A 139794-nucleotide genomic window follows, 5' to 3' on the forward strand; every position below is an offset into this window, starting at 1 on the left:
GACATCGAAAATTCCAGCTCCTGCCTCACCCCTACGGCACAAAGCGCTTTGAGGACTTTCTGCAAAACGTAAACTTCCTCAAATCAGTAAAACTGGGCTGAAAGCGGATGGGAGACCTCTCAAATTTCACACCCCAGGTTTTTGTGAATATTTGTCGTGAGAGACAGATTATTCCAAGACAGGCAGATTCAGCAGGAGAACAAAACTGGTAGGATTGATTTTTATTGAGAGGCTGCCTCGCAGTTTGTGTTTAAGCTGCCTATTGAAGCAGGCAGAAGGCAAGATCATGACATCTTAGGAGGGGAAAAAAATAAAAGATTCTTGGAGATACATAACGTGTTTAATTGAAACCATTAGTTTTACTGGCAAACAGCTTCATCTTTCTGTTCTGTTAATCCGAACAAAGTGCTGCAATTATGACTCAATACATAATGTCCTCTAGTGCTACTCGCCCCACATTCCCCGAGCAGAGAAAGAAAACAGAGCTGTTCTCAGTTAACAAAACATTCCATGCTTCTATCCAGAATACTTTTATTATATGGTTATCATATACATCAGAATTATAGTGGGAACATTTACAAATATCTGAAGATAGCTCAGAACCTCCATTATTCACATACACACTAACTCACACACTCGTTTTGCATGTCTACTCAGTTACCAGGTGAATGATGCACAAAATTATTGCTTTGTGAACAAACACCTCAGATTAAATCTAATCTTCAGTGGCAAGAATTGAGATTTAAAAAAAAAAGTCTTAAATACCCTGTATAACATACCTGTGCATAAACCTAAAGATATGTTTAGCTTACCCATTACCTTTGAAATACTTACCAAAAATTAAAATTTGAAACCCATTTATAAAAAAAAAGTATTAAAAAGTTCACCATTATTTACAAATCCGATTAAATTACACATAAATAAATATTTACATTCAACACACTGCTTCCCTTAATACACATAAAGCCTCCCTGGAAGTATTTTTTGGCCTTAATAGGCAAAAAAAAAGTAAAGAAAAAAAGTTATGTGCCTATTCTTTCAAGTTTCCCCCCCAAATTTAAAAACAAGACAATATAAATATGTGAATAAAGCTGCAATATCCTTAGACACAGAAAGTGAATTTTCTAAAAGTATTTTCATTTTGAACTAGTCCTCATTAAAAAAATACCAAGATAATATAAACAGCAGCCAACATTGCTGCAGTTTTTAAAAGCCTGAATATTTCTGTAAAAAATAAGCATGTCAAATGCCATCTTAAATCTAGCAGGATTTTAGTACTCTCCAACGGTAATCTGAAAAAAAAAAAAAAAACCAAAACCAAAACAAAATAGAACAAAACAAAAAAAAAAAAAAAAAAAAAAAAAACACACAAACAGAAAACCCCCCCCCACAGAATAATCTTACTATTTTCAGGTGTTTATAAAAAAAATGTAATGTACATAAATCTCTATACCATTGTTTAATACTGCTTTATTGTTACTTCTGCATTTCGAGAGAATGGACCCCTGAAATTGTATCAGAGAGCAAAACAGGCTTCCATCTAAAATCTGTCTCTTAAAAACTACACATGAAGCTGGTCACCCACGAGATACCGAGATGTGGCAAAGAAATCTAAATAAATCTCTCTGTAGAATTCCATCAACCCCCCCTTTATAGCACCACTTTTACAGCAAAGGATTCAATACACTTGTCCCAAGTACTTATCTTCAGGTAATTGCTTCCACAGAACAGGGATACTGCAGCTTTTAGCAAGACTTGCCTCACGGATCCAGCAGGAATGAAGATCCTGAATGATTTTTTTTTTCCCCTTTTTCCCCTCCTTCCTTAAAAAAAAAAAAAAAAAAAAAAAAAAAAAAACCCAACAAAAAAAGACAAAACCAAGAGGGAAAAAAAAAAACCAAAACAAAAACAAACACCCAAATCTCTATGTTCCCCCTGGCAAGAAGATCTCAGTCTGTGTTTAGGAGGAAGGGTAAAGTCTGGTTTTCCTTTCACTTCCTGTGCTTGTCCATTTTGTCAATGGTTTTGTTGGTCTCTGCGGGGCTCTGGTCGCCAGCGTTCATGTAGGATTTGTCTGCTATTTTTAACGCTTCATTTAGGTAGTTCTGGACGGATGTCATGGCAGCACAGATGGCAGCGCTCCCAAAGCCATGTGTGATCAGGCTAAAATGAGTCAAACAGGCCTGGATGCCAGGGTCCAAGATGGGACTGGGTCTTGTGTTTCCAAGAGGAGTTCTGTCCTGAGTGAGGAGGTCTGTGAATTCCTTACAGATCTGCCTGCAACACACAAAGGGCTCACGCTTTACACCATGCAAATACACAAAAATAACAAAGAAAATTGCACCAAATATTTGGCATTTATGTGGGAATTACGAGAAATTCCGTGTCTAAAATTAAAGCCTGTTTACTAGCACCACTTCCTGACGAACCTTTTGTTGCATCCCCATCACAAAAACACTCTGCAAAACAATCTCTCCACCTCTGGTGCCTGGCTTGCCCTGCATCATTTGCTCCAGATTTGAAGTGGGGAGTGGGAATTCAGTGCTGGTTTCTATGAGAACTTTCACAGCTGCAGCTGAGTGGTTTAGAAAGATTGGAGCAGCTGAAGAGGAGATTTAATTTAGTTGTGTATATTCCATGTATATATAGGGAGGCCGAGGCCCTGATCCTGCAAACACTAACACATATGCCTGGCAAAACATGAGTGCTTAATAATGCTCCAGCATATGTTGTTTGCTGCTTGTAAATCTGTCCCCTTGAAGGGATTTCACAGGAGCTGAGCAATCTTAACAGAATCATCACTTTATCAGAATTTCTCAATCACAAATGTCTTCCAGAGGATTATTATTAGTGCCAGTAACTATGCCAATAATGAAAATATTCAGGAGCAGTAGGAGTGCTCAGGAAAAATTAGCATCGTGTTCAAACTATAGGAAAGGGAGACTAGATTTCTAAATTTTCAAGAGATCTATTCTTGTAAAAGAAGATCTCTTTTAAAGGAAGGCTGGATGAATTCAACACCAGGAGTGTGTTTTGCGTGCCTGATGTGAGTACAAAGTCAGGGCAATTTTCTCAGCAGCTTAAGCAGGTTTTTCTCAGCTCCTCTGCAGAGCGAGGGTGCTGTCAAAAGCAGGGAATTACATTGACCCCAAACCAAAAAAACATCTCAGAGAGCCAATCATGAACTGAAGCTCTGTTAAACCTGAGCCTGGGAGAGGAACTCAGCAGGGGAAAGGGGACAGTGAGCACTCCAAACACCAGTTTTAGATAAGCTCAATACAGGTATTTCCTCCCAGGGACCTGCTCAGGACAGGGTTTATTCACAGGTACAAAGTGGCTGCAGAACAGCAGAACAAAGCTTCTCTCCTTTCCCCTTCCTTCCCCTTCACCGAGGTTTGTAACAGGAATTTGTTTAAGCACAGGGACTTTCCACACCTACCAAAGGATGGCTTCCAGTGAACTATAAAAATCTTCAGCCATAATAGGGAAAAAGGGACTCTCCAGCTCCTGACTCCCGGAGTCCCAAGGGAAAGCTGGGAGCTGCTGTTGCCAAGGGCAGCTGTGAGGAGACAGGCTGAGCTCCCCTTGCTCCCAGTCCTGACACTGGTTCACGTTCCCAGGCCACACCTGCTCTCCACATCCTCGACCCTGTCACACCTGGGGACACCTTCTCCTTACAGTTGTCCTGGTAAAGGACTTTTCCTGAAGCTTTTACTGCAGTTGAACAGAACTGGCCCAAACTGCTTTAGTTACCTACAGGACTGTTACCCTTATTATTGGTTCAGACTGAACTAAAACTGCTGCCATAGCTGAATTCCAACCAAAACCAAATAAAAAGAATTGCTTCATCTTCCCAATTAAAATTACACACAAAAATCTACCAAACTATCCCTCAGTCACAGACAGTCACAGCAGACAAAAACATGTTCAAAAAGGAGAGAAAAAATAAAATCCAAGCTGAAAACTTACTTTGCAGCAAGAAGCATGTTCTTCCTGTTTGCCATTTCGTTGCGGCCCATGTGTGGTCTGGTTAAATACTCAGCCACTGCTTTGGAAGGAAACTCTGTCTCACACACGTAGCCAAAGTCACGAGCAAGATGCACAGCTTCACCTGGGTGGGTGAGAGGGAGTGCTTGTTAAGTGGTGAAATATCATTGTTATAAGGAAATCAGGGAAATGAAGGGGAAAATGCTGTGGATCTTTGAAGTGTACTCCTGTTTTAGAAAGGGACACCATTCGATCACTCATTACCATTTTCTAATTGATGGATCAGTGTTTCTTTATAAGTCTGCATTAAGGAAAAAAAAAGATTTGCATGGTGACTGCAACAAAAAAGAATTCCCTTTGCTTTTATACTAGAAAGAAAAATTCCTTTCTCTCTCCAGAATAACTGCACAGCAAAAAATACAACTCAGTCAAGATCAAATTGTCCACTGATATTTAAAAGTATCTGCCAACTAAATCCCACTTACATAATAAAAGTTTTCAGTTTAGTATGCTCTTGAAATATTTTTGCTTAAGAATTTTCAGACAGAAAACCAAACTGCAAGGTGCATAACCTTATCATTTTTTTTCATTAAAACAATTTGATCAGGCTTAAAATAAAAAAGATTGGCATGATCAGTGCAATGTGCCTGTGTGCATGTGCACACACATCAGCTCTCTGAAACTTCCAAGGAAAGCTTTTAAATGGAAGTTGCTGCATTATAAACAGCAGGAAGGTATTGTTAGATCATTTTTCACTCTTCTCATTTCAGTTGCTGCTTCTATTCCTATTAAATTGTCCCACTACCAGGAGCTGCTTGAAACAGGAGCACCAAATGTAAACCACACACGTACATATATACACACCCTTCAGGTCAGCATAACTGACAGAGGGTCTACAGAACATGGCACAGATTAAAGGGGCTCCAGTTTCCTACCAGGAAGTCAAAAGCTATAAATCTCACTTTATAAGCTTGTTTATTAGCAAAGCTTCTGAGGACACCGCTGAGGTAGGGCAGGACTGGAGTCAGCTGTCCCAGACTTCCAAAGTTTCCCAACAAGGAACCAAACCCACTAATGTGATGAGTTTCACCCATTTTGCCTTCCCTGCCTCGCCCTTGTGAAACCCAAAACAACCCTCAAGAAACAGACTGGACGAAGGTGCCTTTGGCACATCCTGGCACGGAGGAATTCTGCATCCCTGCCAGCATCCCGGGATGCAGCCATGAGGAAGAGGAGCAGGGGCTGGGTTTGTGTGAGCAGGGCTCACGAGAGAGGAGAGCCCCTCAAAGGCAGAATAGCCCTTCCTTAGGTGCTGCAACATCCCCACCACACTCACTTGAAAATTAACAAAAAACCCCATATTACTTTCAAGGACTTTCTAACCTTTCCATGCTTTGCCTGGAGGATAAAAGCTGTACACAAGGGGAGAAAGTTTATTTTTAAGAAACACTCGAGACTGACCTTCCACCAAAGATGTCAATAGTGTCACATTTGCAGCTTTCCTTCTGCCAGCAGGAAGATTCAAGCCAATTTTATCCAGTTTTTCCCTTAATGATCTGCCACCATTTTTAGATTTGGCTCTGTAATTAAAGAGAAAAAAAACGGCCTTATTTATCTTCAGGGAACACTTCTTTTTAAGATGAGAAATTCCAGTTACTGACATTCAATAGGGTTCTACTGGGGTGGGGAGAAGATAAAAAACAGGCTCTTTTCAAGTGACCTACTTTTTAAATGCTCTACTTCAAACCAGCCAGGATGAAACACAGCAGGTCAAAATCAAAATATTTTAAACTGCACCACTGAAACCAACAGCTGTAGAATGATCACAAGCCAAATTAAGTGTATGCAAAAAAGGTCATAAAAAGTGTCCTTGTAATGATTAATCAGGATCATGAGATTTAATAAAAAAATCATTCCACAGGGAAACAGTTTGTCTTGGGAATCAGAGACAGCTCCATGAACTGGTTTTGAGACAAAACCCCAGCTTTAAACAGAGAATAAAAATTGCTGTCAGAGCTGTTAATAGCACTTCTCCAGAGGCAGCAGAAGTGCAAAGACATTTTATTTCCAAAGCCTATTAGGATTCAGCGTCGTTGGGCTTCTCAAAAATCAGGAACTCGCTAAAAGGCTCTGTGGTTGTGCTGATGTGGCTGCTCACACACAGCAAAACAGGGGAAATACAAACACCAGGCACGGAGGGGTGGCTGGGAGGGGAGTGCAGCCGTCCTACCTTCGCAGGACTCCTCCTAGCAGAGAGGCATTGAGACACTCCGGGGGCGAGAGCCGCCTCTGCACCTCTGCCACTGTCACTTTGTACTTGGACGTGGAGCTCAGCAGGGAGAGCCTCCCTGGCACGGAGCAGAACACTTCGTTGGGGTTGATCACCACCCCAATTAATCCATCCTTTTGGCAGGGCAGGCTCAGAGCGCTGTTTTTCGTTAGGGAGATGGGACCTGCGGGCGGAGGAGGGGAAACAGGTATTTTACAAAAGGGAAAAGTAAATAGGAAGCAGCAAGTGAGTTTTCTTTCTAGAAAAACAACCCAGGAGAGAGGATTTTGTTTGGTATTAAATGCCCACACCACTGGCCCCCGTCCCCAGCATCCATCTGCAGCACAGGGACTGAAAGGTCCCCAAAATTATACCTGACCAGCTGGATTTTGCCACTGGATTCCAAGGAGCTGCCAAACACAACCAAGAATGCTTCTCAAGGCACACAAACCCCACACCTCTGGAGCAGCAGCCTGTGAGTTAGCAAAGCCGTGCTCACAAAAACCCAATACTAAGACAGACTCCGAATTAGCATCCTGCAGCTACTGCCGAAACTCCTCCCAAGTCAGGGCAGGGAGAAACCTTCCAGCTCCCGCTGGGCTTCATCTTCCACCTCACACACGCAGATTTAAGAAACCGCCTTTGGAATTTAATCCCAACAAATTCCTGCCAGACAGCACAACAGAGAGGGACACAGCCCAGGGAGAACCGAAAGTAAGGAGCTGCTCCTCGTTAATAGCTCCAGCCTTTAGGTGAGGAGGGACAACAAAGGCTTTGGAAGGAGCAAACCACAGATCCAGCTTTTCCATCCCCTCACAAATCCGCCCAGTTCACCCAGTGTGCTGCTGGCGAAAGGGTTAAAGAGCCGAGGTCGGCCCGCTCCCGGAGGGGGAAGATTTGTCAGTGGTGCATCTGACAGCAAAATTATTCTCCCATGAGCTAAAGGCAGCAATCAGCGCTCTGACACACACTTCTGCTTTTCCTCAGTTAGGTATTTGTTTGAAGTCTTCAGAGGAAAGTTCTGATTTTTTTTTTTTTTAAGCACAAATTTGTTTAAAAACAAAAGCAAGGAAAAAAAGCTAAATTACTGTAAATTGAGTCAATACGTCTTCCTCCTTCCTCAAAACCTCAGCTACAAACCAATTTCGATTAAGATAAAGCCAAACAGTCTTCTGTCAGCGAACTCAGTTCTTTCTCAGGTCTTGTAAAGAAGTTGAAAAAAAAAAAGTTGGAAAAGAAAAAGAAAAAAAAGCTGTCTTCGAGTGCTAGCAGCAACAAAAACCCCAAACAAACAAACGAGAGAAAAGCCCCGTGTCACTTTACACACACATATTTCAGAAAAGATTAAAATCCGTTCAAGGTCCTGCTTTCGATTAAAGCCACAACACAAGCGCACACGAGGGGATTCGTGTCCCCGCAGGAGTCTCACGCCCCGGGGCAGCCCTGGGAGCTTGTCCCCGCTGCCACCTTCCCTCGGACAGCGTCAGAAAAATCCAGGGACTGAGTGGAATAAAAACTCCTCCGCCCTCCCGATCCCAAAGGATCGGTCTTTATAAAAATAATAGGGCGTCACTTCACCGGTGCGTCATTAAACTTTTAACTATTGACAAGGGAAAGTAAAACTGCGGTGCCACCTTACTGACCTTTTCTAATGACAGTCTGGTCATGCATTAGTAAGTGTTGATCTTCCACATTCTGGAAAGAGAAAGGGGGAGAAAGTTTCGCACCCGGAAGAGCTGAGAGGGAAAAAGCCGGGGGCTTTTGGGAAACCCACCCCCTCCCCGCGCGCCCGCATCCTAAGGGGCGAAGCGCAGAAAATGAGGATTTCCCTGCACGGACGGGGATGGGATGTGCAGAAGGGGACGGGGCCCGTCCGGCCTCGCCGAGGGGGTGTCCGGGTGCTCCTTACCTGCACCTCCTCCATCTGGTGGGCCATGTCGTGCAGGCCCAGGTTATCGGCCAGCGCCGAGGCGTCCAGCCCGTGCCCGTGGGGCAGCAGCAGCTCGGAGCGCCGGAAAGTCTCCCGGCGGCTGCGGCAGAGCCGCTCTCCAGCGCCGAGAGGTGCGGCACCAGCCCGGGGCGGCCGTGCGGGGCCAGCGCCGCCGGGTCCTGGCTCTGCCGGTTCGGCCAAGCGCTCTGCTGCTGGCTGGGCGGCGGCGGCGGCGGCTGGTGCAGGGGGTTGATGGAGAAGGGGTCCCCGAGGTGCGAGTAGGGGTCGCTGGACTGGGAGTAAGGCAGCGGCTGGTACGGGGGGGGGAAGTAGGGGGGCTGGAAGTCAGAAGCGCCCGAGTGCGAGAGCGGCGGGGCCGGGCTGTACAGGTGCTGGCTGACGGCGGAGAGGTGCGGCAGCCGCGGGTTCCCGTTGCTGCTCCATCGTGCCGGTCCTGGAAAGCACACAGGGGTGGGGAACAACGGGTGGCCGTCAGCGGGGTCTGGGGGCACGGCGGCCGCTCGGGGCTGCGGGTGGCGGCACTGGGGAAGGAGAGAGCGGAGCGAGAGCCGCCCTGCTCCTGCCCAGGGAGTTTGGTGTTTTTAAGGCACTTCGCGGAAGAAATCACCTCACTCCCAGGGAAAAAGTTACAAACCAGTTCTCGCTGCTCTCCTCATCGCAACTACACCAGACCAACCCTCCCGCTTGTGCAAGTCATCAGAAGAATCATTAAGAGCAGAAAAATTCAAATCAGAGACGCAGCCGCGTTTCCGCCGCGCTGCCCCGGCTGGGAAGGAGACGCCGGGGCCGGGGGGGCTGCGGAGCCGCCGCCCCTTGGAGCGATGGGGGACCCCCGACACCCCCATCCCTCCCACCCCCGAGGGGCGCCCGGGCCGGGGCTCCCGGCTCTGCCCGACGGGGAGGGACGGCGGTGCTGCCTCCAGCCGTGCCATCGCTGCTTCTCCCCCGATTTCCAATCTCAGCAGTCAAAGCTGAAATGTCTACATTGAGCTGATCCAGGGATTTAGCAGCTTCTGGCTTCACGGTCATTAAAATAACAGGGCTAGTTAATAAGAGGTGAATGGGGTCCCAATGGAGCGTGAAGCGGGGACTGCAGCTAATCTGTAGGAGCCGAGCAGGCGGACCAGCGGAGCTGGGGGGGGGCACAGGGGGACACAGCCGAATTCGGAGAGATCAAAACCCGGGAGCACCACGCGGCGGGTGGGAGACGCTCCCGGGGAGGAAAAGCGTGGGAAGGAAGCGTTCGCCCTGCCCGGTTCACCCCGCCGCGGCTGCTACCTGCCGGTCTCTCCGCATCCCGCCCCGGTGCGGTGCGCTCCGACAGCCCCGGGGCTCCGAGGTGCCCCGCTCCCGCACGGCGCTGCTCCACGCGGGATGCAAGCTCGGTTCTCCCAGTTGGGGCTTGCACCCCGTTTTATTCCAGAGTTCAAAAGACTCAGTAAATATATACATATATAAAAACAAATTTCGCACCTCCAAAGGAAAATGAAAAATTGCAAAGTGGGGTCTTCGGGCAGGGACAGCTGCCGCTCCCGGGGGCAGCGAGCGGGGCGGGCAGCGCGGCCCGGGGGCGGCGGAGCCCCGCGCAGGACCCCCCCTTCCCCAGCTGCGACCCCTCCCCGCAGCCTCTCACCTCGCAGTCCTCTTCGTACTTGACATTATCTGCTAGTTTCCACAACATGGCGTCCAGCGTCCGGACCAGGTGCGCGGTGCCGCGAACAGAACAGCTCGGCCCCCCCCCACGGGCGGTAAATCCACGTCGGCGCTGGGGAAGAGGAGCGGCCCCCCGGACGGAGCTCAGTTGGCAGGCATGAAGGCAGCTGACGGACTAACCCTCCGCGCTTATGGTCACTCGGGTTTTTTTTTCCCTGCCCAGACGCCCTTAATGGCAATAGGATTATCCTAACTCCTCCCCAGGGATGGCTCGGGCGCCGCAGCCGCCAGCCACTCAGGAGGGAGCGCGCAGCCCCAAGCCACTCCTTCCGCGCCCGCGGAGGGTGGGCGGGCAGCGCGGAGCCGGACCCCCCCCTCCGCCGCCGCCGGTGCTGCCCCGCGGGGAAGGGGTCACGCGTGGGCATCCCCCCGCTGCAGAGAGGCTTCCCCGCGTTCCCCCACGTGCTGCTTTCTTTTTGGGGGATGTGGGAGCAGTGCCGGGTGTTCCCAGCTCCTCCACGCGTGGAAGGACTTTGATAAACCCCGCGTAGGGCGGCGCAGGGCCGCCGCCCCCACACGCGGCGGTTTTTGGGCGAAATAAACTCGGAAAAAGTCCACATAGCAAAAGCGAGAAAGTCCGAGCGCAGCTGGGGCTTCATTTGCATAATTGTCAAGAGTTGAATTACTGATTACAACTTGTAAGCTACCGGTGTTTAAGGTATAATTTACTTAATGATCCGACAAGATTACTGCAGTGGTGTCGAACCCCTGGCAGGTAAAGCAGCCCTGATTCACCGCCTCCGATCCGGGGCTCTGGGAATTGTGCGACTGCTTCCTCGCATCGGTTTCTTTTTATTTTAATTTTTTACCTTTTCCAACGAAAATCCCGCCTGTCTAATCTTTTCGCACAAACTCGGGGCTGGGGAAGCAGGTGGGAGGTGAGACAGGCATTTTCGGACGCCGTGAGCACACTTTCATCTAAGCTTAGAAAATACTTCCCTGCCAAATTGCTACCTTTCTGCAGGCATTTGATCTATGCAGTTATGTGTGTCAGACAAAATGAACATCGTTTTCAAAAGCAACGACTTCTCCCAGTGTTTTAAGGTGCATCCGGATCACTGCTCATTTACATGAGAGGAGCAAGTGTTTGTTTATTGTGGCAGAGACAAAAGCTGACCCTGGACAGTGCTGGCTGCGGAGATCTTGGCTATCAGTGCCCGGGGACGAGCCGCCTGAGAGCTGCTATTAAAGGCCCGAGATAGACCCACGTCTCCAGATTAAACCAGTTCACACTTCACTCACTTTTTCCCCCCGCTAAAGATCAGGGAAGAAAAATGCCACGAACACTAATTAAAGTTTAAAAAAATCCAAACACCATAAACCCCTCCATCCGACTAAATGAATGATCTAAAAATAAACCAGAGGAGGACGAGGGTGCTGGAAGTAACTGTTGGAGGTGTTATCTGCCTTATCTACCACGCAGGTGCTGATTTGCAGCAGTTGCATTAAGCCCATCATCATCAGCGACTCCACATTATCATTTTTGGTGGAGTCTCTATTTATTTTTTTTTTACCGACGGTGTTTTTCTTCCAGGGATGTTTCTTTGAAATGCAGTTCGCGACGATTATTAGCGAGTGTGCTTGCGCTGCTCCTGGCGTCATTAAGACTAGGAATCTAAATAATAAAATACAGGGGGAGCTTAAAGTTCATTTGTATTAAAGGGACAAGATGGATTTAGAAAGAAACGAGGAGGGGAACCGTCGAGTTTCCCTGGTTTGAGATCAGCTCTTCTTCCTTCCAAAGGAGAATTGTAACAACGTTGGTTATTTTTATTATAACCTCAGAAGCCAGATTTTCTTCCTGCTCAGAAATGTCACACCGAAAAACGAACACGATTTTATCATTCTTTGGAATTGTCCGTGCCTGAACACCTTCGTTTTGGTGGCCAAAATCACGAAGATGAATTCGCGTTCTTATTATGTATTATCTATGAATAATATTTATAAATAGACCTGTGGAAGAGGATGAGGGATGTATAAGAAATTACCTAAACAAGGCGACCAAAATAAGCACTTGGCTTCCTAAACAACAAGCCAAGAGAACAGAGACGAGGCTAAACACGACAAAGTTCGAGACAAACTTTCCCGTACATCCACTTGCTCCTCGCTCCGTGCTCGCAGCCGCTGCCGGGGACCGGCGCAGGGTCCGGGCTCCGCGGAGAGCACACGGGCAGGGCGAGGCGAGGGAAGGGGAGAGAAGGGCAGGCAGGGAGCGAAGGGAAGGCAGGGCAGGGACGGGCATCGCCCGCCGCCTCCGCCGGGTGCCCGGCCCGAGAGCCCCGCGCCCGGCAGGTGATGGATGCGGCCCCCGCCCCGGGTGCTGATGGCGAGGGATGCTTTGGTGCGGCCGGGCACACGGGCAGCTCAGCTGGTCCGGTCCTCTCTGAGGGCTCAGGCAGGGGGATAACACTTTTTGAGCCCCTCCCTCTCCGCAGCGTGGCTTTCCGCAGCCCTCCGCGGTTCTCTCTAACCGGGAGAAGCGGCGGCGGGCGGGCCGGGGGTCCCCGCGGAGCTCAGCGGCAGCTGCGCCCGGCGAGACGCTCCATTTCCAGGAGACTCCCGGGCACAGGGAATGCGCGGGCAGCCAGGGCTGCTGCACGGACACCGAACCTCCCTGCACACGCCTTTGAGACACGGGGCAGAGCTGTGCAGGGTCCGAGCAGCAGCCAAGGGGGGGGGGGAGATGGCTCCTGACAGGTGGCGGCTTTTATTTACTTATTAAAAAATAATAATCATTAAAATATTTTTAAATTGGTACTCTTACTTAGGGGATATCCCCTGATTCCAAGCAGAAGAAGTGCTTTGCTTCGTGGCGGCTCAGTTCCCTTTTTGACGAGGATGCAGTTTCCCGTGGGGACCACGAAGCACCCCCAGGCGTGAACACGCTTCGGGAGGGGAGCCAGAGCCCACTGCTGCGCCTCTGTCACAGTCAGTAGTTTTCCTATTTGGCAGCAATTAAAAGAGAGCGTGGGGATGCTAATTAGTTACATCCCTCTTCCTCTAAAAATTATTTAAACACACACATATCTGTATTGTTAATGAGGCTGCAGCAACCTGTCCGGGTTGTCGCCTCGGCTCCTGCAGAGCTCGACAAAGGCAGCTGCTGCCCCGCGGCCCCGGGAGACTCCGCGGAACTTCCACGGCGCGGCCGCGGGGAGGGGCGGAAAGCGGGGTGTCCCCCTCCCCCCCCCCCATCCCGTCCCGCCGGAGGGGCAGGACCCCCGCACGCAGCCCAGAGCCGGGGGCAGAGCCGCGGGGGCGGGACGGCTCCCGGGGGCTCAGGGGATCCCCGGCACAGTGCCGCGGTACGTACGTGCCCGGCGATGCTCCGCAGCAGAGCCGTGGGCAGCCGCCCCCGCGGCCGAGCGCCGACACCTGGGCGCGGAGGGGCGCGGAGGGGCGCGGAGCACCCCCACCGCATTCCCCTCCCCCTGTCCTCCCCCTCCCCAAACCGGGCCGCCCCCTCCCGGGAAGGCACCGAGACCCGGCCCTGCCCGGCCGTTCCCCGCTGCCGGACGGGTCCCACCGCCCGCGGCAGAGCCGGCACATTTTAAGTCTTTTTTTCCCGCTGCTCCGCCGTTTCTCCTCCCTTTGCGGAGCCGCGGGGGACGCGGGGGCCGGTGTGCGTCGGTGCGTGTCTCCCCGCGGCTGCCGGCACCCGGAGCATCCCCGAAATCCCTGACTGACGGCAGCCTTTCCTCGCCCTCCGTTGTGCACCCCCGGGAGGGCAGCGGCCGCTCGGGAGCCGCTGGCTCAGCCGCAGAGCCCCGGGCTGCCACCAGCTCCCCCGAGGCTCCCTCAGCACCTGACCCGGTGTTAAGCGTGCTCAAGGCCAGCCTGGACGGGGCTTGGAGCAACCTGGGCTAGCGGGAGGTGTCCCTGCTCAGGGCAGGGGGCTGGAATTGGATAATCTTTAAGGTCCCTCCCGACCCAAACCATTCTGTGATTCTATGATCCTACACTGGTATTGGGGGTGCAGTCAGCACCCGTCAGGGCTGTGAGTGCGCTGGTCCCCCCCAAAAGTGAAGGTGACAGGCAGTGGAGTGGGGCTGCTCTGACAAGCACTGATTCCCTTCCCAGCTCCCTGCCTCAGCTCCAGCCCTCACGTCTGCAGGAAGTGAGAAGAAAGCGCCCACACTTTCTTCATTTTCCCCCAACCTATTAATTTGCTTAATAAATACAATCCCAGCTATGTTTTCTTCCTGCTCCATCCCTCTGGAGCTGGATGGAGCAGCAGAGTCCCCTGGCCATGGTGTGCCGTGAGCCCGCAGCACAGAGGATGTTTAGCAATTCCTGGGCAGAAGTGACAGGCTTTGGCACCAAGCACTTTTGGGCCCTGGGAGATGCTCCATGGCGTGTGGCAGAGGTTCAGCAGTGATGTGCAGCTGCCTGGGGCTCCTGCAGAGGAGTTTCTCTGGCTTTTGTACACGAGAAGATCTGTCAGGCTGGATGGTTTGCGGCAGGAGACGGATACCTGGGAGAGAAAGAATTCACACGAGCCTGCCTGCAGCCACAGAATGGGACAGGGCACAGGAACACCCAGATTCCCAGCCTGCCCCTGTCCTTGAGGCAGGGGATGACCACAAATACGACAGCAGTTGCATTTGCCTTGGTCTGCTCATTCATAAAACAAGGATAATAATCCCAGCAGTGGCCAGAGCTGGATTCTAATCTGATGGGACCAAGACAGGAGTGGGAGCTGTGGTCCCCGGTCCCCATCTCTGTCCAATGACCCTGAGGAGCCTCCTCAGGGCTCTGACATTTTGCCTGCAGTGCAATGATCATTCTGTTCTGGAGAGATGCTCTGACTTTTTAAATTCCCTCCTCTTTATGTCCATCAGGAGCTGTTAGCCAGAGTGCTGCTCCAAAGGCTGTCTGTCACTGCTGGACGCTGTGTAACCAAACTCAGCTCCCTCTTGCAGGGAACAGGCTCAAAATAAAAGAAGATCAAAAAACCCCAAACAGTAAAAACACCACAATGCTAAAAGCGAAATCAGGATTCATATATTTAGTTCGGTTTTTTCTGAAAGTAAAAAGATAAACAGGCTCGTGGCACCATAGACAAAATTCATATTATAAAAATAAAGGTTGGCGATGATGTTTTATGCAGACAACTGCTGGGGCACAACGGTGATGTTTGGGGAAGGTTCCTCCACGGACAAAGATGGGCACCAGGTACAAAGGGTCTTTTCCATCCCTAAATTTGAGGGGTCCTGCAGCCTGTGCACCGTCAGGGTACCAATTAAGTGTGTAAAGTGCATTTTTAAAAATACTCACTGCTCCATGTACATCCATAGATACACACAGACATGCCAAGTTTAAAATCCTGATAGGAAAATTATCTAAACACCTTCCAAAATGATTTTGGGCACAATATAAAGCAGAGATGCAGACAGCAGGAGGGAATGAATTTACAAAGCAGCAGTCAGTTGCATTATTTCTAGTTACCTTTCACTCTTCAGGGGTGATGAAATGAGTAAACTGACCTTGATGTCAGGACAATGGGTCATGTGAGTTGAAGCTGAGGATTTTCCCTGTAGGCAATTTAAATAAGTAAAGAAAACATATTCAGTTACTCTCTTACTTCCACAGTCCAGTTTCTTGAAAACTCCTAATCCCTCTAAGTAGCCAGTTTCCCCTGGAGTTCTCCATCTCAGCTGGACAAAATCTAAACTGTATCACAAATGGGGGAAAAGCTTTCTCAAGGATTTGGTTTTGGTTACTCTTGCACACACATGTAGGGGCTGAGTGACTTTTTAAAATAGGTTTATTTTTCCCATGCAAATCCATTTGTGAAATTTCCTGCAGCACTACTTCTGCAGAGGCACAGAGGAAATACTCTGAGGTGAAAGAATTCACACTACTTTGAAGCCTCTTATCCAGTTCAGGTAGTTGCATGCAGGTGGGATTGCAGAGGGACACAGACTTGGGATGTCCAGGTGATTTTTCTTCTATTAAAAAACCCACATTCTTCGCTCTTCAGCAACAAAACAGAGGCAATACAATTCAGGGTGCTTCAGTTCAAGTGTAAATTCAGGCAGCACTTCAGGCATCTTCATTTCTGGGCTTCCTGGAATTTAGGAGCCACAGTCCAGCAGGCAACACAGTGCAAGCAGCTCTAAATCTCTTCCTCCTCCTACAAAAATCCAACACGGGAAAGCACGAAGGGTAAATTCACTCTACCAATGCAAATGTATTGAAAATGAAGCTGGTACTAACTTGCAGCAGTTTCATGCTGCATAAGATGTCTTTTGCCCACACCATGGCAGACCTGGTCCATCATCCTGTCCCCAAAACCAATTCACAAAAATTCCAAAGCCGACCCTAACCCCGTGGTTTGACTGACTCAGCAGAAAGGCAGCCCCGGTCCACACCTGATCCAGATCAAATTTGGACTGTTTGGTGAGCTGGGTGTCCAGAGAGCTGCGATTAACAACGCTGGGAGCGTGGCCTTGGACAGCAGCCGAGGGAAGCCTTGGAGGGACGTGAGAAGAGCTGCTCCTCCCTCTGGGACACAGGGAAGTTTTACTTTGGAGACCGGTGGGACAAGGGTCTGTCGAGGAACGAGAGAGAATTTGGAGGGCAGGAAGGCAGTTTTTACAGGTGACAGCCGGACTGGTGCAAGGCGGATGGTGCCTTTGAAAGCCAGCCCTGATGCTGAGAGGAGAGGAACGAGGTCACCACTTCCTTGTGCCGGGCTGCATTAGAATTGAAAACAATCACAACAGCGAAACAAAACCAGCTCAGCTCAACAGATGCAAATGCAGTGGCAGACACGGGCTCAAACCAGGTCAGGCTGCACCCATGCAAATGATGGGTTAGCCCAGAGCACGGCGAGGTGGCCAGGGCAGGGTGTGTGTGGGTGGCTGCAGAGTGACCTGAAGCCAGCCCGGGCCGGGCTCTCGGGCACTGCCTGCCCGGGGGGAGGCTGGCACACCGCCCCGAGAGGCTGCAGGCTCCCAGGCCCCTCGGTGGGATGCGATTTTCCTTGGAGCCCGTGCCCATGTGGCTCCGCAGGGAGGGTGCGAGCCGGAGTAGCCCGAGGGGAGCTTTGCCAGTAGAGCCAGAGCGATAAAGCGCCGCTCTTGTGTAAACACAGAATACACCAGCTAAAGTGCTCTTCTGTCAGCGTAGCTTATCCCGGCAGGGCTCTGCCAGGGGAATCCTCGCTCCTTTCAGCCAGTCTGTAAATCTGTTGCGGTGTGGTTGGGAGCAGCATCACCGCAGACAGCACCGAGCTGTGCACCAGGTCCAGGTTGTTCCCAATTCCCGAGTCACTGCGGTGCTCCCTGGTGGGGACAGGGATCACCTGCTCTGTCGCAGACAGCACACAGAGACACCACGGTGGCTGGGGAAATAGGGCCATGTGTGAGGGTCCTCCAGAGCCCCCAGTGCCCCAGCAGTGCCCGGGCTCCTTGCCCACGCCCGGGGCACCAGTTGCCACTTGTGGCTCGTTCCAGCCCCGCCAGCCAAACCTCTCTGAGCCCACAGTGCCTTCTGGAGTCCAAACCTGGCTCTGCTTAATAACAGAGGGGTGTGGATGGTCACAGGGAGGCTTCCCAGTGCATGGGAGGGAGGGATGAGTTCACACTTCTGCTGCCACAGCGGTTGTCCAGTTGTGGTTCCCTGGGACACTGAGTGGAAGAGCCCCACGCTGTTGACTTCTCTGTATAAAACTCTGCTCTAACCGGGGAAGGGAAGGGTCTGAGCACTCACCTATTTCAATCCTGAGCCCTCCCTCCCTAAAAACCTCCCTCAGGTTCTCGGGACGTTGTGCTGTGCCCACGGTCTGTGGTGAGGATCCTGTGTGCACACAAGCAGGTGAGGAGAATTTACATCTTCAGCAGACCCAGACTGAAAATCTGCCACGCTCTGCTTGTCTTCAGCAGCTCTGCACTACCCACACAGGTAGGCAGCACCCCGTCTTCCTGCCCCAAAAGTTTTGGGATGCGGTATTTCCTTGTTTAGAGTGGGGAAGCAGGAAACAGGGACATGTAAAGCATATCTACAAGCTACAAAACCTCCACCTCACCCTGCCTCTGCCCCGAGCTGGCCAGATGTGACCTGGGAGCTCCGGGAGCCCTTGCTGTGCCTGGGACACCAATTTCCTCTGGAGCAGGCACAGAGCAGTGGCTGGAGGCCTCCCAAACCCACTGACACATCCAGCCAGCTCTGAGCAGGCACAGGGAGAGCTCTGCTCCCTGCAGACGTGCCCAAAGGGTCTTGCTCAACGCAGGAAGGCTGCGATGGCAGAGAGGCGATGCTGACTCCAAGCACAGCCTCATTTCGTCCCTGGGATATGGAAAACCCCTGGGTGGAGGCTGTGGCTGTGTGGCCCCGTGTGAGCTGAGCAAGAGGGTTCTGGCCAGGCTCCCCACGCACACACCTCGCTGGCGGGACAGCACCTTGAGGCTCTGGTCTCAGAGCAGTCTACCTGCACCATGCAATTGCTGCTCCTTGTAATTTTCCCTGAGCTGGTGCCATTGCAAATGCCACCCTTATCTCCCTAAGTACAGATCCTCTCCCGAGTCGTTTACAATGTCATACAGCAATTTGTTACATAAGCTCATTAAGTTTTCTAATGCATCTATGTTAATAGGCACATAAATATGGAAATCTTAATTTCAGACCTGTCTCTGAAAAGCATTAGCTGGGAAACTGGTCTGAGAAAAAGCAAACCCAGCCCAGGAATACCCAAGGATTTATCCAGGGTTTGGGTATCCCTGTGATGAATGCAGCAGAAGTTGTGCTCCTCACTGATCATTTCTGTGACCCTTTAAAAGCTCATTCCCAGCAGAGAACCTTCAGTTGCTTTGCTGGGTTCCTCCCACCCTCAGCAATGCTGCAGTGACAGGCTATTTTTATCTCTATTATTTTTTTCTCTTATCACAGGTGGATGATTAGCACAAATAAAAGGGCTCTGGTTCTCCAAAGTAAACAGCGACATTGGCTGCAGCCCAAGGACCTCCAGTGAACGACTGCAACCAGCAAAGTGCCTTTAAAAAGGGTTCAGCAGAATTCCATCCATATTAATTTTCTGTATCATTTATAGTAGTAAATACGATTTCAGGTGTATTTGTGTTTGGCTTGACACCTTTAATTTGGTGATTTAACATGGGAGAGCATTTCCACACCTCATGATCCTTCCCTGCAAGGATCCTGACAGGAAAGGAGCTCTCAGGCCAGGCTCCTCTGCTCTTGTCCCTCCAGCACAGCTTCTCCAGGAGCAGCTGTGCACTCTGCATTCATTCCTTAGGCACCTCTGTGCCCCACCAAACACTCAGGGCCTGCAGAGGGAGTTGGCTGCTCCAGAGTAACACCCTGTGTCAGACTGTGCTGCCAGGAGATGCCAAATCCCGTCTGGAGGCATCCAGGGCCAGATGAGCCATTCCGTGGCCACATTGAAGAGAACTGGTTCAATGTTATGATGGTCTTTAAGTGGTGAACTGGCTGGGCTGGTGGTGGGATGGGTGCTAGAGCAGGGCAGAGCATTGTGCTGGTGTCACACCGTGTCCCCATCTCAGCAGGGATAAATAAATGTGTCCCTGCTCTCCTGGGGTGCTGCATGGGGCAGCAGTGTCCCGATTCACTGGCACTGCATGTGGCCTCAGGCTGCTCTTTTGTGGAGCACCAACAGCTCAGCAGTGCCAGCCAAAAAGGGAGCAGGGGACTTTTTCTCTTCCTTCCTTTTTTGAGCTCTCTCAGCAGCAGGATCCAGCTCCTGGCACTCATTGGATCACTCCATGCATTGCTTCTGCTGTGTGAGTCTTCTGCTGCCTTAGTGAGTTACAGTGGCCTCCAGAGGACTCCCATGGGGACCAGATGCCCGGCAGGGAGCTCCAGCCTTCAAAGCCTCCTTCGTCCTTGGCAGCTTCTGCTTTGCTTTTCCAGGTCAGCCCCCCAGGACATTAAAATACACTTCCCTCTCCCGCCACTTTCCTTGCCAGGTAGAGAGAGCAGCGCCATTCCCAGGCACTGGATTTGGGAAAAAGCCTTCTCCTGGCATAACTGGGACTGGAGGCACCTCTCCTGACCCCAGGCATGTCCTCAGCTCTGCGTTCTCCTGCCCGGCTTTCCCAGGAAAATGCTGCCAATCGCTCTGCAGCCCCCACCCCTGCAAATGGCACCTCGTGTCATTGTCATCGATTGCGAAATATTGCAAATTGCTAATTAGGCAATAATGACCGATGGGAAGGGCATATCCCGGCTGTTAACTGGAGACTCCTTATCTGGAAGGTTGCTATCAGTCACCCAGGAATTACTAAAGCATGGAGGAGGAGAGAAGCAGACCAAAAAGAGCAAAACCCTCACTTTTTCAAGTGCTCCTCCATTGCCCTGCGCAGCAGGGAGGGAGGGCAGGCACCAAACCCTGGCCCAGGCTGCCCAGTGCTGCTCTGGTTTCTGCCCCTCTTCTCCAGTTACTCCCATTTCCCAATTAATCTCTGTGGTCATGAAGAAACAGGACTTTAAATATTCAAGGATTAGCTCTTTTTTTAATATATAGCTAAAAGGTGAAGCTGTAATTAGCACTAAGCTGGGCCTGTGTGTATTGATCCCTCCCCACTTCTAAAGGGAAGATTTACACCTACTCCTCTGGTTTCGAATTGGGACATTTCTCCCATTTCACCCCAGTGCTGGCTCTGCCCTCTGCACAGGCGGCTGCAATGGCTTCAGCAGGTTAATTAAACTGTGAATTACTGCCTGTCCTCAGGGGTGACCCTTCGAAACCCCGTGGTTGTGTTTCTGCAGAGGAGCACCTCTGGTTAGAGAGACACAGAGCTCTTCAGGCTGGCCCCGGGCCAGAACTCACGGGCCATGTCTGAGGGACAAGCAGCAACAAAAATTAACATCCCCATGCCCTAATTCCCCACACAGAGCCTGGCAAATGCACACTGCTCTAAATACAAGCAAAAGAGAGCCAGAAGGGAGCAAAGAACCTGTCAGACTGGGATGGGACCCCCTCTTATCCTGGCGGGGAGGATGCAGGTGCTCGGATTTTTACCTGAGTCCCCAGCTCAGACAACAGCACAGGCCCAGAAGGCTGACACGGAGGGGACCCTCCCTCACTCCCCTAAATCATGGAATCACAGAATGGTTTGGTTGGAAGGGACCTTAAAGCTCATCTCATTCCACCCCCTGCCATGGGCAGGGGCACCTTCCATAGACCAGGTTGCTCCAAGCCCATCCAAGCTGGCTTTGGACACTTCCAGGGATGTATTTATCTATCTATCTATCTATCTATCTATCTATCTATCTATCTATCTATCTATCTTTTCAATTCCTTATGGTTGTACCTTGGTAAAAACAGTAAAAATAAGAGAAATTGGAAGAGTCGATGAGAAGGTGTAGAATTGTCAAAGGCAGCTTTTGTCTCACCTATGGAGGTGTTCAGAAACATTGACCAGTTCCCAAACACCTCCAGAATCACGGCTCAGAGATGTGTCCAGACAAGCAGGAGTGAATGATCATACACAAGAAGCAGATTTCATGGTCAAGATTAGCCCTTGGCTAAAGAAACAGTGGTGAAATTACAGAGGAAATGTCAGGTGCAGAGCTTTAAACATTCAGACTTTTTTTTGGAAAGTAAAATTAGCTAAAAGCTCAGCCCAAAGTTTGCAGCCTGTTTGTGTCACCCTATCTTTGGCATATCTGCAAACAGGATTGCTGCCCTTGCTGGGACCTACAGGTAGAGCTGGGCAGCACAGGAATTCCACCCTCAGTAGCTTTGGGGAGAAGATGACTGCAGCCAAAAAGAATATTGAAGAATTAACCCATTCAAGCAAACTGATTTCTTTTAATGTAGTATTTCCTATTCCTTTTGCCCAAGGGATGCTTTGAACATCCCTGTCTAATACTCACTGTATCCAAATGATGTCAGCTCTTCTCACCTGGATGCAGGCACGAGTCAGGGTGTTCCTCTCCTTCCCTGTCCAGCTTCATCTCCCATTCCCAGAAAAAGCAGGAAAGTCCTGTTATCCTGCCTGGTGAACCCTGATTATTTCCTGCGAATGTTCAAGCCAATCATGGTATGTTTGGCCCCAGAAGTACCAGAACATGAGAGGCTTTTCTGGAACACTTCTTGGGGATCAAACCCCACTCAGTTTTTTCCCCGGGTGATATCATTCCCTTGGGTGGGGGTGTTAAACCAGCAGCACCAGTGGCAGAATGAAAGGAGCTGTTATTCTCCAGTGCAAGGATGTTTTCCCATTCTTCATGAGGAGCAGAAAGCCCTCGAAGCTTATTAGGAATCATACAAAGAAGGATTTATATGCAGCCTAGATTGATGAGCCATGTTAGGCTACCTTTTAAAAAATCACAAAGCGGCCCACACCCAGCGCAAATCAGGGAATAAAGGCTTTTAACAGACAGTCTGTGAATTCTTTAAAAAATATTCCATCCTGCCTCTACAAAAGGTTGGTGAGGAATTTACAAACGTCCTAATCCCCCCCTAATCCTTTAAAACGCAGAGCTGTGATCACAGATGCTGTTGGGTGATTATGTGTCCTCAAGGGCTTGTTTGGATACTTATTTAAGAGATACCAACTCACTTTTGTCACAGAGAGCCAACCGTGGCTTGATATGTTTTTGTTGCACATTCTTCTGAAAAGAAACCCCAGGTCTGCTTGGAAAGGCAAGTCACCCCCATCCCATGCCACTGCCACAGCTTTTGGGGACAACCAGAGCTCTTCTCCATGGATGAGGTCATGTAGTTCATGTTCATGGAAGATTCAAGTGCAGAATCTCCTCTCCTTCCTCTCAGCCTCAGCTGCTTCTTCTTTGCAAGTGGGGAGAGCACTGGCTCATCTCATTTTTAAAAGTATTTCAAGACCTACGCAGAAGAAGCTCCAGAGAAGGCACAGTGTGTTATTACACTGGTGGTGCCTTCAGCAAGCTCTTAATGGAGACTTTGGCTGTTTTAAGTTGTGTGTGATATTTCTGTGTGCACAGATAACCAGGGCAGAGCCGACTTTTAACTGCTCATATGTGTTTAATTAGAGTTGCATTTTTAATCCTTTTAATTTGTATCTCTTTCTTAATAACCTCAGCTTGGCAAGGGTTGAAAAGGAATAAGTGCATTTGAATATTGGGTAAAACTTGGTAACAGCTGAGCAGATTGTTTAGCAAAAAGGTTGCAGAATGTTCTTTAAAGACTATGGGTAACAGTTGTAGCTAAGATGAGGTTTGCATCCTTTGAGAATAATTTCAGAGCAGCTTAATAAAAATACTCTGGAGCTCAATATATCATCCAAGGTATGGGATGTTTATCAAGGCTATTGGTCTGTAATCTCCAGGCAGGTAAGATCACAGCAACATTGATTTCTGCAGCACAGTTCTGAAATCTCAATGCAATCACGCTATAAATTCATATTTAACTTTTGAGCCAAAGGAGAAGAAGTCATTGCAGACTACTGCAATCCCTGCTGATGAAAGGAAACATGCTCAGACGTTAAAAATCCTACGGGAATGCTCCAAGCTGAATAAGTGAAAACAGTTTCAATAATCTCTAAACCTGGAACCCAGCTCTGTTGGGGAGGAATGAACCCATTTCACAAGCACTTGCTGCTTTGCTTCAGATAAATCTGAAATTTCATTAAAAAAAAAAAATAAACACCTCTCATTAAATACAGAGGAACCTGAAAAGAAGAACCTATAAAATCAGCAAATCCAGTTGCAAATTCTACATGAATTTTACCCAACACTGAGGATGGATCTCAGCCCCTGAGACAGACCGGACTCCTCAGGCAGGTGGTTTCTGCTTTAGAGGAAACAAAGCAAAGAGATCATGTAAAAAGATCACAGAAAAGCACAGTGACTTTCAGAGGGACACGTTGGGTGTCTTGTGTGGCATGATCTCCTTCTTGGCAGTTTTGCTGCACCATCAAAATCCAACATTTTGGTGTAAAAAATGACCACGCTGGGGCAGTGTCTGTGCCCTTCAAGTGCACACAGGGCTCTGCTGGGTTTGCTGTTTCTGACTAACTGCTAATCGAGGCCAGTTCTCAGCATGCTCCCCTTCGGTGATCCCCAGGCTCTCCCCAGTGCATGTGAGGGATCACCACACAGTGAATAAAAGTTTATTTTTCTCTGCTATCGTGCACAGGTTGTTTGGAACAGGCCCATGAAGCCCCCAGCTGCTGTAGCTGGCTGGGAAGTGGAGATTTCAAAAAAGGCCAAATGTTAAAGCAAGAGCTTAATTTGGGCTCTGGCAAAATGCAGCATCCTTATTCTCAGGACAGCTCTCTCACAGGCAGCAGCACCACAAGCTCACAACCAACTTCATTTTCCATTTCTCACCCCCAACCCAAGCTGCTGCACCAAAACTAGGCACCTCTCCTTCAGGAGCTCAAATCCAGCAGGAATTCTGGATTCCAGATGCAGAAGGCTCCCTGTTCCTCTCAGCCAGCATTCCTTCCCCTGTGAGAACCCATGCCTACACTTCAATTCAATATAAAGGCAAGTCCCTGCACGAAACTTGTTGCAGGTGTTGCATATCTGCACGAAGTGATCTCCAACAGTCGTGTGAGCAGCAAGTTTGCCCCACTTTGATTCACTCTGACTCCTCCAATTTTGCCCCAGATTGTTGTGGCCACACAGCTCTGGGATGTTTTGAAATCAATAATCGTTGCTCTGGTCAAGCTTCTTGCTCAACACCACTCCTTGTCTGTGCTGTCCGTGTCTGAGGGGATGTTTTGTGCTGGGGATTCTGTGATGCTTCCCAGAAGGCACCAGAGTTCTCAGACAAAATTATATAGTTTTCATAATTCCTTTTGTTCATCCCATCACTCAGTTGTTTTCATATGGACCATTTTCTGACTGGAAAACAGGGATAATCCCTGTGATCATGACGTGCCACCAGCCCAGCAGAGCACACAGAATTCACCACAGCAGCGAGGGCTAAGTGGAAGCAGAGTTTTCTTCCACCCTGCCAGGAAAAAGCTCACTAATGTGCCACTGGGAATTCAGCTGTTGAGGAGAACCTCTGGCCAAAGAGGTGGAATTTCACCAGGCTGCTACTGGGCCAATGGATATCCTCCCTTCAGAGGTGGCAGGTGGTGTGATGGCATCCGATGTTCTCGTGTTGGGGTACAAAGTGGTGACAAAGTGTGACAGACACAAAATGACACCTTGGCACATGCAGGAGGCTCAGAGGGGTGTCCTGCCTTTCTCTGTGCAGGTGGGGAGAGTTTGTTGGATCCTTCTGGAGTGGAACAGTGAAGGATTCCATTATTCTGGCTGTCTGAAGGGGAGCAGTTATCTCCAGCACAGCTGCAGGTGTATTCCCAAGGGAAGGATCAAAGGAAAACAGAGCAGCATGGATGCCCTCTACCATCCTGGAGTCAGGCCCTGCCTGTGTCCTTTCTGCTCTTCACCTTTTCCACTGCACCTCCAAAATGCTGCAACTGTCCACCCTTGTTAGGGATACAAATTCTGGGAATCCCTGCCTGCCTTGAAGTCCTTTCCTGGCAATATTATTTAGGCTGGTGTTGAAGCCGACATCATCAACTACACCTCAGTGAGGGTGTGATGGCCCCTGGGAGGGAGGAAGCAGGAGGGGATTGCATCTCTTAACTCACCCAGCCAGCAGGGCCTTTTCTTAGTGCTTTAGTTATTTTTTTTAAACCAGGACGCTGCCACCTCTGTTTGACCAGACCTCAAACACCAAGGGAAGATTGAAGCAAAATTTAGCAGCCTGTACCAAGCCCGGTGGGCAACACAAGGAACACGACAAGAGCAGAGCTAGTGCCTCCCTGATTCATGGTCTGAAACCCTCCTCCAGTGCCAACAGCTCTGGTAGGTGCCAACCCCACAAGCAGCCAGATCATTGTGCCATCTTCTCCAAAAATCCTGCCCTGCCTTTGATATGTTAATCCTGCGTAAGGCAAATTCCCCCATTAGAATATAGTCCATTCTGGTCTCCCTGCAATCTGCATGATCCAGTTCAAAGTTAAATTAAAAATCCCAACCTGTGTGAATGTTGCAATCGCATTATGAAATCTGTAAATCTATTTTTAATGTCTTAATGCTGCTCTAGTTGAACAAGGCAAGGCGACTGCTGCCTGGCATTTGCTTTACACTTTTTTAGATTCTCATGCGCTTGTTAAATATTCACTCTGCAGCCTTTGCATTTCCAGTACTGCAGGACCCTAAAATAGAAGACAAGTTTTTCTTTCCCTCTTTTGTTTTTGAAATTCCAACTTGACTCCGGGATCTCTCCAAATCAAACGTGGAGCACTAAACACTGCAAGGAGAAAATGTTCCATATTAATACAGATGCCAGAAAATAGGATTTAAATCCCAAGCATGCAGCTATTTGCACTGTTTTTAGGGGGTGACAGAGCCAAATATTTGATTTCGTTTCAAATTTAAGATATATGCAATGTTAATTCTCTGAGTAGCTTGTTTTTATTAAGGAAATATTTGAACATTGCTGGAACAACTCTCCCAAATCAACATCTAACAGGACATTTCTTGGGGGAGTAGTTTGTGCTTTTCATTCGGATCTGGGATGGAAACAAGCCCCAAAACACTGGAATTTTCTGTGTAACAAACCCTCTATTTTCTGACCAACTCGCTTTGAAAAATCAGTGTATGAACTGTCAAATAAATCCTGCTGTTCTCACTTGGGAGTCATCCCATGAAAAGTCGGGCACTGCCTCTCCCTCTTTGCAGCCCTTCTCTTTATCACTGTTAATGCTCCCCCACTCACAATTGCGATGAATTCCTCGGTTTTAAGTGTATACAAACATCACATGCATGCAAACAACGGAGACAGCAGGAAAGGACGGCAGAGACGACAGATTTATCCTGAAATCCCGCATTTCCCAGGGCAGACGCCCCAGCGAGGCTCTGTGGCAGAGGACACACAGCGGCTCCTGCAGCGCTGCGGACCCCGCGGATGCTGCGGCATCCTCGCCACCTTCATCCTCGCAGGACCCGCGGGGCACGGGGCAGGTTCTGGAGGGGCAGCTTTGGCACCGCTCTGGGTACGCGGGACTTTCATTACGCTGGAAAACGGCGATGATTTACAGCGCGCTCGGGGAGTTTGGGGCACTTCGGGCAGCAAAGAGTCTTTTGGAAGGGTCGGAGTTGGGCTTTGGGTTTGCGGGGGGTTCCCGCTGGGATGTGCTCGCTCTGTCCCCTCCCTGTTTCCTCTTGTCCCCCCTTCCCCCCTGTCCCTCTCTGTCCCCCGTCCCTCTTTGGTCCCTCCTGTCCCCCCCGTCCCCTCCTGTCCCTCTCTGTCCCTCCTGTCCCCCTCTGTCCCTCTCTGTCCCCCCGTCCCCTGTCCCCCTCTGTCCCCCCCTGTCCCCCCCGTCCCCTCCTGTCCCCCTCTGTCCCCTCTCTGTCCCCCTCTGTCCCCTCTGTCCCCTCTCTGTCCCCCTCTGTCCCTCTCTGTCCCCTCTGTCCCTCTCTGTCCCCTCTGTCCCCTCTCTGTCCCCCCCGTCCTCTCTGTCCCCTCTGTCCCTCTGTCCCCTCTCTGTCCCCCCTGTCCCCTCTGTCCTCTCTGTCCCCTCTGTCCCCTCTCTGTCCCCTCTGTCCCTCTCTCCCTCTGTCCCCTCTGTCCCCCTCTGTCCCTCTGTCCCTCCTGTCCCCCTCTGTCCCCTCTGTCCCTCTCGTCCCCTCTGTCCCCCTGTCCCCTCTGTCCCTCCTGTCCCCCTCTGTCCCCTCTGTCCCCCCCTGTCCCCTCTGTCCCTCTCCGTCCCCTCTGTCCCCCCCTGTCCCCCCTGTCCCCTCTTCCCCCCTGTCCCCTCTGTCCCCCTCTGTCCCTGTCCCCTCTGTCCCCCCTGTCCCCTCTGTCCCCCCTGTCCCCCCTGTCCCCTCTGTCCCTCTGTCCCCCTCTGTCCCCTCTGTCCCCTCTGTCCCCAGCGCGGGGCGCTCCCCCTGGCCGTGCCCGGGCGGCTGCCGCCCCCTCCTGGCCGCCCGCAGGAAGCGCAGCCCGGCCTCAGGCCGCGGGCATTTGGCTCCAAATTCCTTAAAAAAAGCAAAAAAAAAAAAAAAAAAACCAAAAAAAAAAACCAAGTCGTTAAGAGACTCAATCCCGCCCAGGCCCCGGCCTGCGGCGGCTCCAGCCCAGCCATTCCCTTCGGGATCGATGCATTTCACAGCATTTTCGGGATGCTCCAGACGCCCCCGCGCCCGCTCCCCGCTGTGGATCCCGCATTCCCCGGGATGCATCCTGGTGAATCCCCAGGAGCGCACCTCACTCATTTACAGATGCTCGTTCGCAGGGAGTTGGGGGGAAAGGTGTATGGGACACTGAGACTTCGCCCGTTCAGTGAAATTCCAGCTTATTTTGCGGATTTTGCCCACCGGAGCGCCGGGCTGGCGGTGCCCATGGAGCCTCCTCACTGCATCCAAGGGGGACCGGAGCGCTGGGAGCTGTTTAATGATTCCTTAAGGAATGGGAACATGCAAACCAAATGAGCTTGGAGTAGCTTAAATCTCAATGGGGGAGTAAATGGCTCCAGCTTAGTGGATCCGAGCAGCCCAGCACAGCCCTGCTGACCGCAATTCAAATGCGAGCAGATTGGGCGGCACTGAATTAAACAACAGCGCTTGTTCATATATTAGGAAAGACAAGGAAAAAAAGCTCTTGGAGAAACAATTCCTGCTGTGCTGGATGAGCTCCTCGGAGTGACTAATCCGGCGTTCTGTCCTGGGAGTCACCAGCACCAAATATACCTGAGAAAGGTGCGAGGTACGGACACCGCATCTCCCCAGGGACCGCAGGGGTGTGTGAATGGTTAAGGGCACCACGATAAATATATAAGAACTGGGTAGTCTAAAGTGAAAGATTAGAGCTCAACGTCATACAGTTGAGCAGACAATGCAATTTAATGGCCGAGTTTTCAATTTTGTTAATATAATTTATTGGTCCCAGTCAGATCCCAGCAGGGAAGAGGAGCCCAGCTTCAAAGGACAGCTCTTGGCTCACTAAAAATCTATGTACTCCCATAAGGAGTGCCACATTCTCACCAGTTCCACGTTCTGCAGAGGCTGGCTGGCAGCTGAAGCAGACAGGGAGGGAGCTGGGAGGTGGCACTGGCCGGGCAGGGGAATCCATGGGGTGAGAGGAGCATTTGCAGGTATTGTGGTTGGCCTGGCCAGCGCTAATAATCATTGCCATTCATAAGCATGAAAGAGCCAAGTATTCCCACCCCCCGCTGCCATTTGAAAAGTATCTGACCTAATTATTACTATCCCTGTTGTGTAAATTCAGCACTTTGTCAGTCTGAATAAATGTACATTAGCCTTAATATGAGTGAAACAAGTTTAAACAATGAAGGCAGCTTTGTAAAGCTCCCTCGCTTTTTAACTTATTTGACACCACACTAAAGAGCCCATTTAGACTAAAGAGTTCAGCACATTTTGGGACCCATTAAATGCCCAGGTTGAGACTAGATATTCCCTTTTTCTTTTTTTAATTTGTCCTCCCTAGTTGCTAAAGTCAGCAGAATTGAGCAATAAGCTGCTTTGCATTTCTTTAGCTTTGTAGGCAAGCTGCAGAAAGCTACACCCATCCCGGCCAGCACAGCAGCCCTTCCAAGGCAGGGCAAACCTCACTTATCACTGAGACTAAGGCATTCCTTGGAATTAGTTTTAATTAAAAAAAATTTGCTTTTAATTAAAAAAAAAAAAAACAAACACAAAAAAACCAGAAGAGGAAACTCATGGCACAAATGTGATATTCATGACTGTTAGGAAAACTTACACTGTCATATTGTTTCTATTTTAAGCAAACAACATAGAATTTAGAGTCAGGTCAGCCTTGCGTAGAATTACGGAATTATTATGGTTGGAAAAGACCTCCAGGATCATGGAGTCCCAGCTGTGCCCAATCCCCACCTTGTCCCAGCCCAGAGCACTGAGTGCCATGTTCAGGCCTTCCTTGGGCACCTCCAGGGATGGGGACTCCAAACCTCCCTGGGCAGCAGCCCCTGCCAAGGCCTGAGCACCCTTTCCAGCAAGGAATTTCTCCTGATCAAGAAGTGACAAACTCCAAGTCTATCCCGACTCCAACTGATGTCACATTTAAGACAAGGCCTGGAAGAAGGAGAAAATTCCCCGTCTTGGCTGCAGCACAAATGCAGATCAGCCCCAGAAGAGCAAAGGGGCTGAAAAACCAGAGCATCATCACCTTCATCATTCCCCATTCCCTGCCCTCCTCTATCATTGAGGAAATTTCTGTAGGCAGCAGAAAGAAAGAGGCAAACGAGAGGAAACAAGGGAAGAACTTTGTGGAAAAAGTAGCAGTGCAGTCAGAGCTGAACACTTCTGCAAGGGGAGGGGTTGCTCTTCACCAGCGAGCCCTTGGCTTTTGAGAAAACCTCTCACAGATACCCCACAAAGGTTGGGTTGTGCTGGATGTGTCACAAAGAGCTGGCAGGGAAACATTTTCAAAAGAGAATTTCATTTTACTCAAAGCCATAATGAAACCGGTTCTTTCCCAAATGGGATCTGTGGTCTGTCTGTAAATTGAATTCTGTCACTGACCTGTAAGAGATACTTGAATCCACATGAAGCTCAATTCCTGACAAAGCCACAACTCCGACACCGGCAGCAGCACCTCCCCAGGAACTGGGCACTTGGATGGATATTTAGATGAAAATCCTGGTTTATAGGCAGAACTGCAGATGGATTTGGATTCCATCCCTCTTACTCATTTTGAAGCTTGGTTAAATTTGAAGCACAGCAAAACCCCAACTCAATTATAATTTCTAACTGTCAGGAAGGAATTCTATCAGCTCCATCCTCCAGAAGGAAATCCACAGTCTAGCAGTAATCAGTTCCATTTGTGACCCTCCCAACAAAACACTTTTTGTCTGTGATTTGTATTCAGCTTAGGACACACTGATTTCAGACCCTCTGTGGATTGTAATGTCTAAACAGCCCTTTTATTTTTAAATGCAACCAAGAAACTATTTGGCAGGGTCTGAATCTAGAGCAAAATCTCCCAACTGCACAGGGGGGTCTGGGCTGCACAGCAAGGCAGGACACTCACAGACAACTCTGTTTGTTCAGTTTAGCTAAGAATAGGATATGAGTAAGAAATATTTTAATCTAACAAGCATCATGTTTTAAAGGGAACTTCCAGCCTTTTTGGCCAATTTGAGTGGCATGTAATGATTTCATGGTGTGGCAGCTGGAGACCAAATGAAGCTGCAGTTCTGACCACTGAGAGCGGGCTGAGCTCTGCGGGTCTGGATGTGGGAACACCCTCAGGTTTTGGGATTCAGAGGCACCAATATGGAAAGGACTGAACCTGTTCCCGTGTGCAGACAACCAGGCAGCTCCCAGGACGGTGATTTAGGACACAGAACCTTCCAGGCCTTTTCCACTCGTGCACGCCTGGGCCAGGTTTCACCACCAGTGTGTGGGGAAGTTGCTGCATTTCAGTGCAGTCCCCAGAGGGCAGGTTCCACACCACAAAAACAGCCCCCTATTATACAACTGGCACTAACTGGATGCTTTTTTGAGCTTTTCAGAAGAGAGGCCAAGGCTTGAACAGCATGGAAACAAAACTAACTGTCCCATGAATTCCCCAGAACAGCCCCATGGACGCAGTGCTGCAGGAGACTCATGTGGCATCTCAAAACCCCAGATTTCAGATTCCAAGACTTCCGCAGTTTTCAACTTTCACCAGCATTCAAATTCACCTACATTAAAAGAAAATTAAATTGCCCTCTCCAACAAAAAGCAAACCACAACAAAGCAAACATCCTCCAGCAAACTATTCCCTTGAATCCATTAAAAGTTGCCAAGTCAACGTTCCAGCGCCCGCTGCCCATCCCGGGCTGCCAACAGCACAAGTGGCACTTTGGGCTCCTGTTCGACACCAGCTGTGGCAAGAACTGCACCACAGGCCAGAAATATTTCACATTCCAACAGTGTTTCACATGCCAACAATACATCACATTCCTTCACAGCTGGAGTTTTGGAAAGGGAAGGAGAAGTCCCCACTGAAAACACTTCCATAACCCAGAAGTGTTTGAAGAGCTCCGTCCCCCATGTGGGGATGGAGGAATATTGGACACAACCATGGCAAAGAGGCAGAGCATGAGCTGATAAACCCAGGGGTACAGGAAGAATCTACACATTAACCAACTTATTAGCCAGGAATTTGTTTTAATAGATGAGCAGATCAGACTCAGAAAAGGAGTCACTATTATGGCCCAGTGGGCAGGAAAACCTGGGACCAACAGCTTGGACTCTGCCTGATATCACTAAGAAAAGAGAAGCAAAACTAAATATTGTGTTTCCCTGTGTATTTTTTAGCAAAGTAAAAACTAAATCAAAAGCTTTAAATTAATTCCCTTTAGGATTTATAACTGCTGTAAGTAGAAGAAAAGTGCAGTCCTATAAAACACTAATAGGATTTTAACATGTATTGTCAAACAGAATTAGACTGCAAATAAAAGCCTTACTATGGGACACCTCTAGTGCAGAAATTCATTATCTGTAAGCAACAAATAATAAAGGATAATAAGGAAAAGAATACAGAACAAGGAGAACAAAGTTGATTCCTAGCTATGCATACAAAATGTGCCTGAATGCTTCCTGGAAGCTCCAGCAAACCTCAAACTGTTTGATGTGCTGACATCTCTGGAAAACAAAAATTCTTACCACCACACAAATTCTACAGCAAGCCAATTTTTAATTATACCCATCAAAATAATAATAAAATCCAAGCAGTTTCATTCAACCTCTTTGAATCATGGAGACCACCTATGCAAATATCAACACAGCATTTGAATCTCCAGGTAACTACTGCCAATTATAAATGGGGACACTTTAAAAAATAAATTACAAGGATAATGAATCATTTTCACACACAAAGGTAACAAGGTAACTTCATGCAGTGGTTTTAAAAGCCTCCTCCTTTCTGCATTTCTCTTCTGGTTAGTTTGTGCCAAGATTTAAAAAGCAGATTTCAATTTTAAAAGAGGGAGGAAAGTGAAAAACTTCCAACCTTCCCTCTGGTCATTCCATGTAGGTATTATGGGATTCAAGCATTGACAAGGGAATATTCTGCTGTTAAAAACAGGCTACAGCAATATGGACAAGAATGTTGCACAAACATTTTCATGACTGTGCTCTCTCATCTATTCTGTCAAAAGGTAAATTATTTGAAAATACCTACAGACCTTTCAGAAGCATATAGTTCTACTGAGGGCCCAGTTGGCTTGACAAAAAAAAGCATTATTTATCTTTTTGCTGTCAGAAAGTTTCAGAGGGTTTGAATTCTGTAGTTATACATTGAAAACTGTAATTACAGTGGTGGCACAAATCAACAGGAGAGCAGGAACTTCCCCCTCCCTGCTCCTCCTGAGGACACAGCCCTGTGACTGAGGATCACAACATCCAACTGGGAGGAGAAAAGAGAATTTTTGTGCAAAAAATCCAACATTTCAGAATGAGATCTGCTGCTACAACATGGATTCTGCTGGTCTACTTCTTATTTAACAGAATGTGTTAGCCATCCAGCTAACACAGGTTCATCAGCTGTGAACAGGTTTACAAACAACTTACAAAGAGAGTAAATCCAGATAGGATGAGACCACCACGAAAGTTCTGTATCAGAGTTGGACAGAGAGCCCTGGGGGAGGAGAAGAGCAGGGGCTGCTCCACTGAGGCTCCTCATGGTTTCAGAAATAGTAAGCTGTGTGAGTAACCCAGTTGGAACACTCCTCCTTGGAACGTTTTGCTGAGCTGTGAGTTGTAAAAATAGATTTGTAAGCCTCAGACTTGTCCTCGCTGTCTGCAATGGATCTCTTGGTGGTGGTGGAAGAAGCTTTATTGACTTTTCCTGGGACTGATGGATTTCCATTCTCTGAGGGGAAGAAGGAATAGAATGAAGCATGACAGCTTACAGTGTACAAAGGTATTTAAACAAAGATGAAAAACAGTGTTTGAAAATTAAAACATACACATTTTTCAGGTCTCTCATAAATAGCTCCCATAACTGGACTCAACAGCTTTTAGAATTCATACTCAAAATACATTTAGAAATCTTGAGAGAGGAATTCTGTAAATCCCTTGAGCTGCAATTCAGTACTGACAACATTTATTCCTCTGTGTGAAAATTGGCTCTGAGCTCTGGTCTGAAGCAACATGAAAGCCCCCAGCAGCCTGCAGTATTGTTTAGAAATCAGCTATCAAATGCCAAAAGCAGAACTTGTGCCACACCTTCCCCAGGGAATCCCTCTGCTCCCCTTATTCGTTGCAAAGTTACGACCAACAACAAAGGTCTGCATCATTTTATATTCGTAGTAGGGAAATGCCCATCCTCTGTTTCTGATACCGTTTTTCTCAGTGTATTTTATCTACTGCTACATAAAAAAAAAAAGGGGTTTTTTTTTGACTATTTCATCTCCCAAGCTGCAGAAGGGTATTTGAAAAAGCCAAGTCTGGTGCAAAGAAATAAACACAGAAACTCGACATCTTGAGTGAAACTCAGGCACAGGGGCTCCCAGGAATTGTGTGTGCAATCCCAAATCCTCATGGAATTGTGTGTGCAATCCCAAATCCTCACAGAATTGTGTGTGCAATCCCAAATCCTCACAATTGAGTGTGCAATCCCAAATCCTCACGGAATTGTGTGTGCAATCCCAAATCCTCACAGAATTGTGTGTGCAATCCCAAATCCTCACAATTGAGTGTGCAACCCCAAATCCTCATGGAATTGTGTGTGCAACCCCAAATCCTCACAGAATTGTGTGTGCAACCCCAAATCCTCACAATTGTGTGTGCAACCCCAAATCCTCATGGAATTGTGTGTGCAACCCCAAATCCTCACAGAATTGTGTGTGCAATCCCAAATCCTCATGGAATTGTGTGTGCAATCCCAAATCCACATGGAATTGTGTGTGCAATCCCAAAACCTCACAGAATTGTGTGTACAACCCCAAATGCTCACAGAATTGTGTGTGCAACCCCAAATGCTCACAGAATTGTGTGTGCAACCCCAAATCCTCACAGAATTGTGTGTGCAACCCCAAATCCTCACAGAATTGTGTGTGCAACCCCAAATGCTCACAGAATTGTGTGTGCAACCCCAAATCCTCACAATTGTGTGTGCAATCCCAAATCCTCGCAGAATTGCGTGTGCAACCCCAAATCCTCATGGAATTGTGTGTGCAACCCCAAATCCTCATGGAATTGTGTGTGCAACCCCAAATCCTCACGGAATTGTGTGTACAACCCCAAATCCTCATGGAATTGTGTGTGCAACCCCAAATCCTCACAGACCAGACCCTGTTCAGCTTTGCAGAATGTTTGCAATGCCACCAACAGTTGTCTGGAAAGTGCTGCCAAACCCTGGATTTGGAAGAATACAAGCCCAGAAACCTCAGGGTGCCGTGTTCACAAATTGACTCCCATGCTACTGCCATTCCTCATGGATTTTCCTTTATTTTCCTCTCTCTCCTCTTTTTAATCTCTTGCTGGTCAATATAACAGCAGCCAGAAACAGCAGTTTCAAAAGGCACTTTTTTTTTTCTTTTACACCCTCAGAAAATAACGAATTCATTTTCATTATTACAAATATGAGGCTGCTCAACATCCAGGAGCAATTATCATCATCTGGGATGAAGTATTTTCAGAAGTCTCTCCTGTATAAAAGCAGACAGCAGAGGGCAGGTCAGGCATTGCTGACAGAATTTCAGCTTCTCCCAGTTTATCTATGGATCATCACTGTCAGATTCTTCAAATTATTCTGATTTTTTTAACGTAGAGGATTTAATACTTCCCACAGAAACCTCAGACTGACCTTAAAAATGTACCCATTCTGTGTGAAAATATCAGTATGGGGACATTAAATAGCAGAAAAATATTAAATAAAGAGAGGGCACCATCCTTTGGGTTTAAGGGCTGCCAAGTTTACTCCAAGCTTCAAGGCTGCTGTAGGTTCATCAGTGCATCCTGAAGTTCTGTCCCAGTGCTCCCAAGGACACATAGCAAATTAGCAGATAAAACGAGGACTAAAAGTTAAATAATCAGGGATTTTTAACACAATTCGTCCAAATAAAGTGCCGTAACATAGTTTTTGACCAGCTGTACATCAGGAAACTGCAAATTCTCCTCCACCACCTCGCAGCCAACAAAACAGACATGCCAAACCCTGGACCGTGTAAATAAGAATTTCTAAGCTCATCCATTCAAGTTCCCAAACTAAAGCAGTATTAGAATGACAAAAACAAGCAGATCTGGTCCCATTTTTCACATTAAGATTAACCACCAACCTGAACTTTTGGTGAAGACAATCTGCCTGTTTTCCCCAGAGCTGGAATTGACACAATCCTTTCCATTCTTAGCTTTTGAGGGACCTGGAGAATCTAAAAGAATAAAAAAAGCCAAAAAAATGAAGTCCTGAATCAGCTTCAAGACTCAGAAGGTGACACAGAATTGGGAGCTGTATTACCTGCAGAGGTCTCTTGCTGAGAAGCTGCTCCTGCTGACTTAGATTTCTTTGATTTCTGAAACAACACAAGCAGAAATCTGGTAAGGGACTGAAAGGAGATAAAACTCCCAACTCATATTTGATAAACACACAATTGAATTCAGTACATTTTTATCTCTTACCCAGTGGAGCTTTTCTTTCCACATTTTTTGTATTATTTCTACATGGAAAAATTAATACTCTTGGGAACCCTGCAGTTACATTAAAGAAAACTACAGGACAAAACTGGATTTGTCTGGATTTAATATTTTGCTTTGCATACTTTGAAAGGTGGGTGTATTATTATCATTAACTGATCATCTGAACCCACACAGCAGGGCAGCAAATTGTACAACATTAATAAGACACAATTAATTGTAATCAATAAAGATGTTTTTCAAGAAAAATTTCAGGAGAATCCTGAATCTCGTATTCACTAAATTTTGTTTGGTCCATAAAAAAATTTCTCCTGGGTACCAGCCAATAACTGGACCCTCTGCTGTAGCATTGCTTGGGAAGACAGGATGCATGTAGTTAATCTAAAGTTTTTAAAAGCATCTGTGCAGCAGATTTTCCAAATTAATTTATGTTTGTACAGATTAAAAAACACAGAAAAAACCAAGAAGAATCCCATTACTGGCTTTGATTACATAAATGCCAAGCTGAAAAAGAAAGATGTATTACAACAGTCATTAGCATTACTCTCACTGGATACATTCTGAATTGTGAACATGTTTTAAGACAGCTGCACAACCTCAAAGAAAATAAATATATTTAATTCTGTTCTAAAACTCAGGAGAATCCCTGCTGTGAAGCAAAGGATTAATGCTCGAGGGAAAAAATGCCCCAGCAAATGTTGCTGCAAAGCTGAGCCAGGAGGTGGTGGCAGAGGATCACGGCTCTGCCTGCAAACATCGCTCTCCTGGTGTGAGAAATCCACTCAATGGTTTTGGGTTGGCAGGACCTTAAAGCTCCCCATTCCACCCCTGCCACGGGCACACACACCTTCCATAGACCATTCCCATCCAGCCTGGCCTTCAGGTACCTGGAAAACCTCAGTGCAGGGGATTTCCACCTTTTGTTACAGGTGGATTTCCAAGGAGAAGTCCCATCCCAGATGTCTGTAGCTCTATGGATGTGTGTATTCATAGAGGTGTTTCACTATGGGCACAGTGGCAGAGCTGAGCTTGAATAAATTTTTGTATTAATGCCAGCTGCATCTTCCTGATGATTTGTCTCATGGGGATAAAGAAAAGGAGTTTGTGCTTCCTGCTCCAAACACAGCAAGTCCACTGAGCCTGCTCAGAAGGAACTGAGGAGGAAATAACAAACTGGGAATTGTGTTGACACTGGGATGGAGCTCCCAGGTCTCAGATGGTGCCAGTGACAGCAGGGGCTGGTTCCAGCTGCAGGGACCAGCTGGGGCACCAAGGTCACCACCTGAGGCTGCTGAGAGATTTGCAAATCCTGTCCTGAAATTCTCATCTAACCAAACAAATCCCATTTGCATGTTCCCCCACAGCACAGAGCCCCAAGACCAGGGCACGGTGTCCTTTTGTGCTGTCACCCTAAAAGCCACAACTGCCTTGGACATTCAGGTACTTCTCTGCTGAGCAGAAGCTGGGGACAGCATCAACTTTCAGATTATTCAAAATTATTTGACCCAAAGCTACAGGTGCTTTGCTAGGACCCTGTTCCTAAAGCAAACCAAGTGCAACCAACCACTGCTTTTGGGGCTGAGCACTCATCTGCCAAGATCTGCAATAGTCTAGCATCAAATTAAAAAAATTTTTTTTCCAAAACTTTTAACTACTGAGTACTGAGGGGGGGGAAAAAAAAGAAAACCCACCTGAATAGACACCATGAGATTATCATTCTTATGCCAGAAGCTATAAGACATGATATGCAGAGACTATGAAAAACAGGAAACAGAACAGCAGGATTTTTATGGAAAACCATCCTTTTGATGTATTGCCCAGGCCCAGCAATGCTGTACTGGCCCAGATGAATAAAGGCCCTGTGAGGAGCACGAATCATATGCTCCCTGGCAAGGAAAAAAGGATTTGTTTTAAAACAAACTAGGGAAATATTTGCATGGCAAAATCAAGGGATGAAACCTCCATCTCAAGTCTCAGATGCTGAAAGCATCAGACAATGGCTCACGTTCCTGAGATCCAGCTAAGTCTGAGCACCCTGGCCTGAGTCAGCACTAAAGGTTTGCTTGCTTTGGCATCCTCCAGGAAGCAGTTCAGGGAAAAACAGCAGTGCTGAAAAAATTCCCACATGCAGAAGTGTCATCTGACAGCTCAGCACCACGGAACAGCTCCCACCTCACAGGGCAGTGCAGCAGAGCTGCAAGGACTTGATTTCCACCTCATTTTACCTGGTCAGATAAAAAAATGCAAAGGCCTCAACAGCATGGTGGGAATTAGGTGGGAATCAAGTCCTTGCAGCTCTTCTGCACTGCCTGGGAAAACCACAAAACATGATAAATTTCCACACTTACATCATCAGCCCAGGAATGCACAGATCCCAACATCCTGTTTCTGGCAGAGGCCAATAAAAGACATCTTATTTTATAAGATCAAAAAACTGATGCCATCATCAGGAACTGCCACAAGAACTACAGGGATGACGTAGCTCATTACTGGAGGTAATTCATTTCAAGGAAACCCTGGAGTATTGCTGGCACAGAGTCCATTTTGCCCATTTTGAGAGCACAGGGCATTGCCTGCTGGGCAGAAGAAAGTTGAGGATGTACAACTTCAAGATGTTCTTGGCAAAATACACACAAAAAACCCCACTGCTTTTCAAAGTAGTGCTTAAATACAACACAGCTCACAGAGTAAATTCCTCCATCTGCATAAAGATCAGCAAATCTAAGAGCAGATTTATTGCAGACAAGAATTCTTCCAATTCTGTAATAAATAATGTATAAAAATCTTACCTTTTCTACTTTACTTTTAAGTCTTCTCGCCTCCATCCTCTTCTTCAGGATTTCCACATCTTCTTTATTACCATTAAGGATAATCACATCTTCCTCTTGAAAGGGAACACCACACTTGATGAAAAAAAAGGACAAAATTGCATATTTATTTTTCTGTCTCCTATAAACAACACTCTGCACTAATTCTTCTTTTTTTCATGAAAAATAAGGTCCCTTAGTGTATTTTCTGTTCATGGGTTCCTTGCATTACTGGCACAAATGTACTTAAAAGTACTCCTAATTAGAATCTACTCCATTTTCTGAACCTCACAGCTAAAACCCAAAAGCACTTTCTGATTTTCAGTCATGAATGCATTTAAGACCTTGATGCCATTCCGCTCTAGAATTTGTCTTTCAGCTTAGTGAGATAAGAAACAAAAACTGATGGGAGAAGTTCCTTTACACTGACCAGGGACACCACCTTTGGTGTTATTCCTCTACATGTGGAACAGACTGCAAGTTTTTCTCTTCAGCTGGTAGACGGGAAAACGTGAAGGTGTTGTACTATACTTATTATTATTACTATTCTTATTATTATTATTTCTATACTGTGGGGATAAAAAGGGGTCACAAAAGCAGAATAATTCATTACCCTTGCCTTGCTGTCTCATTGGATTGTACCACAGAGAGCAGACCCTTATCTGATTTATCAAACACTCCCAAGTTTCCAACTACTTTCATAAATTAATCTGGATAATGGCTGTAATGTGCTCTGTGTACTTCCACATTTGTTTCATGGTTGAAGGCACAGATGTTTCCCTGTGCACATTTGCAATCATTTCATGTATGAGCACATTTGACCATGATGTTTTCTTGTCCAAGATCTCAATTTGCTTGTTTTCTGGTTGGGTTTTTTTTCTTTTTTTTTTTGGTTATTTGGTTGGTTTTGTGGGGGGGTTTTTTGGGTTATTTTGTTAAATGCAGAAGCTTTCTGCTAATCTGCAAGATTAATTTATAATCCTGCCTCTGCTATTACTCTTCTTCTTTTTCTAAACAAAGGTTTCGAAAGGTTACTCCTGTATTTGCAGTAGGAATTAAACAAATGAAAGGACATATGGGCAGGACTTTGCTCAAAAGCTGAGCACAGCTTCAAAAATGAACCTGAACCCAAGTGGTCAGATTGAGAGGAGAAGCAAGGGTTAGAGAGAGGCACAGGAGGGCAGGCAGGAAGAGAAGTCACACACAACAAATATTTTTCCATTTCTACTCAGTGAGAAGTCTTGGCCTGGTGTGATCTCACACTTGGGAGTGAGAAGGCTCCAAAATCAAGAAACCCCACAAATTCAGTTCTAGAAGCCCCACAATTTCTTTTCTAGGGTGTTTCCTAATACAGCATTTTTCAAACCTATTTTGTTAGTAGATTCTAATTTTATTAAATGTTGCATTTTGAAAGAGCAACCAAATCCAGGTTCCCATCTGGAAAACACAGGTGGAATTGTTCAAAACTGAAAAGTATTTACAAGAAACAGGGAAATAAAGACAGTGTTCTCTTTCCATTCCCTGAAACAGGTAACTTTTTGCCATGACAACACTGGATTATGTCAGAGACCATATCCTTCCAAACATCTTAGTGTTTTAATAATGAGATAAAAAGCAGAAAGAAATTTCAGTTTTGCAAATTCAGATGTTTGCTCTTTCAGATTAATTAAGGTCTTGGGGTAGATGTTTGTTTTATGATATCACAGCGTCTCCTTTGCTGTACCTTGTTTATTTTGGGACTTTAAACATATATGAAGGTACTTGCTATAGTTCTTAGCACCTTGAATAGAGGACATTCCTAAATGAGATAGTTCTTATCTTTCTTAAAGTATAAAACACGGAATTTTTTAAGAAATAATGAACTCTTTATTTAAGATGACTTCCTGAATTCTAGAGTTTACATTTTCGGCTGCCTAAGACAAGAGTTGTATACTATTTCTTTGTGTAAATTACATTCACACACTGATTTTTTTATAGCATCTAAAATGTAGTTCTATGCATGACTACTCCAGTCTTAATATAATACAAATAAACAACAGGCAAATACGTTTTCATATCTAAATGTTTACACCAGTGCTACAGTTTAATGTCTTCAGAGAAACCTAAAGACTCTTTCCCAAATTTTAAACACTGAGTTCCTGCAGCGCTCCTGAACATGACCATTACTAGGAAATGCACAATTCCCACCAGGATATGGGACATGGATGGCCAAAACCTGACTGTCCCTCTTTAAACAGGGCAGGTATTTAGCAAAAGGACTGAACATCACAGATCATCTCACTGTTCATCTCCCAGCCACACAAACTTGTGTATTAAAGATTATTGTTGCTTGCCACAGTTAACTAAACAAGTTTTAAGAGAAAGAATTTTCCAGAGGTTTAGCCATTAAAAGTTCAGTAGTGTCAGATTTGCAGAACATGGTTTTTTACATTGTCACCCTACCCAGACATGCAAGGGGTCAGAGAGTAAAGGACAACCTGGGAGCAGTGGAAATTTCCCACCTACTGATTCACAGAACATGAACTTCCACTCAGCAGCTGCAGCATCTACTTCAAAACCAGTCCAAGAAAAAGCCTCAATTTACAGAGTTTCTCTTAAAATCAGTGATAATTTTGTACCTGTCAAACCTGCAGCTGTGCTGTAACTTACTTCGAGGTTTTCTCTCCATTTATTTCTGAATAACATGGTATTTTTATCAGAAAGTTTCCTCCCAATCCCAGTACGTTTAAACTCAGCTTTCAACTTATTAAACCCCCTAAGAACCTTTAAAAGGCTGTAACAGCAAACCCTCTGTGTGTGAAGGATGCTCCAAGGCAATCTGCTGCTCCATAGCAGGGACTGTAAAGTAAAGCACACCTTTATTGGCACCAGAGAACATGCAGGGCTCAACACCTCCATGTTCGTGTCTGCCTGTGGTTCATTTTACACAGACTTTTATAACTTTACAATTCTGGCATGTGCCTTGTTTGCTTACCTAAAAGTTAAGAGCCGTAAGGGCTGGGGTCTTACACAACTTGTGATTTATCTCAGGGTTACAAACACGGCACATGGTCCTATCACAGAGATTCATCACACACACCTAACTTTACTGTTAGAAGACTTTTATTCTGTATATACCTATGCTTTATTGATTATATTCCATTTCCTATCCATTACAACACAATTTGTTTTTCTAGCCTTTTGTATCAGTTCCCTTTCTTATTTTCCTGGCCCAGCAGGGCTGGACCTTTGCTCACAGAAGCGTTTATAGACAGAGCAGTCACACTTAAGCCTCCTCCTTGTCTCCTTACCCCACCAGGGTTAGACCCTGTTTTGCAGAAGTGGCAGTAGTTACATTCAACCCCTTCCTTTTTTCCCTCCTTAGCCCACTCAGGGCTTCATCCCTGTTTTGCAGAAGTGGTTACATTTATAGAGGCACTCACCCTTAATTCTTTCGCTAACTTACACCTTCAATTCTTTCGCTAACTTACGCTAAGGTGCTTATCCCAAGCGAGGTCTGTGTTTCAAGGAGACCTTCCATTTATTCTCATTTCAGCCTCCAGCCACTGCAAATGCCCGGCAGCAGCAATTCCCTGCTGGAATTCTTGGCTCCGAACTGGAAAGTTTCGGCAGGCGAATAGTTAAGGGCAGGCGGAGGAAGAGGAGGAGGAGGAGGAAGAGGAGGAGGCGGGTTCCCAGTTTTCCCAGCCAGCGGGCTCAGCTGTCACAGCCCAGGGGCACAGGTTAAAGGCTCGGGGGCACGGCAATTATTCCTGCTCCTCGGCAATACTCCTCCTCCGCATCCACCCGTCTGATTCCAGCCCTTTCCAGGCTGCCTCGGCCGGAGAAGTTTCCCCGCTTCCTGAAGCTACCGAGAATTCCTGCGGGATAAATATGCTAAACATTGCAGGGAAGGCGGGGTGAAAACATTCCCGTTTAATGGTTAACTGGGATCGGGATGAGGGACACCGGCTCCTGCTGAAGGACAATGAGACCCTGGATTTATCTTTATTATGCTGCCGTCTCCTGGCTAATTCTGGACGAGGTAAGGCTGCATCAATTGCATCGCAGCATTTCGGTTTTTGCTTTTTCCTTATGTAAAGTGGCAATTTTACTTAGAAAATACTCAAATCTGCAGTAAGGTTAATGTTTTTTCCCTTCTTCACCTTGTCACGGATGCACAAAAGGATGGAGATCATTGCTTCTAATTGTTTGTATTCTAAAACTCACAGTATTTATGCAACTTAATTCTTTTACAGCCCTGTAACTTAAGGGTTTAAATAGCTTTCATAGTGTTTGTTTTAAATTACTATGAGGTCAAATACACAAGGAAAAAGAAAAACGTAACAGGAAAAATAGCAAACATGAACACTAAAACTCCATAAATTTGTTGAATATGTCAATTCTAATGCAGTGTTTTAAAATCAGAATGGTTTAAATAACTGGGTTTGATGGAGAAATGTTTTTACTCAATGCATCTCAAAACCCAGAAGCAGACTCTGTATCCTGACACCCGTTTAAACAAAAAACAAAACAATGGAAAAAGCACTTAAAAACATTTATTTTAACATTTTTTTAGGACTGAATCAGTCCTCCCCGTTTATAAAATGTCTACATTAATGACTGCATAAATACCTTTCAAACAAAAAAAAAAGATATAAAAAGAAGTTGAATTAAGTATTTAATGCTTTTTCAGCATATTATTAGAAGATGAAGCATTCCCAAGTCATTTGTCTCACTAAATCACGAGGTCATACAAAACAAACTTTATCTAAACTTTAATATTAAGCAAATGCAAAGAGCACAGAGAAAACAGAACGTTTAGAGGTGCAGTGATGCAGTCCTAAATGCAATGGCAGGAAGAAACAGCAAAAAGCAAAACGAATTGTTACAACAAAATGCACAGCCAAGTATGTGCTAATGGGGTCTCAGTGAGCTGAGCTGACATTTCACAGGCTTTTTCCAGGCATCATCATAATTCCCCTTTCCTCTGGAGTTTACTTTGTTAATTGAGATGGACTATCTTAGGCTTACAACAATTTTCTGTTAAGTAATATCCTTAAAAGCATCCACGAAGGTGCTCGAAAATCCCTATTTCTTAAAAAAAATTCATACAACTTCATCCTCCAGGTTTAGAAAACCTGTGCGTAACATAAGAAATGCTGAGTTTCAAAGACATTCTGCTAACATAAAATACCTATCATGGCACTCTTGCATAATAAGACTCAAGGGCAAGATAGTCCCAGACTGGGTTATGGACAGTGGACATTCCCAACGGGATCTCTTGCTCCTCAAGGGCAGGAGGAAACCTGGGAGAATAATCCTTGCCAGCAGACAGGGGTGAGAGGATCCTGCTAAACAACAAATTTCATATCCAGTGGCACTGAGAGCTGCAACTCCAGCTCTAAATCTGGTAAAACACTACCAAAACACCACTGCTTTCATTCCATAATATCCCCTGAGGCTGAAAGATGTCAAATTCTGTTCTTGCAGGCCAGGCTTCATCATTCAGCCGTTCTCCATAAACGTGTTCACACTGCAGAGGAATTGCTACCTCTTACCTGATTATGGGGTGTTTGTGTACTTTTATGCTGCCATAAAAATACAGTTTCTAGCTGTCACACAGTCCAGTAGGAAAAAATCCATAGTAAACACTTAACAGCCCGAAACAGCCCCAGAAGCTATTACTTGAAGGGTAATAAAAATTCAAGTGTATGAAACAAGCAGGTTCCAGCTTGGCTCCCTAGAACTACACTTCGCAACCTGTATTTAAGGAAAAAACCTGCCAAGCACCCTCGTTCTGGACAGATTCAGAGAATATTCCGAGTTGGAAAGCACCCACAAGGATCACTGAGTCCAACTCTCAAGTCAATGATCTGTACAGGGACTGAACCCACAATCTTGGTGTTAAGATGTTTTATATTTTAGCAGGTATAAAACCCCAACTATTTCTACAGCTGCCCGCTGTCTTTAGTGTAATTCTTATATTCAGAATGAACCTTCCCTGTGACATCCCAGAGATCTCGTGACATTCACTAATTCAGAGGAATCTCAATGTTCCTCCTGCAATTATTCCCTCAGAATAAAGAGTTTGTCCGAGTCCAGCTCCACAGAAATCAGTGTTTCCCCAATTCCAGCCCCTGGGTACGTAATGGTCCTCCTGGAAACCCCCTCTGGGCTGAAGCACAGGATGTATTTCATTTTTACTGCAAAAATCCTGCTTTTCACCTTGCAGTGGCATCCCTGTTCTCCTGCTTTCTGCACAGCATCGAAAGGTTGACACGGACTGGATTTGCTGCAGCTTTTTGTTCAGATGGATGGAACGCTCCCATCAAGGTTGTTTACCCAGTAGATGGATCCCTGAGGAGCTTGAAGGCAAAAATATTCTCCTGGGAGCTGATTTCCTCATGTTTTTCTTTGAGCTGCTGACAGAACATCCCAGGAAAATGGACGAGTCCTCCACCTAACATACAACTCCCCTTTCTGGAATGCTCAGTGGAAAAGAGGCACCATTCCAGCATGAAATCCAGTGCATACCAGTATGGACCAAAAGATAAATACATTCTTTCCCATAAGCCTAAAAGGATCTTAAAAATGTGGGAATATGGAGTATCCCTTCGCTTGGTTCAATTTGTGTTCTTAATGCTTTTGAAATTTTATGTCTTGTTGCTACTTTAACTACAATGCCCTCTTTATTTTCAAGCTTTTAAGGGAGATACTGATTTTTTAATAAAAAGAAGTATTTTCCACCTCCTTCTAATGAAAACCTTGAGGCTTCTAACCACAGCAGCATTCCTTTAATGAACTATCTTTATAAAAATCCATGTTTCTCTGTTCCCATGTAAAGCCAAATACTACATGATTTTGACAGCTGCAAAATGTAAAATATTTCAAGGTGAAATGAGAATTTTGTTTAAAAAAATCATTGATTGAAAGAAGAGAAAATTAATTACCTTTAAAATAAAATGAAAATCTGTTAGAATTTAACTATTAAGCTTAATGGCAGTCGATGGACCTTCTCCTTGGTATTTTTTTCTAGGAATTTTGATACCAAATGCTTCAAGGACAAAGACTTCATGTAATTGCTGTGGGATTCAGGACTGCTGCACTCTCATTCTTCTGACTGTTCAGCAAGGTAAAAGTAAGGAAAAAACCACAATGGAAAAACTCCTGTGCCAATATGCTGTAAATTGGTTATTTCTGAATGCCAGTACTGGCAGTTGTGTCCTTAGCTCAGGCTATGCACATATGCCAAAAATAAGAAATGAGCGTTGTCCCCATGTTCAGTTTTCCAAAGCACTAACACAAAGATGTCAGAGGGAAAAAAAAAAAAAAATCTCAGAGTCAGAAACATTTGCTGACTTTATAAGGATAAAACCCAGTGTATTTTGTGGATTACGTTTTAGTCTCTTCCTTCTGTTTATTTAATAAGTTTTCTGTTGATTTAATTTACTGAATTCTGATCCTCTGGCGGAACTTCAGGTTTCCCAGGCCTTGAGGAAATCTCAGCAGCAGCTGTTCCTCAGCACTCAGAGCTCACTTCTTCCCTGGGGCCCTGGGCTCACCCAGACCTCAGAGCACAGAAAACTCCCACCTGATGGGCTGAGCCCTGCCTTGGGCAAGCAGTGAAGAATTCAAAGCCGTTTTGGGTTCTTTTCTATCATTTTGAGATAGTTTTGTCCTGGAAAGACAAAATTCCTACCTCATGGCTGTGCATTCCCAGGGGCTGAGTGCACTTAGCATGGGCACACACAGATGCTCCTGGTAGTAATCCCAGCATTTAAAAATGCAGCACTAACATGGCATCCATTTAAAACAATAAACAGAAAGGTTCTCTTGCTCGCTCTATCTCACTTTTCCTTGCAGATGATCTGAATGTTTAATTGGACTATGATAAGAAGACAGGATCTGGAAATAAAAGATGAACCCACTTCATGCAAAGAAATCAAGATTTTTAGTGTGCGTTGCTGTCTGTACATTCATCTACACCTTCTTCTACCTAAAGGTTCCACTTTATGAAGAGCCAAATGACCAAAAATTCCAAGTCAAAAAAGCGGAGTGTGGTTTTTACCCAGATGAACTTTGCTCAGCTCTTTTTGTGGGGAAACCTGCAGCCTTTAGAATTGGAAACTTTTGTCAGAAGTCCTACCAGTCCAAACCACTCAGCTGCATTCACACTTCCTGCAGCTGCTCCACAGTCCTGAAGACTCTGCATTTTATCACCAGACCCCTGTCAGATGAAGAAGGAAATTTCTCCTTGGCGTACATTATTACAATTCACAAGGAGCTGGAAATGTTTGTGAGGCTGCTAAGAGCTATTTATATGCCTCAGAATATTTACTGCATCCATATTGATGAAAAGTCACCCAGAGATTATAAAACTGCTGTACAGAACATTGTTAACTGCTTCGAAAATATTTTTATTTCCTCAAAAAGAGAACATGTTGTTTATGCAGGGTTTTCAAGATTACAAGCTGATATTAACTGCATGAGAGACCTCGTTAACTCCAAAGTTCAGTGGAATTACGTTATTAACCTGTGTGGTCAAGATTACCCCCTGAAAACAAATAAAGAAATTATACAATACATAAAAAGTAAGTGGAATGGTAAAAATATCACTCCTGGGATAGTCCAACCACTTCACATAAAACACAGGACAGAGGTCAGCTACAGGGAATACATCCATTCTGGAGTGCCATACGTGTATCCAGCAAAGATCAGGAAAGCTCAACCTCCTCATAACCTGACAATATATTTTGGCAGTGCCTATTACATCCTCACTAAAGACTTTGTGGAGTTCACACTGAGTGATGCCCGGGCAAAAGCTCTGCTGGAGTGGTCAAGGGACACCTACAGCCCTGATGAGCACTACTGGGTCACCCTCAATCGTTTACCTGGTAAGAGTTTGTCATTTCTGCCACAAATAACCCCAGCAGGGCAAGGCCTCGGGCAGGGAGAGGCTTTGAGCTCCAACTCGGAGCTTAACAGCGCTGAATTGCAGAAATAAAGTCATTTCTTCAGCTTTGGTGCTGCCCTTTTGAAAAGTCACATCTGGTGGCTGAGAAACAAAGCTTGATTGCAGGGAAGTGCTGCTGCAGTGCAGACCATGAGCTAGAAAAATGCTGGCTAAAAAGTTTCTTTGCTGCATGAAAGCTTTTGCTCTCAAGGAATAAAAAGAGCAGTAATACTGACAATGATGTCTGTTGTTACAACATAAATATCTGCAAATAAAGCCATAATCTCACTACAGTTAAATGTCTTCAGCAGTGAAAATCTCCCCTATAATAAGTAAAAAAGAACTTATCAGAGCCTTTTGTTTTTAAAGATGCTCCAGGGGCTACACCCAATGCAGGCTGGCAAGGAGACCTAAGAGCCATTAAATGGAAAGATCAAGAAGGAGCCTCACACAAGGGCTGCAAAGGTGATGTGAATTTTGATCGTGAACTCAAGTTTGATTCACTGATGAGCATTAATTGGTGATTACATACTATTTAAATTAGCTATTAAATGTGCCTCAGTGGTCATATATAATTTATTTTGGAAGTATTGAATAAAACAAGGCACCCTATAAATTACTGCACCGTATCCATTGAAGGAGATATACATTATATTAATATGTTAGTTATGTATTTTCTATAATAAAATATTACTGATATTTTATATATTTGGAGATGAACACAGCAGCCATACACTGACAACCCTTCCTGCAGCCCCTAATTACCAGGGCACTGATTTGACTGAGCAGTTGTCAGTGGAGGGGCTTTACCTGACAGGGACGTTTGTCAGGTACTTCCATCAATATTGGGTTAAATCCCTTCAATTTGAACAACAATAAAAAAGAATAGTGCTGAGCACATGGAAAGCATGCAGAAATAATTAAAATCTCTAAGTGTGCAAGCTGAGCACAGGTGTGATTGTGCAGGGAATCCCAATAAGGAGATCAGAACATCTGATGCCCAACTACAAGATTTTATTAAGCAGAGCAACATGGCAGGGAAGCAGCTGGAGGTAACAAACATAACAAACATAAACCCAAACCCTTGTCTTTATAATACTGTAGCATTATCCTCCAGCTCCATTTCCATGATGCTCTAGCAGAAATCAAAAGGCGAAAAAACTCTTTCTAAAAAAAATGCTTCAGTTCATTTTCCTGCTGCTGCCACCTCCCTCCCGTTTGTCTCTGCAGGTCATTATGTCAGAGACATCTGCATCTACGGCCTGGGGGACCTGCAGTGGATTATTGAGTCCCCTCATTTGTTTGCCAACAAATTCGAGCCTGCACGGAACCCGCTGGCGATGGAGTGCCTGGAGAGGCGGCTGCGGCTCAAGGCGCTGCGCCAGGCTCAGGCGCCCATCGAGGAGCACTGGCGCCTGCAGGAGCACAGCCACTTCAACATGCAGCTGGATGGGGGAGCTTAACCCACTCCCAAACTTAATGTGCAGCATCCTGGCAGAAAGCACGGACATTTATAGCCATAGGCTTCACTCGAAGGGTAAAGCACAGTGCTGTACTCCCAGAGAAATAAACAGGTTTTCTTTATTCCAGTAGCGATGGGTTCATTCCCAAAGAATGTCTGAATCTATGCTGAAGACCAGGGGGGAAGTTCATAATCCATTAAATGACTTCTTTAGCTGGAAAAGTCAATGTTCCTCATGTTCACAGCCAAAGCATGACTAACTGGCATGAAAGTAATAAAATGGAAGCAGTGACTGAACAAAGACAAAATACGGAGAAATAACAAATTAAAGTCACGGCCAGTGAATGTCTTATGAAGTGTTTTGAATAACGAAGCTGCTAAACGATGCTAAAACTTCCGAGCTTGTACATAAGTGACAACCAGTTTCTGACACTGCCCATGCCACCGGGGGGTGTGGGTTTGTTTTTATTTCCCATGGCCAGCTGCATCCCTAATTTCATTTTGTAGCATGGCAACATCACTGCTGCCCTTCCCAGGCTTTGCTCCCAACAACAGAGGGATCCTGCAATGCATATTTGTCTTAAAGTCACTGTTCTGAGTCTCTGCAGGAGTTTAGGGCAAGGAGACAGGGAAAATCTGAGGCCAAGGATTGCAGGAAAACTCAGCAAAAAGCCATTTTTCAATCATTTTTCCATCTCAGTGTACCTGACTGAGGGAAGCAGAGAGCCTGCAGCAAGTGCAGTAACACATGGCAGGGACCAGGAAAACTCACTTGATTAAGAACTACAAATCATAAATAAAAATAAAATAAATAAATGCAAATACATTTTAAAAAGGAGCAATTTCAATGTAATCTTCAATATGCACCCAAAACATCGCTGAGTTTTTACAAGAAAACTGGCTACAGATCGAGCCTATTCCCAGAAAAATCAAATGACCCAACAACAGGACATGAAAGTTTCTTGTTACAAACTTATTCCCAGGTTGCTGGGCCTTTACTCCTCATTTTCCCACACAAGTTTATTGGAAACATCATTTCTTGCAAATGAACTTTAACCTAAAGAAAGGCCATCTGGTTCCTATTTATTTACAAACTCAACCCAAAGGCGTGTGCTCAGTTCCATGGATAATCCAGGACTTATCTTGTGGCTAAATATTGCTGGAGATGCTTTTTATGGAGGGAAATAAAGCTAAAAAAGAAAAGGAAAATAAAAGGCACGCACATGTTCACGCTGAGCTTGTTGAGAGTCTCTCTCCAAACCATTACTGAAGCTAATGGGTCTCTGGCATGTATTAATCATAGCAATATTCATAATTAATTTCTCTCCAGTCCACTCAAGGGCACTGCCAGCATTTATCCACTCCATGATGTCTTTTAAAACGGGAATGGAACGTTCCTTATTGCCATCATTGCAGCAAATCCAGTCCCCAGCTTTCACCCTGGCACCACCACACAGAACAACTGTGCATCACTTCCAAATTGAATTAAAATTAAATATTCAATAGCCAGGCACTATATATCACAGGCTCCTTTTGCAGAAATTGAACCAGGCAAAAACCCTACACAAGAAGGCCTCTTAAAAGACCATTTTGGTATGACTTTACCCATATCAATCTAGGAAAATCTCTGCAGCATGACCCTCTTTGCTTAAAGGATTTTGTACTTGAAACAAAATTTTAGGGAAATCATCGTTGAACCATGCTCTATCAGTAAGAAATAGTATTCAACTCAGTATTGTGATTACCATGACCACATTACCTCCTTGAAACACACATGAAAAGCCTTCATGAATTCTGTGTTATTATGTTAAGAGTAGATCAATCACAACTTTTAGACCTCAGCAAATGTTTGCTAATTTTGGTGCCTAAGAGCAGAAAGTGCCAAAGTGACCCTGGTTCCAGGAACCACTGCTGCACACACAGCTCTGGATCTGACAGCCACGTGCGTAAATTCTGTTTTAAAAAGCTTTCTATCTAAATTAAACATGGCATGAAGTGTTTGATATGGCACAGAGCTTCGTAGTTAGGGCACCATTTCAAGTGTGTATTTAGTTGACTCTGAAAACAAGTCCAAAATAAACTTTGAAGTGATCCAAGAAAGTACATTTTAAATGTAATCTTGTCCTTAACTTTCAAAGTGACTCCCAGGACTTCCACCACCAATTCCATGACCTCTGTCCTGTCTCCAAACCACTTCTAGCATACTTTTACATCCATAGGAACTTCTTAAGAGAGCCAGCTTCCAGATTAAAGCATAATTTCTGTCAAATAGCAGACTTCCAGTTAGCAGGCACCAAAAACTGCCCTTGCAAGAACCTGGGAGCCACAAAAATTCCAAAATATTTGGGCACCACCAAAATCCACAGATCACTACAAACTTGAAATCTCCAACATCCCATCAGATACAAAAAGAGGGAGCAGAGACAGTCTTGCTTGTTCTTTTGATTTTAGGCTGTTGGTGAATTAACCAGCTTGCTCCAAAGTGCAAATTTTAAACTGACAGATTCCATCACAAATAATTCTTCCTGAGGAACAGGAAGCAGGAGGCAGCAGTAATCCCAATCTGCAGAGCTGCTGCTACAGAATCCACATTTGGAAGCAAAGTTATTTCTCTTCCTGCTGACTGAAATGTGACTAAGTCACATTTTAGCATGTGACAGTGTTAAGAGTTTAAATTTTCCCTTCTTACTGATCAAAAGCTCAAAAATATGGCTCGAACAAAATCCACTTCTGTGTAAAAATGTATTACAAGATGTATTTGCACTCCTAAGTTGCTCTGTTTCAGACAAAAGCTCTTTTCCAACTCTTTTAAACCTAAGTAGAAGCTATAAAATTTGTCCCAAGCATTTCATCTACCGAGCCTGCTCTCCAACTTAAACCAGCACTAAAAATTCTCATTGCTCTTTCAACAAATCTTTCAAACCCATGAAGTTTTATATCTTGGCAAGACAGTTCAAAGCATTTACCCTGCAGGCAATGAGAGACAATCTTTCTCAACACTGCTCCAGTGTCTGACTGGTCCTTTGGCTTAGAGTTTTCACATTTGAATGTTAGTTTTTAGGTGAATCCTTCAAAATGCTACTTAAGATGTGAAGAAAGAACAGCTTCTTTTCAAGGTAAAGCACTTCAAGAATGGTCTCACACATTTATTACAGTTGCTTTACTAATGGGCCCCCACCCATGACAGTTTCCTCTCCCATTTCTGTGCTTTCCTCTGCTACCACTACAGTCTTTTTAACAATTCCAGTAGAGCAGATAATGCATGTATTTCATATTGCCAGCTCTTCATGTAAAGTTTCTTTGAGGCAAAAGAAAGAGAACTCTGAAAGCCTGGTTCCTCCTCCCTAGACTCCATAAACTCCTTCAAATCCAGTACTGTGGCAAAGGCTGTTGAGAGAAGCCAAGGAATGCTCAATCCTTCATCGTCTTGGTGTTTCCCATTTCCTTGGATGAGACAAAAATCTGCACGTGCATCCTGTTTGTCCTGAACACTTATTTGGTGACCTGCACACCACTGGGCAAAAGGATTTCTCTGTTTCATGTGTGAGCTGCCACAGTAAAAACTGAGCTCAAAACTGAGCAGTGAGAGGTCTGCTGGATACCTGCATTCAGTTTGGAATGTTTTCAGTGTATCCTTACAGCATCTCTGTCCAAAGTCCTGTGGGAAATCACTGCTGTTTACGAGGGAGCAGACTGGGGAGGCTGCTCTGGGGGCTCACAGGAGAAGGGCACACCCAAAAAAAGAGCTTTGAAAGAGCTCCTTGAGAGTTTTGGAAGAGCTCTCCTGAATTCCACACTTGTGGGGATGGGAATGGCCACAGAGCTCCAGCACTGACATTTCTCCAGTTTTACACCCATTGCAAACCTCCGGGATGAGGCCAAAACACAGATTCTGCTGGCTGAGAACTGAATACAGAGTCCCACAGCGAGACAGGATTATCCTTTTTGAACCTTCCTCATGTCACTCTCGGCACACACAAGTGAGATGGGCACAGGCTGAACACAGACAGTGGCAAGGCCAGGAAAAAGAAAATGCTGTGGCTCACATAGGCTGCATTTTGCTCCAAAACCATTGCAACTCTTAAAACACAACAGTTAACAGCAGCAGAACATCTATGAGACAACCCATAACATTCTATACTTTAAATTCTTTTAGCATGTATCAGAAGTGGACTGTATTAACTGGTAACAGGTTCTAATCTGAGCATATACAGTGCACAACACTTCACTTTTCCTTCATCATTAGTTCTAGTTCATTTTCCTGTATGTCCCATTGCTGCATAAATGCAGAATGTGCTGCTAATTAGTGCTTTGGATATAAACCAATTGTTAGATGCCACAAAGCACAGCAACCACTTCTCTCTGATCCTGTTTAGAAGAGTTCTACTCTCCTTGATTCTGAAGGAGAACAGTATCAGAATACACCCAAAAATCGACCAAATCACTCTTTGACCTTAATCAATGTGTTCTCTCAGCTGGATAACATTGTCTTTGTGCATCAAAATCCACTGATGAGAAGATGACAGACTAAATATTATATCCCTTTAATTATTTCTAGAAGAATCTTTCTGAATATTGTGAAGAATTCCCATGTAGGTGAAACCAGCTTCATGGAAATGTGGCTGTGCTAAATACTGACAAAAGCTAAATACTGAAAAACATGTGGGATTCATTTGGTTTTTATAAGATTATCAGTCTGGCCAAACCATGGACAAAATATCTCATTCCTGCATCTACTGCTCTGGTTACACCCATCCATCAACAAAAATTTGGATGCAAAAAAAACCCCAAAAAAAACCAACCAAAAAACACCTCATTAAAAATAAATGAGTATCTGCCAAGAGGAAACGAAGCCATTAGGACAGAACAGAATGAGCACTGCAAGCAGCAACATGAGAATAAACCTTCTATCCAATAGCCAACAATTTACCAACACAAGTTTTCCCTTCACAGGTCTTGTTTAATATAAATATATTCCGTATTTCATCCAACATCAGGGTGTTCACAGAAAAATAACTGCTCAAGTGTGGCAACTCCAGCACAAATCTTGCTGATAATGAAAGCAGTGATAGGAAAAAAGAGTATTTGCTAATTTCATCATTGTCCTTAGAAACCTGCACAATGAGATCAGCAATGTGAAATGAAGTCTGTATTTTCTACAATAAATCATGGAACTGCTAAGAATTCTACAAAGTTTGCCCCACTGAAAAATGTAAAAAAGCAGCACCCAATGTCCTTTAAAAATTCAGGGGTCAAAACATATCCTGAAAATACAGCCAGTTTAAACACAGAACAGACACTGGTAAGACACAAGCCATGTGGATTCAGGAATCAAAAATAACCAATCAAACAAAAACCCCACAACCAAAGCAATCACTGTTTTAAAAACTGAAATTAGAACCAAATATTGGGAAAAAAATGGAAATTCTAAAGTAGTGACAGCAAAATCCAACTCTGAGAACAAAAATACTTATTTTTACAATTATTTAAAAACATTGTGTTATTAAAAAAAGGCCATGTAGCAGTACTTGAGGCCATCACAGAACAGAACTTTTACAAGTTCCATTTCAATTTGCACATTCAGATTAAAACTCCCTCTTCAGAGCAGTGACTGCAATTGTATCTACACACACATGGCCCCACTGCTTCTGCAGCTGGAAAAACTCACCTTGTGACAAACTTCTGATTTGATTTCTTTGAGAGCACGCTCAGAGAACACACAGCCACAGTTTCTCAGGAAGCAAAACCTTCAAAGAAAAGATAAAACACACAATGATTTTAAGAAAACTCAGAGAGATCTGTGCAGTGCTGACTGGGCTGGCAGGTCACAGCTCACTTTCTTTACAGTTCTTGCCCTTAATCAAACTATCAGCACATTAAAATAGGTAATTAATTAATTAGTTATTAAACTGCACAGTGTAAGAATTCAATGAAAAATATTGACTACATTAAAGCACAACATGCATTTTGGTTTTTTATCTTGAGTATCTCCTGGCTAATCCCTCTCTGGAGGAAGAAATGGCTGTGAACCATTCAGCTGTGAACTCATCCTCTTCTCATCCCTCAGGCGACAGACAAAGAAGTAACCTGGGTGTGAGGAAATTCCCTGCCCCAGAGCAACAAAATGGAGAGATATTGCAGGGTTGGAACAGGCAGCCCATCTCCATTCTGATCCTAACACAGGGAGGGGTTACAATGTGAGGAGAGGCTGAAAGAGCTGGGATTGTTCAGCTTGGAGAAGGGAAGCTTTGGAATGACCTCATTGTGGCCTTGCAGTGCCTGAAGGAGCTGCAGGAAAGATGGAGAGAAAATATTTACAAAGAATGGAAGGACAGGACACAGGGAATGGCTTCCCACTGCCAGAGGGCAGGGACGGATGGGATATTATGAAAAAATTCCTCCCTGTGAGGGTGCTGAGGCTCTGGCACAGGGTGCCCAGAGCAGCTGGGGCTGCCCCTGGATCCCTGGCAGTGCCCAAGGCCAGGCTGGACACTGGGGCTTGGAGCAGCCTGGGACAGTGGGAGGTGTCCCTGCCGTGGCAGGGGTGGCACTGAAGGGGCTTTAAGGTCCCTTCCCACCCAACCATTCCATGATTCCAACTGCTCGATGTGACTCACAGGGAGCTCACATCCCATCTCCTGTGGTTCAGCCCCCAAACAACATTTAATCACTTTTTTTCTACCAACATTGCCCTCTGTCTACTCCTTTATTATACATCTAAACTCATTCAAGAAAAGGTTAACTTTTATCTTTCCTCTTGAATATAACGTGAAAGGACACCCAGAAGTCCCTTGAACTCCCTGCAGACAGACACACAGAGATGCCCCACCAAGGCCTGGGTTAGCACCTGATTGACACCATTACCCACTCAATTTGCCCTGCTGTGTGCTCAGTTTGCCCAGGGGCCACTTTCCAGGCTGCAAGGCTGACCTGTGCCTGCCGTTCATCTCCAGCCCCACCACGGGGCAGATGAACCGTGCACACTGCAGGTCATCGTACTTGTCCCCCTTGATGCTCTCCTTGTCCCCACTCCAGGCTGGGTTATCCACCAGGTTCAGCTCGGTCACATTCTGAAAAATAAGAATGCAAACCTTAAGCTTTTTGCCCCACTGATTTTGATTGTGTTTTGCTGTTTTAAACCTTTTAATACGTAGTGAGAGCACAAGGAAATGGAGATTTTACAGCATGACTGAACTTCCACTCACGATTTTAACCTTTTATTTTAACTTTTCATGTTAGACATAACCTGGTTACCTTAATGCTCTTGATATGGGATGCAGATTCCATGGGGGTTTTATCAGGGGATTTGTCCAACAAAAATTCAATGATGGCATCTTTGTTGTACAACCTGTAACACGAAAGTTGCAGTGGTTACACTGGATTGCCATAATGTTCTGTATTTATAATTTATTTTTACTCCTGAGGTGTCTGTGGAAACATTCCCACCTGCCCAGCTCACAGGCCACGATGGGCCGACGTAGCTTCTCCTGGCTCAGGGCACAGTAGAACCACCTGGCCACCAATTCTGCAACTTTGTCAACCTGGAAGGGAAGAAACCCTCATTACTTTAAAATATTTGTAAATTATTTAAGCATAAAATCCCATCACACTTGAAGCATTCATCAAATCCCCAGGTTTCTTACCAAACCTGATTTCCGCACTCAAAGTTAATTCATAAAATAACTTCACCTGAAGTTTTTGGCAAAATTCATGATCAGTTCTCTACCATCTCCCTGGGCAGCGCCTGCCAAGGCCTGAGCTCCCTTTCCATGGGGAAATTCCTGCTGCTGCCCACCCTGAGGCTCCCCTGGCCCAGCCTGAGGCCGTTCCCTCTCCTCCTGTCCCTGTTCCCTGCGAGCAGAGCCCGACCCCCCCGGCTGCCCCCTCCTGTCAGGGACTTGTGCAGAGCCACAAGGTCCCCCCTGAGCCTCCTTTGCTCCAGCCTGAGCCCCTTTCCAGCTCCCTCAGCCACTCCTGGGGCTCCAGAGCCTTCCCAGCTCCGTTCCCTGCCCTGGACACGCTCCAGCCCCTCCGTGCCCTTCTTGTAGCAAAGGCCAGAACTGGACACAGCATTCGAGGTCCCTCAGCAGGGCCAGTATAAGGGACGCTCACTGCTCCTGCTGCCACACCACGGCTGGGACAGGCCGGGTCCCGCTGGCCTCCCGTCCCGCCGCTGTCACCGGCACCCCCGGCTCCATTCCCGGCTTCCCAGCCCCTCCTTCCCCAGCCCGGAGCTGTTGTGACCGCAGTGCAGGACCCGGCCCTTGGAATTGCTGAAGCTCATGTCCAAGCTCCTCCACAAGACAAAGAACCCGCACTGCAGCCGCCACCAGCGCCACAGCGCACACAGAGCCCAGCAGGCCGGGCCCCGCCGCTGCCCCGACGCTGCCCCGACGCTGCAGCGCCAGGAGCGCCATGTCCGGCTCGCAGCACCGCGGGCCGGGCCGGGGCTCTCTCTCCTCGCAGCCCCCCACACACGGAGCCCCTTCGCACCTTCTCGACTTTGCGGGGCCCCTTGACCAGCTCGTGCCGCTTGGGGATGGTGCCGCCATCGCACCCCATCGCGCTTCCGGGTTCTCCTCCGGCGTACTTCCGGCTGCGCCGCTCCACTTCCGGCGCACCGCAATGACGACATCACTGTTGGTTAGCAACGGGAGCTGGGGGCGCGGCCACCGGCACCGGGCGCGCCGGGCGATTCCATCGCGCCGGGAGCGGGGGCGGTCGGAACGTACCAAGCGAGCACGAGGGGGGAGGCCAGGGGGATTTCTCAGCGCCCTTCCCGCCCATTTCCCGCAGGTTTATTCCTTGTTTTCGTGAGGAAGTTCCTCGGGACACCCATTTCGGGAGGATTTACGGCCAAACGAGGCGCTGCCGAGGCGGTTCGGGCTGGCGGGGGCGCTGAGAGGGCGCGTCCCGCCCTCAGCAATGTCACGGACACGGGTGGTACCGGGAGCGAGTTTAATCCACACACACAAATTCAGCCGGGATGCAAACGCTGCACTGAGTGTGCGAACAGCGATAGTAACAGGGACTCATGTGGGCGATAAATCACGCCAGAAACACGGGGGTGACAAGGAAAACTGCAGCGAGAGGATGCTGAGAGGGGAGCGGGGCCCCGCGGCTGCTCAGGGCGTTCTTTGTCCCTTCTGAGGGCGAACATCGCCTTGGCCTTTCGCGTGCAAACCGTGAATTAAATTAATGAAGAGAGCTACAATTGACACGGATGTAGCCGGGCCCTGCCCGTGCCGCCGCAGGGTCTTTGTCACACCCAGAAATTTTCACATCTAGAAAATTGGGGGATAAAGTTCAAAAGCTGCGCTGCCCAAGGCAGCGAGGGCTGGGATGGAGCCTTGGGAGCCTCCCCAGCGCTGGGTGTAACTTGCTGGGATTCTAGCAGGGAGTAACATCATCACCTTTCCTGCTGTAGGAAGAGCTTGTCCAAAGGCTCTGCACATTTAGTGACTGAAATAAATATTTTCCCTGCTGGAGAAATGCTCCAGCAGCTCTGGGCTGTGACAGAGGCTGATGTGCTCCCTGTAGATTTATCAGGAGTCAAGACTTGTCCCAAAGTTTTCCTCTATGCTCAAGTACCAGCCTGGAGCATTTCCCATTGACACCTTGGCCAGATTTTGTACTGTGTTGTATTTGTATATTAAACCCAAAAATTAGCTTTGCAGCTGTGTAAAAAAAAACCCTGTAATTACAAATTTTGAGTAAAGTCCTCAGGAAACAGTCGATACTGGGATATCATAAGTTACAAAACATTGTGCAGCTACATTTAAAGAGAGACTTTACATGAATAGAAAAAGAAATAAAAAAGGAAAATACATTTATCTGACATACATAGAGAACAAAAAAAGAAGAAATCAGTCCAATAATCAACAACTTTTGCTCCAATACACAGCAAACATTCCCACCCAGTCATTGTGACAATGACATTTCCGGGTGGGATGTGAACAGTGGAGAAGAAAGTGCAGATTGAATTTTTCTGCACCAGCTGCTGTGGGGATCTTCACCTGCTAACAGTGCACCAGCACCCAGCGAATTCCTGGCAGGAATTCTGAGTGCAAATTGGTGTCCAGAGGAGCAAAACCAGGTCCCTCAGTCCATCATGGCTCTGAACTGCTGGGTGTACTTGGCCAGCTCCTCCGTCTGCTCCCACAGCTCCCTGGTGGCCTCTGCGTTGGGATATTTGAGGGCTGCGGTTTTGGTGGCCAGGGCCAGGTTCTTGAGCAGGCTGCAGAAGCGGCTGCTGCTCTGCAGGATGTCGCTGCGGGCGTCCCTCTCCTGGGTCTCCTGGCACAGAGAGTCCACCAGCTTCTGCCCCACCATGATGATGAGTTTGCTGTGGGAGATGAAGATTTCGGGCGGCTGCTGGTTGCGGAGGCTGGTGGTGAACACCCCGATCGCCTTGTGCAGGGCAGCGAAGCACAGCCTGCAGTGCTCTGGGAGGGGGATTTTCCTGCCAAGGTCCTGCCTGCTGGGATTCAGAGTCTTTTTTGCACATGGCAAAACCTGGAGAAAGGGTTAAAATTAAAACAGATTCAGCCTGGTGTCACACACTGGTTGTTTCTTTGGTCACTCTACCCTAAATTCTTGTGGTCTCCAAATTGCCCCATCCTGGAGCCTTTACAGTAATTTGTCTTTCCATAAAGTGTTGGAAATTCTCCTGATTGCCTTTTTTCCCCCTAAATACAGTTTTAATAATGGATAGCACACAAAGTGCTGCAGCCAAACACCAATCCTTTACACGGTCTGGGCTTGAAGCTTTAAAATAATAGAAAACATTGATCTTTAATGGACTTAATCAGGGTTATGAATGATAAAAATGCACAAAACAAGAGGCAATTTTGTGCCAGTGCATGACAAGATATTTTGAAATACTGATTCTCACAGCCTTATCCCAAATGATGCTGAAAGGCAATAAAATAAACAGTATGACTTTAAACTGGAGTTGTTTGTTTGGAAATAAATGTTTTTCACAGGTTTTCAGCAGCAATTCTGGGAAAATGATCTCTGAGAAGCAAATAGGTCTCTTTGTAGAGGTGTGTGTCTGAGTGCAAATTACTCTGAATTTTAGCAAGCACAGAAATCAGGGACTGAAAGCCCTCATAGATAATATTTTCAAAGTCAAAAATACCTTCAGGTTTGACTCTGTACTCTTCGTTGCTACTTCTTTACCTGAAATGACTTTCTGTGCCTGTTACAAATTAAAATGAAAGCAAAGTTGAAACAACTACATATTTAAATATAAATGTGTTCTTCTTTCATGGGGAAACAACTACTTGCTCTTCAGCCTTCACGTTACAGACAGCAATGGTGAATTTATTAGAAGGAGATGTAGTTTTTTTCCTACTAATAATGTGCCCGATCCTGCAAGATTTAAGACTGAAACCAACATCAACAAAACATTTCAACTTAACATTCCCTAAATTTTAAGGACAAGCCAGCATTTCTTAGGGAAACCAAGGGAGGTATTCTTAGTAGGTATTTTAGTAATTCTAAGGAGATTCTAAAAATCACCCAGAATTATTCTAACAAATAAATGTGATAATTCACAGTTTGAGTTCTATGCAAGCAGGATTTTCATGACACCTCAAGTTAGGAAGGAACATCTCTTGTCGTGCCAGAGCCAAACACAATGTAGTGGCAGGAAGAGAACTGTGAGGGAAAAGAGAAGTGAGGACTTGCTAACTCCCAGATAAATCCTATTTCCCAAATGAATCTAAACTGGCAAGATGATAAAAATGTTTTATATTCTCTGTTGATTAAAATTACTGCTCATTGTACACGTGCCATCCAGCACTGTCACAAAATGCTGGATCCATGTAAAGTCTGGAAAACGGGACATAGTGCAGACTGAATGTGGCACTGGTGCAAAGGTAAAAGAGTGCTGGTAGTTCACAGCCTAATATCTGCACAGGGTGAAGAATACAGAGGGCAAATCCCAGTTTCACTGACCTGTAACTGGACATAATCACAATCTTCGGTGGAATTTTCTTCTGGTTTCTCCAAAGGGACCTGGCTTTGGATGGTTTTATCAGGAGCATTTCTCTGGAGTGACTCTATTTCTACTCTTCTTGGCACTGGGATTTGTTTTGCCATTTTGCATTCTGGGTTCACTTTTGGTTGCTTCGTTTCTTGCTCCTTCTCACTCTTCCTGAAGAGCAGCTTCCCGTTGGCGATGATGATGGACACAAACCTCTTGATATCGTCTGGAATTGTCCGGGCCACCATAACGAAGCGATCCAGGTCATCAGGGTTGCTCTGGGGCTTCCTGAGCACCAAAGCCTCCAGGGACCAGCTGCAGTTGTTGAGAGCTTCCCTTGTTTCTGTCAATATTTTGTAGGAGTTCATGAGGATTTCAAGCTGTTTTTTAATCCTGGCCTGCAGGTTGTTATCAGTGAGGTTGGAAGCATTTCCCTTCAGGCCTTGAGCAAAGGCCAGGAACTCTCCCAGTGACACCTTTATGTGGTCCACTGCTCTGTGGATCTCCTCCAGGCTTTTCTCCAGGTGCTCCTGCAACCTCCACTTGCTGCTCACAAAGATCATTAAGCTGGCAATGGAGCTGGACACTCCGTGCTGCAGCCGAGTCAGGGTCTCGATGGCTTCTTCCAGCTCCAGTTTAATTTCTTGGACAGGCTCTGGCAATGCTGACAGAGTAGAAAACGACTCAGCAGAAGAGCTGGAGGATGAGGAGAGAGTGCTGCTTCTGCTGTCCACACTAGAGACACAAAAAGGATCATTTTCTGACTTGGTGTCCCCAGAGAGCTGTGGAGAAGCGCCGCGTGCTTGGTCTCCAGAGCCATTGCTGTTGTTTTCCATCTCTTTCTTGGGGTGCCCAGCGCTGGGCAAACCTTTGGGAATATCATAAACATTCTCCCCAGAGATCTGATTCTCAGCCTTGGGGGCCAGGAGACTCAGGGGCACCTCACAGCTGCCGTTCTGTGGCAAGGGGAGCGCATCCCGTGAGGATGGAACGTCGTAAAGGGGGATTTCTGGAAGGGTTAATTTCCGCTGGCTCGGTGGAATGTTGTATAACTGTGGATTTCCAGCCTTGGCTTCCGTGGTTGTGGCTGGAGCCTTGTACCTGGCTGGGGGTATGTCATACAGCACCTGCTTCTCCACAGACTGGCCAGGAGGGTTTGCTTTGAATCCGGAATTTTCAGGGGATACCGGAATATCGTAGATCCATTCGGATTTCCGAGGGTTTGGCAAAGTGTTGTAATGGCCCCGGCACTTTATCTGAGATTTATTTTCTGAGTCATTGAGTTCTCTTTTGGGAGGGACGTCATATAACTGCAACAGAGCACAGAGGGCTTAGAAACCATCTTTTTAAACAAGAATGAGAAACAGAACTCAGTTCTGAGAGCACTTAAATGTGTGCAACTCCCCTGATGTCAATGGAACAGCACCATGAAAAGGCTACCTCTGTTTTTTATTTTCTAAAATGCACAATCTGCACATATGAAAGGTAAAATATTTGGAGCACAGGTGATTAGATCATACAGCAAAGTCCCGAGCCAGTGAAATCTGTAGACACTTGATTTTTTCCCATTCACATGCACACCCTGGCAAACAATAAATCACCAACAGACACCACTGGCTCTGTTCAAACACCTTCAATGAATTTAAATTTTGACTTGATACAGACCTGTGTGTGTACAGCTGGAGTCCAAGCTGGAAAAGGAAAGTTCAGGACCATTTGTTGTATAAGAAACAGTGGGGAAGGGATGGGAAACCTGCCCCTGCTCCAAGCCAGGCATGCCAGCAGTGACAGATTATTCTCCTGTGTCCACCAAGCCTTACTCACATTGCCTGCTGCTGAGTCCTTCTGGCTGCCAGCTCCTGCTTTTTCTGGGTTGGAGGGGATGTTGTAAAGCTGCTTCTGCTCCTCCTGGAAGCTCTCAGTGGATCTGCCCAGCACGGAGCCCTTCTGTGTGCTGGGGGGAGTGGCACTGCTCTGCTCAGAGAGGAAAAAAAAAGGTTTATTTGGATCCTTTTTAGAGCCCACTGGGGCCTTGAGTGGGATGAAAGGCTTTGGGCCATACTTGAGTAGGTTTGAGTCTGAGCAGGGATCAGCCCCTCACACAAGGCAGGTGACTCCAGGAAATCTGTGGATAACTTGATAATAATGGACTGGGCTCAACCCTGCACTGCCAGGGAGCAGCAGCGGTGTGGGGAGGCTTCCTGGACATGCTCCAGTGCCACGCACACCTTTGTGTGGGAGGTGACAGCACAGGGCTGGGGGCTGGTGCCTGCCCCATCCTGGTGACCTACACAGGCTCAGAAGTGGAGGAAATGTGACATTCACTGCCCTGTCCCATCCTGGTGACCTGCACAGGCTGAGGGGTGGAGAAAGTGTGACATTCACTGTCCCCAGGGGAGTGGGACAGTACGGAGGGCAAGATTGTGTAACAGGACACGTCACGGTGACATGACCAAATCCAGGGCATGTTTTTCCCAGGAGGTGGGTGGTGGGGGTGACATCTAATTTCTTGTTGAACATGCACTTGTGACTCTTCTCTAAACATCCCCAAATCACCCCGACCAAATGACACCCCACATTTCCTCGTGGATTCCAAGGCAGAGAGGTTTGCACTCTAATTCTGAGAATTCAGTAAGACATCAGTACTGTCAACCTCTCTGCCTTGGAGTCCACGGGGAAATGCCTTACTAACAGAAAAAATGGAAATGTTTATGGGAAACGGACCAGATTTAAGACACACTGCTCTAAATTTCTAAGAAACTCAGGAGAACTGAGGTTTTGAGCTAAAAAATAGATGATTTTCTTCCCAATTTTACAAAAAGCCGACAGGGTGGCAGTAGAATTGACCTCCAGATCTATTCGGAGGTGCTCTGGGGTGCCAGCTGCAGGGAGGGAGCGGGGCAGGACTCACCTGTGTGAGCAGGGACCCGCGGCGCTGTGCGGAGGGGACATCGTACACCTCACCCCTGATGTTTGGGGCTGAAGCCCGGCAGGCTCTCGGCAGAGTGAACAGGTGCTTGGAGGGGAGCAAAAACAATTATCATAAAACTGCATTGGCAGGAAGCTCAGGACAGCTCTGAAAAGTCATGTAGCTGGATAATCCACTGTTGGAGTATCACTCTTAAGTGGTAAAAACCTTCAGCTCTTCACTGAAGGTGAGAGACAGAAAGTGACCTTACAAGCAATAGGATGTTTATTCCCAAATAATTCTCCTTTGCCAGCATTTCTGCTACATTTTAGATAAGATCATTACTGGGACATGCATATCAAAGACAATCTGCCTTACTAACCGTGGGACAGAAAAGATTTGGAGAAAATCCAGCTGCAGTTATCACTGAAATCTTTAGACTGCCAAAAAGCAGAACCACTTAAAAAAGGAAGTGGGGAAATTTCGACTTCTCCAAGCCCACAGAGTCATTGGGTCAAGCCAATTTAATGTAAGAGCAGCAAAAATGTGCAGGCTGAGCATTATTCTGTAGTTATGAAAGACTGACTCATTTAGAAGGAGTAAACCTTGATGTCCTGTCCAGCTCCATAAGCAGGGGAGTCCAATATGGGCATTATATTTTCATCTGCAGTCAGATTCTCTTGTTTGATTAAAACATAATTTGAGCAGCCGTGACCAGATCTGTGGGACAGTTAATTAATGTCACAAAGTATGAATGCTGGGTTAGGACTTTTCTTTTTTAAAATCAACCACCAAAACATGGAATTTTCTTCATCCAGCCTGTCTTTAGCCTGGCTGCCCTCAGCTAATTTATAAATGGGCCATTGCAAACCACTGACCTCCAGAAACAATGCTGGGGTGAGATATTGCACAAAATGATTTCAGACTGCAGGGAGTGATTTCCATCATGTAAGTCCTGCAGCAACTAAAGTTAGGGGAAATATGGTAGAGGAGGAAGACTGCAGCTTCACTCTGCCTGCTTCAGCTCTCATCTGAAAACAGGGAATGAGGAGTGAAGACAAATCCCCTTAGCGCTCTGTGATAAAGAATCACAGAATCACAAAATGGTTTGGGTTGGGAGGGATCTTAAAGACCATGAGTTCCACCCCCTGCCATGGGCAGGGACACCTTCCATTAGAGCAGGTTGCTCCAAAGCCCGTTCAACCTGGCCTGGAACGCTTCCAGGGATGGGGCAACCTGTGCCTGAATACGAGCCTCTTACTTGCCAACACAGGCACAACTTCCCTGAGTGAAAGGGCAAAACATAAAAGGTGTCAGGAAAGCCATTCTTAGCCCAGGTCTGCTTCCAGATGGACAAATCTGAGAATATAGCAAGAAGGAAACTCACAGGATATCACATCTTACTCCTTTTTGAAGTCCTTTCAGTGACAGTAGAACCAGAAGGTGCCCTGTGTGTGAGGCAGAAGAGGGGGCTTCTCTGTGGGGTGAAAACACCCAGGCTCTGAGGGATTTCTTTTTGTTTCATTGCTTTCAATCAGCTCCCTCAAAGACTCGGAGTGGCTTTTCCCAGCTGCTCAGAGGACAGCTGAGTATGCCAGGAGCTTTGCCAGTTGTGCCACAGGATCTCTGTGGGATGGTCTGGATCGTTCTGTGCTCCCTGAGCTCCCCTGCCTGGGGACGGCTGGTGACCACCAGGGTGCAGCTGGTGTGGGGACAGCTGGGACACTGTGCCACAGGCAGCCCCGCTCTGAACTTCTGGGTAATAATCAGAGGCTGGGACATTTCTTTTTCAGTCTTAGACTAGACACAACTTAGGTGGATAAATTCATGAAATGAGACAGGGAGAGCCAAGGAGCTCTTCTGCCAGACCACTCATCCACATAATGAACAGATGACATTTTCCACCTGATTTGCTGGCAGAACATGGAAAATTCATGCCAATCTCTGATTCAGTTTGCAAATGGCTCCTTTAGTGTCAGGAATGTGGCGAAATCAGTTCACAGCAAGTGCAGAAGTCTTGTAGCTGTACTCAGTTTGAGTTATGGCTGTGCACTGCAGCTGCAGAGCTGAAAATGAGGTTTTGGTCACCAGGGATGCCCTGAGTTTGTTGTTTTCCAGCACCCACCTGCCACCCAGCAGGAAGCAGCAGCGAGGTTTCCATGATTCGCCTTCTGCACAGCAGGAGGAAAGGTGGCTGAGTGAGCCCCATAAATCAAATGATCATTAAACCAGCCTAAAACACTGGAAAGCTGAATATTCTTCCTTTTCCTTTTCCAATTAGAATTTCTAATGTGATTTCTGTACACAGAATAAAGAGCCACGCAGGGCTGGAGAGCTCACGGAACTCAACAAAACCTTGCACTTGAACTCCATCCCCACCTGCTCTATTTCCCTTTCATTATGAAACATTCCCCATTCATTTTTTCCTGAAGAAAGCACAAGGTTTTGATCTTAAGACACTTGATGCAACATGTAATCAAAATGTTCCATGTACGTGTTCCATTTGAATGTCAAACACGAGGAACTGGGAGAAAGAAGAGCCGGGCCAGGGAGCTGTAATGAAAACCTGGAAAATCGGGTTGTTCTCCTCTGTGACTGGGGGCACTGGTGGCTGCTCTCATCCTGCACACCCTGGTCACCGTCTCAGCAGCAGCAAAAACGGGCTGGGAGAGAAACTGGTTGAGGGCACACAGCAAAACTTTGTGTCCTGCGTGTCTGACAGGGGCTGCTATTTTGTGCAAGCCTAGTGACTGCCTCGAGCAGCACAAGAGAGAGGCAGCAGCACTCTGAGCTTGCTGAGCTGCTGGAGACACTAAAAACCAGACCAAACCCAGCAATCACACACCAAAGGGTGATTAAAAAAAATTATGAATCATGTTCCTGTGCAGATGGATGCAAAGACCCCACATGTGCCCAGAGGACTCTGGATGGCCGCGTGCTGTGACCCATCAGAGGAGAAAGTTCTGTCTTGTTACTTTAACTTTGTAAATCATTTATAGATTCTCCCAGACAAATGGTATATTCTTTACTTCCTGCCCTATTTTACAGCTTTTTTAAGCTGCCAGAAAGGTGAGGGACTACAGAATATAGACGCTGTCATCTGTTGCCCAGAGCAGCATTTCCCACATGATGCTATAAATTGATGGCAGTTTCCTAAACACCATCATTCTTTTGCTGCAAATTCCACTGTAAATCTCAAGCTTTCTCATTTCCCACTCCCAACGATTGTTTTAACAACAACATCCGTTGTTTGCAGAGCTGTCTTTATTCTCACCTGGTGTACGGAGCGCTTGGTCCTCTCGCTGAGCAGCTGCGCCGCCAGGGCCGGCACCTGGTACACGGCCTGGGCCGCAGCGGCCGAGCCCCTGGCCGGGGCCTGCACCCAGCCCTCCATCTTCTCGTAGGTGGCCGACAGCACCGCGGCCTTGGGCACGGAGGGCACCTGGTAGATGTTGTGTCCCGCTGGCGGCTCTGTGGGCTGGTCACTCTGGGCCGGGGTGGCCGGCAGGAGCTGCAGGCGTTGGCGGGGGCCAGGCCGTGGCGGCCGTGCAGGGGAGCACCGCCACCAGCCCTCGCTGCCCAGCACGTGCCGCTCCAGCACCGTCAGGATGTCCCCCCTGCGGAACGCCAGCTCGTCCGAGCACTCGGCCTTGTTGTCGTACAGCGCCTTGGCCAGGCTGTGCTGGGGACACGAGGACACCGACATTGTCACACCCGCACAAGGGCTCTTTACTTTCCAGCTTGGTGTTTCCACCTTGCTGAGATCCACTTTCCACCTCGAGCTCCATTTAATTCACCCACCCCTTTTCACACTGAACAACCTCTCTGGAGCATCGATGCCAGAGTTAAACTGTTGCCCTTTATGTCTGCTGCATTCAGTGCACTAAAGCAATAGATAATAATAATATTACTGTGATATATTTCTTCACCTTTTCCCCAAGGCTCTTGAAGAGCATTGCTAATGTTCATTATTTAGATTCATTATATTAGATTTATGAGCTAAAACACAAGAAGTCCCACGTCAGCATGAGGAAGAACCTCTTTCCATGGGGGTGGCAGAGCCCTGGAACAGCTGCCCAGGGAGGGTGTAGAGTCTCCCTCTCTGGAGACATCCCAAACCCACCTGGATGCATTCCCGTGTCACCTGCTCCAGATGGCCCTGCCTAAGCAGTAGGGTTGGACTGAGTGGTGTCCAGAGGTCCTTTTCAATCCTAATGATTCTGTGATTACTTATGAACATCCCTATATGAAAAATAGGTGGCTTTCCCATTGTTGTCCTGTGAATTCTTCATCTCATACTTACTCATTACAAGATCATAGAATCATGGAATGGTTTGGGTGGGAAAGGACTTTAAAGATCATCTCATCCCACCCCTGCAAGGGGCAGGGACACCTTCCACTATCCCAGGTTGCTCCAAGCCCCATCCAACCAGGTCTTGGATGCTTCCAGGGATGGGGCAGCCAGAGCCTGCAGGTAGCTCTAGTCACCCCAGGTGTTTGTGCAAAGGGTAGAGAAAGCTGTGGAGGCAGTTTGTAGGGTTTTTTCAGTACCAGATAGATTTTGCTTTCAGCTTCAAAATGGGACCGTCTGCTTCCCAGTCAGTGGGACACTGGCTGTGTCTCAGCATGAATTTCTTACCAGAAAGTGCAACTAATGTCCAGAGAGATAGCACCCAAATAGGAAACGTGATGCCTTGTATTTTTGTCCAGAGCATTTGCTGTGAAGCAGCAGCTGGCTTGAAGCTGCAGCAGAAGAAACCCAATTTGTCAGCTCAGCTGGTGACAAGGGCCCACTGTTGGCTGCAGGCGTTTCGTGGTCGGGGTGGCCGTGAACAATGGCTTTTTTGTGGGACAAGGGCAGCTGCCAGGGGTGGACAACAGCCCCTTTGGCCTCATGGCCCAATCTGGCTTTTGCCTTGAACATGGGAGTCCACTTCTGATTTGGACAACGCCAAATGTTGGAGCCAGGAATCCCACCCTGGGGCAGGCCTGGGCTCCACATATTAAAAAAAAAAAGGGAGAACAGCAAACTTTTCCTGTTAGTCATCAATCCTGCTTGATCCTTGGGTTTGGATGCTGCGCAGACACGCTTCTGAAGGACAGAGCCTCTTCTTCAGCCCTGAGGAGGGTGGGCAGAGGAAGACTCTCCCCCTTTTCCAACATGAAGAGCCTTATCCAGGCACATGCAGGAAATGGGTGAAGGGCCAGGAAGCCTGCAGGGAGGATCTGAGCCTGGCTGGGGCACACACAGCAAGGCTGCCCTTCCTACTCACACCCACACAGCTGAGAGGAACATTTGGTTCACACTGTGGTTTTAGAAGGCATCTCAATATTGACACTTCCCCAGACAAGTTTTTCCTGTGGCAGCAGCACACTCAAGATGCTGCTGAGCCTAATTTTATAACCAGAGACACAAACCTTTCCATCAGAGGGGTCCCTCACTCAGGGCACAACACACATTCCTTGGGTTTGGCCAGTAAAGGTGTGCAAATCCCAGGGCCAGCAGCCCCCAGCCAGAGGCCAGGCCAAGGCAGAACATGGTGCCTCAGATTTTGCATTTCTAGAGCTCACACTGGAGTATGTGATCAACACGAACCCAGGGACCTCTAAAATCATCCCAAATCAAGCCAAGCAGGAGATAGATTAATGAATTAATCAATTAATTCATAGGGCATTCTGGAGAACCTGACCTAGCTAGAAAACAGATCTGTTCATGGATCATCTCACATCCCATCCAGAGGGCTGGAATGGAAAAATGAAGACTTTGAGTAGAGAAGTGATGGAAACAAGCTCCAAATTCCAGTAGAACATGAATGAACTGAGAGATTGTCAGACCTCTGACAAGCAGGGTCAGTGGAGCTGCCAAAAAGAAGAGGTTAAAAAGAAAAATAAAAAAACCCCAAAGGTTTTCCCAGCTAAGGCAGGGCTTAATTAAATTCCATGTTTCAGGACAAAGAGCCAATACTCTGGAGTTGGAGAGCACATCTTTGCCATCCACTGCTGGTATTTCAGTATTTCAGCAGAGTGCACAGCACACAGGCAGAAGCTGCAGGAGGTGGGTGCCTGCTCCCACCACGTCTGTCTGCAGGGTGAGGTTATCTGCAGTGCAGGCTCTGCATCACCCAGCGTGGGGCTGTGTGCCAGAGGCAGGCCCTGGCTGCACTCCTGGCTCCCCGGGGCGTGTGTGAGGGATCGCTGTGGCAGCCCCTTCCCCTCTGTGAGCAGAAGCCTCCCTGACCTGCCTGTGACTGTAAACAAGCGCTGCATTCCCAGGATGGCAGAGCCCTGAGGGATGCTCGGCGAGGAGGGGGCTGTGCTGGGAGGGCAGTGGGAGCTGCATTTCTGGCTGTCCAGTGTGTCCTCCCCGGCCAGGGCTTGTGGAGCTCTCTGGTGCTTTGTGTGTTGTGCCCTTAAATAACAAACGTGTAAAAAGCACTAAAGCAACACAGGCGAGGTCAAAGTGATTTTCCTTATTTGCTTGCTGCTTCATCCCCATCAGCAGCCTTGTAAAACTTTTCCTAAGATAAAGAACATCCTAAAAGCCCAAAAAAAAGCACCTTGAGAGGCAGTGCTGGGACTCTGCTCTCACTGAGAGGGTTTTAACGAGCTGGTGACAGAGCATGGACCTAGAAAAGAGGAAAAAAGTGTCCCCTGCAGCCCCTCCCCGAGGCACCGGGACCCCCGAGCCCACAGCCACCCGAGGGCAAAGCAAGTGGGTCACACACTGAAGGGATTTACAGAGCAGGGTCTCCGGAACAGCTTCACTTCAAAAGCTCTCATGTAGCTGGAAGTGCATCTCCTTTACTGGACTGTGGCTCAGATGTGGAGAGAGTAATTCCCCCCCAAACTGGACTTTTCACATCTTTGTTGTTTGCACTGGTCCCTCTATAAAACCTGACAGCCCTTGGGAGTCATAGGAATGAAAGCTGCTACCTCATATTTATTAATGGAGAAATTGTAATTAAGAGCAGTAAAGCTGATGAGGGCACAGTTCTATAATGTCAAATTCTACACCCTCAGACTGACATCTGTGCTCTGTGTACACAATAGATACTGATGCTAAGGAAAAAACATCCCACTGTTACTAAAATCTCCTGATACCTCTCCTATGCCAAGCCTTATCCTCAGCCTACAGGACTATGCAAGAGGAAAAAATAACCTTATAAAATATACACAAACATTGCTAGAAAAATCCAGGTGATACCCAGTGATTTACAGCACGTGATAATTTGAGCATCTTGCCCACAAGCCTCACAAAATAATTTCTCAATGCCCCCTTCCCACTCAGTTTGTGTTTGGAAATCTCAATTTACTACCCTTGTATTATTTCATGTGAATGGGTACTGCACTATTTCACAGCATTTCAAATAAAAAAGATATTTTTTCATTTATTGTCTTCAATTTGCTTCTTAAAAACTCCTATTGACATCATGTAAATAAAGAGACAGTTTAAATCCTGGGAGTTTTCGTGGATCAAGAGAAATATTTCTCTTGTTGCACATCAATACACGTGTAAGCATTTTACTGCAGGAAAGTGGGACTTAAAATATTTGAGGAGGAAGAGATACAGCAGTGTCCTGTGTTTGCTAAACAGTGCTGCTCATGCATCAGTGGCACCTCTGACATGTTTACAGAGCAGCTTCCAGTTAATCTCTTCACCTCCCAACATAGCTGGAGAAATAAACATTCTCCATCATCCATTAGCTGGGAACAGGCTTCCATGAGAATTCCCTTCTAAACCCCAGACCACGCTGAGTCACTTAAATTTTGCCCAGTTAATTGTAGAGAGTTCATATCAACATCCACAGGGAAAAGGAGAATTTACCTTGAAAGCTCAAATCATTCTCTACCTGCATGTGCAACATTTCCTGTGACTTGCAGAAGGTCCTTCTGCAATTTTTTTGTTTTGTTTTATGTATTTTGGAAATGTTCAGCTCATACAGAAGTTTTATGTGAGCTTCAAGGAGGAATGAACATCAGGACTTGCTTTTATTGCTTTAATTGATTTGTGGGGGTGGAAGCAGGTGCTGATCAGCAGGTTTTGAATTCTAAATGGTCAGATCAGTTTTGATCAAATACAGAATCACCACTTTAAAAATTCAAGCTTACAACTCCTGCAGCTTCACACAAGGCAGTGCTGCAGAGGTGGGAATTACAAGCTGGAGTTGTGTTAATTTTCCCCAAACGCTCTTTTCTCCACAAATAAAGTTAATCAAATCCTAGCTGTGTTAAAATCTCCAGAAGTGGCAAGTGCAGCAAGGATTTCACGCCACTCAGTTCACTTTTACACGAGTGCTCTCATGCCCACGTTCAAGGGAAGATAAAGCCGCCACTTCCTGCTGTTCCAACCTCTCACCCTGGCTGCATTCCTGGGGCTTGGGTCCTCAAACCTTTTCCCCATATGCACCCAATCACTTTAGGTTTCTTTTGACTTTTTTAAGCCTTCTAGGATCTTAATTACATCTGAGCATGTTCATTTCTAAACGTGGTTTTACAATACGGAAAGTCCTGATGAGTGCAAGTGTCCTCCTCAGAGCAGGGTCCTCACCTTCCCTGCTCTCCCTGCCTGTGCATCAGGTGAAACACTGCCAGGGCAGCTGGGCAGGGGAGCAAAAGGCACATTTTTCCTCGGCAGGAGCAAAAGGCACGTTTTTCCTCGGCAGGAATTCCTGCTGTGGGTTCCTGCTGCTGGAGGTGGCCGGGTGCTGTCCCTGCGGCCGTGCCCTTTCTCCATGGCTGTGGCAGCAGTGGAGAGGCCGAGGTCAGGGTGGGGGTTTTTGATTCACAGTGAATCAGCAGCAGCACCACAAAACTCCCAAAGCTGCGGCTTCCTGGGGCTCTCTGGCTGCTCTTATCAGCCCCCACAAACAGCTCTTGTTTTAACCCTGCCCGCTGGACAGCCCTGCAAAGCTCGTGCTTCTGAGCAAATGAATTAAATGCATGGAATAAATTGACAAATGGATGGTTTCTGAATAAATATCACCGAAACTGTAACATTTCTCTGGGCTAAGTGGGTTTTCCACCTGCCCTAATCAGTGGCGTGAATCCCCGCGTGCAGGCAGCAGCTGGACACTGCTCCTTCCCTGTCATTAGCACAGGACACATGGTGAGAGCACAGCCTGCCCTGCCCGGCTGCCAGGGATCAGCTGGGACCCGCCGAGCCACTCACTTGTGTCACAGCCAAAGCCCCCTGCCAGCACAAAGCCCAGCCTGGGGGCTGGGGGCAGGAACGGTGACAAGCGGCTGGAAAATGGATTTGATCCATCACGGATTCCCCTCCACCAGCAGAGAAAACTGTATTTCCTGAAAAAGAGCACTCCTTTCCTCTTCTGAGCCTCAGTTCTCCTTGCAGACGGCTCTGCAGGATGGGGCCAGTCCTTACCCTGGAGTGCAAAGGCTTTCCCAGGCTCGCAGAACTCAGACTGAAATTACTCGGCATTTTCCTCATCACAGAGTGACCTCAATTCTTTCAACATTTCCATTTCCCATTTCTAGGAATCAATGCAAAAACATCTTTTTTGAGGTAATATACAGCTCAACTGTTAAGCTCATTTTTTCCAAGAGAATGTGGAAGTGACCCGTCTGGGTCACTCATGATCGTTTTTAATAAGCTTGTTATTACTCAATGTACACAGAACCCACAGAACCGACCCTCACCCTCCTCAGCCACACTGCTGTTCTTGAGAAAGGATTCATTTGGATTATATTTTAAAAATCGGCACCACGTGCTCTGTTAGTGATGTGCAAATCAGCTGAGCACACACACTGCAAAGGGACCCTGCCAGATGCAGATTTTACCCTCTGAACACTACAAATGAAATCAGGAAAGTCATCGAATTAACTGCAGCAGAAAGAAAAAACCCAGTATTTACACTGACCTTCATTTTGCTGCCTGTTTCCCTGTTAGTCCATCGCCTGAGGAGGAGGAGGAGGAGGATCTCCCCAGCCCTGTCAGCGGATCAGGCAGCTCTGGAGGGTCTGGCTGGAAGCTGGAGAGGGAAGGCTCAGCCTCTGCCACCTCCTGCTCGCTGGGAGCCCCAGGAAAGCAGCTTTGGGAGTGGGGGGAGCTCATTACATAGCAGAATTCTCTCCAGGGAGCCACTGGGCTGCAGCTGGTGATGTGCAGGACACACAGACCCCCCTGCAGGGAGTGTCTGCCCTGCTCTGAACGGAACAGCCAGGGCAGCAGGGCTGGACCAGGAATGGATTTAGAAACATTTTTGCAGCAGCAATTTTTACTCCTGGTTTGTTGTTTTGTTTTGTTTTGATTAACACTAGTTTGAGGTTGGATACACTTTCAGCCTGTCTCTAGAAAACTGAACAGATCTCCTTTGTGTTATTAACCCCCTGCAAAACCCTGCAGAGGCAGAAAACCCGAGGAGGAAAGCCAAATATGACCTGCAGCAGAAGGGTTTTGTTTCTTGGGCTAATCTAAAAAATCCTTGAATGTTATTAAGCTATAGTGTTATTTAAATTATTCATGGTTGCTATTTGCCCAGCTGAGTCCAGGTCATGCTGGTGCACAGGTTTTACCACTTTGGATTTGTGGTATCTTGGCATTTGCAAATTTTTACTGGTTTTGCCTTTGTATGTGCTGGCTTTTCTCTGGTAAAAGCTTCTTCCTTCCTCTTTCCACAGCAGCTTCAAGATTAAATTAGACACTGGCTCCCAAAGCCACAATCATGTAGCTAGAAAAGCCTTGAGTGTCTTGACTAGAAAATGCTGAATTGAAAAGCTTCCTCAACAGAATCTACAGCTCTGGGCTGGGAGCAAACCAGCTGCTGTCCAAAGGAGAAAGGATTCCTGGCAAAAGCAGCCCATTTCAATGCCTGTGTGCTCTTTCTCTTCTTTCTTTTTTTAACATTAGAAGCAGCAGTTTGACCCCCTCAGACACTTCATGCAGGTGATAAAGAGCCATTCCCTTGCTACCCCGGAGTTTTTCAGGTGCTCCAGCATTTGAAAAGATGGAGAAATATCAGCAACAAACCCACATCTAGTGGGGACAGAACTACTTTCAAATACAATTAAACGTTCCCATGAAGGAACCCCAGAGGGAATTCCTGCTATGCAGGGACACCCCCCACTGTCCCAGGCTGCTCCAAGCCCCATCCAGCCTGGCCTTGGACACTGCCAGGGATCCAGGGGCAGCCCCAGCTGCTCTGGGCACCCTGTGCCAGGGCCTCCCCACCTTCACAGGGAATGATTTTTTCCTAATATCCAATCTAAACCTCCTCTCTTTTAGTTTGAAGCCATTCCCTGTGTCCTGTCCCTCCAGCCCTTGGAAATCCTCTCTCTCCATCTCTCCTGCAGCTCCTTCAGGTCCTGCAAGGCCACAGTGAGGTCACCCCAGAGCTTCTCCTCTCCAGGCTGAACAATCTCAGCTCTCCCAGCCTTTCCTCCCAGCAGAGCTGCTCCATCCCTCTGCTCATCCTGGTGCCTCCACTGGGCTCTCTCCAGCAGTTCCACGTCCTTCTGCTGTTGGCCCCAGGGCTGGGGCAGCTCTGCAGGTGGGGTCTCACCTGAGTGGGACACAGGGGCAGAATCTCTGTCATTCCCCACTCATGTTTGTGGGTGAGAAGGGAAGATGTGAACTGGGCATTTTAGGAGAGATAAACTCCACATCCACTTTATGCACATCCAAACACACTCCTGTTTTCCTGGGGCAGCAGCTGAGCCAAAGCTGTCACACAGCAGCAGCCCGTGGAGCTCACGGGGTTTGAAATTGCACCAAGGGGTGCAACGCTTCCTGTGCTGCCACTGGATACGCAACAACAAACAAACAACACCATTTTCTGGCTAAACTCAAACTGAAATCATGTTCGGAAGTGTTTTCCCTGTGCAGGTGCAATAGTTGGGGCACAGGGATAATTGCAGAGCATTTCCCGTCACAGTAACGCTGCCGAGGGCTGGAGCCTCAAGGAGTGCAGAGAGTACAAAAAAACCCCTTTGTATTTTTATATTATTCAAATATATGATACTGCCAGGCCAGCAGGGGCCTTATAAACAGTTCAGAAATGATGTTGTAGAAATAAGTTTGGCTTTTTATTACTCAGCTGAAGTTGACTGGGTTGCTCTGGCCATGTCTAAAATGCTCACAGCAGAACAGGGAATGGGTTTGCTACCATTACATTGATTTATTGACAATCCACTGAAGAGAACTGGAAATATATCTAGAAATAGAAAATTCCTCTATACAGAGATGAAAAATGTCCTGCCTCAATTACTGATGACTCAGTGTGAAAAGTAGCCCCCTAATCTTTACAAGCCTTGATGGAAAATTTTGAGTGTAAAACAATGACTCATTGAAGTCCTGTTAAGGTTTCTCCCCACATTTTCTATCAGATTTCCAGGAGGCAGTTTATTTATGGTAAACACTGAGATCATAATCCAGGATGAAAATCTTAATTCCATTACATTTATTAGACTTGCAGACAGCAGGACGGCAAGGCACTGACTTTGAATCAAGATTTCAGCATGCTCCAACCCTTACAGCTGCAGCAGGGCCTCTTATCCGTATAAAATTAATCTAGATGGAATATGAATACAGAAATAAATGTAACAAACCTTATACTCTGGTTCAAGTCTTTCAAAGTAGGAATACATAGTGTTTCAAAAGGCTTTCTGGTTTGCATGTAACAAAGGAATTATGTCATGCAAGAGGTCACCAGGGCTGCCACTGAAAGTCTCTGGCAAAGGATCTGTGTCTCTAATGTCACTGCAGCATAGCAGTAAGGTGGAACCTTGACATTTTATCTTTATAATTTCACAAATGTGGTCATTTCCAGATGCCTGTTCATTTTGAATCCCGCTTTATTCAGGATCTACCCCAGGAAGACATTTTCCCCAGTCAGTGGTTTTGTCACAATGAAAAGCACAGGGGGACATGAGGTACAAGAGCCTTCTGTCCCCCAAACACTTCACAGAGTCACAGAACCACTGAGGCTGGGAAAGAGCTCTGCGAACACTGAATCCAAGCCGTGCCCCATCCCCACCTTGTCCCCAACCCAGAGCACTGAGTGCCACCTCCAAACCTCCCTGGGCAGCGCCTGCCAAGGCCTGAGCACCCTTTCCACGGGAAAATTCCTGCTGCTGTCCACCCTGAGCCTCCCCTGGCCCAGCCTGAGGCCGTTCCCTCTCCTCCTGTCCCTGTTCCCTGGGAGCAGAGCCCGACCCCCCCGGCTGCCCCCTCCTGTCAGGGACTTGTGCAGAGCCACAAGGTCCCCCCTGAGCCTCCTTTGCTCCAGCCTGAGCCCCTTTCCCAGCTCCCTCAGCCTCTCCTGGGGCTCCAGAGCCTTCCCCAGCTCCGTTCCCTGCCCTGGACACGCTCCAGCCCCTCAAGGTCTCTCTTGGCACGAAGGGCCAGAACTGGAAGAGCCTCATCAGTGCTACTTCCAACATCACCAAGAATCCCACTGAATTAAAGCATCAAACCCTTCCCTACCCAAAAAACCAGACCTACCTGTGCAGTTGTGTTGCTCCTTGGCTTTGCATCCATTGCTGTCATTCCCCACTCGGAGTAAGACAGAGAATCACAGTGGGATGGGGACACTTCAGCCTTGCACAGGCACCGCGTGTTGGGAACTCCGCCTCAGCAAAGTCCATCTGACAGCTCTGCCCCTAACAGCACCGACAACTTGCAAACAAGGTATCATGCAAGATAATATCTGTGACAACAGAACATGAGAGGACAGAATAAAACCCAAAAAAAAACCCCCTTTTGGCGACTAGAAGTAAGAAAAATGTGCGCAAGAGGGATTTTCCTTGGTCTGCGTGCCACCAACTTGTTGCAGTGAAGCAGTGGGAAGTCTGAGCCCTCTGCTCATGCTCCTGTGTTTCCTCTTTTGCAGCAGTGAGCTCAAGGCTATGGCACAACAAGGAGCTGCACAGGCTTGATAAGACACTGCTGCCACAGGATTTCGCAGCCAGGTTTTCCTGGCTTTCCAAGTGGTCTCAGCTTTCACGGCCCTGAGGGCAGCAGGAAGCAGGAGCCCATCAAGAATGGGCACTCAAGGCACCTCCAGACTTCCACAGGGAAAGGTGATTCCAGAGAGTCATGGAATGGTTTGGGTTGGAAGGGACCTTAGGGACCACCTCATTCCATGGGCAGGGACACCTTCCACCAGACCAGGTTGCTCCAAGCCCCCTCCAACCTGCCCTTGGACATTAAATTTCACCCCAGGGTTGCATTTCCTCCCTCAATAGGACGAGTTCAGTTTTTCCCAGCCCTTCTTTCTCCAACAGAAACCCACCGACCTTCTGGCCTCAGAAGATGTCCAGGACATGGAAAGGCAGCAGGGTGCCAAGGGCAGGATGGTTTTGTGTTAACAAAGGAACTTTCTGCACTTGCACTGCAAGTTACAGCCCACAGAACTGAGGAAGCCCGAGGTGAGAGCTCACACATTGTTCACAACCACAGCGGTGCTTGAACATGTAAACCACCAAGAGGGTTCTAAAAGTAGATTCCAAACACCAAGAACAAGTGCATTATGGACAGGTGCTTCAGCAGAATTAAAAAAGGCGGCACCAAAAAAAAAAAAAAAAAAAAGCCACTGCTGTCACCCACCCCACATCAGCCTCAGTGACTGTGTCAGGACTTCCCTTTTCCCTCCCCCCAGCTCTGCTTCTCCTTGTTTCTCCAGCAAAAAAACCACCAGCATCACTATCTCTTGCCACCACTGCTTCTGAAGAGTCAGAAACTCAGAGGCAGAGGAGCAAAGAGGACTGAGCCTCAGAAATGTTTTGCATACAGGGAGCTTTTCAAGAGAAAATGAAATTTCATTCTTTTAAAAAGAACATCCCACATTCTCCACTTGGAGTCTATAATTGCACCTGATTCAGGTGTAACACAACAAATTCATCATTCCCAAGTCCCCAAAGCCCCAGCCTCCCATATTTGATCCACTTCTCTTTTGTTATATAGAAAACAAATACAATCCCTTTTTTATGTATCAAAGAGCTTTTTAAAAAGCAATCTTTATTTAAATACAGACAAAACCTGTACCCTCACCAGCCCTTGACAATTCCTCAGTGTGATGGGAAGTTAATCCAGCAGCAAGAACCACCTCACATTGAAATTCCCTCATGAAGGCAAGTGCTGAGCTCTGAGCAAAGGAGCTCCCAGCTGTGATGCCCAAAAGCTCTGCACGAGGAGGCCTCCAAGAACAAGTTTAAGGCTCTGCTCAGGCAGATCTCTGGGAGAACAAGTAATGAATTTTCCAACTTAGAGAAGTTTTAAGCACAGTTTCTTAACGATGGGCACTGGGTTTGTGACTAATTAAAAAAGAATGTAATTCAAGTGCTGTGTAACAGATATAGATGAAGGTTTCTCAGTCAAATGGAACAGTGACATTTCTGAGGTACATACACAAAAATTCAGATGCACAAGTTTCTTTCTTTGAGAGGATACTAAAGGTCTCTAAGGCAAAATTATTGTCATTTTCACCTGCAGCAGCACTGTCACATTTTAGTTGCAATGTGGATATTCCTTAAAACGATTAGAAATTCACTTTGAGGTCCCACTTGTTAAGCTAAATTCAAAATGAGATGAAATCTGAGTTTTAACACCAGAACTAGAAGACCATTTCTTGAATTCATCTGAACAGTTTAAAATCCTGTTTGAGTTCTTATGGCACAACTCAGAACTGAAGGACCACTTGGCCAATAAACAAAAAACACAAAAAAGAATTCACCAAAACCCCAGACTGAAAGATACAAACCAGAGCTTTACAAACAATGAATTGTGGCTGAAGGCAGCTTAAGGCTTCATTAACGCATCTACACCAAGTTCTGCTGCTCTTTGTGTGATCTCTTCTCTACCACAGTTCAGTGGGATTGCACAAACACAACTCAGAGCAGAACTGGCTCCTTCTGCCCAGTTTGAGCAAGACACAGTCCCATTATCCCCTGTGTGATTCAGAAAGGCAGGGGAACAAGCTTAGCCCTTCCTGCCAGGATCATTTTATTCTCCACCCCCCTCCCTTTCAGTACAATTAGAGATGACTTAAAAAATTAAACCACGCACACTAATAAAAAAATTAGTGTGGGGTGAAGAGCGTCAGTATTTTGTTATCTCCTGCCACGTCTGACAGAATTCAGCCCGGGCCCAGCGCGGCTTCCCCGGAGGCAGCTGTTGGCAGTACAATCCCACAGGGCTGCAGCAGCTCTGCTTGCAAAGCTCTCCTTAGTCTGTCGTGGACCTCCTGTACCAGAACCTGGCCCTGTAGTCGTCACTGCAGGTCATGAAGCCGGGGTTGGTGGGCGAGTGCACGATGCAGCGCACGATGCTGTTGTGCCCCAGGGACAGGAGGTTCCTGCGCTCGGCAGTTCTGGAATCCCAGCAGCACAGACTTATGGTCCTTTCATCTGGGAGCAGCACGTAATCTTCTGTGTGGTTGAACACAGCCTGAGTCCTGTGTACTTGGCGGCCACTCAAACCAGCACCTAAATACAGGCAGCAAAATAGTGACTTTTAGGAAATTTGCAATGCCTAAGAATAATTTTCTGTAAGTATCAACTTTCTACAAAGGAGCTGTATTTTCTCTGCTGTCCAACCACTTCCACAAGCAACAAGTGATGCAGGGATGAATATTCTTTTGTAGTTACAGGACCAGGAAGATTTGAGTCCAACCTGTGACCCATCCCCACCTCATCACCCAGCCCAGAGCACTGAGTGCCACATCCAGCCCCTCCTTGGACACCTCCAGGGACGGGGACTCCAAACATCCCTGGGCAGCTCCTGCTAAGGCCTGACCACCTTCTGCATGGGGAAATTCCTCCTGGTGTCCATGTATATATTCTAAAACTACCTACTGCAGCTGTGCCAAGTCCAAGCCTTTACCTTTAAGAGTATTTTTGCCTGAGGCTTTCAGCTGTGACCAAGGGGAAAGAGCACAGAGAGGAGAACCCACAGACTCTGGTGATCCTTGAGGAATTTCCAGTGTATTTATCACATGGCACACGTTGTATGACCTGCCTTGGCCATACCCTCGGATAAAATGTGCTTCCTATACAGACACTGACAGTGCACCGCACACACCAAATCCTACCTGGGATCCCGCACAGGTTTCCCGGGAAAGTGCTGCTCCCTGCTGGCCGGGAGCAGGAGTGCAAAGAGAGCTACAAACCCCAAAGCTGACACACACCAATCTTCGGCATCTTTTGTGCTCCTACTGCTTAAGCACATCAATGCTTGACCCCAAAGGCTCTCCACAGTTGCTGTCACATGCAAAGCTTCCACAGCCTTCCTTATTCCCTAAATCCTGCTGAGATCCAAGCATGCTCCAAGGATGACTACCTCGCACACAACTGCAAACTTGAAGCTTGTAGGTACATTTCAGAGTATTGCAATGGCTATAGAGCCACAAGAGTTAATGGTTAAATCAACTGCCCTGAAGTAGGTTCAGTGTTTCTTATTTTTCCCTAATTCAGTGGTAATTTCCCTCCGAAACAATGGAGTAACGATGTCAGAAACTTCTCCAGATCTACTCTGACTAAATACGTTTACACTGACACACACAAGCACAGCTTCTCTTCTGGAATTAGTCTACAGGAAGTGTTTTCAAAAATCTGGGGTAATTTATCCTCAAAGCAGCAGTTTCTCCATTGCCTTTAGGAATCATTATTGTTCTGACAGTATTTCCAGCCCTGCCATGGCTCAGCACCTGGAAAAGAAGGAGGCTGGAAGGTCACCTGCTACGTACCTGTGTATTTCACCAGCGTCCGACCAGTGGATATCTCCCAGAGCTTAGCTACAGAGTCTTTCCCACTGGACAAGATATACTTGGAATTTTTGGAAAAAATGGCAGAGCAGACTTCAGCTCCATCGTGTGCCTTCTCAAAGGTGGTGATGCAGCGGTTGGAGACCCCATCCCAGAGTTTGATGCAGCCGTCCTTGCTGCCCGTCACGTACATGTTGGCGCTGGCGTTGTAGCTGACGGAGCAGATGGCGTCCGTGTGCTGGTCCTGGGGGTTGCAGGACACGAAGCACTGGAAGGTGTTGATGTCATACAGGCGTAATGTTGGGTGCTGGGTCCCCACCAGGATGAAATCCCCAGAAGGGTGGAAAGAAATGGAGCGTAACATCTCTGCTTCCTGTTGGATTAAATATGCACAGTGGGGTGAGGAAGGAAAAAATCTGAAATGGGAGGGTTAGTGCTGGTGGTGTTAAAATGCTAAAATACTACTGAAATTATCAGCACAAATAATGGGATTGAAGGGACAAGCTGCCTGTGGCTGCATTGTAGCTTTTGTCCTAGAGCAGCCTGCAGTGCCTCCTCATTTTTGGGATATCACATCGCCCCAGCCCACCAGCACCTAATCCCAAATGCTCCTCAAAAACAAAGATAATAAAATTAACTTCCAAGTTATTCATATTAGAGTTGGTCTAATGAACAAAAAGCTGACTGGCACTCATTTAAATACAGGTGTCCATGATGCACAAACTCAAGACACAATGTCTGTAATGTCTGCCAGTGTTGCACCTGTGTCCCCCTGCACCCCGAAACCCTGAGGCACAGGTCAGCTCACAACACCTCAGCACTCAAACATCTGAGCTGTGGCTGCTCTGAACAGTATCTCACCTGGATATACTTGAAGGCTCTTTTGGCAGAAGGTTTTGAATAATCAAACAATTTAAGTGTGTAGTCCCTCGACCCAGATGCCAGGATCTGTTCTGTTGGGTGGAAAGCCAAACACGTCACTTCATCCACGTGATCGTACAGAGTCCGGATCACCGGGTGGTTTTCCATGTTCTGCTGGGCTGTCTCATTCATCATGACCTACAAAGAACATTTAACATCTTGCTGTTGGAAAATAGAGCAGGTTTTTGACAAGAAAAGTAGGTTTTAGGCTTGCCAGAGTGAATGAACAGCAGCTCCTTTCTGACATGACCAGGCACAGAGTCTGTTCCCTTCATTATCTGAAGGCCCTTTACATGTCAACAAGTAAGATCCCTGTGTCTTTATGAAGGTCAAAACTACTTGGCTCAAGGACAAAGCAGTTTCAGTGGCAGAGAACTGGTGCAAGAAAACATCACCTTCATAAAGAGCCGAAAGCAAAACACTGACTGCTGGAAGAATCGAGAGAAGCTGCACCAAAACTGCAGCTCTTTGCTGACCATTTGGTGTGTGCTCTGAGCAAAAAAATCCCACTTTTCATTGCCACCTGCTAACTGCCTTGGAGAAAGATGAAGCAAATCAGTGTGTGAAACAGCTCTGAAATACCCAGTGGAAACATGGGTGGCCGTGGGGGCTGCAGAGGCCACAGGTGGGTTCAGCATGAACTGTGGTCAGACAATACAGCCATGATCAGCACCCAGCAGAAGCCACTTCTGGCTCAGTTCTCTCCCTGCTGCCAGGAGTGACACCAGTGTCCCTGCCCTGGTTCTTCTTCCTTCAACAGGACTTTACAAGCAGCTGCTGGAGTAGGGAATATGTTGAGACAGGTATTTAGTCCAACCCACTGAGGCAGCCACAAGGTACAGGCATGGTATGGAGAGAACTCCCAGAGTGGTTACATTTCCCGAGTTATCCCAATGGGCATGGCATGGACAGAATTCCCAGTATGACAATCCCTTACCTTGCTGGGCATGCCATGAACACAACTCCCAGAGTGGTTCCAATCCCTTACCTCAATGGGCATGGCATGGACAGAATTCCCAGTATGACAATCCCTTACCTTGCTGGGCATGCCATGAACACAACTCCCAGAGTGGTTCCAATCCCTTACCTCAATGGGCATGGCACTCTTGGCCAGCATCCTCTCGGTGTCCAGGATTTTGATGGAGGCATCAGCTGACCCTGTGGCTATTAACTGTCCATCCCTGCTGTAGGTGGCCACCCGGCAGGGCCCTTTGTGGGATGTCACGTAGCAGGTCTCGTACTCGGACGCCTCGGGGGACATGGTCTGCACGTCGGCGTCGAACTCCAGGTCGATGCCGGTGCCCGGTGCCACGGTGTCCGAGCGGCCGATGGCGTACTGGACGGCGCTGTCATCGTTCTCCATGCCTGGGGACACACAGGGCACGCCCTCAGGGCAAGGACCCTTCTCCTCAGCCCCTGCCACGGCGAAGGTTCTGGGAAAGGCAGCCCAGAGGGTGAAGCTGAGCTGGCAGAGCAGGTTTGGTCACACAGCACTGGGGAGGAATGAATGGGAGCTGGGCTGCGCTGGGGCAGGCACAGCTCCTCCTTAGCTGTGGGAATACCCCCGTGAGACTGGAAAGTGCTGATAAATGCACTGAGAATCAGTCACTGGCTGTGGACAGGCCTCTGGTCAGCTTTTCACAGGGGAACAACAAGCCCCAACATCATTACTTGAGTTTTAAAGCAAAAAACCCAAAGGCAATTACTGATTCTTTTCCTATTTTATGGCACTGAAGCCAAACTACCCCAGCATTGCAAGGGAAAAATGTTACTGTTCTTCAAACCCACTTTAGAGATTTTTATCTTTATTTCCAGGATGCAGCCACAGACCAGGGAGTTCAGCACTGGAAGTGGCAACAGGGCAGACACAAAGAGTTTTCAGCCCAGTGCTGATGTTTTTGCTGCTTTCATCTGCTTATTTCAAGTCTAAAATTTATATTTCAAACAGACACAAGGCTTCACAGATTTATACCCTCAGCACTCAGCTTGTTCAGGCAGCAGAACCAGTTGAGTTACACACAGTGTCATGGCCAGAGCTCTTCCAGGACTTGGTCAGCTTGTTCCAACAGCAGCTCAGGGGTTTTCCCTGATTTCCCTACGCTGTGGCACTTCCAGAGGGAGTACAGGGAGAGAACAGGTGACAGCCCTATTGAGGCCCCAGACTGTGAAGCTCTTTCCTGGGGACTGATATATGAAAGCCAGCAAAGATTGCCAATGGAAGGACCTGCTCCCTTTCCAACACTGTCAGGAACAACCAGATAGAAATAATTACTTTTAAAGTCAGCAGAACTGTGAAGGTGACGTTTTCCCTCGATCTGTGGGCTCAGTGTTCCCATTTACTGGGATGTTTTGAGAAAGCTACCACTCACCCAGGATGCTGAGTGTCCTTAGAGGAGTTCAAGCAGATTTGGGCAACACTCAGGGATCTGGTTTGTTTCTAAAGAAACAGGAATGCCCTTCAAAAAACCCCACAGAAGCAAAGGCCGTACCCAAATGTACAAGTGTTGTGCTATTACCAGACACCACCTTTGCATCAAAGGTGTCTTTCCAGTGACACCAACTCTTAATTCACTGGGGATTTAGAAACTAGACTTTTATGTCAGCTTTTGATTCCGGCTTACCTAACTTAATTAGGTGCAGCAGTTGTTCAGAGGGTGCACAGACAGACTGTGGTTTGATCTCATTTATCAAGCCATTGGCAATGTTGATGTATCCATCATAGAGCAGCTGACTAATTATCAGTTTGTAAAGTTGCTGACGGTCTTTCAAACTGACTTTTGTCCTATACATTGTGAGCAGGGACTGCCTTGGGGGGGCCTGGAATGAAGAACAAAAATCACATACAAGAGAGTTGCATGAAACCACCAGCACCTTGGAACAAATCTCAGTGCAGGCACCAAATGTTGCTGTGGTTTTGGTGAAAAGCAGAGATGGAGGGAGGAAACTGGGGGGGACAGAGGAGGAAAAGGGGAGAGAAAGGGGAGGAAACAGGGAGGAAAAGGTGGGAGAAAAGAGAGGAAAAGGGAGAAGGGGCAGGAAGAGGCAGGAGAAAGGGGAGGAAAAGGGGAGGAAAACGCAGGAGAAAGGGGGGGAAAAAGGGAAGGAAAAGAGGGGAGAAAGGGGAGGAAAGGGCAAGAGAAAGGGGAAGAAAAGGAAAGGAAAAGAGGGCAGAAAAGAGAGGAAAAGAAGAGGGAACGGGGGAGGAAAAGAGAGGGGAAAGGGAAGGAAAAGGGGAGGAAAAACCTGTTGCGCTTGCTGGCTATGTAAATGAAAATCTCCGCCATAAACCGCCCCGGACTGTGCTAAGCAGCACCAGAGCCGGCAGCGGAGCCGCGGCACGAGCGAAACGACCCAGCCGGTGCTGCCGGCGGGCCCGGGCTCCGATGGATGGATGCACGGGGCGCGCAGGACAGCACCGCGCCGGCCGCGCCGCCCTCCCTGCGGGGGCCCCGCGCCCTCCCCGCCCTCCCGCCGGCCGCGGGCGGCCCGCAGCCCCGTGGCGGGCGCTGGCGGAGCCGCGGGCGGCGCGGCCCCGTCGGTGCCGGTACGTACCGAGCCTTCCTTCTGCCGCCCGCGCTCTGCCCCTAAGATGGCGGCGGGAGCGCGGAGCGCATCGAGCGGCGGCGGCGGCAGCGGCGGGGGCGGCCGGGCCCGCAGGACGCTCCTCCGCGAAGGCTGCTGCATCGAGCGCCCGCACATCGATGGGAGGCGGCTCTTGGGGGGGAGGAGGGGGGGCGACACAACGGGGCGGCGTCACGTGACCGCCACACCCCGCGCATCACGTGACGGGGAGGCGGGGAGTCACCCCCCCCCCCCCACCCCCCCATGGCGGGGGTCCCGAGCCCCATCCCCGCTTCAGGGGGTCCCGGCGCCCCGCTCCCCTTTCCCCCCTTCTGGGGATCCCGGGGTCCTTCTCCCCGTCCCCCCTTCCGGGGGTCCCTCTTCGCCATTCCTCCCCTTCTGGGCGTCCCGCTCCCCATTCTCCCTTCCAGGGATCCCGCAGGTTGCTCTCCCCATTCCTCCCCTTCCAGGGGTCCCGCTCCCCATTCTCCCTTTCAGGGATCCCGGGGGTCGCTCTCCCCATTCCTCCCCTTCCGGGGATCCCGAGGGCCCATCCTCCCGTTCCCCCTTCCGGGGATCCCTCTCCCCATTCCCATTCCCCCCTCCCGGAGCAGCAGGGCCTTGGCGGAGGCCGCAGAGCCGCGCTCGGGGCGGGATCGCGGGCGGGGCAGCGGCGCGGGCCCGGCCGCCACCGGGCGCGGGGGGAGCCCGGGGGTTCTTTTGTGTCGCAGCCGCAAAGCTCCGAAGCGCCGCTTCCGCCAGACCCCGGATCCCAAACACGGCGACGTGAACGGGCTGGGAATTAAGTTGCTGGCGCTGCTGTCCAGCGCTGCGGGCGGGCCCGGCCCCGTCCCCAGCGCAAACCGTCCCCTCCCCGAGTCCTACTCACGTCAGCCTCGAGAAAGGGCAGCCGGAGCGGGCGCGGGTCGAGCAGCGGGGCTGCCATGCTCCCCATGCCCCGGGGCAGCTGTCGTCTGTCACACGCTGCAGCGACACGGCGACCCGACATCTTCTTTTTACCTATCCTGAACCACTTGTAAACACCAACACACACAACCAGGGTCTCCTTCGCTCTTGTTTTCAGCACCGCGGAGACAGTGAAAAGTTGCCTTGGATCGCAGTTCTTCACAAGCCCCAAGTGCCGACTGGAGTTTCCTCGCTCCGCGGCGCCTCGCAGGGACCCGGGGGCTCCGGGCTGCGGGGCAGCAGCGCCTCACGCCGCGCTCACTGCGCTACTCACGGGCCGCGTTCGCTGACCGGCCGCGCTCCCGCTGTCCCGGCGTCTCCTCCGGAGCCGCGCGGGTCTGGGCGCTGTCGGGGGCTGCGACGCGAGGGGTCCGCGCGTCGCTCGGGCCGGGCCGGGCGGTGCCTTCGCACTTCGCACTCGCCCTCAAGCGCTGGCGGCACGTGGCGCTGCCCGGGGCCGCTCGGCCGGGACGCACCGGGAGGCTCCGGCCCTGCTCGGCCCGTCCGGGGGGGCACCCACACAATGGCCCCGCTCGCGCTCGGCCCCACGCGCGGTGGCAGCACCGCCGCTCCCCGGCCTTGCCCGGGGGTGGATGGGGGTGTCTCGGGGGGGGTCTGGCGGGAGCGGGACTGACCTGGCGGCGCTCCCGGGTGCGGGGCGGAGCGGAGGCGGCGGCGGCCACAGGTGGGAGCGCGGCGCGTTACGCGATTTGCGTAGCGGAAGCGGCGGCTCGGCCGGCGGGAAGTGCGCGGGCGGCGCGCGCCGGGGGGCGCGGCGCTACGCAAAGTGCGTAACGCGCCGCGCGGCGACAACGCCGGCGGACGAGCGGGCGCGGCGCGTGCGCCCCTCGCGGCGCGGCGGAGCGCGCTCGGCAGCCAATGGGCGGGCGGGCCGCCCGCAGGAGGAGCCAATCAGCGTGCGCGGACCGCGCGAGGGCGGCCAATGGCGGGCGGCGGGGGTTTAAAGGGGTACTTAAGGCGCGGCGGTTTGAATTCAAACAGCTCCAGCGGCCCTGAGGTGGCGGGCCCGGGGTGAGCGGCGCGGCCTGGCCTGGTTCGATGGGGGTGCGGGCAGGGGGGTGTTAGTAAGGGATTGCTATCGATAAGGGCTGGTGATTGATAAAGGGCCCGAGACCTCCTGTACTCCGGTCACTGACCGCCGTTGGCTCCCTCTCGCCCGCAGGCAGAGCCGTACGTGCTGCTCCCGCTCGGGCGCTATGGACAGGAACATGAAAGAGAACCACGCCGCGTACCCCAGCCGCGCTGCCAAGGTAAAGGCCTGAAATGCGCGGTTTATGTTCGTCTTCCTGAGCAGTTTCCTCTACTGGGTCGTTGGCCTCGATGCCTGGGAGTTTGCCATTAAAATTCTGTAGGTCTGGTCTGTTCAGGGAGTGGCGGTTTTTGCGTTTCTCCTATCGCACATTCGCTACAGGTTTCAAATTAGTAATTTATCTTTCAGTAGCTTTCTCCTGGACAGAACAGTGCCCAGAGCTGACTTTCTTTATTTACTATTATTAATATTAGTATGTCTTATTAAATGGGGAAGGCCTCCTTATAATTTAAGTACTTAAGATCATTTAAAGAGTAAGCAAGTGTGTATAATCAAATTATTTTAGATACAGGTTTTAAAACCGAGCACTGTGTCAATGTCACCATTGATACATATGTGCAGCAGTGTCCAAGATCACCCTGATTATATATTTTTTCTATTTAGAAACAGAGGTGCTTTCTCAATATTTTAACATAAAATCAAGTAGACCTAGTAAGGTTTTGAAACAGTAAAAACAAAATTTCCTTTTAATTAATCTATCGATACATGATTTTTAGTGTTTCTGTTAATATGCTTTGTGTGGTTTTGCTATCCTGAATGGGGCTGTAAAGATTCTGGTGTGCTATTGTACAATTAACATGTCATCATTTCCCTTTGAAGGTTGCAAATCCCATTGGGGATGGCCCCAAACGTGTCCCTGTGTCCCAGCATTCAGCCCAGAGCCGGTTACTGACCAGTGGAGCTCCAGCACAACGTGTTCTGTGTCCTGCAAACTTTGCCCGGCGAGTTCCTGTGCAATCCCAAAAACCTGTACTGTCAACCCAAAAACTGTCCAGTAACCAAACAGTGCAGCAGCTCCGACCCAAACTGCCCCAGCAAGCCCCTGTGAGGCCTCAGGCTGCAAGCAAGAGTAGTGAAAAACCTCCCCAGGCTGCAGGACCTGGTAATTCTGAGGATGATTTACATGTGTGTGCAGCTGTGACACTCAGGACACTCCCTAAAGCTGCTGCTGGGCTGGCAACAGGCCTGGAGGGAAGTTCCTGGTTGTGCCCCCAAACAGAAGAGCAGCACATGATTCACCTCCGGTGTCACTGCACCATCCTTGTGAATTTATCTCTAAATTAACTACTTAGAGCCAATATGCTGTTAAAAACTTCCAGGTGCTCAGCAGCCAGCTGGGAGTTAGTATAATTGGCACTCAGACCTTACAGGTTTTTCTGAGATTCATGTACAAGAATACTTTTTTCTGGGAGGAGAGTTCATGGGTTTTTATTTTCAGAAAGCTTTTAAAATTACATTTTGCCAGTGCTGTTCCTTTCCTAGCAGTCAGTTATGGTAGGTTGCATAAAATATCATTGAATGTATTCTAAAAGCTGCTTCAGATGATGCACAGGGGTTGATTTGCTCCTATGTGTGTGTCTGTGTTGTGTTTGTGGGTCTGGTTCATAAACTGATTTATTTCTCTGTACACAGCAAAAAACCCTGAAGCTGAGAGCACCTCTGAACAGAAAACTGAAGAGCCTGCTAAGAAGAAAACTGAAGAGCCTAAAAAGAAAAGTGAAGAGACTAAAAAGTAAGTTTTATGCCTAAATTCTGGACAACTGAGCCCTGCTGGAGTTCCCTTGGTTGTGGAGCCTGGTGACCCTCACACTTTGCAGGCACAACACAAGGAAAGCTGCCTTGGACCTGGCAATTTGTCAGGAACAAGGACTTGCTGTAATCTAAAGAAAGCTTTGCTAAATGCAGAGTAGCTCTTCCCATGGGAGAACACTGATAGCTGCTGCCCCAGTCATGAGAGGTGCTCCTGAAAACAAAGCCTCCCTCATTGGGGCAGGAGGCTGGAGTCTAATGTGGGATGAAATTGGATTTGTTTATGGCAACTTTAAATTGTTTTGCCATGCCCTAGTGATGTGGCTGGGTTAAGAGTATCTAAAGGAGCCCAGCTTGGCAAACACAATTTCATTTTGTAGTAGTGTGGTTGGGGTAGTGTCTGCAAAAGCTTCAGGAACAAAGAAAATAGCTTTCAGAACTTCCTTTTGAAAAATGTCCATGCCTACTTGATTCTCTTGGTGTTTTCTTACAGACTAAAGTCTAGTTTAGAGCCCTAAGCATCTTTTGAACAGGAATGTTACAAACTATAAATTTGAGTCAAAGCCAACACAACTATCCAGCTTTTAACTTTCCTCTTGCAGAAGGCAATGGTCTCTTGATGATTTTGAAATTGGTCGTCCTCTGGGGAAAGGAAAATTTGGGAATGTGTACCTGGCGCGTGAAAAACAGAGCAAATTTATTCTTGCACTGAAAGTGCTCTTTAAAACACAACTTGAGGAAGCTGGCGTAGAACATCAACTACGAAGAGAAGTGGAAATACAGTCTCATCTTAGGTAAAATTTAGTGACTAAATACTCTGCTTTGTTTGCATCCAAATAAAGTAACCTTGATTATGATAAGGTTTTCCCTTTATGATAAGATTTCCTTGTTGTGAGGTGAAGGAACACTTATGGGATGAAATTCCCATGCTTGCCTTGAAAGGGGGGAGCAGGACAGGGAGATTAAAGGTTTTGGACAAACACCTGGTTCAGAAGAACATTGAAATCTCTTTGCAGGCACCCCAACATTCTCAGATTATATGGCTACTTCCATGATGTGACAAGAGTCTACCTGATCCTGGAGCATGCACCTCGTGGAGAAGTCTACAGGGAACTTCAGAAGCTCACCAAGTTTGATGAGCCAAGAACTGCTACTGTAGGCTGTTCCAGCTTCCTATTATTACTCTGTGTATCTGGGATATCTGTGGGATAGTGCCAGCTCTTCAGATCACGTTCTGTGTTCTGCTGGAGAAACTGAGATTCCTTAGCTGCTAGCTGGCATAGGGACAGGGAATAACTGGGAAGACTTAGTCCTGTGCAGGAATTTATGTTCAGAATTGTTTAATATTGCAAGGCACAGCCTGTATTGCCAGACTTCAAGGGCTAAGGAATAATTGCTTTAACTTAAAACTATAATTATGCCTCAAAAAGGCTGTGCTGCAGCCAGATAAACTCAGGTGACAATGCCATTGTGGCTTAAAGATTGTTCTTTCTGCACCCAGTACATCACAGAACTTGCAGATGCCCTCTCATACTGTCACTCCAAGAGTGTGATCCACAGAGACATCAAGCCAGAGAACCTGCTGCTTGGATCAAATGGAGAGTTAAAAATTGCTGACTTTGGGTGGTCTGTGCATGCTCCATCTTCTAGGTGAGAATTCAGTCTCTTGTGCAGTGAACTCCTGTAGTCAGTGTTAGTTTTTGTGTCACAGTTGTGGAAGGGAGGTTATATGTGAACTTCTTAAAATACTGGTGAAAAATGCTGGTACAACAGAGGTCCTAACAGTCAACTGGTGTGGGAGTGTTGTTATCCTAATTTTTAGGTCAAACCTTGCTGACCCTGAAAGAGATGTAGGTTACTGCAGGCTTACCATGGTCCCTGAGATGACAAACCAGCACTTGGACTCAAACATTACACTGCCAGTTTGGTTATTTCTTAGAGAGTGTGACATTGCACCCGACAAGAGAGGAACAGATTTGTTCTAGCAAGTTGAAGAAGGTGTTGAAGGGGTGAAGAAAGGCGCTAAGACTAGTTGCAGGAGAAGTAGAAAATGTCTTGCTGGCTTTTCTTTCCCAGCTGTTGTGGTGCTGAGCCCATTCAGGTGGGTGCACTGAGGTGCAGATGATTGCCAGCATTAGTCTTTATCTGGCTCTTGAAATAGATCCTATAATTATCTTCATCAATGATTAATTTGGATTTTTCTTCAGGAGAACAACTCTCTGTGGGACACTTGACTACCTGCCTCCTGAAATGATTGAGGGAAGAACACATGATGAAAAGGTGGATGTTTGGAGCCTTGGCGTTCTGTGCTATGAATTCCTTGTAGGGAAACCACCTTTTGAAGCAGCAACCTATCAGGAAACCTACAGAGCTATTTCCAGGGTAAGTGCCAGTGCTTATCTGGGTTGTGCTTTTAGTTCTAGAAAGGTTTAAGTTTGAAGCATGAAGAAAACAAACACAATAATACACAAATACTTCTACAACCTGTGAATTATGATGAACCAGGATTATGATGAAATGATTTGGTGTCTTCTTAATAGGCAGAAGATGCACAGCCTGCAAGGCTGGCAAAGCTTTCAAGGTGTAACTTGGAGGTTGATTAGAGCCCTTTGGTTCTATAGTTTGGTTATTGCTAAAGAACTTTTGTGTAATTTTTAATGTCCTTTCTCCTTAGGTGGAATTCAAGTTTCCTCCATTTGTAACGGAAGGTGCGAGGGATTTAATTTCCAAGCTCCTGAAGCATAACCCCTTCCATCGCCTGCCCCTGAAGGATGTCCTTCTCCATCCCTGGATCACAGCAAACTCTACGAAGATTCCCAGCAGCAAGAAGAGTGATGGTGCTGCCCCATCCAAAACATAGTTTTAGGAGGGTGACTTGTGGGATCAACAAGAGGAGCCTTGTACTGTGACTACTGTAATGCTTACAATAGGAAAAGCAGGTCTTGGAATCTAGTGGCAATTGGGATGCAAATCCTTGGGTTGGCTGATGTCTTACACTTGAATTGCAGCATCAAATTATTTGACTTCTAGCTGGAGCTTGGGGAATATTTAATGTACTTGAAATCCAGTTCCATGTGGGCCAGGTTTGTTGATGTAAAGCTGTTGCAGGCTCCTGTGCTGTGGTCTGTGCTGAAAATGATTCGTTGTTCCACCAAGAGAAGTTGTTGTTCTGGCTTATTGAACAGTGCAATATCCTGGCGATGCCTGCTCCTCCCTCCCTGGGCTGCTCAGGGTCTCCTACCTGTGGTGTAACCTGAAACTGAGCGAGGTGAATGCCTTTTTCAAGTGTTCTAGAAATGATGTGGCAATTGCTTTTGTCTCTAGTTTTAAATGTGAGCACTCAATTTGTAAAATAAAGACTTCTTATACTGCACCCAGCAGGGTGAGGTTCCTTGTGGGCACTGGTTGGCACTAGCACAGCTGAACTACTCCTGGTGCCAGAGGTGAATTCCCACAAGTGTAATTCCCACCTGTCAAAAAGGAAGCTCACACACTCATTTACTATCCCACAATCCCAGTTTAGGATTACCAGGTAAGTACCAAATGTGTTACTACTTAACCTGGTTGGTTTATTGAGAGCTTGGCCTGCTCTGTCCTTTTTCCAAGGAATTTATTCAAACATCTCCCATCTGATAGCTTCCAGCCCTTTCTCTCAGAAGTACTTTCAGATGTGGTGTAACAGGAACTAACAACACCAGATGTTGTAAGACATTCCTTAAACTGGACCAAGGGTCAGGCCCCTTGCCACCAAAATAAAGAGACCAACTCTTTTCCAGTAAAACACTTCAAGCAAACTAAGAGAAAGCAATTTATTGTCTTTTCACTATAAGACTTGGCTATTTTATAAACAATTTAAAAAAATGATCCTTCTACAAGTAAGGATTCCAGAATTCAAAATATATTCTTGAATTAATTTAAAATATACTTTGCAAAAAAATTCATCTAAACAAACTGCCAGTAGTTTATACAACCCTATTTACCTTAACTAATCAGAAGTCTGGCCATAATTTATCTGAAGCTGTTTCTTTACAGCAAGAAATCTCTAGTTGAGTGCTGGTGCCTTCTACTGACTTAGGTACATTTATTTTGAAGGAGTTTAGCTTTACACAGGATTTTGAAAAAGAAGCTCTGAATATACCTTCTCTATCCAGTTTAAGACAAAACTTCTCAGAAATGATTCTGAAGTACACAAGGCTGCCTCAAGAGTTATTTAGGAATTCTTATCCTTGGTACACAGGAAAGCTGGGCCTTCCGGCGGGGGGAAGGAGTTAAGGTGCAATTTAATGTTCTGGCTGAGGGGAGGCAAGCAGCTGCTCCATAACAAGAGGTTATTTGCTCCTCCTTTCCTCCCTCAGCCAACTCTCATCAAAACTCCACAATTCCTTCCTCCATTCACTAAATTTTAGCAAAAATCAAAAGCATCAGGCTCTCTTCCTGCTATTTTACTTAAATCACAGCTCTGTATGAACAGATGTATCAGAGCCACCTTGGGGTAAGTGCAAGCACAAAGATAATGTGAAAAGAGCAGACAGCAGGTCCCAAACACCCCCAGATCTGGCTCAAACTCACAGCAGCACAGGCCTGAGCCCCAAACCCAGGCTTAGCCCAGTGTTACACTCATTTATGTTTTGGGATCAGTCTTTGGGTTAACTGGAAGGTGGAATGTGGATGATACATTCTAACACAACAGTGTCCCCATAAGGAACGGTAAAACCCCCTCATTGCTATACTCTCCACCCACAGCACAGGAATTCTTCCTGGGATGCTGCAAATTGGAATGTTTGGACTTCACATGCAGATTTGAGTTTCACCCACAGGAGCAGAGAGCTGCTGGGCTTACTTTAAAAAAAAAAAAAAAAAGTGTTTCCAATACAAAGTCAGATCTCAAAATGCTAAACCTTCACCAGCTTATCTCTGCCTTGATGCTCTTTGGAGTATGTTCACAGAGGTAATTCTGGTTACAGTGACTTCAATAGACTCAGGATTTCTTCTGAGTCTATAGACATTAGGAGAAAAAAAAAAAGGACTTTAGTAAGGCTGGCTCCTAGCCAGCACATTTTCAGACAATAAAATCTTGGAATATGGAAGCACTACACATAGTTTCAGAACAGTGCATCACCTATTGGTGACTAAACCAATTATGACTGTGCAATAATCCATCATATGGGTATTCCTACTTAAGTGAGTTCAGTGCCTGTGTTGTACTGCAAGAGAGGCTATAATAAAAGCCTCTCCTAACAAAAAAACACCCACCTGCCACTTTAGATTCCAATATATACCCTTTTCAAGAGAACTACCCCTGTAGTGAGATATTGTTTATTCTACTGGAAAGAGAATCTCACTGTTTCTCAGCTACACAGTAATAAATGAGTGCTATGACTGTTTTGAAAAGGAAAAAAAAGGTTCAAAAAGCTGGATTATAAAGACCCAGAACTGTGCTCATTGTCAAGCATTTATATTCCCACTTGAAGTGCAAACCAGATCCCATTTGAACAGGTTTTTCCAAAGAGTAAGTGGCAAAAGGGAAAGGAGACAAGGACAGCACTTCTCACAATTACCTGAAAGACCAAGTAAGAAACGCAAAACGAGGTCAACCTGAACCCAAATAAGTCCTTTAAACTTTGCACCTGAAGAGCTACATGGACGTGGAGCACTGGAAAACAAAAAGCCAGGCAGGGCTCAGGGGTTGGAGGCAGGGGGTTTGAAGAAGCCGACCTTGCGGCAGTAGCGGACGATGAAGGGCACGGACACCACGGTGATGCTGATGCGCACTGGGGCAAAGAGCTTGTGCACAGCATAGGCCAGCACGAAGGTGCTGGTGCCAGCTGCCATCCGGGACTGAAGCGAGGCCTCAGTGAAGCCCAGCTTGAGCAGAACTGCGCTCATGTCCACACCGCTGCGGGAAGAGGGAAGAGGGCTTTAGTTTAAGATAGAAAAGATAAAGCGCTTGTTTTTCGTTCAGGGAATTTAATGTATCGTGCTTGCAACTCAGCCTTTAGAGATAAAATTTCTCTGCATAGTGATTCTCAAAATGTTACTGTGAATTTGTATTGGAGCTTCATCTTCCCAAATTTTACGTTCAACTCTATTCTGTGTCTTGGGGAAATTTATCACCTAAGCACAGACCAATGCAAACCAAACGAGGTACCTGTTGTTAGGCTTAGTGTTCTAACACAGGAGTACAAAGCTGTTAAAATGACAAATTATGTAAAATCTAGCAAGTGAAGGAAGTGTTACAGATCTCAAATGAGCATTATCCACCAAATTCATTAATATAGACATAGCAGATTTCATCAGGGATTTATCCGTACCTTAAGGAAAAAAAAATGTTATTACCCTGTCCCACGATGTAGCGAACAGGAGAAATCAGGCATTCACATATTCCCCACTGGAGTCAGGAATAAGCAGCAGGGAATGTTTGGAAAAACAACACATTCCCCTGTCTCCTCAGCTGGAACACCTCATGTAACTGATGCATTCCCACAAAGCCACACACAAAATTCCCCACCTGACTCCCGTGCAGTTCTGTTACATTCTCACTGTAATTCTGTTCTAGTGGCTGCTGTTTTCTGCAGTTCCACTGCACAAACTGTGTTCAACACCCAGAAAAAAAAGTTTATCTCCAAGCCCCAGCACTTTCGCATGGCTCTATCTCTCCAGACCAAGCAAGAACAAAAGATATCTGCAAAACAAATACATTCCCTGCTCAGTCAGTTATGTTGGTGCTGTGTCTGCTGTTTTCACTGCTGATGAACCCGTGCAAAAAGACCTTGTACAGCTCTCTTGTCTCATGCCTGATGGGAGATCAGGTCCATTTATGGACCCATCCATACTCAAAATTCAGGAGGTGACTATAGATCTAGCAGGCATAAGGTGCCTGTCTCCTGCCAGAGGCAAGCACAATGGTAAATGTATTTTACTTTTACCATTACCCAGAGGTGGCAGACAGCTGTACAAACCTCACCTTGACACAGCCAAGTAGAAGATTCCCAGAGATACTAATGAAATTCCAACATGAAAGGAAACTCCTACAGCACCATATTCTTTAAAAACTTGTTTCAGCTGCTGGGATTTGTTGAGTTTCTTGTTTTCAGCACTGGGATCAGTGGCTGTCTTTTTGAGGGGTTCATGTGCATCCTAGAAAGAAAACAATTAAAAGTATTTATTAGCATTATGCACAAGATCATATTCCAGTTAGTTGAACCAGTCTGAAATAATGAAAGAAGTGTCTTGCACACAGTGATTTGGGAAGACAGTAACTCACTTCTGCTCTTCCACATCAGCACAGCAGATGCTGTGGCAGAGCCCAGGCAAGCTCCCTTCTCCCAACTATTCCTGTCAAAGGGATGCACTGAGCTTGGCATAAATTCTTACACAATTCAAGTTTCATAATTAAAACCAGATTATTTGATCCAAATGTGTGCCAAGGCACACCCACACAGCTGCTTCAGACATGAGACTGAGGTGTCAGAGCTATTTGCTTCCACCCACTGCTCAGCTTTACCCAGCAACTCCTTGGAGCACAGCTTTTTGTTCCAGGGCTAAGCAGCCAGTGGCACTGGAAGCCCACCCGGTACCACTTAGTAACAGCTCCCTGATGGAAGAGATCCAACGTTTAAATTCCTATAAATCACCCTTAATGGATGAGCTGATAAAAGGAAGAACCGGGAACTGCAAGTGATGACAGGAACAAGAAACTCTGTTGCCACAGCGTAGACAACAACTGCAGGGACATGCCAGGGCTGGTGTCAAGAGTCCAACTGCACTGAAAACGTTTGTCACAGTAGAAGTCATTGACAGATTTTTATTTGAGTACATTTCAAGCGCAGAACTTCATACTAAACTATATGCCAAAGCAATCTGAAAAGACATCAGCGGAGGGTAGCAATGAGGCAGCCCTTGGAAACCCCTCATGCTCGCCAGAGAAGAAATACTAACAGGAATAAAACATCTCCTGATTCTTGTATCTAAATTTTTCAATCATAATGGATAATTTTAGATTTTTCTTTTGTGACTCATGAGCTCTGGGTCTTATGGACGGACCATAAGGACTGAAAACCTGCTTGTTCTGATCTTCCAAGTCCATTCCAATTCACCCATGTTCCCAGGCTCACACACCAGGAACGGTATTGAAGCAAAACGTTAAAAAAGAACCACTTCGACAGATACTATTTGGAGTACCCAGGGGAGTCATGTACGGAATAATGTACAGCTTAGCAAGTAAAGCTACTGCCTATTTCCATGTCATTCTGCTACAATATTTCAGCTAAAAAGCCGATTTTATTCGCATCATTCATGCGATTTAAAGCATGAAAACATATCTAAACCACCCCGTGATGCTTCGCAACGAGGCAGCAGAAACCACGCCGCAAATTAAACCGTAGAAATTAAACTGTAGACGAGGCATCCCGGAAAGCTCACACTGACAATGTGACCACCAGCAGGTGCAAACCAGCTCCCACAGAAACCCGGGATAAACACGATTTTTTACTGATCCCATGGGGATGCGAGGGGGTGGAGGTGAAGACACCTCCAAAAAACTTAAAGACACCTCCAAAAAGCTGAGGAACACTTTCAGATGAGGGCATTTTGTGCCGTTCCGCGCAGCCCCGCGGCAGGCGGCCCCTCAGCCCTCACACGTACCTTGGCGGCGGCGCGGCGCGGGCCCGGCCCCGGCGGGAGCGCGGCCCAGGCGGGGCGGGGGGCGCAGCGCGGGGGGACGGGGGCCAGCAGCGGGGCCAGCAGCGGGGACAGCAGCGGGGACAGGCGGCACAGGCGATACATGGCGGCACCGCCGGCACACGGCAGCGGGGCGGCACCGGGGCGGCACCGGCCCGGCCTCCCGAGCGCGCACGATGGGCCGGGCACACGCCCCGACCGCCTCCTTAAAGCCGCAGCGGTCCCGGTCGTAAGGAAGGGATGTGTTCTGTCCAAGGCTCTGTGCTACCTGGCCTTGGACACTTCCAGGGATGCGGTAGCCACGGCTTCTCTGGGCAACCTGTGCTAGGGCCTCCCCACACTCACAGCCAAGTATTTCGTCTTAATATCCAGTCTAATAGTCTCTTTCATTTTGAAGTTTTATCCCCATGTCATGTCACTCCAGGCACTTGTAAATAGCCCCAAGAGTCACAGATTGTTCTAGGTTGGAAGGCACCTGCCAGAATCATGTTCAGCACAGGACAGCCCAGCAATCCCCAGCAAAGGAGAAGGATTCTTCCTCAGGAACTGGAGTGATGCAGCAAGGGGGAAGCACTTCTAAACGGAGAGAGGGGAAATTCACACCCCAGCAATCCCACCCTGGGCATCCCTGGGAGCGGTGTCCAAATGCTCCTGGAGCTCTGCCAGCCTTGGGGCTGTGCCCATTCCTTGGGGAGCCTGGTCAGTGCCCCAGCATCCTCTGAGGAAGGAACCTTTCCCAATATCCAACCTGACCCTGCCCTGGAACAGCTCCAGCCGTTCCCTGGGTCCTGGCACAAGGGCAGCACCTTGCACTTGGCCTTGCTGAACTTCATGAGGTTCGCACAGTTCCACCTCTGAAGATTTTCCAGGTCCCTCTGGATGCCATCCCATTCCTCCAGTGCGTGACTACCCCGCACAGCTGGGAGCTGTCAGCAAACTGTCAGAGTGTGCCCTCAATAACTGGGATCACAAGGGTTTTAAAGCTGCATTTTTCCGAAAGGGCTCCGCGCCATCGCAGACACGGCTGCTCATGGCAGGGTGAAGGGTGAATATCCCTGAAACTGCATCCCAGGGCCGAGCCCGAGCAGTAAAATCCCACCCTCTGCCAGCGGCAAAGCCTTTTCTCTTCATGGCTGTGTTTCCGCAGCCATGTGAGCACACAGGGCTGGGGACAATGGGAGAACTGTGTCGGATAAATAGGACGGGTTCCCTCCGGAAAGAACTTGCAGCTCAGGAGCACAAAGTGGAGCTGCACAGGACAGCACGGGGTGGTGCAGGGCTGGTGGGCGGCTGTTGTTAAGTGCGAGGCACCACAGAACAGATGGGTTTCAAGGAGGATCTCAGGGGAAGAGAGGGAGAGAGCTTTGCTTGCATTGAAATGGTCTGTTCTGTCTTAACAGCACTGCCAGTTCCAGGGCTTTACACTGCCTTTAGTTCTTGCTTCATAAATCCAGCCCCTCTCTGAATGCTTTGAGAAGAATGGTTTCTCAGAACACAATTTCAATGTTTATTACTGCTCCAAAGCAATTTGCCATGTGTTTTCTGTGACACACACCTGCACCACCAGAGCAGACATGATATTGGCATGGCAGTGCTCTGAGCAGAGCACACTACAGTTTTGTCCCTTTTCTTTCTGAATAATAAAAAAATCCCAGGAGTTAACTCTGGTCTCAATAAAGGAGATGTCAGTGGCAGCTCTGGGCTCTGCACAGGGACACTGGGTACTTCCCTGTGTTTGTCTGGCAGATCCATCAGAGCTGCTGTGGGACAGAGACCACGGAGCTGCTCTCCTGTGACAGATGTGTTGCTGCTGCTGGACATCCAAAAATCCTGGGCAAGTGCAGAAAAGAGCAGGAGGTCACTTAATGAGGCATGAAAGCATTAGGGCTGGCAGCTGTATATGCACAGCCTGGCTGTCTGCTGCCTCCAAATCTCAGTGGGAGGTTTAGCTTGGAAGCAGGAAGGAACAATATGATAAACACCCAGTGATATATGCTCAGTGAAAAAGGAGCAAACACCCAGGCTGGAGACAGCTTAATGTGAAGATGGTTTATAAGTGCAGGGAAAAAGACATTAGCTCTGTCCTGCTCATTGTAACTAAGATAAAGGGGACACGGTACAGCTTTCAGAAACAGCTCAAGAAAATGCTTCTGCATAGACACACATATTTACAAACACATCTCAAAATGTTTTGGTGCCTACACTAAATATAAGATAAACTGAAAAAAGGGGTGCTACAAAATGCTAAAAAATACACAGATCTCAACAGTGTGTTGTGCAGTCCTGAAACAAGAGCGTGGGGTGTGGAGATGTGAACCCCAAATCCAGATGGCTCATGGATCTGTTATTTAAAAATAAACCAAAATTATTAATGCACTTTATCTACTGCATTTATTTGTGCTCTGTCTGAACCCCTGTTCCATCTCTCAGCCTGTCTCTATCTATATTTACTCTTATTTTCCATTTGCAATTTTCCAACAGCCAGAGACTGCTGCTCTGGTTTTGTGTTATTTGTGTTATTGCAGTCACTGTTTATCATCAGTAAGAGGAAAGCTGGGAATTGAGCTGAGAGCTATTGAAGAGGCAGTAGGTATAATGTCACCAGGAGATGCATTTGAATTCCTGTGAGGCAAAGACTTTTCCATAATGACCATTCTCTGTAATTTGTCAGAAAGGTTTGTCATGTTTTCATCAGAATGTGTATAATGTAGTAACATAGGAGGTACTCTTTATCAAGGTACCTATTATAAAGCTCTTAGATAACAATTTCCCTTCCATAATTTGACTTTCTGAAGTCAAAATCTCTCTTGGTTTGACAGTGCTGTAGGAACAGTGACAAAACTGAAGTGTGCTCTAATGTGCAATTTCTGTAACCAGAAATCCAGGATGCAGAGTTGTTCCATCTCTGGTTTGCTGAGAGTCCCAGCTAAACACAGCCACTGATGCCTGTGGGACTCTGCAGTGAGCTGGTTCAGGAGTTAAATCCATTTGCAGGGATAAATGAGATCAGTAATTCAGTAATAGCTTGTGAGAATGTCTTAGCCAATCTACAAGGATGTTTTGATGATGAAGAAATCTTAGAAGTCTGCTAAGTTTTCTAAATTGCATGAGAGCAGATTCATTACACGTTTTGCAGATCATTTAATCTACAAATAATTCAGGGATTGTGAATGTGCCGGTACCAAAATTTAATGCCTTCTAGTGGACACGTAGGAATTGGTTCCTGTGCGAGAGTGGGAGGCAATTTCTTCTTCGTGCTGGAAGCTGTGTCATTTATCATCATTACAAATGTAGTAATGTCATGCATATATAAATACAATGAGAGGAGCTGGCAACTGATCATGACTTTCATTTAGAACAGAACCAAAGGTAAATTTTTTCATATTATAGTAAACTTAGGGCATGGCATGTGAACTAGTTTTAAGTGGCCCTGTTCTTTAGCACATTGGCTTTTTCACATCATGTTCCAAGAGTGTTTGAATCATGAAGATGAGATAATGGGGCTAGTTGATAAGTTGAATAAGAATTAAAACGATACCAGGAAAGGAGTATCCATATGCAAATGATAAACATATTTATTAGGGAAGTTCTGTATCATGAATCCTTGAGTACAAACAATCAGCTTTCAGGGACATCTTTCTTCTCAAGCAAAACCAGTAAAAAGTCATTAAATCTTGGTGTCTTTTCTTTGAATGGGAGAAGACTGCAGTGCTAGGATTGCTAAATCCAAGGAAAGCCAGCCCAGGTATTTTCATCTTTGAGAGGACTTGAGGGCAAGAAAAATTTCTAAACAGGACAGCAAAGAAGGAATTACTTGCTTAATTTACCTGGAAATCCTTGAAGAATGGGGCTGTGTGGGCCTGTCCTGGAGATGTGTGGGAATCCGTGGTTGTCCAAGCAAGGGGAACTGTGGCTTCAACCCAAATCCCACTTAATCAGGCAATTTATGTGATGACTTGTGGGAGCCTCTGCACAAAGGTGAATCTCCCCTACTCAGCAGGTCTTGCTCTTTAACCCCTTAGGCTGGTTGGGCAAAAACGGGTGTAAAGTAAAACCAGAAGAAAATAGAAGTGAGAATATCCACATTGCTCATGTTGGTGGGAACTGCTGCTGATTCCCTGTGCGTGTGTGTGAGGGAGCAGACTGGTGCTGCTGAGCAGTGTGGCTCGCTCCTTTTCCCATGGAGGAAGCAGAATTCTTTTGGCATCTTTGTCCCTTGGTTGACACAAGCCAGCAGCATTAATTCTCCTCTCCACAAGATCCTCCCCGGTGATCCTCTGATGAGATGTTTTTCCATTTGGCTGGTGTGATGTGCAGCCTTCTGGATGTGTGTGAGTGCAAATCACATCCTGCCAGGTGTAGGATTGATAGCCCCAGCAAAGCAGGGATGTTGTTTTCTCCCAGAGCAGCTGAACTGCAGGGAGTGACAGCAGAAGCCTCTTCCTTGGCACCCCCTGTGTGTCACCCTAACGGGGTGGCTCAGCTCCACGTCCAAACAGCTCCTTTTGCCCTGTCTCTTGGAGCACTGAGGACACACAAAACTCCCCTCACAGATGCACTGGCAGCTCTCACCTTGGTGTAAGCATTCACCTGGGTTACGCTGGAGGAGCAGTAATTGCTGTACCCACTGCTGGTTCTGTGAGCTGTGTTTGTCATGGACCCATTCCCCATTGGAACGCAGGCTTTAACATATAACTCATTTCTTTGGGTACCCAGCGAAGTTTCCATAAGTCATGTCTGCGAAGAATTGATCATCTTCTACCCTTAGATTGATATTTATGTTGCAGTGAAGTGCAAACAGTCACTCCAGTACCTGGGGTTTGGCATTTGGAGATGATTTTTGAAGGTTATTTATTTATCATTCAGTGCAGCCCACTCTAAGGAGAGGTGTCCGCTCTAGACCTGCACCTCTGGAAAAGAGCTTTCAAACTTCTAAACCAGATGAAGTCAAGTAGCCCAGCAAAAGTGCAGTGTCTTGTGCTGAATACTAAACACGGAGAGGCATGCAAATGATGCTGTTTGCTGAGTTCTGTTTAACTTCTGGTGCCACTAAAATGGGCAAAATGGTATTTTGTGAAGTGAAAAATGATGGGGCCAAATTTGGAAGCTGAGTGTTTAAACTGCTTTGCCTCCTCAAGGTGTTTCACACCTCATCTGATTCCCATGGAATTTCAAATTTGCAGAGAGATTCTTCTTTAGATTTAAAAGCTTCTTATTTATATTTAATTTTTGATGCCTCTCACTACTGATGATAATTTAGCTTCATGAGAACTTAAGAAAAATTAGGCAAGAGATGTTCCAGGCAATTAGGGAACAGATTGTCCAAGGTTGGGTTGGAGCAGCCTGGAATAGTGGAAGGTGTCCCTGCCCATGGCAGGGGGTGGAACTGGATGATCTTGAAAGTCCCCTCCACCCCAAATCATTCTACGTGGTTTATGTTTTTCTAAATGTTCAGCAATTTCAAATTGTTTTCACAGTATAAAAGCCAGTTGTCCTCTTCCCCTTCAGGTTTAAAAGCTGTGTAAATAGTTGATAACATCCTCTTGTAGCAGCCCATAAGTCACATTGCCAAGGGCAGATTTTCCTGCCCTTTGCTCCTTACCAATATTGCTCTAAAGCCAATTGTCAGTCCATTTAGATGGAACAAGTAACAGCCAAGGCCAGATCCCCTCTTTTCCACCTCTCACTGCATAATGCCATAATGAGATTCTGGTCAAACGCTTCAGTGCAATGCAATATTCAATCTGCCACGTACTCAGAAAGGCTGCTGGGAATTACTGGGCACGGTGATTAGCCCCTGTTTGTCCGAGGTTACTGGAAATTGTTGCCACATCTTGCAGGTGGCTGTGCTGCTGCTGCGCTGGGACGCGGCCTTCGGGGGAGTGACGCACACGCTCTGCGCTCCCAGCGCGGGGAGGGACTGTGCCTGGAGCTCTGGGACAGACACCTTTGCTTTGCAGAACACCTTCTGGTGGGACTGGCCGTAAGGAAAAATCCACCTGTGAACTTCCCTAAAGCAGGAGAAAGGGACCAAGGGCTCCTCAAATCCTGCCAGTTCTACACTCAGGAGAACAAACAGCAAGAGTGTTTTGCAGAAGGGGAGGTCCCCATGCTTGTACCTTATCTGTGTTCTTGCATCTGACAGAGGGCAGGGTTAGGTGGGATATTGGGAAGAAATTCCCCCCTGTGAGGGTGGGGAGGCCCTGGCACAGGGTGCCCAGAGCAGCTGGGGCTGCCCCTGGATCCCTGGCAGTGTCCAAGGCCAGGTTGGACAGGGCTTGGAGCAGCCTGAGATAGTGAAAGTTGTCCCTGCCTGTGGCAGGGGGTGGTTTAAGGTCCCTTACAACCCAAACCATTCCCTATTTCTCTGATTCTAAGTATCCTGAGACCAGCAGGAGAGGTGCCTTCTTCTGGTGTCTTCTTCTGCTCTTCTTTTCAGCCAGAATTTGAGATGCACCAACAATTGTTGCTACTTGAATGACCAAACTTTAAATAGTGATAATATATTGCATCTATACAGGCATTTCATAGGTGTGAGAATATAATGAGCCCATAGCTAGGGAACAATGTCCATTACAGCCACAGCTATAAGCAGCTTTTTGGTCTGCTGATCTTTCTAACATTTAACAATGGGGAACATTTTTTAAAGCATATAACCTATCCTTTATAAAAGATTTTTGTCATATTTTCAAGTGGGAATTGGTGAAGTAGAACCATTATAAATAGAGTCATTGCATCTGAGATTGTCAGCTTTGAGATCTTACAAAATAAGGAACCTTTCCTGAGCCTCTGGGCATGTGATGCCCTATTACCGGCTATGTTATAGTGCCGTGAGTGCCTGGTTCCTATCTTGCTTTATGGTGGTGCTTATTAAATGTACTCAGGAGGAGGAAAGAGCCTGTTCTGTGGCTCTGGGAGTGTGACCACCCTGTGGCTTGCTGTGTTCTCTGTGTGACACTGGCACAGGCGCCCATCCCTCACGATGGGTACGAACAGAGATGTTCTGTCTGTATCAGTGAAATCCTTTAACCAGCCTGGCAGCTGATGCTTGAGAACAGGCATTGCAGGAACTTGTTTGGGACCGAACTCCAACGCAGGAAGACTTTGCCAAACTACCTGCACTAGCAGGAGGGCAGAGTGGAGGGATATTCCCTGCCTGCTGATGGATGTTTCTCCCCTGCCAGGCACATGCCATACGTCCTTCAGTCAATGGATGGCACTGCTGGCTTTTCACAGCCGGGCTTGTTTGCGAGCTGCCTTCTGAAGCGCATTCATGACTCATTGCTCAGTTTAAAAGCACGCTGGTGGGAAGGGGTTACTTCAGTAGCAGCCAGATTCCCTGGAGCAGGGGTGGAGCAGAGGCCTTGGGGGTCTGTCCGGGGATGTGACTGGGCCCCCAGCCAGCCCTCACTCCCCAGGTCTCGTTGGGAGCACGGCTTGCTGTGCCTCAGCTGTGTGTGCACAGACAAGAGAGGGGCTCTTGGAGCTCAGCCTGCTTGGGCTCAGCCTGGAGCCACTGCCAAGCACTAGCAGATCTGCTGGGAATATCATGGAATCACATCAGAGAATCATGGATTGGTTTGGGCTGTAAGGGACCTTCAATCTCATCCCATTCCCCCCCCTGCCATGGCAGGGACACCTCCCACTGTCCCAGGCTGCTCCAAGCCCTGTCCAACCTGGCCTTGGGCACTGCCAGGGATCCAGGGGCAGCCACAGCTGCTCTGGGCACCCTGTGCCAGGGCCTGCCCACCCTCACAGGGGGGAATTCCTTCCCAACATCCCATTATTCTTTATTTCTTATTAATAGCGAGTGCTACATTCTTCATTATTTGTTATCCTATGGGATGGCGCATGAGAATTCACTTATTATTCATGGATTTAGTTATTTTATTGGTTTGTCACAGACTAGTTCTCACTTGAGCTTGCTGAGGCAAATTCTTAATTACACTGTTGTGACCCCAGAGTTGGTAAAATGGGAGAGAAGAGCAAGAGGACAGAGAAATGCGAATTTAAAAGGGAAATCAGAAAGGAGAGCTGAAAATTTGAAATCTTTAAGGATCTTGAATGTTGTACAAAGGTTAAGAAGCATAAAAAGTGAAGAAAAACCAGAAATACTGGAAGGGGAAGGTTAGAAGAAAAGCTGTCTGTGAACAGATCTGCTTCTTCCAGAAGCCTGGAAAAGTTTTAAAAAATAACCCGATTCCAAAAGCTCCTAAAAAAACTCAACCTGAAAACACTCTGGGTTTAGCTGGATGCAGCTCAGTGGCATGAACAGTGTTGCAATTATAAAATGGATGTAAATCAGAGTGATCTGTGCCTTAATTACCAGTCTGCCGCAACAGCAGATCCAGTCCTGTGGAAACCCCAAGTGGTTTCTGTGGTGTATCACCCCGCAGACTAATTGGTCACTTGCCTTCTAGAAACGCTTTCGAGATAATTAAGAAAAATAATAAATTGGGAGAATATTTTGCTTCTAATTGGGTGTCAGATGTATTAAACCCTTGAAAAACTGAAGGTTTTGCTGATAATCAGAAACCCTCAGCTTTCTCTGGTGCTACCTGCTTTGTTCTGAGTTGTTTGTGGAACAATCAGGTTTTTAATGGATGTGACATTCACCACAGCTAACCAGGAGACTTTGGTTTGGGAGAAGTTCTGCTGCTGCCAGTGTGGGAATTAATTTTGCTAGCCTGAAAAGAAAGAATTCCTCATTTTGGGGCTACAAAACTCAATTTTGCCTGTTGTTTGAGAAGCCTTCAGCTGCCTCTGACAGTTCTGAAGGCAAAGTAATTGTACTGGAGAAAAAGGCCTAAAATAGACACTGTCTGCTTTAAACTTCTCTGGGTTAAGCAGCTTTGTTTTCTGCTGGCTTGTGAGGTAAATAAACATCAGTGTTATCAACTGCTGGGAATAGACCTTAGGAGTTCAGCTTAGTGATGCAGCCTTGGGATTTGGAGTTCCTGGATGACACTTGAACCCACAAACATTGGGCATGTGCTTGTAAGTGGTTTCCATGGAAATAACATTAAAAACCGTTTAAAGAATGGAAGAACAATGTACACATCTTTTATGGATTTTTACACCAAAATAATTGATTCTAAAAGCTGGTGTGAAGCAGTTCACACACTGACGCAACAGGGCCCAGAGCTGTTTAATTTTGGTTTTGTGAGGGGTGAAGTGTTTCTAAATGTTTGTGACAGGAAAGCACTGTGCAGACAGAAGTTACATGAACATTTATAATTCTGTTTTATCTTCACGTTACTTGCAGAGGAACTGTGCTGATGACCATGGCAGTCTTTTGCAAGCCAGTATTTAATATCAGGATTTCATTCTCAGTGAGCAGAAAGGGCTCGGGCTTAGTTCAGATTCCTTCTTTTTTGTTTTCAGTATAAACTCAAGAATTTAGGAGGAAATGATGAACTCTTTGGTCTATTTTGAAGTTGAGGAGATGGCACTGAAGTGACAAACCAGAGCATTCAGCACTCATAGAGACCCCAGAATAATACCCCAGCCTGTAAACAGACAGTGAAAAAAGGGAGGGAAAGCCTGGAAAATCCCCTCTGCTGAGCACCTCTGCCTTTTCCTGGCTAACTGCAGGGGGTAGGAAAGGGGAGAAGAGGGTGGGAATGGGGGCAGAAGCGATTTGAGAAGCAGAATCCCAGTACAGCTGCCAGGGGATAGTGGCTACAGAAAATGTCTGTTATTAATGCAACAAGACTGAAACTGCCTGGGCAGTGTCACTCGGAATTGGGTCACTGTTGCTCCAGTGTGATATCACCATCGGGGCTGGATATGATGAAATTAATAGAAACTGGGAATGTTAATTAAGAGCTAGGTCAGCTGTCCTCAACTGTTAGTGACAGTGTCCTCCAGCTGTGATGCCTGAGTAGATTTTCTCACACACCACTGGCAGACAGGAATTTTTAGCAGCTGATAGACCCCAGATCAATAACTTACATAATGCAGCTCCTGAGTCACCTACAACGAGTTTACACATGTGAAATTGGGAAGAAATAATCTTGAGCTTGTGCTACCCTGGAGTCACAGGGTGGGGGAGGTTGAGAGGGGCCACAGTGGCTCATCTGGTGCAGTTCTTTTCTCCATTCTCCCACAGCTGTTTCTCTTGGAACCAGATGTTCTCCCCAGATGTCTCCCACAGCTGTTTCTCTTGGAACCAGATGTTCTCCCCAGATGCAGAGGGGCAGCCCTGGCTCCCTCGTGCCACTCAGGCAGCATCTCCCACCTGCTCCTCTGAACTGCTCTGCACTGAACAGCACCAGCAGCCTGGAGCTGGAATTTCCCTCCTATCAGAAAGTTTCCCTTTTAGGCTGGAACAGATATAAAATGTGACCCTGGAAGCACGTGGCAACATTTGCCTCTGCCCACGTTGCCAAACACAGCCGAGTAGGGCCTGACCTCATAGCAAATCATGGTGTAATGCAAGAAATGCTTAAAAAACCTTGGGACTCTTCGGATTTTTAGTTGAAGGAATGAGGAGACAATTAGTTCACAGGAAATACTTCAGTGGACAATACCAATCCAGTTGAAATTTTAATTTCATGCTTAGCAGTAGATTTATCTTTTTTTAAATGAGGTGAAATGCCAGCTAGGAAAGTTTTTTCCATCTAGGTTAACAATAGGGGTTCTTGCATAAGCCACTAGAGCTTTCAAAAAATGCTTAAAATAATTTCCTGAAAACTTTAAATGGAGTGGACTGAAGATAAAATTTGGAGTAATTTCCTCAGGGACCTACATTATGTTTAACTAGTTGTTTTCAACATCTGAATTGAATTTCTAAGGCAGCAGCCATATGTGCTCACAAATTAGGGTATATATTGCATGCTTTTATTTTTATTGTTAGAAATGCTCCAAATGAATGGAGGGACCTTTATTTTTAGGAAAAAAATTTTCTAATGTTAACTTAAAAATCCTTACTTTGTCCAGCTTTTTATTTCCTGCTGTAGAATACCAGGGGCTGACTTTATATTTTTTCTTCTGTAGCTGGAGCATTTGTATATTAGAAAGGTCAAGAATGTCCAATACTCAATTTTCTGGACAATTTTTGAAGATCATGGAACACTACCAACTGTTTTTCTTTTCTTAATACACAGTTTTCTTCTAAACATGCAGTTGTACATTTAATAAAGATTGCAGAACTTGTCACCTTCCCATATCTTTGTTAATATGAAAGAACCCAAAGGTTGCACTTTCGAATGCTCAAAGGTTGCTCAACTAGAACACAAACCCAGATTAATAACTTGTAATGAATACTGGTTTTGCTTTGGGTTTTTTTGGGATGTGTGAGCATGGGAAAAAGTCTGATTAACAGATTTGTGTTTTGGTTTCCAAATAATTCAGATTTTGTCTTCACTTTCTTTCTCAAACCACAGTGTAAGACTACTGTGAGCTCTCAGGCTCAGATTTAATTGTACCTCAGAAGAATTCTTGAAGACTTCTTAAAACACATAAGATAAAAAGAATTCTGGTGGTGAGCAAATACTTTAAAGCCATATCTGGGGCCCTGTAAAAAAGCCCAAACAATGCTTGTCTGTTGTAAAACAGTTTGAACGTAGCTGCTTCCACATTCATATGAAATTTTATTTTTTTAATGTGCTTTATAATGAGCACTGTGGGCTGTTTGTGGTGCTGAGTTCTGTCACCCTGCTGGCTGCACATGGGGATGTGGGACAGCTCCTTGCTGGCCAGCTGCTTCCGAGCATTAATCCCATATGCAGATCCCGAACTTTAATGAAGGATTAATTAATGATCTGGCAGTGCCTGAGCCTCAGCAGCCTGGCTGCACCTTCAGGCTGCCACTGTCACGCTGGGCTTTATCTCCTGAGCTCCTGGCTCAGCTCAGTCACACTCTTGTTACCACCAGGCTCAGAAGGTGAAGGAGAAAAACATCCAATTCCTTTAAATTTCCCTTGGAGTTCAGTGTCAGCTTCAGAAGGTGCAGCTGCTAATGACCTAGAGGTGATTCATCTATTATCAGGAAATCTGCCCTTGGCTGAAGTGATTTAAATCCGGGGAGTTAAAGACAAAAACCTCATCTCCTTTAACAGAGAGCTGCCCATAGAAATGAGCAAAGAATTTTAAGTTAACAGAACGCTCTCAAAATTAAGAAACTCTGGCTTGCTTTGGACTGCTCAGTGGAAGCAAAGCTGAAGGAAATCTGATTTCCCACGGGTTTAAATGGTCTTTCTGGGATTCTGGGATTCTGAGTAAGGCAAAGAAGAGGTTTACACACGGATATTCTGTACATCCAAAATATCCCGAGGGAGGAAAGGGGTTGAGTGCCTGATCCTGCAACTCTGTTGACAGCAAAGCTCATATTAAGTCCTGGCTTTTCCATGCAGAAGTCATAGTCTGGCAGATTATTAATAAGTAAATAAATCATCTCTTGGTTTTACAAAGCTGACATTAATGGATGAGCAGTTCCATGTCTCGTTTGATGTACCTGGATGAGAATGTAGCCCGGAAAGTGCTCTTAAACATGGCTTTAGTGCCTAAGAGAATGCTTAGCATTTTAGTTATTTTTGTATTTATAAAAGAGTACATTGATGGGATAACTTTCTGGAAGAACCAGCGAGTATTTTAAATTTTTGTTTTGTTTATCCAGGACTTGACATCTCTCTTTTATATATCCAGGATGTGAGTCACCCTGTCTTAAGTTAAGTATTAACTGATGAATTCTCCCCTGTATCACTCATAGGTCATTTGTTTCTTTGTCTGTTGTGTTTGATTTTCATCTTGCATTGATGAAACCTTGCACAAGCTCTCTAGGGTGGCTACCCCAGCTTCCAAACTAACACAAACAGAGGATTTTTCTCCCTTCTTGTATTTGCCATTTTTAATTTAAGCAGCCATATCACACACACAAACTGGGATGTAACAGTCCCATGATAACTCCCTGCCTCCTCCACATCCATTTTCTGTTCCCTTCTGCCATTTTCTGTGCTCCTGCAGTTTTGTACCCTGGGGTGACGGACTGACCTCTGCAAGTTGCCAGTTCTGGAAGAGTCCTTAGAAATCCCTTGTGTGACTAAAGAGAAGTTCCTGCTACTGACCCCTTGATTACTTTCTGCCTGCACAGAGCAGCAGCCTCTGAGTGCTGGAACACCCCGAGGTTCAGTGCCCTGGATGTGGCAGGAGAGAGTGAGAGGAGGTTTTGAAGGGGGATCCTTGCCATGAGGAGAGACTATTCCATGGCAGAGGGCAGGAAGGAATCCACTCCACTTGAAAGGACGGCTGTTTCTTTGAATCAAGATGTGAAGTTACCCTAAGAGATGAGGAGGAAAGAAGAAATAATCTGTGGGTTTCTTGCACCCACCTTGACCCCACGAACAGGGATTTTTTTTGTACTTTCAGAAAGTACCTGTGGTTTAAAAAAACCCAGACAAACAACCCACGACAAAACAACATAGAAATCTTCTCAACCAACCCCCTCTACTAAAAAAAGTTGTTTTCTTGCTGTTATGCTTTTCTAGGCCTGAGATTAACAGTGCAACTGCCATCTTGGGGGAGCTCTGTGTGGGCTTGGGAGTTTGGAGGGATGAATTGCAGAAGAGTTTGGCCTGGAATCTGCACTCAGGGGACCAGAAACCACATCCAGGCCACAGCAGGGCTGTTTGTCACAGCCAGGGGTTATCCAGAGAGGGGTGACAACGGAGCAACAGAAGTTTCCAATGTACCACGTTATTTTCTCTTTCACACCCAAGGCTAAAGCATCCCTTCACACCCCCTTAGGGCAGCCCAGCTGCATAATTTCAGGATTAAGTGAAAGCTTAAATGGTACACAACAGATGATCCAGAATAATTTCTTCTTCTGAATTCTTATGAATTCTTCTGAAATCCTGCCTTTTGATATAGGCTGGCTCAAACTTTGAATTCCTGGCTCTGGGAAACTGGACCTTAAATATACTCCTAAACTTTCTGACTGTGTCCTGTTGACTGAAGGTCTGAATCTCTTCAGCATCCAGCAGGACTCCTCTTGCCTCAATCTTGCCTCCAGTCTCAGCAGCTGAGAACACGACAGTTAGGACATGATAGTTTCAGGTTGTATCAAGATGAACTCTGTACTTTCAGTCTAATATAATGTTTGATCTTTCCAACCCCAAATCAGAGCTGTTTTCTGAAGCATTGCCATGGCAATGCACAACACGGTGTGTTGTCATTGCCAGGGCTTTTAGAGCTTTATTGAAATGCTTTTGAGCTGTAGAAAATGATCTATGGGAAATAATGGTACATTATGTCACAGATTGATTTACAATGGGCTGCTCTATAAAATATTTAGTAGCATCTCTAAAATTATAGCAAGACAAGTTACCAGAAAATTAAAAATACCGAAGTATATAGAGCTGCAAACATAGGCATTAGTGTGTGAGTACAGCCAGGCCTCTCCTTCCAGAGCTCGGAAGGAAAATATGTTTGCTGGCAAATTGAGTAATTGTTTCTGAAAATTGGCAGCTCCCTGGTTTCTGGGTAAGCCTTCAGCATTACCTATTCCTAAGAAACTTCTTTGTATTCACAGAGTGCTTACTATTGTGAAGCTAATAGATATGTTTTTGATGAACACATTTTTCCATTTGAATTGTGAGAGCAGTAACCTTTAGTCATCCACAGACAAGATCATTTCAATTCTAGGCTCAGTGCAGCCAAATTGCTCGATTCAGAATCTGATATGCGCACTGGCTTAATTATGTTTGGGTTTGGCTTTTTTTTTCATTGTGATGAATCTTATGTGATGATCAGGTAGTGACATTTATTTTATCTGTGTAGTAAATTCATCTGTGGTCTGATGAATTCACTTCTCCCCTGTTCAACCCTGCTCTTAGAAAATATACAGGATTGCTTTTATTGCTTTTTCAGAACGCCCTTGGTAAACATCAGATTCTGTACATCTAATTCCATCTCCCCTGAAAACCAGCAATGCTCGATGGATGTGAAATCCTGACCCTCTTGAGCATTTAGCAGAAGCTTTAACCATTAACAGGTAGTTCAGACTCCACTCAGTGGAAATGAGGGCCAAACTCATCCATTTCCCAGGTCGGGCCAGAGTCCTACAGCTGTTCCTGAGATGTGGGAGTTGAATCAGTGTCTGCTGGGATTCAGACTGCTAAAAGAGCAGTCAGTGCTCTGCCTTTCACCTTGTATAGCATTAATTTGAATATATTTTCTCATTTCCTCTCAAACTTCATTAATGGCAATAGAAACATTGAATTTGCATACATCAATTGCTAAGCAGTTATGTTAACCAGACTGTTAGGAGCATCAATACTGCTTGAAAGTAGGACTAATTATATCCTGCTTCCCATTTTGGGCATTGTTTCTGTCTGAATTATAATGTGACTAAATCATTGTTTTGATTATGCTGATGAGTTAGTTCATTCTCATTTATCTCCTGATTCATTTCATTCAGAAACCTTTGAAATCTGCACAGCTGCCCCAGTCTGAGTAGCCTCCCACTAAAACTCGAGCAATACAGTTCTGTTCTTCCCAGGACAGAGTTACTGGAAACTGGGAGGAGGAAGAGAACGGGACATTCTCCATCCATAAGGATATTTTAGGTCATAGTACTGGACTTTCTGAGTGAGTTTGGGCAAATTATTACAAATCAATGCAAATTAGTTCAGTTTTGCATCCAAACAGCCCAATAAATAGGTTGAAGCAGCAGATTTGAACTTGCTTGTGCTAACAGTCACCCTGATCAGCTGCCTTTTTCCAGCAGGCCCTTACCAGGTCTGGAAAAATCCTTTTCCAAGGATCTTTGTTTTCCATTCCTGTGTCATTTCCCGAGCCTGATGCTCTGCCAATTGCTAAAATCGCTGTCTCTCCTGGAGGAGGCACCTGACACATTCATGAGGCTATTCCCTAAATAATGGCAAAGATTGTACAAGTCCCTTGATGATTAACAAGAGCTCTCAGTGCCGAGGCTGACAAGGCACTCCTGCCTGTTCTTATCCTCTCCCCGTCGCATCAATGGAGCTCCATGGAATCAGGAGGGAGCAAAGAATGAAGCTGAGTGCCAGGAGAGTCTCCAATCCAACAGGCAGTGTTTGTCTTATCTAAAGAAGTGACACAGCTTTTCATTTCCTCATCCATTGACAAGGCTCGTTAGCACTTGGTTTACGGTGTAAAAATGGAAGCACAGCAATTAAGGAACAAATTGGGAATGCTGGCAATTGTTTCAGAGCATTGGAGCTCATTGGTCACTTGAGGGCTGTGGCTTTACATGTTTTGGTTGTACTGGGTTGGTGCCACTCTGCTTTTTCCAGCCCCGGAGGTGTCCAAGGAACACCTGGACGTGGACGCAGTGCTCTGGGCTGGGGGAACAAGGTGGGATCCGGCACAGGTTGGACTCTTGGAGGTCTTTGCCAACCTCAGTGATTTCGTGATTCTGTAACACCAACGAAATTCTTCAGATACTGCTGAGCTTTGCCAGAGCTCTCTTCTTTCTGGCTGTGACATCCAGAGTAGCCACGAGCTACAGAAAAGTGACCCAGCCACCACAGCTTCCCTTCCACACCCTGTGTCCGACCTGTGTGTTTGTGCCATTGACTTCTCCATTCTCAGTGAACCATTACCACGAGGGCAAAGTCCCAGCCACGATAACTCGTTAATTAAACCAATTAATGGATTAAACACTGCATTGCTTGTACACAAAAAAAAAATAAATGCTTCAGATTACCAAAGAGTTTTTTGGGTTTTGGATATCTTGAGCCCAATGCTGCTGCCAGGGTGGTTATGGTCAGGCATTGTGGGGTTGCAGGCTGTCTCCTCCCACAGGAAGACCCATTCCTATTCCTATTCCTATTCCTATTCCTATTCCTATTCCTATTCCTATTCCTATTCCTATTCCTATTCCCATTCCCGTTCCCATTCCCATTCCTGTCTTTGTTTCTGGCTCTCTCTGAGCTTGAATGCAAGCTGTGCACTATCCCTGTGTCCCTTGGCAGGCTGGATACAATGCAGAGTAACTTTAATTAAGGATGCTCTGGGGGGAAAGTGGAGTCTGCAGCAGCCAGATGAGAGCACATAAAAGCAGAGCATCCTCCGCAGCTCAATGATCAGTTATATTGCGAAAGGAATAACAGATCCAGCTGGAAAAAAGGCAGTTTGGGTAAACTCAAGGATCCCACGTTATGCTCAGAATCAGGACTCACCTCATTATTTTGCAGCTCATTAAAAAAAAGCAGTGCAAGTGTTGTGCCTTTGTGCATTGCTTCGTCTGTCTAATTGGGCCTTGACATTTAATGAAACTGTGATTTTTTTCCTCATTAATAATGCAAAATATTTAAACAGCGTGTAGGAGTGTTTTTAGAGGCTTTGCTGGTAGTTTGTATTGCTCAAAGCGGGGCTGGTGACTCTCAGTGAGAGAAAAAGCTTGGTCTGGTCATGTCACACAGTTTTGAAGCTGCAGGGCTCCTGTAGGACAATCTACAGTTCTGTTTTAAGGATCTGATTTCCCCCAGGTTGTACAAATAGCTTAGGTACCCTGCCAGCAGCACCCAGCACCCTGAGTGCAGAGCCATCCTCAAGGAGAGCTCGGGTGGGAGTGCCCAGAGATGTGTACATGTCTTCCACCTTGGCATGGATTAATTCTTCTCTTTTAAAGACTTTTATGTCTGTGTGTGGCACAGGATGGTGGGTCAGAGATTGAACAAGTCTCCATTTTGTTACTTTACTTCTCTCATAAAACTTCCTGATTCCCTGAGGCTTTTAGAGGGAGAAATGGCCTCTAACTTGATCTTGGGCAGAAAATAAAATGCCCACATTCTCTCCACATTGTCTCTCTGCTTGGGGCATCATTATGGCAACCATAATTGCACTGATTTTAGTGGAAAGAAACCTACTTCAGTTTTGTTGTTGCAGCAGGACTTCTGAGATTATTGTGATGCTGAAATGATTGTAAAAGTTAAGTACTGCAGCTGTTTCATAAACTGGCCTAAAAAACTATAAATCCAAGCTCATTCTAACGTTAATTGCACTGAAATATGTACCAAGCTAATTCAAAGCTTTTAGCTATTTTGGTTGTCCATGTACTCCCCACTTCCTTGTCCAGAGGTCCCAAATTACATATAATGAAAAAAATGAAAGCATTAAATGGTTGCTGCAAGTGCTTAGAGTGCAGTGTGCCATAACATCCACGTCACCAGCACAGGAAACAGAAAATGGTATTGTCTGGAACATTTCCATTCATAGAATGATTTGGTTTGAGAGGGAGCTTAAAGAACATCTCCACCCCCTGCCATGGCAGGGACACCTCCCACTGTCCCAGGCTGCTCCCAGCCCCGTCCAGCCTGGCCTTGGACACTGCCAGGGATCCAGGGGCAGCCACAACTGCTCTGGGCACCCTGTGCCAGGGCCTGCCCACCCTCTGAGTAAGTAAAGAATTTCTTTCTTGTAATTAATCCCAATCTGCCCTCTGTCAGCTTGAAGCCATCCCCTGTCACTCCATGTCCTTGTAAAAGTCACTCTCCAGCTCTCTCAAAGCCCTTTTAGGTACTGGAAGATAGAATAAGGTTCATCTAAAAGACATGGGGAAGGATTAACACTTGACTTTTGCATGAAAAATTCTTCTGTCTTTAGGTGCCACAAACAAACAAGCAAACAAGAGTTTTCTTAGCATGTATTTGTGATTCTGGAAGATTTCTGAAAGCTGTAAATTTACAGTTAAGGATTGTAGATTTGACAGTAAAAAGCCTGAGCAAAACAACAGAAATTCCTCAGTTTTGGTGGTTAATGTTGAAGCACCATGTCTTGACGCAGCAAAGGGATACACCACATTGTCCCTGCATGGTGAGGGTGCTTGTCACTGGAAGCAAGGACGAGGAACAAGGACAAGGACTCCTTGTTGCCTCTCGAAGGAGGGAACTCATCAGTGGCAAGGCCAGCAAGCTATTTCTTTCTTGAGGCCTGTGCTGATGGGAGAGAAGCTGGAGGATTTGCAGGGCAATCAGAGACACGTAACCAGCTCTCCTTTGCCTGGGAAGGGGTGACTCACAGGCTGCCGTGATCGAGCCTGAAAAAGGCCTGGATATGTCCCAAAGCTCCACCAAAACTGAGCTCATCCCAAGCTGCTCAGGCTGCAGTGTCTGCAACACATTTTACCCACACTTGGCACCGCAAGGACCCGCCTGGTTTTCTTGTGGAGGTGAATTTCTCGTGCTGGGCTGCAGAACTGAATGGCTGCAAATATTTCCCCAGCTTTAATTTTTCCATGATTACCCAAGTAGTGCTCGGCTTGAATCTTCCATCCAGAATCACATTTTCACCATAATGAAAAACAATCTACAGGAACTGTTTGCCTTTGCTCCTTTCTGTTTCCTGCATGCTGGTCCTGGAGTGTGTAACCAGCACCAGGTGGACACTGAGAAGATTTTCTGTGACTGCAGCAAACCAGAAATATTTGCTTATGATTTATATATTCAAAGATGATAAAAGCAGCCCCAGCAGCTGTCAGTGAGCAGAACAGTCCCTGCTGGAGGGCTGTGCCTGCCTGGCTGTGTCAGCACAACCACGATGAATGTCTTGAAAACAGTTCTGTGTTATGTCCTTCAATTATCTCCTCCTGCTGAAACTGCTGTGAGGAAGATCTTTGCCACAGATAGTAGAGGTGAGAAAATGAAAAAAAAACCACTCCATAATTTTGTGTCAGTAGGCCCTAGGAAAGAAAAGGACCAAGTGTTCACGGTTCTTTGAACTTTTGGTGTCTCCTGACTGTTCTAGTCTGTAGTTGCACCCTTATCCCAGCAGCATAGAAATATCTTCATAAAACATGAATTCATCTCCTGGGGAGAAGGAAACTGAGTGAGAAGAGAGGGAAGCATTAAGAAGTCTGCTAAAAGAGGGGAGGTGTGCTTTTATGATCTGTAGCCTTCAACTGTCCCTTATCTCTGTTATAACTCTTCCCAGTCCTGATACAGAGCTGCTGATCTTTGGCATGAGCTGCACCATCAGGGATGGATTAGGAGCAGTTGTGCTTTCCAAAGAGGATGTAACCCTTTGGAACAGCTGTTCATGGAGTCAGGGAATTACTGAGGTTGGAAAAGACCCTTAAGAATATTGAGTCCAGCTGTAAACCTGACATTGCCAAGTCCACTTGTAAACATCAAAAACAATCAAAAGCCTTGGGAAGTGGTAGGAAAATGGTTGATTCTGCATTTTCTGAAGGGGCTGAAGAGGCCTCTTGCTTTGGGCCTCTCCACTTGCTCTAATAACAGAAATTCTCCTGCAGCTGCTCTTCACGTGAGCTGCTTCGAACCTGTATGGAAAATGGCCAGCTGGAACAAGATACTGAGGAAAAGAGGTCTCTTAGATAAATTCAGCATGAAATATTTACCATGTGTGGCACAAGCCTTCCCCTGTTACCTTATCTAACACTGTTCTCAGACGCAGTGCTGGGAGCAGTAATCACAAAACCCTCCTGTGTTGTTCATTTTGAAAAGTGGCATGAATTTTGGGAAAATGTGTATGAAGCCTGCTTTTGATTACAGAAGTAGCAGGATCTTTCCAGTCTTCCTTCCTTCTGTTATCTGGAGGAGAAAAAACCATCCCTTTCCAGTGCACTATGGCAAATTTTAAGTGGCAGCATGTCTGAGGTGAAAATGTTATCAGGTTGGCATAGCCAGAGTAAATTGGAGTGAGCTTAGATGACCTCTTGCTATTGTTCAGAAACACCACTGTGAGCCTCACAGCTGGGGTTTTTTTGCTTTGCAGGAGCCCTCCAGACAGAGGACAATCATCTATTGCCCAAAAGTACCACACTTTCTAACAAGAACAGGAGAATGAGAGGCACGGATCTGGAATTATGGCAGCATGTCACAAACGAGAGCAGCCAGCACACAACCAATGCACAAATCTGCTTCCTGAGGGAAGCACAGGGAGGGTACAATTGGCATCACCCAAGACAATCAAAGCAGCATGAAAAGAATCACTGATGAGTATAAGAAATGCTGATACATTGGAAATGTCTTTCCTTTCATTCATTCTCCGTGGACACTTCCTTCAACGTCCGTGGCCATCAGCTGCTGGCAGCTTAATTTTATTTGGAGAATGTAAATGGAGAATTTGGAGTTGTAAACATCTGAATTTTAGCAGCCAGACTATAGGGAAATGGGCCACGTGTGTTGCTGTTGTGGCTTTGTAGCTGCTCCCAGTCCCATTGGTCAGGGTTCTTCTCCCAGTGAGGCTTCCAGCAGCAGACTGAGCCCTCTGGGAAGCCCTCTGACAGATTTTGGGAGCAGTTTTTGGAGTTTAAGTGACATCCTTAAGTATTTTTGTTACTGAAGTGGGCCAGTGTAACAAGTCAGGGTTTGCAGCATTTTTCAGACTAGAAACCCCCTGCCAGTCTCTCACAGTGTGGCATCAAGCAAGCTTTAATTATCATGTGCTTGACAGTAAGAGGTAATTGATTTGTAATTTGTCTTGGGTTTGTGGTTTGGTTTGGGTTTGGCTTTTAATAAGGAATTTCTCTAATTGCCATTTAATGTGCACTGTTCAATCCAGTGCTTATATTTTTCCACTTGAGTGACTCTTCCCATAATGGTGTCTGTTTAAAAGGAAGTTTTTTGTCAAAGCAAGATTTGTGATGGGCCATAATCTTCCTCCTTCGAAAGAAAGCAATTACTCAGCCAAAATATGTACACCTTGGTGATTATGTCAATGTAACACTTCCTGCTGGGTATTAAACTGTATTATTCCTGCAGTCTGAACTGGGAATATGATTAATAACAGGTTCTGATAAAGAAGATAGGAAATGAAGGCCGAGTAATAGTAATTTTTCATTTGAATCACAGCCAAATTGGCTGTTTTGCAGTACTCGTCTATGGCAATTATTTGTTGTTCTGCTTCCTAATGCTGATTACCTTCCAGAGTTTATCAGCATGGATCTCAGGGAAACACTGGCACATTGTTTGTGTCTATAAACACTTGTGGCCAGCTGGGGAAGGCAGCCCTGCCTGAACTGCTGATTAGATCTGTTCAAATCCAGGCCCTCCTGCAGGACAGGACTTTTGTGGAGTGCCTGCTCCTGCTCCTGCTTCTGCTCCTGCTCCTGCTCCTGCTCCTGTTCCTGCTCCTGCTCCTGTTCCTGTTCCTGTTCCTGCTCCTGCTCCTGCTCCTGCTCCTGCTCCTGTTCCTGCTCCTGCTCCTGTTCCTGTTCCTGTTCCTGCTCCTGCTCCTGTTCCTGCTCCTGCTCCTGTTCCTGCTTCTGCTCCTGCTCCTGTTCCTGCTCCTGTTCCTGCTCCTGCTCCTGCTCCTGTTCCTGCTCCTGCTCCTGCTCCTGCTCCTGTTCCTGTTCCTGTTCCTGCTCCTGCTCCTGCTCCTGTTCCTGCTCCTGTTCCTGCTCCTGTTCCTGTACCTATTCCTGCTCCTATTCCTGCTCCTGCTCCTGCTCCTGCTCCTGTTCCTGCTCCTGCTCCTGTTCCTGTTCCTGTTCCTGCTCCTGCTCCTGCTCCTGTTCCTGCTCCTGTTCCTGCTCCTGTTCCTGCTCCTATTCCTGCTCCTGCTCCTGCTCCTGCTCCTGTTGCTGCTCCTGCTCCTATTCCTGCTCCTGCTCCTGCTCCTGTTCCTGCTCCTGCTCCTGCTCCTGCTCCTGTTCCTGCTCCTGCTCCTGCTCCTGCTCCTGCTCCTGCTCCTGTTCCTGCTCCAGGGGTGGCAGAGCAGCATCCACCTGCCCCTGGTGACCACCTGCAAACGGCCCCATTGGCCCCGACCTGGGGCTGAGAGGTGCAAACCTTCTGCACATGGAGTGAGCTCCCCAAGCCACAGCATCCTCTGGCTGCCAAAATTTGCTTGGTTTAATTTGACCTTGGGCTCTGCTGGGGAGCAGCGCCGAGCTCCTCAAAGGGCTTCTCCCTTATTTGTTGTTCCAAAATAGGATGTTGCTGGGAAATGTTCAGGAGTGCTGACCTGCTGTGATAGATTTGGAATCAGACTTTGGATAGACTTGCCCAAGGGGTGCTCAGCACTTCACATTTTGGGGTGTCACGGGCAGGGACACCTCCCACTGTCCCAGGCTGCTCCAAGCCCCAATGTCCAGCCTGGCCTTGGGCACTTCCAGGGATCCAGGGGCAGCCCCAGCTGCTCTGGGCACCCTGTGCCAGGGCCTGCCCACCCCACAGGGAGGAATTTCTTCCCAATATCCCACCCAAGTCTTCTCTCTGTCAGCTTGAAGCCATTCCCTGTGTCCTGTCCTTCCATCCCTTGTAAATCCTCTCTTTCCATTTCTCCTGCAGCTCCTTCAGGCACTGCAAGGCCACAGTGAGGTCACCCCAAAGCTTCTCTTCTCCAGGCTGAACAATACCAGTTCTTTTAGCCTTATCCAATACCAGTTTTCTTAGCCTTAAATTTGGCCCCAGCATGTCTTTAAAAGTCTTTAAATACCCAGAGAAATTAAAAGGGAGAAAAATAATAATTAAAAAAAAGGAGTTGTCTTCGTTTTCTAATTTCTCCATCCAATTTCTCCAGCTGTGTTTTGTAGTTCTGCAAAATAAGATAAAATTCATAAGGTTGGATTAAGTTGATGGAGCATCTAGAAGAGAACCATTGAGATTAAACTTCCCTCCAGAAGTTTTCTTAAATGCTGTCCCTTTGGAAGTTCTCCTTCTCCAGAAGCAGGCGGTGTTCATCTTCCTAAGTAAATTATAAATTGCTTTGTGCCAGTTTGTCTTCGAGTGACCCTTGTAAATGTGTGGATCTCCTTTGTTTTCCACATTTTAATTGAAACTAGCTGGGTGTAAGGCAGCAGAACTGAGGGTGCTTAAATTCTCATTAAAACAACACAAACAAAACCCACTTTCATATGTGCAAGGAACAAATGTGACTGCAAAACCCAGTTAATTCCAGATTTTCTGTGGATAGTCAGCCACTAATTCAAAGTGTGGGCTCATAAGGAAAATGAAACATGGCTTGTGCATACACAGGTATAAATGCATATATAAATATATATAAATATGTGTCAATACATCTATAACTCACCATGACTGGAAAGTTCTTAACAAGCTGCTGTTTTTTACTGTGAGCTACTAATTGCAGGATGTGAAAATGCCCATTTTGGCTACTTACACCCCATGAATGTACAGCCAGAGTGGGTGTGATTATCCAGCTTCCAACACACTGGACAAGGAACTGTTGGATTCACAAAGGAAACAAAATTATGTTTGAAATCTGTTTATTACAAAATTAATATGGTTGCGCTAAGCAATTTTTTGGGAACAATTACAACTTTTCAATCAGAAATGGCTTTTTTCTAGACTTTTCTCCCTTACAGAAATTACTTCTTGCTTTTAACACATGCTCACTGATTATGCAGATGGTTTAATGACCTCATATTCATTGCTGCTTCAATGTGGGAGCTGTAGTCTTAATTAATTCCATCTTTACCTTTATTCAGAATATCTGATTGCTCCAAGTTCTTTGATGTAGTGGTTTTGATCACGCAGGGCTCTCGCTCACCATTTACAGAGCTGTCTTAATGTACTGATCTCTTCAGAAAAAGTAATATTAAACCTTGTGTTGCATGTCCTGCTCATCCCAGCTCCCAGCAAAGCAAGGAAGGGGGCAGTCCCTCAGTGATTTGATTTTCTAAATAGCAATATTTGTGCATAAGCCTCAGAAGTTATTTGCCTTTTCTGATCAGCAGTTGGACAACAGATTGGTAGTAATTTTGACATTAAAAGGAAGGTATTACTTCAGGATAGCTGAATAATTTTTCATTAAGGAGAACTTGCAAAGGAACAGCACTTAAGAAATCAAAACACAGAATTGTCACATAGCTCCAGCTCTCCCAGAGCATTCTGTTCCCTGAGCTGTCTCTTGGCTGGTACAATCTGGAAAATGCTGTTCCCTGGACTAAATGTCCTCCCTGCCTGCTCTTCTGGTTTCATTGTTTGACTTTGATAAAGACATGGGGTCCCCTACATATTTTCTAATATCTCCCCTTCCAGGATGAAAACGCCTGAGCAGCAGGTGTTGGGAGCTAAATAAGAAATCCTGTTCCTTTGGGAGGGGGCACCAGCAGGGAGGGATGCAAGCGATGCTTCTGTCCATGGTATCACTTAAGTCCCATTCTGGTCTGTAAGGCAGCAGCCAGAGGAAAGCAAAGCCTTTTCTCCAGTTTTCCTAAAGCAAAGCAAACCTGAGGTGCTCTGTAGGATATCCAACACCTCTTCACATACTGCTTTTCACACAGTAATTGAGCTGGGCTTGAATATTTCTCCTACATGCAGCCCATCAGTAATTTAACAGCTCTTAGATTCTGGTAAGGAGCTGCACTCAGGTCAAAAGATGATATTTAAAATCCACCGTGTCTGAGAAATAATGAGTTTCATTTTGAGGGAGAGTATTGACTTTCACTGTGCTTGTGCTATCAAGAATTTAGATACCTGTTAGGATACTTTTTGTTATTTGAACAAAAAAAAAAAATCATTATTCGTTATTGAAATTTCTTATTTGGTCTTGGGTGCTTTCAATGTCTGTATTTTAAGTTTTAAAGGCTTATTGGCTAATTTATCATTTAACCCTTACAAATACAATCCATTTTTAGCTAAGACAAATTAACAATACCAAAATAGAGAGGCCAAAGCCACAGGGCAAAACTTTCAGGTATCTTTTGGAGGTTTTCCTTTTGGGAATGAGCAGTGGTTGGGACTAATTCCCACCAGAAGCTGGATAAAATAATATAAATGTCTTGCTAAGAGAGCAGGGTGGAGGCAAATGTTCCCTTGTCTCATTTCTGTGTTTGCCTCTGGAAGGAGCTGAGCATGGGAAGTGCAGCTGCTGCAGCTTTTTCTGTCAGCCAGCAAAGGAGGTATTTTAATACAAGACACAAAACCCTTTACAAGGAGAAGTCAAAGTGATGTGTCAGCTCCTGGTGAAGCTGCAAAATAAACAATGAGAGAAGGTAGAAATAGAATCCAAACCAAGTGAGAGTAATATGACATGGGAGAAGAAAGCAAAGAACTGAAACTCAGAGAACATCTTGTGTTTTTCTGCTTGGTGAATTGGTTGTTAAAAAGAATATTTGGTCACTTCTGTGTGCCTTGTCTGATTCCATGTATGCCTGGTTTAATTTCAATAGGTTCTGTACCTGTTTACTACCCACTCATAAGAATTCTGAAAAACAAAGAATTACAATCTTTTATCTCTTGGTAAAAACGTACTGTCCTATGATAATGTGCTTGTTTCCAATGTCACTCCCATTCTTCCAGTTTATGATTTAAAACTTAGGGTTTAGTAGTTGTTATCTTTGTAACAGAATTTATGACATGGCTGGTTCCTATTTTAAAGAGACTCATCTTAAGAACAAAAGAATATATGGATTTTGGGCAATAACAATATGATAGACTTATCAAATTGCACATCAGATCATCCACAATAAGGCTGAGTTCCATGAATCAGTGACGCAAACAATGTTTGCACTGTCATTACACCCACAAGTCCACTTGTACCTGTTCTCAGATGAATATAATTTCAGTTTAACTTCTCTTGCTTAGTGAAAAGCAAAAGCCCTGTGGTTTTTGATCTACATGCAGGTAGCGGAAGAGAACAATTGCTCATTAGTAAAAGCTTTTTACCACTGAAATGTGCAACTGTTCCTTTGCCTACAAATACACACAATTCCTCATTCAACATTCTCAGTGCATGTTTTTCTGCTGCTTCTCATTTTAATCAAAGGGAGCTCCTTTGATTTCATGAGGAATCCACTGTGGGGTCACACTGGCTGATCACATTTACCTGAACTGATTTTAAATGTTTACTTCTGGGCTCTCCAAAGTGGATTTGCCAAGAGGAAGTTGCTCAGAGTTCCTCTTGGGCACACATCTGCATTTTTTTTGGAGAATAGTAATGACACCCCAGCAGCTGGACTGGAGCCACACAGCTGTAGGTTTATTTATGGAATGGCAGCTTTGTGCCACGTGTACACATGGATTTACTGATTTCTTTTAGACTTCAGCCTGGCATTAAACAGAGAAGCACTGTCAAAGAGTACTTAGGGAATATGGGGAATTATTTATCTGTTGAGTTTCATCTGAGTAACAACAGAGCAGTGCAGAGGAGAAGAGTGAGAGCTGAGAGACTGCCCAAAGCTCTGGGGCATGGCTGGTGAGGGAGCACAGAGTGGCAGCCAAATAACCAAAGCAGCATCTTCCAGTCCCATTGTTTGGGTGCCTGCTGTGAGGGGTGGCACAGGCAGCAGCGTGGTGTCCCTGTAAGCTTCAACAAACTTGAGAGGAAAATTGATTTTAGAGACTTGTAGCTGATTCTGCTTTAAAAAAGATCTGTTTTAACACTGCTTTGGTGTTCACTGATGGGCGTTCTGCCTATTTTTGCTGTTCCCTTCCCCTGGAACTGAACGTTCAGGTCACAGCATAATGAGGAGTTGGTATTTTCCCTTGATTTGTGCTTTAAATAGGCCCTGCTTTCACTGTTTGGGTCCTGAGACAGATGTCCTTCAGAAGAAATAGATGGTCTGTTACATAAACAGAAGATAATGCAGTTCACTTTATGATAACAGTAGTGCAGTGTTTGGTTTAATTTTTGTACATCAAGTTGGATATGCAAATGCATGAACTAATTTCTTAAAGACAAATTTACTGCCTCAGCTTTGGTGCTGCCTCCTTTCTGTTTTGTTTTTGTCAAAAGTTTTGGATTCCCAAGCCCACCTTGGTTCCTTTCATGCAGAGAAATTTGAAAATGAAAGATTACATTTATTTACTGTCCCTGTACCATTTCAAAACTTGAAATTACGAGTCCTTGATTTAGATTTAGACCTTTCCAAGTACATGCTGTACAATTTTAACATTACTAAAGGCAAATCTCTTCACAAGTAACACATAATTGACTGTACGTGGAGGCAATAAAAGGCTACAAGTACAAGGTCTGGTGTTTTGCTCAAGTGAAGAATAAGCTCAGACTCATTTTGAGAGACAAGTGTTTTGTGAAGAGGTACTTTGGTCTTAAAGGCTGAAGGCAGGAGTAACGTGTAGGCTTTGTGAAATCAGACAGGAACAAGGATGAATTCTGTCCTAATTAGCTGCGGACTCTTGATTTCACACTTCTGGTCTCCTGATTGGCACCAGAGATGCTCACCCTCAGGCCTGGCCCTCTCCCACACCTCAGACATCCCTACCTGCACCCAGTGCTGTTTTGCACAGCTGCTCAGACTCGGTCTCCCATCCAGCTTTCTCTTGCCTCTCTTTTTTACCTGATGTTTTCTTAGAGGTGTTCACCCTCGTGATGAGGAAAATCTGCATTGCACCATCAGAATCAGCTCATGGTGTGTTAGGACTCCTTGCTGCAGGCAGGGCTATGGGATCATGGAATGGTTTGGGTTGGAAGGACCTTAAAGCCCCTTCAGTGCCACCCCTGCCATGGCAGGGACACCTCCCACTGTCCCAGGCTGCTCCCAGCCCCAATGTCCAGCCTGGCCTTGGGCACTGCCAGGGATCCAGGGGCAGCCACAGCTGCTCTGGGCACCCTGTGCCAGGGCCTGCCCACCCTCCCAGGGAACAATTCCTGCCCAATATCCCATCTAACCCTCTTCTATTTCAGTTTGAAGACTTGAATCATCCCATGTGAGTGGGTTTTGCCCTTGGATGTGGGGCCAGGGAGCTGTGGAACAGTTGCTGTGCCCCTGCTGGCTCTCAGTGCCCAGGTCCCCTGGTGTCTCCTGTGCTGTCCCAGGGGTGAGGAACTGAGATTGGGCTGCAAACAGCAAAGGGGTTTCCAGTGTCTCTTGTGAAGCCCCATTCCTTTGTGGATTCCTTCTAAATCAGTGGTTTTAGGTGCAGCCACCAAACAGCAAACCCTGGTCCCCACTTAGGCCTCAGCAAATAGAAACATCTTATTTCAGTGAGAAATAATGAAGGTGTTTGTACTAATGGCCTTAATAATGACCTAGTTTGACTGCAGAATTCTGTGCCTGGACTTGGTTACTTGCCCATTAATACAAATGCTGTCGATTATAAAATAGTCACTTATTGATGGGAAAATTGCCTGCACAGTGCTGAATTTAATGTGAAAGAAACAAATCTGTCTGTAATTTGCAGAATATGCCGTGCTGAGTTGACTTAGCAGGATAACTCATGCTCCTGTGAATTCAAATATTTGTCTTAAATATATGAGGATTTCCCAACACATCTTTGAGCAAATGGTAATCCTACAGTGTCTGTGAACTGCTTGATTGTCTTGCAGGAAAACTGACTCAATAAATCCATATTAATGATACCTTTAGATGCAAAAGATATTATTTCAGCCTGCCATTTCTTAGACCATCTGGGGGAAACTGCACATATCTTGTTCAGCCCAACACTCCCCTCAAGTAAGAAACATTTCTTATTATGAGCAGATTATTCGTTGGTTTACAGGTGACAGCTCTGAAAGTGGTGGCATTTCACTGCAGTCCCCATCAGGGGCGGATTCTCAGCTGGAAATGTTGCTCTGGCTCCCAGCAGGTGTGAGGGGCTGCTGCCCTGCCCCTGCCTGGGCTGGGTTTGGTTGCTGTGTGTGCACACCCAGAGGGAAATGATGCTGAGAAATGAGACAGGGGTGGGCACTGCTGGTGGTTTTGGGTCTCTTGGATGAGTCCTGACTGGAGTTCTGTCCCTAAGGGTGGCTGAGCACAAGTTCCAGGGCTCCTCTCTCATCAAAATGTTTAGATCTGTCCCACTGATTGCAGTGCAGTCCTGTTCTTCCCTTTCCCTTCCTTTTTCCCTTTTCCCTTTTCCCTTTTCCCTTTTCCCTTTTCCCTTTTCCCTTTTCCCTTTTCCCTTTTCCTTTCCTCCCATTTCCCTTCCCACCTGGGCCCGTAGCTGTGAGTATTCACTCACTAACTCCTGTTGTGGGGCTCAGACCCATGGGCACTCCCTCTTTCCCTTCCCATCAGGGACAGGCTTGTTGAGATCCCACAGTCCTGGCTCTGTGCCCCACAGAATTCCAAACCTGGGCTTAGAGCTGAGAATGTGGACCTGGGGCTGAACAAACCCACTCCCCACCTCCTGGATAACCTGTGGGGAGCCTGGTGCCAGACGGGGTGAGAAATCTTTGAGGGATTTTATGGATTCTCTTTCAGTTTGTTTGCATATGGGACTGAAAATCTGGCTTTTTCCCTCCTTTTTGTGGAGCTCTGTGGGCAGAGTGAAGAGTTCCAGGTCAGGAGCAACCTGGGATAGTGGAAGGTGTCCCTGCCCATGGCAGGGGTAGAGTGAGAGGATCTTTAAGGTCCCTTCCAACCCAAACCATTCCACAATTCTCTGAATTAAGAGGCTTTTGCCCAGTGTTAGACTCTATTTCTAGTTTTGTGAGCCAGCCCCCAGACTGGGTTGATGTGAAGTGCTGCTCTGACAGAAGCAAACACGATTATCAGTGATCTCTTCAGATTTTATTCAGCAGAGTATGTTTCGCTTAAAGGCAAAGCACGGTATGAATCAGTCTTGTTGCTTTTAAAAGAGCAAGAAGTAGGACATCAGAGAAATAAGTAGGACATGAGGTGCAACAAGAGCTAAATCCACAACGACCTGAGGCAGAATATCGTGGCAAACCATGCTCCAGAGTGTAAAATACAGAACACTGAGAACAGGCAGAGATTTTTTACAACAGCTACGCACAGTCTTTGCACGCCACCAGAGTTCCGTGGTTCCCTGTGCTGATTTCATCTCCGTGCCCCACATCAGATGCTGCAAAGTGCGACAGGCTGGGCTAACAGAGCACATCTTGGGACTGCTCAGCTGGGGTTTGTGACACACAGATAAGGCTGAAAGCATTTGGCTTTGCCAGCTGGGGGGATTTTCTTTGGTCTCATCCTGAAATGGGGAGAATTTTCATTTGTGCCTGTTCTGCTCCACAGTGATCTTGGTTTTGCTTTTTTAAAAATTTAGCCTTTTTTAAATTAAGGGTTATAGGATTAGGTAAGTGTTGGAACAGAGTGTTGGAAAGGGGGAAGCCTGGAGGATGTGATAATGGGAGGAAGTGAGAACTCAGGGAATTCAGGGTGTGATCAGAGGACAGGAGGAATAGGGAACGTGAGGTTGGTTGTGCTGATGGGCAGAGTGTGGCTGGAGCATGGGGAGAGGTGGTTCTTGGCCCCAGGAAAACCATACAGCCCATAGGATTGGGAAATGGGGCTGTTCCCTGTCGGATGCTGAGGATCAAACAGAGTCCAGGATGTGCAAAGTGTGAAATGTGACTCCCCACGGGCAGCAGGGCTGGGTCTGGAGCCACTGGCACTGAAACACCAGCACCAGTGTGGGGCAGAGCTGGGGGCACAGGAGCTGGGGGAGCTCTGGGCTGCAGGAACAGTTTCTCACCTGGCAGAGGCAAACCCCAGAAATAACTCTGATAATAATAATAATAATAATAATAATAATAATAATAATAATAATATAATCAACCCAGCAACTCCGAAACAAGAAGGTGGGGGGAATAAAAGAGTTTTAAGTCAAATAAGATCTTTTAGATGTTTGAAAGAATCAGACAACTCTAAGGGTTTGGGGATACCTCCCCTCCTAAAAGCAGGTACCAGAAAGGTGGTAGCAGCCTTTAGGATGGCTCAGAGTGTTCTCAGCCTGGCACTGTGAGTGCCACTGCCCGTGCCTGTGTCGAGCACAAGCTGCAGCAGCCTTTGCTCAGGGATGATGTGCTGTTTGAAGGCCACCCACAGGGTTTATTCTTGCAGAAAGCAGAGGCAAAGACGAAACTATTGTAGCTGCAGGTGCTTCTTTTCATGCCAGTGACACACACAGGGTTGGGAAAGGATGGCAAAAAGGACGGCAAACAGCCCTGGTGCTCTCCTGTTCCCGGAGCAGGAGGATCCAGCCCCTGAGTGCAGTGTAAAGCTGAAGTAAGGAGACACTGTCCCAGGACATTATTTCTCAATGCACAAAGTCCTCTCTGCCACACACATCTGATTTCTTCCAGGTGCTGAACTTACAGGTGGACATTTCTAATGACTCCCTGCAGCTTTTACACAATGCTACATTCAAGGTATTTTGCATTTTGGCTCTTTCTGATATTCAGATCTGTGGGTCTCATTAGTGAGGATTTATCAAAAGAAGACTTCTGTGACTTTTTATGAACTTAGCAAATACCACATTGATCAGTGCCTTCCAGCTTTAAAAAAATAATTAAAAATTCAAGGATATAATACTCTTATATCACAACAAATAATGTAAAAGCCTTCACATGAGTCAATCCTATCAGGCAGCTGTTGAAGTCACACTGTCACCGATCCTGTAGTGATAACTGATTTCAGTGCAAGAGAAATGTTTGCTTTCACCCTTTGAAAATTGTACTCAGGCTGCTTTATGGCAAGGAGCAAAAATGTCAATCTATTCTTTCATTAAAAGGCAGAGGCGTGGGTGTAGAACAATGCTGTTACCTGTTGGTGTTTTGAAAAATAGCTTTCCACAGAGGTTACTAAAGAAATCTTTTAGAAAGCACCGGCTCATTGGCAGTGGCACAGAGATAAAGCAACAGGCACAAATGAATGCTAGAGGGAAAATTATCTCAGTCTCTAGAAGGTGGCAGTCCCTTTCAGGATTCATTTTTCCCAGTAAGTTTTTGAAGCTGTTTTGTAAGCCACTCTGGATTTCCTTCCGTTATAACTATTTTAAAAACTTCAAATAATTCAGTTGAAATTGGTTTTCACTCTAAAAAGTAGGAAACAAGGCATCATGTAGAAGGCTTTTGTCTTTCCTGCACCCTTCCTTCAGGCACTGCATTTAAAGTGAGCTGCTCTGTATCTCAATATATACATATATATATTTATACTTATACACCTGTGGCGTGTTTTTTCCACCCAAAGCCAGGTGTTCACAGCATGCACTGTCCCACACTCATGCCATAACAGCAACACACGATTTCTTTGAAAGTCTTCCTCATCTCCAGGCTCCTGAAGGCGTAAATGAGCGGGTCAATGACCGAGTTGCACATGATCAGCACCAGGTAGGTGTTGAAGTGCGCGGTGTAGCAGATGCAGTACGGGTTCATGGGGCAGGAGATGATGAGGATGAGGTGGAGGAAGAAGGGTGCCCAGCAGACAATGAAGACCCCCAGGAGGATGGTGATGGTGACAGCGCCCTTCATGCAGGTGCGCTGGGGGGGCACGCCCTCGACGGGCAGCGCCGCGATGCGCTTGACGTGCAGGCGGGCGAACAGGAACATGTGCACGTACAGCGAGGCCATGAGCAGCAGCATGGTGAAGAACATGGTGATGAGACACACAATGACAGTTTTGCTCTCGGAGTAGGCAATGAAAATGATGCCACATATGATGCAAGCCACCCAAATGAGCACAATGAGAGTCAGGGCTTTCTTCACCGTCATGATGCTGTGGTAACGGAGGGCATAGAAAATAGTGATATACCTGTCAATGGCTATGACCAAGAGGTTGCAAATGGAGGCTACCAGAGAAATACAAATCATTGAGTCAAAAACATTGTCCATGTGCTGGATGAAGTGGTCGTCGATGATCAGGTAGCCGTTGCTGAGGATTGCAATCATGACGGTCTCCAGGGCGTTCGACATGCTCACCAACATATCTGCCACAGCCAGGCTGCAGAGGAAGAAATACATGGGAGAGTGCAGGTTCCCATTCTTCAGCACTGCCAGAATGACAAGGATGTTTTCCAGGAGGCTGATGATCCCCAAAGTCAAGAAGACCTCGGCTTTGATGAAGACCTGCTCGCAAAATCCATCGCCACTCCTGTTGTTCAGGATGGAGTCATTGAAGTCTTCAGTGATGTTAAGCAGCACGGGCTGAAATGAGAATGCAAAGTGTGTGGTGTTCATTGTCAGCAAAGGAGCTGAATTCACCAGTGACTGTGGACCTGAGAGAGCACAGGTTAAAAAGAGAAAATAAAAAGGAAAAGGAAAACAAGTCCTTCCAAGAGCTGCTGTGCATATGGGGTGGAATCAAGCAGGACTTTAGTCACTTTTACAAGTGCAAACATCAAAAAGTCTGCATTTACAGTGAGTTGTATGTCAGGCTGCTCTTCCCTTTGTAAGAAAGTGAGCTTCGAAGCTTGTAGGCAGCAGACAGTTTTCTCTGCAGGGAAGAATCAGCAGCAGGACGCTGCTGGGTTTAGCTCTCCTGGTGATTAAAAGCAGGGAGTTCTCGTGTCTGCTGGGGCAGGTCGGTTGCCAGCATGTTGCAGCTCAGCCAAGCATCTGTTGCTATTTCAGTGGGAAGAAAGGAGAAGAGAACTAAGGGATTTATACATGCAAGAAAGAAAAACCAACTCCTACTTCATCCTGCGAGCCGAGCATTGGCCATTGGAGAGCGAGCACCTTTGTGAGTGACAGCTGGAGCACCTGGAGCGGCATCCCGGCGCATCCGAAATTGTCTGGCGCCCTCTGCAGATACCGAGCACGACAGATTTGCCGTAAAATTGCTCTGGAAAACGGGGATTTCACCCCGTAGAAGTTTCTGCCTGTTCCGGGCAGCCGGGTCCTGCCTGCCCTTGGGAAGGTTTGGGGCAGGCAGGATGCTCATACACCATCCGTGCACGTTTGAGCGTCCTGAGTGGCCACTAAGACTGGTCTTAACTGGGATTGTGCCCATTTAAACCTCTGCAGGACCGAGGAGATTTTCATTTATCACATATTAGCAGGCAAGCATAAGGTAGATTTTCCTTGCACTGCAATCATTCTATATTTCTGTGGTGCAATTTTCTTAGTTTGATTTTTTAGGAGCACTTGCTGATGTCTAAACTCTTCCCAACTCATGTTTTTGCAGAAGTACTTTAGAACCAAAGCCGTGCAATGTCACTTAGATTAATGTTTGGGGCTTCTGTTGCAGGTTTGTTAGCTAAAAAAAGTCACCAATTTCTCCCAGTTTCATTCTGAGCCCGCAGAATTATTATCATGCACCCATAATCCAATACCAAGAGGCAACAAATCTCAAATTGAACCTCCAGGTTAAATTTGACAGTTTTACAAAGACAAGATTCAGAACAGTAATTTTAAGTGATTAAATAGCTGGGGACTTGCCCAAAACAAGGTAATGTTTTAAAGAAATTAGTCTCTTCCTAAATTCGCAGTGATGTATTTTAGAGCAGATATCTTAAACCAGCAAACTGTCTCTCCCATGCCTCTAATCCCATGGTGGGGAAAAGACATTCCCTCCATCCGAGTGTGGTGGGTGTGGATGCAAGCCTGGAGCAGCAACCTCTGCTTTGTGCAGAAGTCTCACTGCTTCCTGCCAGCTTTTGGGGCCAATGGAGTGCACCACCAGGGTAGTGACTTCTGGGCAGAATGGCTGCAAATGTCCTTGGAAATGTTTTCCCAGGTGAGGAGGAGCCCATCTTGGCAAAGCCGGGCAGATGTCCCTCCCTGCCAGCTCTGTCCTCTCTTCTGAAGTGGCAGGTGGAGGCTGTGTCCCCCCAGGGCAAGGACAGGATCCAAAGGCACAGCTCACCCTGGAGGAGCAGCATCCTCCTGGGCTTGGCTCTGGATTTCCTGTTGATGGAGACGCTCTTCTGTTTGAGGCACCCACAATTCAAGCACTTCCCAGGAGTGCTGGGCCGTTCCAGTCCTGTCTTGCCCATCTGGGCAGTGCCAGCAGTATCTCTGTTGTTCCTGTAAGTGGTGACTCCAGAATGCTCCATCCCTTGGTGCCACAGTGCTTCAAAAGGCAGCTACAGATTCCCTCATCTTTCAGCTGGGACAGGAAGTCATTAAATGTGTTGCATCATGAGTTTCTGAATGTTTGTGGCAGCAGGACAAGCTACCGCTTGCACTGAGGTGCAATTTGAAGTGGAAATTGAATGTTGGACACCAAAGTGGATTAATGGCACTATCAGCCTGGCCATTAAGTGCTAAAAATACTGGGCTAGAGCCTCCTGCGTGATAGCAAACTCAGAGTGACTCTGAGGCCTATGCAGAGAGGGGAAGAAGCTGTGTCTGCACAAAAGACAGCAACATGTGAGCCCTTATTTTCAAAAGGATTTTTCTGCTCAGCACTGGAAAACCTCCATGACCTGAAACGTCACAATATATTTTCTATTTTCATCTAATAGATGCTGCTCCTCAGCTGTCAGTTCCTGCTCTGTGTCCAGGGATACAGGCAGTGACTGGGACCATGGCAGTGCAGAGCAGGCAGGCTGCAGTGGATCTGTGTCCTGGCAGTGCTGCACTGCCCCTGAGGGGTGGCAAATTGCCCAAGTGATGTCACACGTTCCTATCCTCAGTCTCTTAGTCAGTGAAGTCCACTCCTCTTGGGTAGGAGAGCAGAGCAAGAGCAGGGCATTGCTGCAAGCCATGGTGTATAAAATGAAATAATAGCTTGGTTTAGGTCCCCTTTTCAGCAGAACCTGGTGAGGAGAAGGTTGGAGAGTTAGGGATGGGAGATGTCTCTGTGGATTCCCCAAGTTTTGCCTTGTCCATTGCTCTTCCCAGCTCTTTGCCCAAGGCCTCGAGGGAAGGAGCTGCAGCCTGGGCTGTGCTCAGGGCTGTTGTCAGTGGAATCCACGACGGAAAAGGTGCAGCTTGAGTGGACCAGTCAAGGCTGGGATCTTTGGGCTTTGCTGGCTCAGAGTGAGTCAGGAAGCTCATGGTACACCCGAGTGTTTGCTTGCAGCTCTGTTAATGTCCAGGAAGTGTCACCTTCTGCTTGAATCAGTGACTGAACTGCCCTCCTCACCTCCTGTCTCAGGCTCTGCAGTCCATGACTAATGTTCCCACTCACAGCCTGCTCTCCAGGCATTGTGAGAGTACATTTATTTGACACCCAGGGAGCAGAGTCCTCCTTCAGCTGTGTTCTTGTTTATTCCCTGGACTCAAACCCCAAACCTGTTGTTTTTTCATCCCCTGGTGTGTGAAGGAGAGAAGTCCTTGGTCGCTGTCCCTGTGGTTGCTATGCGACTGTCACCTCCTGGCTGTGCTCTCATGCCATGTTTGAGTCCAACAGCAGCTGGGGCCGGAGGTCAGGGGAGAATGGGTGCTTGGGAGGGAGAACATCTCTTACACCATTGTTCATTTCCCCCATCATGGATATTGTATCTCCTTCCCATATTTTGCTCTTTCAGCCTCCAGGCCAGAATCCCTGGCCTGTTTTGTTCCTTGCAGAAGGAGAGGAAATGTGTATTTCAAAAACCTGGCATGACTCAGGCTCTCATAGCTATGGTGATCAAAGAGGTGGTAAAGAAATCTCCGTAGGTTTGGCCTCCACAATCACTCTCTTCTGAGTATTTCTCAGGAGGAGTTTTCACACCCCCAGAAGTTTATAGAGACGTGCTGGTTTATGCTCACTTTATTTCACCTCCCAGACTGTGATTCTGACTGCAGAAGAGCTCTTCAGCCTCCAGAGTGATTTACTGGAGGTGGATTCTGGAGATTGGCTTCAGGGTCTCACGTAGCTGAGAAACAGAAAATTTCTGGAATGCATCTCACGTTCAAAACTCGTGCTGGTTCTGTGTGCAAACGCCAGCACTTGGGTCTGCTGCTGCAGTTAAAACCTGTTCTTTAACTAGGACAGTTTTTGCTGAGGAAAACACCACCCCCCTGTGCTTCTATAGTGATAATTTAAAAACTCATGAAAATGAAGTTAAAACAGGTCCAAATTTGACAATATTTATCAGCAGCCTCCTCCTTTTAGAACGTGTTCAGAGGAAAATGCCTCTGAGCTGTTCTGTACTCTGGGCTTCTGATTAGTGCCCTTGCCAGGGGTGTGCAGGACCCAATTCCCATTCCTTTCTTTGCCAGAAAAGACGAGAGAGCTCACGAGCACAAAGCTGGATTTGCCAGGGTTTTGCCCTGTGCCCTCAGTGCTCTGGGCACTGCCAGACCTTTCCTTTAGCAGCAGCCTCTGATACAGCCCTGCCATCATCTCTGCTTATCTGCCCGTGCCAGGGCTGCCCTTCACTGTCTGAGTGAGACTACAAACTTGAAATTATTATCTAGCCCAAGAATCTGTAATGAAAGCTTTGTGTCCTTCCATCAGCGGATGGATCTTTAAAAGAATCATGACCAGCCCTTAAAAAAATGTCAGGACAACCTGCGTCGAGCCCACAAAGATGCAATGGGTTAAATGTGGAAATTAGATTTATTGTGATGTCTCTTATGTTACTTTCATTCATGTTCTTTCCTAAAATAACTCCATTTCTAAGAAAAATGAGCTGTAAATAAGAGGATGTCAGCACAGTTAATGAAATATTGGCTGTGATGAAGGCAAAGCAAAGGTTTGGCTGCTTTAGCTACCAGCAGAAATGAACAATTTTCTGAGGTAAAAACCTCTGCCATGTTTTACAAAGCAGTTAAAAAGCAAGGTTGATTTTTTTTTTTTTTAATGCTATTATTGCTCAGTTGTTTTTTCACTAGTAAAACTATTTAATCTTCAGGGAAAAGTAAAGACAAAGTAACATTTACTGCTAAATGTGCAGCATGGAATTTTCTAAGAGAATTCCCCTGTGAGGTTGTTGAATGAAAAATCTTGTTTAACGCTTGACATGAGATTAAGATGATAATGGCTGACAAATGCATATCACTTTCCTTAATTTTCACTCTTTCTCAACAAGAGTTTCTGCCAGACAAAGGTAGAAAATTTAAAGGAAATTAGAGGATAATAAGCAGATGGTTTCTCCCATGCAGCAGGGAATTATTATTGTCCTGTATTTCCAAGCAGCCAAAACAGTGAGCAAAAAACTCTTGAAGAGCTTTTCTCTCCTTTATTCTTTATAGAAAAGGACTTACAAGATGAAATATTTTATCTTAGCAAAGCAAGCTCTGCTGGTTTTGAATTCTGTGCACATTTCTGGAGTGCGCATTAGGGCTTTGATTGGGAATATCTGTAAACACGGGCTGGAATTCATCACCTGGGCACTCCACGGTGGCTGCTCAGCGCTCTGCTGACCTGCAGAGCTGTTCGATGCTCAAGAGCTGCCTCAGTAGAGTTTAGGTTTTTGATGAAGGGATACTTGACAAAACAAATGAAACTTCAGATCTGATTCAGCACATGGCTTGTACAACGTGAACTGCTTGACTGTTGACTTAATTCAACAAAAAACCCGTTTGCTGCTTTTCACTGGAACGTGGAGAGATCACTGGTTGTTATAAATAGCACAAACACACTTTGGGGCGTTTCCTATGATTGTACAAAATGATTATAAAATATATAAAATTATATAAAATGATTTATAAATTATGATTGTAAAACTCAAAAAATCTGGAATTAGGAGCCTCACAAGAACCCGACGTGATGAAACCAAAGTAAAGACACAGGTGATTAAGTTCTGTCTACTGAAATGCTGTTTTTCTTCAATGTCTTGAGGCAACAGCTTTCCAAGAGCAATTTTAGTCCTGTCAGAGTCACAGGCCTCAGGATCACTTGCAATATCAGGTATCAGATATAATAATGGAAAGATTTCCATGGTCTGCTTCCAAGGAGTTGTAGTTCCTACAGCTCCCAGTCATGCCCATAGCTAAAAATGTTATTTTCTAGTCTGAGGCAAGAATGAATCTGACATCAGCTGTGGCCAGTGGAAGTTAAATTTGTCTGCACCACGTTGCTGGCAGAGATTTTCAAAGTGGAAGAGTAAATGCTCACCTGACCCAACTGAATCCCCGCTGAAGCCAAGCACCAGGAGTTTGCATCCTTTAGGATGTTATCCACTGAATTTTCCTTCAATCCTGGTGAGGAGGCAGCCTGCCAAACTGTGATTAGTGAGGAGAAGGAGCACGAAATCATGATTGCAATGAGGGGGCTTTCAGATGAGGATTTCTGTAATTTCAGCCTGTTAAAAGGTTAATTTAAACAGACTCAACTTTGGGACATTTTGGACAATTTTCTTTCTCATCCCTGGGTAACAGGAGACAAAGCAGACTTGATTGCAAAACACTTACCAGCACCTGCAGATGCTTTTCATGTTAAAGGGATTTTAAGTGCTTTAGACTAATAATGCTCAGTGTCAGCTTTGTTCTCTCATTTACAGAGTGAGAGACAAGCAGACGTGATTGAGCCAGCTGCATTCTGCTCTTCAGCTCCATCAGGGCCAAATATCCCTGGAATATCTTCCTCATCTCCCTGGAAGCTTCACAAATCTCATTGCTGCGTGGCGCTGAGGGATGGGTGCACTCGGCCTTTTCAAACCTGATTGCTGCTGCTGCTGACCTCACTCCTGGACCAGAGAGAACTGTGAGGCTTTGGAGGCTGGCAAGCTTTAAAGATGATTTTACTGAGCTGTCAGCTGCTCTGGAGGGATGGATATGGGGACAAATTGTTCTGCTAATGTTAAAGTGCCTCTGTTTGTTGCAGTACTTGCAGTCCAGTGCTGCTGCTTTGCAGACAAGCACGACAGAAAAAAGCCCCACAACAAGACCCTATCCTTTAATTTTATTTACCAGTTAGGTCTAACTTCTGCTGTTCTATTTTTTTCCAAGCGTTTCCTGTTCTATTCTTTTTGCGTGTGGAAGATGCTGTCCTGTGGTTATTAAAAGTTCCAACTTCTGAGCTTTTATCTGCATTGTTTTTGCAAATAAC

General features: G+C 46.5%; 8 protein-coding genes across 13 annotated transcripts; 2 read left to right on the forward strand and 6 right to left on the reverse strand.

Annotated features, from left to right (window-relative positions):
• Window positions 1-506: 506 nt before the first annotated feature.
• TFAP2C (transcription factor AP-2 gamma) lies at window positions 507-10086 on the reverse strand. Its single transcript, XM_039563186.1, is given in 9 exon segments — window positions 507-2277; window positions 3970-4111; window positions 5449-5567; window positions 6218-6440; window positions 7900-7951; window positions 8166-8296; window positions 8299-8625; window positions 8628-8640; window positions 9841-10086. Coding segments are annotated over 9 exon segments (1341 nt in total). The 5' UTR covers window positions 9889-10086; the 3' UTR covers window positions 507-1991.
• Window positions 10087-32025: 21939 nt separating this feature from the next.
• On the reverse strand, window positions 32026-58318 carry RTF2 (replication termination factor 2). Its single transcript, XM_039563187.1, has 9 exons — window positions 58213-58318; window positions 57166-57260; window positions 56974-57067; window positions 56650-56789; window positions 55388-55466; window positions 39305-39418; window positions 36340-36394; window positions 36161-36253; window positions 32026-33750 (listed from the first exon to the last, which is right to left on the reverse strand). Exons 1-9 carry the CDS (start codon window positions 58279-58281, stop codon window positions 33566-33568), a joined length of 924 nt encoding a protein of 307 aa, XP_039419121.1. The 5' UTR covers window positions 58282-58318; the 3' UTR covers window positions 32026-33565.
• On the forward strand, window positions 42824-50955 carry LOC104687610 (beta-1,3-galactosyl-O-glycosyl-glycoprotein beta-1,6-N-acetylglucosaminyltransferase 7). Of its 3 annotated transcripts, none has more exons than XM_010396803.4 (6): window positions 42824-43346; window positions 45537-45840; window positions 46341-46436; window positions 47168-48198; window positions 48627-48722; window positions 49488-50955. In XM_010396803.4, exons 4-6 carry the CDS (start codon window positions 47223-47225, stop codon window positions 49718-49720), a joined length of 1305 nt encoding a protein of 434 aa, XP_010395105.1. In that variant the 5' UTR covers window positions 42824-43346; window positions 45537-45840; window positions 46341-46436; window positions 47168-47222; the 3' UTR covers window positions 49721-50955. The 3 variants fall into 3 exon arrangements, with proteins under 3 accessions (XP_010395105.1, XP_010395107.1, XP_010395106.1); XM_010396805.4 differs by having other exon boundaries at window positions 45537-45637; XM_010396804.4 differs by lacking the exon at window positions 45537-45840.
• A 1083-nt stretch (window positions 58319-59401) lies between the features above and the next one.
• On the reverse strand, window positions 59402-78221 carry CASS4 (Cas scaffold protein family member 4). 3 transcript variants are annotated; one of them, XM_019284277.3, is made up of 7 exons: window positions 78076-78221; window positions 67891-68298; window positions 64620-64724; window positions 63533-63682; window positions 61681-63018; window positions 60860-60919; window positions 59402-60234 (listed from the first exon to the last, which is right to left on the reverse strand). In XM_019284277.3, the coding sequence occupies exons 1-7, from the start codon at window positions 78118-78120 to the stop codon at window positions 59821-59823; spliced, it is 2520 nt and encodes an 839-aa protein (XP_019139822.3). In that variant the 5' UTR covers window positions 78121-78221; the 3' UTR covers window positions 59402-59820. The 3 variants fall into 3 exon arrangements, with proteins under 3 accessions (XP_019139822.3, XP_019139823.3, XP_039419119.1); XM_019284278.3 differs by lacking the exon at window positions 78076-78221 and adding an exon at window positions 74495-75664; XM_039563185.1 differs by lacking the exon at window positions 60860-60919.
• A 1332-nt stretch (window positions 78222-79553) lies between these two features.
• CSTF1 (cleavage stimulation factor subunit 1) lies at window positions 79554-88505 on the reverse strand. Its single transcript, XM_039563535.1, has 7 exons — window positions 87705-88505; window positions 86807-86968; window positions 85876-86071; window positions 84342-84619; window positions 83195-83392; window positions 82316-82706; window positions 79554-81056 (listed from the first exon to the last, which is right to left on the reverse strand). The coding sequence occupies exons 1-7, from the start codon at window positions 87822-87824 to the stop codon at window positions 80797-80799; spliced, it is 1605 nt and encodes a 534-aa protein (XP_039419469.1). The 5' UTR covers window positions 87825-88505; the 3' UTR covers window positions 79554-80796.
• Window positions 88506-88738: 233 nt separating this feature from the next.
• AURKA (aurora kinase A) lies at window positions 88739-94014 on the forward strand. 2 transcript variants are annotated; one of them, XM_010396798.3, is made up of 9 exons: window positions 88739-88813; window positions 88965-89052; window positions 89712-89994; window positions 90525-90624; window positions 91244-91435; window positions 91658-91796; window positions 92143-92291; window positions 92849-93023; window positions 93316-94014. In XM_010396798.3, the coding sequence occupies exons 2-9, from the start codon at window positions 88999-89001 to the stop codon at window positions 93499-93501; spliced, it is 1278 nt and encodes a 425-aa protein (XP_010395100.1). In that variant the 5' UTR covers window positions 88739-88813; window positions 88965-88998; the 3' UTR covers window positions 93502-94014. The 2 variants fall into 2 exon arrangements, with proteins under 2 accessions (XP_010395100.1, XP_039419484.1); XM_039563550.1 differs by lacking the exon at window positions 88739-88813 and adding an exon at window positions 88818-88835.
• A 422-nt stretch (window positions 94015-94436) lies between these two features.
• FAM210B (family with sequence similarity 210 member B) lies at window positions 94437-99456 on the reverse strand. Its single transcript, XM_039563551.1, has 3 exons — window positions 99285-99456; window positions 97606-97778; window positions 94437-96537 (listed from the first exon to the last, which is right to left on the reverse strand). Exons 1-3 carry the CDS (start codon window positions 99423-99425, stop codon window positions 96321-96323), a joined length of 531 nt encoding a protein of 176 aa, XP_039419485.1. The 5' UTR covers window positions 99426-99456; the 3' UTR covers window positions 94437-96320.
• A 30224-nt stretch (window positions 99457-129680) lies between these two features.
• Window positions 129681-133490, reverse strand: MC3R (melanocortin 3 receptor). Its single transcript, XM_019284290.3, has one exon. It carries the CDS (start codon window positions 133107-133109, stop codon window positions 132132-132134), a length of 978 nt encoding a protein of 325 aa, XP_019139835.1. The 5' UTR covers window positions 133110-133490; the 3' UTR covers window positions 129681-132131.
• Between the last annotated feature and the right edge of the window lie 6304 nt (window positions 133491-139794).

This window comes from Corvus cornix, chromosome 20 (assembly GCF_000738735.6).
Source record: "Corvus cornix cornix isolate S_Up_H32 chromosome 20, ASM73873v5, whole genome shotgun sequence".
Taxonomy (NCBI): domain Eukaryota; kingdom Metazoa; phylum Chordata; class Aves; order Passeriformes; family Corvidae; genus Corvus; species Corvus cornix.

Coding starts and splice junctions, on each gene's coding strand:
- LOC104687610 (XM_010396803.4), top strand. CDS start 47,223: ATGAACCCACTTCATGCAAAGAAATCAAGATTTTTAGTGTGCGTTGCT. Junction 48,199..48,626: donor CACCCTCAATCGTTTACCTG/GTAAGAGTTTGT, acceptor TTGTTTTTAAAG/ATGCTCCAGGGGCTACACCC. Junction 48,723..49,487: donor CTCACACAAGGGCTGCAAAG/GTGATGTGAATT, acceptor TTGTCTCTGCAG/GTCATTATGTCAGAGACATC.
- RTF2 (XM_039563187.1), bottom strand. CDS start 58,281: ATGGGGTGCGATGGCGGCACCATCCCCAAGCGGCACGAGCTGGTCAAG. Junction 55,467..56,649: donor GAGATGAACGGCAGGCACAG/GTCAGCCTTGCA, acceptor TTTTCTTTGAAG/GTTTTGCTTCCTGAGAAACT. Junction 36,254..36,339: donor TCAGCAAGAGACCTCTGCAG/GTAATACAGCTC, acceptor TTATTCTTTTAG/ATTCTCCAGGTCCCTCAAAA.
- CASS4 (XM_019284277.3), bottom strand. CDS start 78,120: ATGACAGCAATGGATGCAAAGCCAAGGAGCAACACAACTGCACAG. Junction 64,725..67,890: donor CCAAGCGCTCCGTACACCAG/GTGAGAATAAAG, acceptor CTCCCCTCCAAG/CACCTGTTCACTCTGCCGAG. Junction 63,683..64,619: donor GCGGGTCCCTGCTCACACAG/GTGAGTCCTGCC, acceptor CTCTCTGAGCAG/AGCAGTGCCACTCCCCCCAG.
- CSTF1 (XM_039563535.1), bottom strand. CDS start 87,824: ATGTCGGGTCGCCGTGTCGCTGCAGCGTGTGACAGACGACAGCTGCCC. Junction 83,393..84,341: donor AGAGTGCCATGCCCATTGAG/GTAAGGGATTGG, acceptor TGTTCTTTGTAG/GTCATGATGAATGAGACAGC. Junction 82,707..83,194: donor GAGCCTTCAAGTATATCCAG/GTGAGATACTGT, acceptor TTAATCCAACAG/GAAGCAGAGATGTTACGCTC.
- AURKA (XM_010396798.3), top strand. CDS start 88,999: ATGGACAGGAACATGAAAGAGAACCACGCCGCGTACCCCAGCCGCGCT. Junction 89,995..90,524: donor TCCCCAGGCTGCAGGACCTG/GTAATTCTGAGG, acceptor CTCTGTACACAG/CAAAAAACCCTGAAGCTGAG. Junction 92,292..92,848: donor GTGCATGCTCCATCTTCTAG/GTGAGAATTCAG, acceptor ATTTTTCTTCAG/GAGAACAACTCTCTGTGGGA.
- FAM210B (XM_039563551.1), bottom strand. CDS start 99,425: ATGTATCGCCTGTGCCGCCTGTCCCCGCTGCTGTCCCCGCTGCTGGCC. Junction 97,779..99,284: donor CGCGCCGCGCCGCCGCCAAG/GTACGTGTGAGG, acceptor TTTTCTTTCTAG/GATGCACATGAACCCCTCAA. Junction 96,538..97,605: donor TTCTACTTGGCTGTGTCAAG/GTGAGGTTTGTA, acceptor CTCTTCCCGCAG/CGGTGTGGACATGAGCGCAG.
- MC3R (XM_019284290.3), bottom strand. CDS start 133,109: ATGAACACCACACACTTTGCATTCTCATTTCAGCCCGTGCTGCTTAAC.